This window comes from Cryptomeria japonica, chromosome 8 (genome assembly GCF_030272615.1).
Source record: "Cryptomeria japonica chromosome 8, Sugi_1.0, whole genome shotgun sequence".
NCBI lineage: Eukaryota > Viridiplantae > Streptophyta > Pinopsida > Cupressales > Cupressaceae > Cryptomeria > Cryptomeria japonica.
In genome coordinates this window covers 108,567,571-108,711,749 of record NC_081412.1, presented here as the reverse complement: position 1 = coordinate 108,711,749, position 144,179 = coordinate 108,567,571, and positions in this window count along the sequence as shown.

Genomic DNA, 144,179 nt, shown 5'->3' with positions numbered 1-144,179 from the left:
TAGTAATCCACCGTGACCCCTCACCACCCGAGCCTACCTGTCCTCTCCACCCTCCCTCCATAGCACCACCCTCCTCTCTCCAACTGCCCCCCTCCTCCTCCATTGGCCCCTACCCCCGTCATCTCCATCATCATCACCATCCCCACCACCATCTCCATCTAGTAGCTCTCCTGGATCCGTCAGGCATGGGAATGGATGCTTGGCCCAGTATGTTGTGTACTCGGCATCCATGTTGGCATCCTCAATCTCTGGCCATATGTCCCAGGGTAGGGGCATCATCTCTACTAGCTATGTAACAGCCTGATCATATGATAGTAATGGCCCAAACTGCACCTGATCCCTGACCGTCCGTGCATACATGCCTGAACCCCATGGCATCCGTTGGATCCTGTCGAACTATCTGCCCACCCTATCCACTAGTTGCCTCTCCAGTACATAGGGCATTCACCCAATCAGATACCTACTCCAGAAGGTGTAGGGTATCTCTACTGCATCATCCTCCCACTGCTCGCATCCCAGGTACAGCCTCCATATAACCATATCAATGTCATCAATAACCCATCGCCAGTGCTCTAACCTGCCAATCCGTGGCTGTGAGGTGATCATGTCGTACAAATACATGAAACTGCGTCCATGACTTCTTCCCCTAAAGTGTATCGGTCTCATCATTGGTAGATGCTCATAGGCCCACACCTGTAACAATGTGACCCCATAGCCCAATCCCACTGACCCATGGTACACAAACTGATGCAACTCGTAATATAGGTGCGCCAACATGCACAAGCCCCAGGCATATCTGGTGTGCTATGTCACCAGTGTCTCCAATGCACCTCCCCAGCCCACAGCCAACCCTTGTGTCACTCTATCCGGACACAAGAACCCACTGATCACTCCTCCTATCACCACTGGTAGTGCCAATCTTGTCTATGTTAGGGTATCCCATGCCACATGCCCTGCCCTCATCTCTAGTCCTGGGTCTCGAAACACTCATCTCAGGGCCTCCCTGTCTCCATCTCAATCGTAGGGAATTAGCTCCCCATCGATCGCTATCCTCAAAATCCTATATACATCCTCCAGGGTGACTGTCATCTCACCCATCAGCAAATGAAAGGTGCAAGTCTCAGAGTACCACCTCTCCGCCAGTGCAGTCAGCAGTCCCATGTTTGCCCGAAACTCAGGCACATACAGAATATGTCTCAGACCCATAGCCTCAATAGCCGCTCGGTCCTGGAAGGTCAGCTCAGGTCGCAATCTCTGCGTCGATGGGAATCTCTCTCATGACTCCAACATAGGCAAATACTCCTGCAGTCAAGCAAATCAATCATGTCAGTCATAGTGGCATTCATTGTTCATTTCAAAATGCTAGTTTTTATCTAAGTGCATATGGTACTCTATCCTAGTGACACTCCCTGTTCATCACAAAGTGTTGCTTCTATCCTAGTGGTACTCCTTGTTCATCACAAAGTACTACATGTTTGCACTCCCTGTTCATCACAAAGTGCTCCTCACATTTTCACTCCCTGTTCATCACAAAGTGCTCCTCACATTTGCACTCACTGTTCATCACAAAGTGCTGCTCATAGTTTAGTACTCCATGTTCATCACAAAGTACTATATCTTGGTACTCACTGTTCATCACAAAGTGCCTTGATCTATCCTATCCTAGGGCCTCTGCTTGAGTGAATCCTCTTGAGTAGTTTCCTAATTGGCAACGTATGTTCTATCACAGAATTGTCAATCTTAGCCCTATTTGCAATCCTAGTCTTCCTTAGAGAGCCTGTTTGAGGGTATCCTCTCAGCAGCTTATCCAATCGATAGCATATGTTCATCACAGAACTGCCAATTTGACCTAGAAGACACAAATTCACATTTTTTGGACAAAAACGCACTTTCCTGACATAAACGCGCTTAAAGACTACATAAACGCACCTATTTTACACAGACGCACTTGTTTTACACAGACGCGCCTGAAGCACACAGACGTGCCTATGTTCTGCATAGATGCACCTGGACGACACAAATGTGCCTATCTGGCATAGACGCGCCTACACAGCATAGATGCAGCCCCATTTTGCACAGATGCATTTTCCAGCACAGACGCGCCTGGCAAAAACGCAGACGCGCCTAGCAAACACAGATGCGCCTGGCACCAACGCAGACGCGCCTGGACATTTTTGACATTTTTTGGACCCTAACCTAGAGCGCATTTATTACCCTATCTAGCATGCATTAATGACAACAATAAATGCAACAAAGTACGAGGCAGTTTTGTGGTACTTACTGGCTCTCCTGCCTCTGCTAGCCTCTGAAATCAGTGAACGCAGTCGAATCTATGAACAAAAACCATCGTTGTTGACTGCTGCTGCTCTATTTTTGCTCTGCACTCTACTCTTGTGGATGTGTAGATGACAATGAGGATGTATTTCCCTCGTGGTCTATCTTATAGACTACCCTAGCCCTAGCCCTCGTCTCTCAAGTCAATCTTCATTATCTGAGATTGTCTGTGATCTTTTCAGACATTTTTTTCATCCAATCTCTCAAGGGGGCATATCATTCCCATCTTGGAGCAACTCTGTATCAGTTCATATTATCTTCTTTGAAACAACGCGACAAGCTGCATTGTCTCAAAGAGGGGCAAAATGTAGACACCTAAAATTGTCATGTCTAATTAAATAAATATTTTATTTATTTAATTACTTTAGCCTAATTCTTCTATTAATTAAATAAATCTTTATTTATTTAATTAATTCATTTATCCTCTTCTAGCCTTATTTCTCATTTAAATAAATACATTTATTTAAATTATCCTTTTCCTAAATTAAATTAAATAAATATCGTGTTTATTTAATTGATCTCACTCCTTCTATTAATTAAATAAATCTTTATTTATTTAATTAATTCATTAACCTTTTCTACCCATGACACATGTCATTCATCTCTTAATTCATACACTACCTACCCCTTTCATTATTTTATTATTTCTTTTACCTACCCTCTAATCATAGCCGACCTCCTTTTACACTTCTCAATCTTATCCCTCCATTTCATATAGTGTCTTCTATATAAGGAGATGCTTTCTTCATTATCAGACCCTGGCTAATCACTTGATCAATTTGACTACTTGGCATATGCGATCCTACTTGCAACCACATTCCGTTCTTTGTTGATCTCTTGTGCACATAAAATCTAAGAGCAAATATATCAAGCAAGATCAATGGAGATAGGAAGAATGGAGATCCAAACCCTATTGGACATGTGATGGTATAATCTTTGTGATTTCATTTGATTTGCATTGTCTTAGGTAATCTTCATATGTTATGGTGGATCTTTGTTATTGTTAGGCTAGGGTTTTGTGGTTGAATTCATTTAGCCTTTCAATATCGTTATTATTGCTATCCATTTTCACCATATACAGGTATTAGAGATAAGTTCCTTGTTGAAGCCTAACAGCTTGAGGTAGATCTAAGATGGCACACATGGCATCAGAAGAAGGTATTCCCTCAAACAAGGCACCACTATTTGATGGATCAAATTATGGATGGAAGCTTATATGATGGAATTGGGGTTAAATATTTGGAAATTTTGTAGATGGTCATAAAATTCTAAAATATAGTCCAAGAGATCATGTCAAAAAGAAAACCTGTGAGAATAATCTTGTTGGGTGATAATTTTGTAAACTTGAGAGAACTTACAAAATGTGGGTTTCACCACAGTATGTGAGACTATAATGCCTGCCAAAATACCCTAGAGAAACTAAGCAACAAACATACTAAATTGAGATAAAAAAAAAATTTAAACATCTAATGCTACACATCATATCATCTATACAATTAATTAAAATTCATTATCATTTAAGCGTAAAGAATGTAAATCATTCACATAAGTTCATTAACCAAATACGCAAGTGGAATAACATAAAATCTCTAACATCATAAACATTACAACCATCTCTTTAGGGCAACTTAACGTCATTACTTAACCTACTACCACATGTAATAACATTATACTCCTTAATTACCACACTAATCATTACTTAATCCTTTACCATATGCAAATGTAGCTTATTTATTCCCTTCCATTATGATACGCAAATTACTTGATCATTTAACCTTTATAAGATGCACTCCACTCTAACATGCTATGCTTACTCTTCCCATGCAAGACTAATCCCTTTTTTAATATCTATCTACATGATCTCATTCATTTACAATGATAATGCAATACCTAATGCATGAACATAAACCACTTAACATCTCTCTCTTATCCACACTACACATGAATCCATATTCCTAGCATGATCAATTCTTTAACATGAGTTCCATATGTATGATGCAAGAATCCTAATGCCTTTCTTTTAGTTTATTCATCTTTTGTGTTATGGATACTACCTAACATTCAATGCAATTACATGAATGACATCTTATCTACATGATATTAATTTATCAACCACAATTTCCTACATCTTATTTATTCCATTTACTTAAGGTTCTTTCACATATTAATCTACATTCTAGATGATAACCATGGAATCTAAACTAATACAATAATAATATGAATCCATTCTATTTTGAGTATAAATCCATTACAAGCATCTAGGTAAATGAAAATAATTTGTACTTTCATTATATAAGATCATCATCATACATCTCATAGTCTCATTATTACAATTCATGTCATAATCCAAAGGGTATCAACTATAATACAATTACAGTTACAATCATATAAATAATACATCATGAACATGGCTCTTCTTAATACATCTACATCCTTTACATGATAATACATTGCATAAATATAAGATATCCATTACATAAATCTACTACAAGAAACAACCATAACTGATGAAGAATCCATAAGAATATCCCAATGGTTGAAAAGGACCAACCACCTGACCATGTGGAACCAAAGGAACCACCCCCCGTGCTAGGAGATGACACAAGGTCCCAACACACACTCTATACCTAAGCTAACACCTAACAACCAAAGAATACTAAACAATAAAAGGACTCACAAGATAGGACCAACCACAAACCATCACAAGAAGAAACTCCCAGAGGCTTACAAATCAACAAGTCATAAATTCCAACTCTTTTTCGACTAAGAGAAACTTCCCTTTCAAATTTGAAAAAGTGTGGTTATCCCATCCTTCCCTGGAAACTTGTGTTGGTGATTGCTGGAATTTTGAGGTTGAGGGTATGGCTCTCTTTAGAATAGCTAAAAAGATCAATATTATAAAGGCTAAAATTAAAATCTGGAATAAAGAGATTTTTGGGGACATCTTCAAGAGTAAAATTCAAATTAAAACTGAAATAAAAGAAGTTCAAGATATAATCCAAGAGAATGGGTTGTCTGATAAACTGAGGGTGGTGGAAAATGTTCTTTCATATAAATACTACATCATTATTTCTAATGAAGAGACATTTTGGAGACAAAGATCTAAAGCCTTGTTCTTGAAGGAAGGTGATAAAAATACCCAGTTTTTTCACTTAACTTCTCTTAAGCATAGGGCGGCTAACAGGATATCCAGATTATCCTGTAATAAAGGGATTTTAACAAAGGATAATGATATTAGAAAGGAAGCTCTAGAGTATTTTGGCACCCTATTGGGAGAAGTGGATAACCTAGATATCAGTAATGAAAACATCCTGTTGCAAGCTATTCCATCTACCCTGACTGTGGAAGACAATAACTATTTATCATGTATTCCCTCTAATCAGGAAATCAAAAAGGCAGTGTTTTCATTTCAGGGAGATAAATCTCCTGGACCGGACGGTTTTCCAATGTTTTTCTTCCAAGGTTTTTGGCATATTGTGGAGACTGACATCTGCAAAGGTGTTAAAGAATTCTTTGGCTCTAGAAGGCTTCTAAAAGAACTGAATGCTACCTTCATTGTCCTAATTCCGAAGATCCCAGGAGCTAATTCTCTCAATAATTTTAGACCCATTAGTCTCTGTAACTCTATTTACAATATTTAATCCAAGGTTTTGACTTCCAGGCGGCTGGAAATTCTTCCAAGAATTATCTATGTCCAGCATAATGGTTTTGTCCCTTGTAGACAGATTCTGGACTCCATTATATCTCTTCATGAAAATATCCATTCCCTAAAAGTGGCTAATAATCAGGGTTTCTTTCTAAAGTTAGATATGGCTAAAGCTTATGATAGAGTGAACTGGCAGTTTCTCCTAAGGATTATGAGAGGATTTAGTTTTGGTGAAAAAGTTATTCAGCTTTGCTCTCAACTTATAAAAACTTCCTCTTCTGCTATTATTGTCAATGGATCCCCGACAAGTTTCTTCAAAATCTCTAGAGGTCTTAGACAGGGGGACCCCATATCCCCTATCTTGTTTACTATTTTAGCTGAAAGTCTGGGTAGATTTATTTTTAAAAATGTGGAAGAAGGCAATCTTAGAGGTCTGAAACCATCTTCATCCAATTTCAATTGTACTAATGAACAGTTTGTTGATGATTCTATCACTATGGGGGAAGCTACCATTACGGAAGCTAAAAATATGAAGAATGTACTAAATATTTATGAATCTGCCTCTGGTCAAAAAATTAATTGGGATAAGAGTTCTATGCTCTTCATCAATACCCCTATTCAAAGGCAATTAAGGATTGAAAGAATTCTTGGCTGCAAAATAACTGAGCTTCCCTCTTCTTATCTGGGGCTTCCTCTGTGTATTAAGCCTAAGGATATTTTCTGGAATAAGTTGGTGGATAGATTTAACTCAAAACTGGCTGGTTGGAAAGGGGCAATCCTTAATCAAGCGGGCAAAGTTACTCTGCTCAAAGCCACTCTCCAAAACTTGCCTATTTATGCTCTCAGTTTGTTCAAAATCCCCAGAAATTTTGCGGAAGCAATTGAAAGAATCCAAAAAAGTTTCTTTGGTTGGGGGTGGAAGTCAAAAATAGAATTCCCCTTATTGCCTGGAATAAAATCTGTTCTCCTAAGGCCTCAGGGGGGTTGGGTTTAAGGAATATTAGTTCTATAAATAAGTCTTTATTAGCTAAACAAATTTGGAGAATGAAAGGGGAGGAAAGAGAATGGAATTTAATCTAAAAAAACAAATATCTTTATATGCAACCTTCTGAGGAAGAATTTTTAGATGATTCTTTTATTGTTGAAGGTTATGGTATATGGAATGCAGTCCAATCAGTTAAAAGTTGGGTTGTTGTTGGTCGAATTAAAGAATGGTTCAAAATCAGGTTTAGGAAACTAGTCAGAGACTACTGGAGAAATGGGAAATGGATTGATTTTAGCCATCAGTGTCTAGGGCTTAAGTTCCTTCAGATTTCTCTCTCTGCTAAAGTTCCTAGAGACAACAAAGATGACATGTTGATATGGAGGGAAACCCCGAATGGGAAATATTTGGTGTCCTTAGTTGTGGCCATCCATAATGAATCTGTGGAAGAAATTCCTATTTGGGCTAAAGTCTAGAACAAGAATTTAGTTCCTAAGGTTAATATCTTTTTTTGGATATTCATCCAAAACAAGGTTTTAACTCTGAACAACCTTCAAAAGAGAGGTTTTATTTTTCCTAACAGGTGTTCTCTTTGTTGGAGGGAAGAAGAGACTGCTTGCCATATTCTTAATCAGTGTACTTTTAGTCAGAAAATTTGAAAAATCATCTTAAGTAGGTGGAATTTGAGCTGGGTTTTTCCAAACTCCCTAGGGGAATCTTGGTAGCAATGGCACTACCCTAATTCTAATCCAAAAGTTGTGGAGACTTGGAAACTTACTCTCCCAAATGTTATCTGGAATATATGGAAAGAGAACAATAATAGGATTTTTAGGGATAAAAGTGTTATTCCTGAAGTGGTGGTGGATAAAATTTATAGGAGCATATTTGAATGTATCTATGGTATTGATAATGGACCAGCTGCTAAAAAAGCCTTCAATGGAACCTCTCTACTACTACTACTAGTAAGGAGAAGGGAAGAGAAGGTCTAGTTTGGTGTTTTCCATCTCAAGGGTGGATTAAGGCTAACTTTGATAGGGCCTCTAAGGGGAATCTGGGTAAAGCTGGATATGGGGGCATTGTCAGGAATTTTGCTGAAAGTTGCTTAGTGGTAGTGGTTGGTCCTTTAGGGAGTCAAACTAGTCATTTTGCCAAAGCCTTAGCTACCTTGAATACCCTAATTATAGCTAAGAATCTTAATCATGATAAATTATGGCTCGAGGGAGATTCACTTAATATTATTAAGTGTTTGAAGGGGGAGTCGGAGCCATCATGGTCAATTGAAAGCATTATCCTGAAAGCTAGGGAAATCATCTCTAGTTTTAAAGAAATAATTATTCAACATGCCTTTAGAGAGAAAAATATGGTGGCGGACTGTCTGGCGAACCTAGGAGTTAATTTTGATTCTCAAATGATTTGGCATGGGGAAGATATTAATATGAACATTAAAGAGTTCCTTAGAAGGGACAAATTTACGGGGAGGGAAGGACCACATAATCATGATAGGGTATATGAATAATTTATGCTTTGATGGAAAGGTAATGATTACTTGGCAAAGCGGCAGAACCCCAACCATTTTTAATATTACGTCACACACTTTGTGGGTCATCCTTTTCAAAATCCCAAGTAACTATGGGAAAGAAGTGTTGAGTTTGCAGAGGAACAGAGCTGAGAATCCGAATTCAAATATGGGAGGAGATTTAAGGAGGGAGGAATCAGATAATACGTCAAGATGGAAGGCAATGTCGAAAGTGTGGGCGAAGCTGGAAAAAGGGTCCCTCACAAGCTTTATGGAGAAGCTAGTGGATTATGACAAAGGTAGGGTAAATCTCATCATTTCCAAAATTTCTGAAAATTGGTGTAATGGGTCCTTTAAAATCTATGGGGTTAAGTTCAAATTGGACGCAGGACTCATAGCTACTATGACTGGTATGCCCCATTCTGGGCTTAATTTTTTTAGAGACCTTAAAGTCTCCAATAATGCGGTAAATTTGTTCCCGCGTAAGGAAAAAGAGAGGGCTAGAATTGGCAAAGCCACAAGGGGTTACTATGAAGCCTCTAATATCAAGAAAATATGGGGCTGGGTTTTGAATACCATAATGGAATATATCACTGTTGAGGGCTGATTTTCCAGGGCCCACACTTACCACTTTGTTCTTTTAAACCATTTCAGACATGACAAAAGGGTCTCCTTGCCCTACTACCTTTTCAAGTCCCTTTCAAGGTCCCTCAATAAACACAGTAAGAATCCCTCAAATCTGGTTCTCCATTGTGGGCTTTTGCTGCTCATTTATGAGCACTATAAAACCCTCACCATGCTGGAAAATAAGAGGTTATCCGCCTCTCTGGGGAAGAGAAAGCTGGAGGGAGGCGATTCTAGCAAGGAGAAGGCGTCCTCTAGCAAAAAAAGTAAGAGTGCCTCTAGGACAGAAACCCATGAAGAAAAGATCAAAACAGAGGAAATTGGAAAAGAAGGTAGCAAAATGGATACGGATGATTCTGATGGTGAAGACAGCTAGAAAGATGAGGAGGCAGGTATTAAGGAAGAAGGTGGTGATAATGAGTCTGACAATAAAATCCCTATCCACAGTGATTGCCCTAGCAAGGACAATAGCCACCCTATGGAGGATGTGGAATACAAGGATAATGAGGAAAAAGATGTAAATTTTGAGAGGAAGGAGAATAAGGAACCTGAGAAGGATATGACTAAGGACAGTTTAAGTGAGGATAAGGAAAGTGCGGGTAAAGGGTTATTCCTGGATAACCTTTAAAAACTCACTGAGGCGAGACTAGATTATGACAGATGGACCTATGAACTCTTGAAGAACCTGGAAAAAAATGGGAAATAGATGAACGAGAAGAGGAAGGATGACGATAGGGATCAGATAAAATGGAAGCAGGATATGGAGGAGAAGGTTAAATCACTAGAAGAAGGGAGTGTGGCGATGAAAAATTTGTTGGGCATTATCCCGAATATCTTGTTAGCTGTCACTAAAAACTTGGAGGATATTGCTAAGGTCTTTGATAATTCTAGTTCTCCTAAACCGGTAGTGGACCTTGACATGGATGAAGATACTATCCAAATTGGCAGTGGTGAAGCTACTCCAGTTGGTGCTGCTAAGAGGACCAGGGCAAGTGTCAAGAAAGTTGTTGCTGCTTCTGCTAAGGATATCCCTAATCTTAGGGAAAATATCAAAAAACTGTATAGGATTAGCAACACCTTGGCTAATGCCCTGAAAAAAATCAATTAGTTTCTTCTCTTGGGTCTGGCTGGTTTTGCTGGCTTTGTGGGGCTTTAGCTAGTTCTCTATGGTTTTTTGATAGCTTTTCATTGGTTTGTTCCTTTTTGTCTCTTTTTGCTATATCTATTAAGTTCTGTTTGTAAAGGGTTTCGGGGCCCCTTCAAAACCTATTTTTACCTTAATCAAAAACAAGTCATAAATGCAAATCCATAAGGCATAATCATAAATCAACAAGGGGACACATGTCGGAGTCGAGTGTCATCACATGCCATCCTATAACATAACAAATACTATAACACAAGGCATGCGCCTGATGGAAATGTGGAGCTATCTCAACCTATGAGAGATCAAGGTAGATTGACTTTCCATCGCAATGGACTTCCCATACCTATCCTAAAACATCCTCCCTTGGATCAAGTCATGGGGCTCAACTATTCATTATCTTCATTAGTAGATTATTTACCCATCCCATTAATTTATTAATATGTTATCACTTGTTTATATCATGGTAAACTCCTAATGTGCATCGACGGTCTAGACTTCATGCATCCTTGCAAGGAACCTGATGCAAGCCTATCTCTCATGACCTCGGTCATCACAAGGAATCCCACTCCCCCTAACATGGCCCAAACAAAATAAATCACAAGAGGCTCTAATCCAACATGGAAATCTGAAAATATAAACATACATATGCAACCAAATACATCCATACATACTTATTGCATCACACTCAAGGTCACAACAACAGGCATTGCAAAATGAGCCTCTTGGCCAACAATATAATAAAGGTCACAACAAGCCATCAAATTTGTTGTCAACATAAAGATATAAACCATAGAAAGGCCAACTCACTTGTTGGTTCAAAACAACAATACATCCATCTCTCTAACATGGCTCATCAACATGGAAGAGAGTACAAACTTATTAACAAAAAGCATAGAAAGATGAATAAGCATAAAACCATTGAAATATATCAAATCTGATCAAGACCAATCTAGAAATCATCAACAGACCTTAATCAAGCCTCTGGTAAAAAAATCAAATCTATAAATCCAAGACAAATTAAGCAAAACTGATCAAAATACTGAAACAACATAGTTTAGCGCTTTTACATCGCAGAGCACTGCATTCATTAAGCTCTGCAGCGCTTTCACTAAATTAATCGGCACATATATCAATTTTTGAAGGTCATATACTAACAAAAACAATGTATTTACTAGGAAACAGTGCATTTACATAGGCAGACAGTGCAAATGAAATACCAAATAACACACATACCTCAAACAAAATCACATTTGTACAAAGAAATAGTGCATTTGCTCAAAATCAGGCACGAACTCAAAAAAACTTGACACAAAAATAAAATTGAAAACTCAACCTTAAGAGATGAATAAGGACTCAATAGAGACGTCTTAACAATATGAATTGATTGGTATAACCCAAATATAAAATCATTGTCTATAAGGAAAGATATAACAAAACACACGTTCACAAGTAAAGACACAAAATTCTCTCTGGAAGCTCACAGAGAGTTTAAAACACCAAAATAACATTCACATATAATCCCAGACCAAGGGAAAGCCATATGAATGCTCTCAAACCAAACATAATACCTAGATAGGAAAGATTTGCAGAGAGAGAAATAGTAGAGCCATGTGGCGACAACACCAAATAAAATATATATTTTCCCCTTTCCTAAAGTTAAAAATATATAATAAAGCCTATACAGGGAAATATTTCTCTTCAAATATAGAAACTATACAATAATTTATTTTCCCCAAACACCCACATACAAATTGCAAACATGGTGAAAACACAAAACCAGAAAATAAAACTTCAAAGGAAGGGCCTCCAACCTAGATTAGAAGTGATGGAAGAAAATTGTAGAAGCCCAAAATCCAAGCTCAAAGTAAAATTAGTAGAAGAAATTCAAAATATGGTAACTCCACAAAAAGCTCAGGCAACTCGATAAAAAGAAAAAAAAACCTAAACCCTAACCTCCAAGCCAAAACCCTAGCCTCAAAGTCAACCAATGAGAATAGAGGGTAGATAGGGAAAATATTAAAACATGTTTATACAAACCAAATGATGAATATTATTATTATTTTATTCTAATGTATTTATACACCCAAAATACAAATAAAGTCAAACTATATAAATAAATCACAAGCTATAAATAAATAATCCAAATGAGGATTAATAAAAAAATAACTCCAAGGCTCATAAATTAATTAAATAACCAAAACAATATTAAACATTAAATAAATAAACCATAAACAATAAATAAATAATTAAATATCAAATTAATAATCAAACCTCAATAAGGATTAAACAATAAATATTAAATAAATCTTAAACATCATAAAACAAATAAACATTATGTTGGAATCAAATTCGGATTCCCTCCTATTCCTCCCTGTAAGAAAATTTAATAACTCTGTTTGCATATTAAGAGGACACCAAGAAAATAGAATTCCAGAATAACATATAACAAGGTTTCAACAAAACCTTCTACACTTTGAACTTATCCAAAGCTCAGGTGGGTATACCTTTTGTGAATATTTTCACACTTTTAAATTGAGATCCACAGTAAACCAATGCTAAAAACCTATGGACTTCCTCACCTCAATAAAACTAAAACATTAAAGAAAACTTATGCTCATTTTCAGTATTTGATTCCAAGAAAGATAGAAAGAATTCCATAACTGATATCAGTGCCTTATCCAAGCTATTGAGACACCTAAATCAAGCAAGAGTTCCAAAACTAACCATTCTCATACATTTTATCACTTCGGCTTTCATGAACCCTATACATGCCTGACATATATATAAGTTCTTTCCTTTTAAACTAAAACCATTTATCAAATTCAAATCAGCAAACAATTGATCTACTGACAGAAATATTTCACGCATATTTAATCCCTCTCTTGAAGAGAAAAGCCAGAAATATATCTATAAGATTGCCTTACAATCCATGCTCAATCAAATAACCCTAAATTATCCAAATGAAACCAGCAAACTAATGAATAAACCACTAAAGACAACAAAGATTTACACTTGAAAAACTTTGATCTGTATATTCATATTCATTTTGAAAATTTTACATAACTCAAGGTAATTTCTGAGAGAACCAAAAAACCCTAGATATATTCCAGCAGAGTATCTTTTTTGTAAAATCTTGTGATGATCTTTTCCTAAGTCCTAGTATTCATTTATAATAATATGGATGCAATACAAGCTTCGTACTTTCCTAAGAAAAGTTTGTTACAACTACAATTTTCTTTAAAAATAAGTTAAAAATCATTTTCAATCCTAGCGGCCTTTTAGTTTGTTATTCCGTTGCAGCATCTTCTTGAACCTCTGCTTCTTACACCACATATTTGCTTTTTCACTCTTGGAACACATCATCAGTAGGCCAAGAGAAGCTAACAATCTTCTTTTTCAATTTGTCCAACCTTTTCCAAGTATTTCTAATTTTCTTAACCTCTGATACTAAAAAACCATAATGTGAATTTGTCTTCTTTATTTCTTCAATTGTCTTGACAAACCAAGATGTGTCATCTATATTAATACTTCATTCACCCTTTGGGACAAGTTAGCTCCTATCTCATCAAGCCATACTTGTTTGTCCTTCAACTTATTTGGACTAACAAAACCCCCAGCAAACAGTTCAAACGTATGTTTAGTGTATTCCTTCCTGTACAAGTTGGCTTTTCTCTCTACGCCAGCTCTTCCTTCTGCTAACCTAGTCATGCATTTTTCTAACTCACAAGTGGATTTAATATTGATATTAGACCCTTCCTCATCATAGGATGCACACATAAGTTCTAAATCCACCTCTCTAGGCATCAACTTATTCAAAATCGGCTCCAGAGTAGCCTTGTCTTCATTCAACTCAATCAAAATATCCAGAATTCTTTTCATGTTAGTGTGCACAATGGGGGCTCCTATTGTATCAGCAAAACACAAAATTATGGCCCTAACATTTTCCTCATATTTATTAGCAAACAGGGCATGAGCCTGCTTCAGCTTTTCCAATTCATGTTGTATGGTCTCAGCTGGTTCAAAACAAGAAGACATAAGAGAAGGGGGAAATTTGATGATAGAACTAGTCAGTGGAGGCCTTGTTGGAGAAGATGCAATCATTACAGTAGAGGACTCACCTTTCTGGTATTTCCCTACCAACTAACTCTATAGTTTAGCAATGAGGCTATCCCTATTGGCTATCTCCCCTTTGGCTTCATTATAAGCCTTTAAAATCGTTTCTAGTTTTACTTGGAGATCAGCCCTCTCTTTAGCTTCCTTCTCAGTCACTGTCACACTGAATTTTGTATTTTCTAGAACTGTGTTGGCAGCTTCTACCACCCCTGTGTCCTACACTCTCTTGACAATCATACCTCCAAGGTAGCTAGACTCTGAGGTGTCCTTCTTTCTTCTACTCTCATCCCTCTTTAAGGACCACATGACCAAAGTAGCATTGTCCTTGCTAAATGTCACTCCTTCCATGGGCTTGGTTTCCTTCCTGACTACTTCAAGCACTAAGGCATCTGTTATGTCCCATTTAGGAAGGATTGGCACATCAGCCTTTGATACCATTTCTCTCCCCTTTTCAGGAGTAATGGCTTTGAATTCTGCCATCATTTCTTGCTTCACCTCTTCCTCCAATGTAGTTACATCTTTGTGAGGCTGCTCACTTATTTTCTTCTCATATCTTGCCTTAAATTGCTCAATGTTTTGTTTCCAAACAAATTGCATAAACGACCCTATTGTAAAAAAATTATTATCAGCCAAGAACTCCTCACTGGCTTGTTTGATAGTAGGGTCTAATTCCTTTCCTTTGAACTCATTTGTAGTCAAGTTCATCTTGGCACTATGTGGTTCACCTTTTTGCACCTCTTTTCCCACCCTTTTCCTTTTAGGAGAGTCTCGGATGTCAATGACATCTTCTATTGCTCTCTTTCCTTTTGAAGTAGAGGGCTCACCAATTACCAGTACTAACACACTATACCTTGGCTTCTTATGCATCACATAATCACTCAGAGGAATGGCCTTAGCAAAGGCAAGCTTAGCTAGAACCAACTTAGCCTTCTCAAGATTATTTCTTATTATAGCTTCCCTCTTTTCCTTCAAAGTCTGCATTAGGTATTCAAAATAAAGAATTAAGAATTTAACTTTTTTCTCAAAGGGATTAAAACTAGACATGGGTTCATAACCACTATCAAATTGGTGAATGAAATAAAGAGACTTTTTGTATGCTACCCATTTTTCTTTTCTCAATTCCTGCTCATCCAGATTGAATTCGTTTCTAATCAGATCCTCAGGAAAATGGAACTGATGTGGTCTACCTTTACATAGATCTCTCTTTCTGAACATGCCATTAAAGAAATCTTCAAGGTCAGCAAACCTTGATATTGCAGTAGACAACCTATATGGTTGAAAAAAATCATCAAAGTGCTTCCAACCACCCTTGGTGATTACAAATTGATGAGCCATGGTGACAGTTGGGAAAATAGTCCCTTTTCCCCTATTTGTTAATTCTGCCTCTTGCACACCCTCGATTTGCCTTAGGACCTCTGTAATTCCTATCTTTAATGGGACTTGATAGGGGAGCAAGTATGGGGTACCTCTGAAACCATAAACTCTAAAAATAGTAGACACGGGGTATAAATATATATCACCCTAATTATGAACAATCTTGAGACCTTCAGGAAATTCTTTAGGCCTAAGGAATTCTAAAAGAGCCTTAGGGATCCTAGAGTTTTGTGGGCACAAGAGGATCCTAAGCCTAGATGCAAAAAATCTATCAAACTTCAAGTAACTGGCATCCTCTCTGTCCCAAGACAAAATTGTGCTCCATAATTGCACAAGTATCTCTTCACCATCCTTCTCATTAACTAAGTCCATTTCCTTGGCAAAATAATCAGCACCTTTGAACAAAAACATGTTCATAAGAAGAGAGTACAACCCAAAAGGTCTGTCTACCTTACCATTTTTAATCCCTATCAGCCCTGCATGAATTACATCAATGAGATAAGGTGCAAAATCAAAAGTTACTGCCAGAGAGGGGTTCAAAATCTATGCTATCATTAGCATATAGTGAGTTGGCATGGTGGTTTCAGCATCTTCCCCAAAAATCTGACAAAGTGACCAATCCCTTTAGCCCTCAGAGTGAAAAGATTTAGAGAAAAAGGTTCCATGGTACTAGGGCCTACAATAGTTAATCCTCCTATCTTGACAAAAAACTCTTTCAAAGGGCCACTCCTGAGGTGATCTTTCTGCACATCGTAGACCTGTACAATTGTATCAAAATTGATTGGCTCTAAATAATGTGATACCTCACTAAGTTTAAACACCTTCCTAAATTCATCATCATTTATCTCAATTAAAGCTCCCCCATTTACATTTCTAACACATTTAGCAACAAGGTCATAGTTATTTGCAATCTATGTTAATAAATCTACATCTATAAAAACCCCAGGGACTATGAGCTTTCCCACACCTAATTCCCATATACTAGTCATTAGAGCAGAGGAATGTCTTTGGCCAAATCCCACTTTGAAGAGTCCCAGACCTGATATCCCTATTTGTGAATCCCTTAAGCAGTTCCCTTTATCATACAAACCATCTCCAATTCTTAAATGGGGGGCCTTTGGCACTATTTCTTTAATCTTAGCAGTGACATTTGTAGACATGGTTAATTGTTCTAAGAAATCATCACATATAGCTCTATCCTGATAATTTACCTTCCCTGTGAAATATCTTCGAGGTGCCATCTTTGAATTACAGCTATTTCAACTTAAACTTCAAATAGATCTCTGAGAATTTAAGCACCCAATGATACCAATTTGAATTGTAACTTTTAAAATGTGTGCAGAACTTACTTGTTGCCTGAATAAATTCTCTCTCCATAATGGTTCCTCTGCAAAATTCTTTGAAATGATATTAAAATTCCATTGATGTGAGGCTTAATATGGCAACAGAGCATTGAATTGTGACATTAATCCACATGCTTCGGCAATAAATTCATAATTGAATTTGAAAAAAGGCTCCAATGGACCACAAAGAAATTCTCAGTGTCTTGGCTTTTCGCTATTTCACGAAGATTAAAAACCTTGCATATTTTCCATGTGAAACAATGTCGTCCATCAGATCCTCTAGAATTTACACGTTCCTTACCTTACCTGGGTAATCCTGCTTAAAAATGGGCCCCACCTTCCTTTTGTTACTTCACAAAAGATAAACCTTGCGTATCTCTTTCATGCGAAACAGCACTGGCCATTGGATCCTTTATCATCCACTCGATCTTTACTCTTTACGGTGACCGCTAGTCTTTTTCACTAACCGCACACAACCGTCACTGCTAAAGGTTTTCATTGTTTCGCAAAGGTTAAAAACCTCGCATTTTTTGGGCCGCGAAACTGCGCTTATCGTTGGATCACTTTCAAGATGTACAGCATTTAACCTCCCTTAACCTTCAGAGTGGGCCCTCTGCACGGAATCCACTTTCCCTATTGATTGCCGGTAGATAGCTCTTACATGTCAGCCATTTATTTATTCAAGAACTCCATCAGATGCCACATCTAGACTGCCACGTGTTTTATTTAACCATGAATTTCATCACCATCACCGCTCAATCGAAGTGGGCCCTTCACCATCCTTGGGAGCCAGGTGTCCTACCAATAGGTCATCCTTTTTGCCCTAGCTGGACATCCCGCTATACTGCCACATCATCCACCACGTAGTCGCCAGCTCCTTTTCGCCACTTCGCAAAGAGTAAACTTCATGCTGCTTCCGGCCGCAAAACAACATAGGTCATCCGGTCAACTCCAAGTTCATCGGTCTTTAATAACTGGGAACTGTCTATCTATCAAGCCTACCAATCCTTTCACTACTTCACGAAGGATAAAAAATATGCTATTTCGCCCGGTGAAATAGCACGAACCGTTGGATCTATCTCAAGATGCACCCCTTTTACCTTCCAAAGCAAACCTTTCACTGGGCCTACTTCCTTTCCACCATTTTGTGAAGGGTAAATTTCATGTATCTTTGCCATGCAAAATAGCGCTGACCATCAGATCTTCTTGAAGATGATCAGTGTTTAACCAGAGGATTCACTTACCTTTTGGGGCCCGCCAGGCTTTCGCTACTTTGCAAAAGATAAATCACTAGCAACTTTACTTCAAGAATCAATGAGCACTATTAGATCTTGAGAAACATGCTCGATTTTTAACTTCACTCTTTAGTCCTCCTACCCGGGTCCACCATCCCCTTCACTGCTTTGCGAGGGATAAATCTTATGCATCTCTGGGCTGCAAAACAATGCGGTCCATTAGATCTTCTGGGAGATGCTCATCCATTAGCCTTCCTTGTGACCACTTTACCCGGCCCCACCACCTTTTAACTACTTCACGAAAGGTAAGTTCAGTACATCTCTACTTCATGAAACAACACGCACCACGAGATCAACTAAAACCTGCATGATCTTTAGGAAACCCGACAAGGAAATAAAACTTAGGGGAAGGCATAGAAATAAAACATATTTAAAATCCTGCCTAGGATAAATGTAAAAGGGGGGACCCTTTTTCATGGTGGAACAACCCTTCCACTTAATTGTAAAAAGTAACATGGAAATACAATGCATAGACTTCACATAAAAAGGGTAAATTGTAGAACCTTAAACCCTTAGATCAAAACCCTCAGAGGCAAAAAATGAAGTACAAAGCATAATTTTTTGCAGATTAACAGATTAGAGACAAAAATCACCCAATAGTCAAAATAGTGACAATAGCAGCTCTGATTAGGGATGGTTGATTGCAAGATCAACACAAGAAAACAGACAACTCTGGTGAACATACCAAAAAAACAACCCCAAAAGCAAACAATAGAAACAAACCGAATTATATATAGACTAAAATCTATTGTGCATGGACTTAAGAGAAGTAATGCTTCAGGAATTGTCCATGCACTAAAAATTCTTGTACCTCACCATTCATTGTCTGCAAGAAATATGAATCTTTTCCATTTGATCACAAACAATAGAAGGGCCTATCCATAGTGACTCAATTTTTTTGTGTTTTCCTTTATCTTTCCCTCTTGCATTCCATTGAAGAACCATGTCACCAATTTGAAACTTCCTTAATGTGGTTCTTTTGTCAAACAGATATTTGGATTGCAACTGAATCTTCAGATTTCTCTTATGGGCTAAAGTCCTAATTTCTTCCACTTCTACCATTTGAATCATTCTGTATTCCATGGGTTCTGATAACTCCATTTCCTCAGCTTGTAGGAATCTATATACAGGAAGAAGGTTATTGACTGGAACCCTGGATTGTGTTCCATAAACCAATTCAAATGGTGATACACCAATTGCTTTCTTAACAGTAATCCTATCTGCCCATAAAGCCAATTTTAACTTCTAATCCCAAGACCTTTTGTTTTCTTCAAGGATTTTCTTGATAATATTCAAAAGGCTTTTGTTTCTGGATTCTACTTGTCCATTAGCTTATGGATGGTATAGTGAAGAATAAGACATGATTATTCCATGACTAGTATAGAATTCAATGAACTCTTCTGATCTAAAACTCATAGCATTATCCATTATCAGTTTCACAGGAACACCAAATCTTGTTATAATATTATCCATCATAAATTCAATGACAACTTTACTAGTGGCTCTTTTAGTAGGTACAGCTTCAATCCCCTTAGTGAAGTAATAAGTGGCCACTATGATCCATATGTGACCTCTTCTTGACTTCTCAATTATTTCCCCAATAAAATCAATCCCCCACTGGACAAAAGGGGCTTCCACTGTAATTGGGTTGAGAGGCAAAGCTCCTTCATACTTTAATTTGGAAGGAAAATTTTGGCATGGGTCATACCTCCGGACATGCTCATGGGCATCTTTGAATAAAGTAGGCTAATAGTATCCAGCCCAAACTATCTTGCCAGTTGTTAACTTATACATCAAGGAGATTTGATTGAGTCATTAACTTAGCAAGTTTTAACCCTCTTACTGTTAGGATTCCCAAAGATACTAAGAGGGTGGGGTGAATTGGTATCTGACTGGTAAAACAACTTTCTTAAATTATAACATGAAAAGCAATTCCAAACTGTGTACCGGTAAACTAGAATTAATGCAGTAAATAAGAATAACAACCACAACATGAAAGACACACCATACCACAATATTTTAATGAGGAAACCCGGTGTGGAAAAAAACTTGGTGGGATTTGTGACCCACAATATTTGCTTACAAGACAATAAGGGAATATTACTGTTTACAATAGGGGCATGCACATGCAGGAAGGCCAAGTGCCTAGAGCTCACTGCTCAATTACAAAAGAAGTCTCACTGACTTACAAAAATGGATTATACAAATCCAATGTCTTTTACTACTTCAAATCAGCATCTATTATGCCAGATTCAGTACCGGTTTAAGCTCTGCAACATACATAAACCCTTATCCAATATATGCCTTACAATTCGCATATTAGGTCTGCATTAATCCTTCCTTCTATCACAGACTAAATGATCTACAATGATCTCATACTTATATGAGTCATATTACAATCTACCATGTCAACTTACAAAAGATTTTATAATTAAATACAAAATATAATGAAACAAAATTCTTGTCGGCCATGGTGTCGGTAATCTTCCTTTTTCGGTGTCGGTGAACTTGTATGCTAGTGTTGAGTTTGTTGGTGTCAGTGCCTATCGGTATCACATGATTGTAAGGTTGCCATCAATGGAAATACCTTCAATCACCTACAATCTCTCATTGGAGTGTGCATTTGCCAACAATCTCCCCCTTTGGCATTTATGGCAACACTCATGAGAAAAATCAAAACTGTATATCTAAAAAATGATTTGCCAAAATTGTCTTACCAAAACTATGTGCTCCCCCTGAGTTGATGATGTCTTTCTTCTGATCATTTTTCTCATCTCCACTACTCCCCCTTTGACATCAATGACAAAGGTTGTCATTCACTATCAATGGAGTGTGGTTCTTTCCTAGATCCTTGTAACCGGTGGGTTACAATCCGATAGATGTCCGCCAATGCAAAATTTTGACTCACTGAACCTTTTGCTATCTTTTAATGTCGCTTATGTTCTTTGAATTGTACTGGTGAGTATGTGCATTTTCTCTTCTGGTGTCTTAAGTCTGGGAACCAGAGCCTCAGAAATTTCTTTTTTCAAAGAAATGAGGTAATCTAGTTTAGGACCTAGTTTGCATTTTAGATCTTTTGCCTTAACCTTTATCTTTTCTTTATCTTTTTCTAACTTCTCAATTTTCTCCTCAAGATCTGCAATGTTCTTTTCAATTTCCAAAAATGGATCAGATGTTCCTATTAAATTGTCAGCAATATTGTTTGTAAGGTAGGAAATCGGAAATCATCACAAGCAATTCAATATTAGCCATAGCTCAATCACGAAAGCTCAAATGCAATGATCAATCCTAATTACATCCAATAAAGACATGAAAACAAGACATCAATTCAAGATTGAAAAGCAAACCAAATGTAGACTTGGATGTCTCCTTCATGTGGCTCCATTGTCCTTCTTTCTCCTTCAAATAGCTTTGTTGTGGATCTCACCTACTAGTGCATGAGCATGATATGAAAGCAAGTAGACAAGATGATAGCGCAAGAATACTCGAAGCGTCATTGATTCGACAAAGTGATTCGAAAAAGTGATTAATCGATAATGTGATTAGTTGGGATTGAAGAAATTCATCCAATTTATAGACAAATTGGAGAAAAGATCAAATTAGCATGAAGAAATCCGAATGGAAATTGCAAATCAAGAATGTCAATTATGACAAATTTGCACTTTCTATGCAAGATTAATTGATTGATAATTATGACAAAATTATGACAAATTTCTATGTCAAAATTGATTGATTGTCAATTATGACAAATTATGACAAATTGAAATGTCATTCCCATGAAATTAGGAGAAATATAGGAGAAAATTGAAATTAGATGAATTGGAAAATTAGGTGGAAATTAGGAATTAGGAAAATTAGAAAATTAGGAAATTAGAAAATTAGAAATGATGAAATTAGAAAATTAGGTGAATTAATTAATAATTTTTCATTCATTAATTAATTCACAAAAGGAGGGGGAATTAATTAGCCAATTAAATAAATATTTAATTGTGACAAGAAGACCTAGGATAAATAATTTATTAATCCTAGAGGGGGAAATGACAAACAGGGTTAATAGATTGCAAAACGATAAGATTGAAAATGTCAACGATCGATGACAAATCGATCACAAAACAACAAGATTGATGACAAATTGATCGCATGATGATAATATTGAAAATGACAATGATCGATGACAAATCGATCGCATGATGACAAGATTGATAAGAGGACAAAACCCTAATTAGGATTGACGATGTCCAAAATGATGACAAATGAATACGCACATTGATGCGACAAGATAAGATCGACCAAAATCATGACAAATATTGGTGTCGACAAGACCAAATTTGAAGACGAGACGAATGATGAATGCAGAAGAATGACTCGATGCTCGCAAATGATAAAGACCAAGTGTGAATCATAGGAGAAATGTTAATGCAATGCAAAAACCCTAAAATAAGGCAATGCACAAATGTTAAAGTATGATTCCGCAAGCATTGACTAGTTTTAGACGTTTACATTTCCCCTCTTTGAGACAATGCGATTTTAAGTGTTGTTTCAAAGAACAATAATAAAAATGCCCCAGACACTGACAACAACATATGCATGCCCCCTCGAGGAATTGGCTGGAAACATGCAAAAAAAAGGCCAATTGATTGATAAGAATGACAGAAGATGATAGGATCAAACGGACTGCCAAGACTGATGGAAGAAATGTTAGTAAGAAGAAAATAGATAAAGGATAGTTAGAGACGAAGAAAAACTTGCTTTCACTAATGCACTTTGTAGGTGAGAACCTTTATTTTAATGTAGCAAAATAGATGCGTAGCATCATGGCATTGAAGGCCAGAGCTGAAATGCAACCCTTTTTTGCAAAAGACAGACACATCGCAGACAAACAACAATCACAACAAAAATGAAAGGGACCATGAACCATCACGGTCACTCTAAATCACTCAGTGACATCATCGAGCAACATAGGAACATGACCGAAGCCAAAGATAAATTAGTAAAAAGATAAGATGCACAAATTCCAACAAATCAAACAAACATCTTGATCTTCATTGTCAAAAGTTTAAAGTGCTGATAGGACGATCATGCTGTCTGGTTTCAGGACATGTGGTACCCCGTCTAAGACAGGATACATGGGTTTCGAGTATACCACACCCTGTATAAGACCCATGATAGTAGTGACAAAGACAAATAAATTTGCGGTTGAGTGATATGACAAGTGCGATCAGTTTGAATGTCTGGTTTGATTGAAAAATTCATCTATTTAAGCGTGATTTCATTAAAGCCCAGTGTATGATTGCGTGTCATTGGAGGGATGCTCAGTGATCTGTCTTATGCACAGAGGGGTTATTTATTGCAAAATGCTTTTCGAGTTTTTACAATTTTTTTGTGTTCATTTTTTCAGGACTTTATATGATTTGTTTAAGGATTTTTTCAGGACATTTTTCAATTTTTTAAGAGATTTTTTCAGGACATTATTTGATTTTTTTGGATTATTTTAGGACATTTTTCAATTTTTAGGGATTTTTTTCAGGACATTTTTCAATTTTTATGATTTTGCCCCCAGTGTCTAGCAAGGCAAGGAATATGACAGGTGAATAAACAGGCTTTCTGAAATGTTGGTGGATAGAGGGAAGACAAAGGCCTTTTATCATGGAGACAATACGGATGCAATTTTCAAGGGTTGTTGCGTGATGGGACAAGAGACTGGATATGACAATGTAAAGCAGTGAACATGGCATGAGGGACATGTCAAGAGGTTTTTGAAACCATGTTTAAATTTTGCGTCCTTATGTCAGATCAAGATCAAGGGACAGAAAGAGTGTATGGATAGTGATAAGATATGGATAGGATAAGCAAGACCAAGAATGGATAAGGGACATGGACTGAAGGTTGGGATAGGATACAGGATAGTGGTAGAAAGTTGCAATAAGCTAGGGAATATGGATGAAAGGTTGTAATAAGCAAATGGATAAAGACCAAAACCTATGATAGACTAAAAGTTGCAAACAAGATGCATGATGCTCATGACGATCCTCAGCCTTGTCAAGATCAAAGGTGGAAAGAAGAAATGGACATGAGGGACAATAGGATATGAAGGGTAATGACAAGGGTTCGATAGGATAATGGAACAATGAAGGACAAAAGGATATGATAGGATAAAACCTGCCCCCAAGTGTGGTGTGCAAGAAGTTCATAAATTACGCATGACTCCTGTTTGCCAGGTTTTCATCAAGGTACTTTCCCAAGGCACCTGTTTGCCAGGTTTTCAACCAGTGGACAAATTATTTTTGCTTTACTTTTTTTTTTCTTTTTCTGTCTTTTTTTTTTTGTATTTTGACTTTTTCAATAGAAGATGGACACGTGATAGGGGATGGAAGAAGGACTCAAGAATCTTTTTGTTTGGATATTAGCCTTGAAAAAAATGGACCATGACCTTTAAAAGTATGCTCAAAGACGTTGGTAGGATAAGGACATGGAAAAAGAGATGAAACTAAGGCAAGGATTTATGTAAAGGATTGGATCAAAGGGATTGAAGGATGGAAAATATGCATTAGATAATAGATAGGGTATTTGAAGAACTGTGCTTCACTGGATGGAAATGAAGGCAAGATCGACATTGGCACACACCTTGAGGGGTGATGGACTGATGGAGGAAAAGTGGGCTTTGGATATGGAGATTTTGATGAAGGAATAGCTAGGGATTTGTGGACATAAGGGCCCAAAATGGAAGAAGGAGGTGATGGAGGAACAAATTTGAGAGGTTTGGATGGAGGAATAGCAATTTTGGATGCCAAGTTGGATGTTTCTTTAGGATTTTGTGCTTCAAGGAGCCGCTTAGGGATCCACATGGTTTTTTTATTTTTCATGCTTTTGTGATTCCTTGGAGTGCATTGCTTGCACAAGGGATTTAGGAACCCATATATATTTTGACTTTTCTTGATTTTTCTCAGTGGGCCTTTGTGGCCTTTTGGATATTTCTTTTTCTTTATAGATCAATTTGTTCTTTGTTTTGACATGTCAATTATATTGGACATGTTGATCCTTGAATACATGTGGATTGCTAGACTTATGACTTTTATACTTGGCATCCAAATTGCTTGGAGGGGGAAAGGAATGCATGGATGGAAATGAATGAAATAGACTTCTTTTGGATGGATGAAATTTACTCAAGGATGTGTGCCTTTGCTGACCTTGCATAGAGGACAAAGGAATATAAGGACCTAAGATGGATGGAAGGTATGATGGGGAAGGGATATGTTTGGATTTTGATGGAGGGATACCAACATCTTGAGAGTGAGTTGTGTAGACATGACCCTTAAGATCTTCTTTAACATGAAGGGATTCTTGCTTATGGAGATCTACTCCTTTGCCTTTATGAATATCTTGACTTGTAGGATACTCTTTTCTTTGGGAAGAAGACGCAAGTCCATTATGAGGTGGATATGATATGAGAGAAATAATGAGATCTTGAAGTGGATCGGATTGCACTAAAGTGGAAGAACCCATTATGCATGTCGAGTGTTCATGAACATCTTGCATTGACACGTTAGAATCATGAGGGGGACTAGGATCATGTAGTGGACATGGTTCAATGACAGGCTCTTCAAGAGATGGAATGGGAGAAATAATAGGATCATCAAAAGAAATGCAATCTTGGAGTGTATATGGAGGATTAAGACAAGGAGATGGAGGAACAAAAGGATCTTGTGGAGGATTTAAAGGAATAATTTGATCTTGACAAGGAGGAAGATCATTGGAATCCTCTTTAAAGGTGCTTTGCTCTTGACTTTTAATGGGATCATTGAAAAGGATGGAAGGGATATCTGGAATGTCAATGGGATTTGAAAGGACATTTTTTTCATGAGATGGAATGGGATTGTTTGGGATTGGATGGACTAGGATATCTTGATCTTCCTCAGGGAATGGAGTGTCAATAGGACTTTGGATAGGATGGACAAGAATAGGGGAATCATCATGAGTGTCTGGGAACATGGGGTCCTGGTCAACAATTGGATGGGATGATAAGGTTTCAGGATCTTGATCTTGATCTATTTTAACACGCATTTCTTTATGATCTAAATTATCCTCTTGACATGGGGTTAGACTTTGGATATGCATGGGGGATTCTGACAAGGGATCAATTGTTTGGCATGAAGGAAATGCACTTTGAACATTTGTGATGGATTTTGGCAAGGAATCAATACTTGAACATGAGGAAGAGGGACTTCGAATGGGGTCCTCTAAAACAAGTAATGGCAATAAAGTGCATGGTTTCATATGGTCTTGTATTTTTGAAACATGACAAGGATGTGCATCATGAATTGGATTATCTTGGCAATCAATTATGGATAGCCCTTGGGTAATTTCATCCTTGGGTGTATTGTTTGATGAGGACAATATGGAAGGTTCTTGTGAAACTTCTAGAGGTGTAGGGATAGATGCCACTGGAGAATCAATTTGCTTGTGGGGGGATGAGGCATTGCTAGACATAAGTGTATTATCTTGATCTTCCTCAAAGAACTCACTTGGTAATTTCCTTAAGAGCATTGCAATAAAGCCACCTTTCTTTTGAGGTTTTGACATGGTTGTATCTGGAATTTGAACTTGTTTGGAAAGGAGTTGGTTTTGGTCTGATGTCATGTTTTGATTTCGAACTAGATGTTGATCAAATTGGTTTGACATGTTCAAAATTTGGCTTGGTGTGTGCTACAACCTTTGTTTTGGAATGTTTGGTTGTGGTTGTTGACATTGATATGTTGATTGAACTTGTTGATATTCCACCATTGGTTGAACTATTTGTTGACCTTGTATAGCCAGTTGGACATATTGTTGAAATTGGACCATTGGTTGTGTTGGTTGTATATGCTAAACAATTGGTTGTGTCTGTTGGAAATGTTGAACAACTGGTTGAACCATTGGTTGTATTGATTGAAAATCTAATTGATAGTAAACACCTTCTTGTTCTTGTTGTGGAGGCACATAATGTTGAAATTGTTGTTGTCTCTTTTCTTGAAATTGTTTCATCATCTCTATTTGGGAGAGGAGAGCTGGTATGTCTGATCGTTCAAGAAGAGATCTTACATCAATTGGCTCAATATTTGGATTTCAACCTAGAAATTTTTGAAACATTTTGGACATTTGTGATCTATTCTTCTCAATGTTTTTCACTCTTTGTTCCAATATCTCCTCTTCTTGAGCTAGTTTCTCCTCTAGTTTTTGTATTTGGAGACTTGTTTCATCATAAAAAGTTTGATCAATGTTGCTTTGTTGTTGGGTTGGATAGAATTGTGATTGCATTGTCGGTTGATATGTCAAACTTTGTTGCATCATTGGTGCTTGGAACCTTGTTTCAATAGACATGTCACTATGCAATGTTTTTGGGATTTTTCAGGGATAATGTATGATATGCAACTAAATGCAAACTAAATAGATGAAAATGCAATCTATGGCAAGAATGCAAGCTATGTTTTTGGTTGTTTTTCAATATTTTGACAAACTTTTGAAATGCAAATCTAAAAAGAGACCCTTAGGAAATTGAAATGATGTCTAGACCTCAAAGGACAAAAGGACCAAGTGACAAAAGGACAAAATGACAATGTCTCCCCTATATGCTTGGATACTAAGCTAGGTTTGACCAAATGACAATAATGAAAAAAGAGAAAAGATTTGATAAGGTCTAGACTTCCTAACAATGACTTAGGGTTTATCAAAGATTTGGATTACTCAAGTATGACAAAACCTAGTTTTGACACTATATGCAAAGGGACAATTACTTATGCAAATGACCCTAATATGATATGATAATGACCTAAGCCTAGGTTGAATTATGAAATGGTATTACTCTAATGCAAGAGGACACATGCAAATGGATGACCCTTATTGATATGCAAAGGAGTATGACCTAGGTGAAACCTAACCTTGGATATTGACAATGAATTTGCAAAACCTAAGATGAACCTAAATCTAAGTGACATGAATGTTGAGACAAGATTTTGAAAAATGTTTGACAACCATGTTTGAAGATGTTTTGAACTTTGTTGAATGAAATACTCTTGTGTTTAACCTTGTTTTGAATCAATTTGTCTTTTTTTTGAAATGAGATGCAATTCAACTTTTGACAAGCAAAGAAGACAAGATATTTCAACTTAGACTCAAGACAATCATGCTCATTCACACATTTCTTATGGTAGGCAAGGACATTAGGTAATTGAGAGGTAGACTCGTTATGAGATTCAAGGAGAATACATAGATGCTTGACCCCACAGGCTCCCCTCCACGGCACTCACTTCTCAGGGCAGCCAAGCATCAGTCCCCATGGAAATCTCCCCATGGCGAACTTAGTATCTCTTCCAAGTATCCAAACTTGTCCTTCTCAAGCAACTAGAAGGATTTTTGGCCTCTAAATACAAGGTGTTTAGTAAGGATTTTTGTTAAGCGTTACTCCTTGGTGTCACGCAAGCGTGATTGATACATTAAGCCCACCAAGATACCAAACAAATGTAGTCATGCAAGCATAATTTAGACCGTGAGGTCCTACTTAGATGTTGATATGAGAAAGAGTTCAAGGGTCATCACTTCCCAAGTAACTGCAATTCCCACGTAACCCTTCATTCAAAGCTTTTTCTCATCAGGTATTTGTTTATAGTGAGTTAGAATGCCAAGGTATTCTAGCCGTACTCACTTTGGGTCGTTCCCTTCTCACAATTGTCACTTGCTTGCAAAAGAAAATGGTCAGGAAGGCAGGCCCTCTAAAGGTGACACAAAATCAAAAACATGAGCATGGTATCAAAGATCTGGATTTCTGATCACCCTAAGAAGGATGAGAGCATACTCTCCTACTCCAATGTAAAACTCATCAATCAAAGAAAACATACATTCATTCCATCCTATTTAGAAATCATACTAGGTGCCTAAATATTAATTGCAAACGCAAAGTTTAGTTGTAGTCCAAGGCAACCTGCAAAAACCCAAGTCAGAAGTTTGATATGTTTAGTCTTTGACTATCGAACCTGCATAAAATGTGTTAGTAGTTTCATTTATTATCTTTGTCATGCATATGCCAAGGTTCTGCACAGAGAATCAGTACCAAAAAAAACCAAAATGCAAAAACAAAGTAATTTGCAAGTAAAAACACTAATTTTTACCTCTGTTTCTGGCCTTACACAGGCGCAGAAGTCTTGACACAGGCGCAGAATGCTTGACACAGGCATAGATTGTCCTTGACACAGGCGCAGAATGCTTAACACAGGCGCAAAATGCTTGACACAGGCGCAGAAGTTCTCAAAAAACCCTGCATTACCCTGTTTCTTGGGTTTTTAACCTGCAAATCAACTCAAAAACACTCAAAAGCATGGTTAAGTGGTTATTTCATGTCAGGTTCACCAATTCATGTAAGGTAGGAAATCGGAAATCATCACAAGCAATTCAATATTAGCCATAGCTCAATCATGAAAACTCAAATGCAATGATCAATCCTAATTACATCCAATAAAGACATGAAAACAAGACATAAATTCAAGATTGAAAAGCAAACCAAATGTAGACTTGGATGTCTCCTTCATGTGGCTCCATTGTCCTTCTTTCTCCTTCAAATAGCTTTGTTGTGGATCTCACCTACTAGTGCATGAGTATGATATGAAAGCAAGTAGACAAGATGATAGCGCAGGAATACTCGAAGTGTGATTGATTCGACAAAGTGATTCGAAAAAGTGATTAATCGATAATGTGATTAGTTGGGATTGAAGAAATTCATCCAATTTATAGACAAATTGGAGAAAAGATCAAATTAGCATGAAGAAATTCGAATGGAAATTGCAAATCAAGAATGTCAATTATGACAAATTATGACAAATTTGCACTTTCTATGCAAGATTAATTGATTGATAATTATGACAAATTTCTATGTCAAAATTGATTGATTGTCAATTATGACAAATTATGACAAATTGAAATGTCATTCCCATGAAATTAGGAGAAATATAGGAGAAAAATGAAATTAAATGAATTGGAAAATTAGGTGGAAATTAGGAATTAGGAAAATTAGAAAATTAGAAAATTAGAAATGATGAAATTAGAAAATTAGGTGAATTAATTAATAATTTTTCATTCATTAATTAATTCACAAAAAGAGGGGGAATTAATTAGCCAATTAAATAAATATTTAATTGTGACAAGAAGACCTAGGATAAATAATTTATTAATCCTAGAGGGGGGAAATGACAAACAGGGTTAATAGATTGCAAAACGACAAGATTGAAAATGTCAACGATCGATGACAAATCGATCACAAAACAACAAGATTGATGACAAATTGATCGCATGATGATAAGATTGAAAATGACAACGATCGATGGCAAATCGATCGCATGATGACAAGATTGATAAGAGGACAAAACCCTAATTAGGATTGACGATGTCCAAAATGATGACAAATGAATACGCACATTGATGCGACAAGATAAGATCGACCAAAATCATGACAAATATTGGTGTCGACAAGACCAAATTCGAAGACAAGATGAATGATGAATGCAAAAGAATGACTCGATGCTCGCAAATGATAAAGACTAAGTGCAAATCATAGGACAAATGTTAATGCGACGCAAAAACCCTAAAATAAGGCAATGTGCAAATGTTAAAGTATGATTCCACAAGTGTTGACTAGTTTTAGACGTCTACATTGTTAATTTCATCTTGTGCTTTGCTGATCTATGAATCTATGTCCTCTATCAAAATATCGGTTTTGCAGGTATCTCTGTACATTTTCTTGAAATCCAAAATTGTTTCTCCTAGTGCAGGTAATAAGGTTTCCATTTGTTCCTTATTATTCTTCACTATTTCCTCAAAGAAATTTTCTTTCTCCTTATTCATTTTCTCTTTGAATGTGTCTTCATTTATCTGATCAACTGTCAAAATGTTACCAGTGATGTATTTAGACAATGTGTCTAGTTGACCTAAGGAGTCTTTACTTCCAACAATGCACTTGGGTGCTATCAATTTAAGAATAGGAATTGTGTCATCAATAGCCTTGTAGGCTTGTGCATTACACTCAGTGACTTTCTTTATAGAATCTAATAATACCTTTGTCATGTTCATTGGTCTAAATTATGTCATTGAAGTACCAGATGTCTCCCCAACTGTTCTCACAATTTCCATGTTGTCGGTTGTAGTAATAACTTTTCTTGTATCGACCTCTGGTAGGTCAGTTTGTGTTTGCATTTCTACTAGCAAAGGTTTAGGCTTTTCAGCTATTGCCGGTGACACTGTCTCAGTTTGAACATGTATCTCAGCCTATTTATGTTTCAGTTTCTCAACCTGTGTCTCAGTGGGTTTCTCTGTGCTCTCAACTGCCGGTTTTTCTAATGATGTCTCAATATGCACTGTTGGTTTCTCTGTATTCACCTCTGCATTGTCTACTGTCAGTGACTCACATGGTTTTTTAGTTTTTGTAGTTGTTGATGGCTCAGTAGACACAACAGTATGTACATCTATCTTTTCAGTTGATTCCCTATCTACCACAATATTTACTTCTTGGGTGTCTATGTTCATAGTGTACAAAATTTCAGACTCGGTATTTGTATCCTCATGAGGAGTCTCCATACTCTTTGTTGCCGGTTGTGTGTCAATGGTTTCTATCGGTGGAGTATCAGAAAGAGGTGGGGGTAAGTTATCAGTTATTTTTAGGTTTGGAGGTCCACCTACCTTACCTTTCCCCTTATCCCTGTCCTTTTGATAGACTCTGATAGTCTTAGGTCTTTTAAGTTCTTCTTGTTCCTCTTTTGCAACAAATAATATATCCCATTGATCCGTAGTCTCTTCTAAAATTTCATTCACTCTTCCTGCCATAAGTGCAACATGTCGGTGACCAGTTGAAAATACTGTTCGGTTGGCCTCACTGATTAATTGATCTATTTCTTCAGGTGAGTTTACGGGGTGCACTGCAAGTAATTTTTCAATTTTTATCTTTTTATCTAACTCAACAATAGCTACCCTTTTGGCTTCTAGTCTTCTATATAAATAAATGGGTATATCATCAACAATCTCCATAAAAAATTTCTTATAAATGTCTAAGTGTAAGATTACACTATTCTCTATGCTTTCTTTATCATCAGTGGAAAGTGTGTTATATAGCTTGCTAATATTTCTCAACTTTTCATCCTCAGTTATTTCACTTAGAAGTTTGTCTAGTGGAGCAATATCATGTTTTACCTTCTTCTTCTTTGGAGTTAACTTCTTAACTGGAGGCCTAACTGTCTGTTGCTTTTGTCTTGTCTTCTTGGGTGTAGGTGAGGGTGTCGGTGAGGGTTTTCTTTTCCTTACTACCCTTTTGAATTCGGCCAATATATCACTTTCAGAAGAAGTTGCAACTGGTGAAAGATGAGCTTCCAGTTGAAGTTCTTCCAACTCACTTTCCTTGATAACAGTTTGCTTCAATACATCTTCCTTAATTGCTTTAGCTTGTCTAGTGCCCTTCCTTACTATTTGTTCAATTGTCTTTACTCTTTTTTGTGACTAAATACCACTTTCAATTGTCTCAGTATTGCCAAAGAATTTCTCATCCAGTTTTCTTGGTGCCTCAAGTAGAGCTTTTGCATATGTCTCAATTTTGTTCTCATTCGCTTCATATCCCATTTTGGTTACCCAAATAGTCCTTGGGAAAACTACTTCCATCCAGATTTCATCTTTCTTTATCATAAAGCATATGTCATCTTTGTATTTGTCAACAATTGCTTGGGACAGCCTTGTTCTAGATTTCATCTTTGCCTTAAATGCTTGGAAATATTCATTGATGTTCTTATCTTTGTTTTCTCCTATGTTGTTCGGTAGCTTCAGTAGTTGTTTTCCTACCAATATATCAAATCCAAAGTCTTTCTTGCCAATACCGGGTACTTCCTTGGTAATGTAAAGCATTAAGCATACAAGCAGATTTCCAAATCTGAAAGTTCCCTTCTTATCACCTTTGATTTTCTTTAGGTTTTATATTAGTTCATCTTTCAGCCATTCACAGATGTCAATCTTAGCATTGTTGTTCACTAAGTCATAAGCACTTTTAATACATACGCTAGAGACTGAGTTTACTTTGTTTGTATGAGTAGCTTTATATCCAAGTACCATGCTAATGAATTTGACATTTTCATCCTTAACATCATTGACTCTAAGGGATCTCTTGTCGAAAGTTGCACCGGTTAGGGTTTTTACAATGTCATTAGAGACCTTCTTAGTTTTGTCAGGCCTGCTACCGGTGGAGGGTAATCCTGTCACTACCCTAACTACCTCTTTTGTGATCTTATGAATTGAATCCAACCAAAAGAATTTTCCATGCACTCTTCTTAGCACAATCCTTATAACATCCTTGGGAAAATCTAGGATACTAAGGATTTCAGTGAAACCTAGGGTTTCCACTATCTTACGTTCTGGTTTGATGTTTCCAGATTCATCACATAAAACAGTCTGATACATATTCTTGATTTCTTCATCTCCTAGTTCTTCTATGTGACAATGTATGTACATTCTAGGGCCTTCAACATATACTACTCCTTTAGGAATTTGAGAGAATGCCCCTTGGGTATCATCTTTCTTTGCAATGTCGAGAATGATCTTAAGCACAGGTCTAGGGAATTTAACTTCTTCCACAATAATAGGGTTTGAAATGAATTCAGGAATAGAGGAGGATGCCATGGTTATAAATACCTTAATCTGCCTTTAGGTATGTGTGCTTGAATTATTTGATTCCTTCTCACTATGGATGCCCTTGCTCAGAATTTTCACGCTCTCGGGAGATTTGAATGTTCGATGAATGAAAAAGGAGCCAAAACACTTAGTTTATAATGTTATTTTCTCCAACTACCACATTCAATGCTTGCCGATTAAGTCACAACTTAACTCATCTATCGGTAAAGAAGTAATTCAACTTCTCACCATCAACCGAGGGTATATTAGCATGTTTTTCAATTAGTTGCCAAACCCCCAAAGGATTTTCCTTCAGTTAGATGAAGAGTCTTATGTCGGTGGAGTGATACTTTGTTCTACCGGTGGAGGAGTATTCCCATCAACATTCGGATCTGACTTTCTGATCCATTGTTTTGAGAATTCTTACTTTACCTCTTCAACCTTTTCTTTACCTTTCAAGCTGGGTCCTTTGTTGTTTGTCGGTGATGCCTTACTTCTACAAAATTTTGCAATATGTCCAATCTTGTTACAAGCATAACAAGTCACATTGTTTTTCTGAATAGCTTTCCCATATCTTATGTCGGTAGGTGTTCTGCATTGATTAGATAGATGTCCAAATCTTCCACAAACATAACATCTTACATTCATTCTATAATTTTTTGAATTATGACCAACTTTGTTGCATTTAGAACATTGACCGGTGGGTATATTAGTGTTCTGATAATTTCTAGATTTACATTGATTTTCTCTATGACCATACTTGTTACAGTTAAATCATTTCCCATTAAATTTGTAAGCATTAGGTTTTCTTACCGGTTTTCTATGATCATGATTGTTTGCAGTGCCGGAGCTTTCACCAACTTCAAATCCAAGGCCATTTGTATCACCATTAGGTTTTTTATTTTTCAGCATGTTAACAAGTTCTTATGAACTTTTCTTGAATTTCTCCTTGTGTTGATTTGGAGCAGTCAGTTCACTCTCCAAGATTCCTTTCTATCTCATGAGTTCATTTGTGTCATTTTGTGTATGCATCAAGTCTGTCTTCAACATATCATTTTCATGACTAAGTCTTGTGTTTTCAGTTCTAGCATCATCCAATCTTCTAACCAAGTCCTCTTCATTCTTCTTTTGATTTTCAGTTTCTTTACAAAATCTCATAGTCATATCTTGCATCTCATTCTTCATTGTATTGTTTTCTTGTCTTATCTTGTTTACCAAATCATTAAGAGTTTCTTTTTCATCATCATTATTCTGCATCTTGTCACAAATTTCTCTTCTCTTATTCCTTTCAATAGTGAGATTTTCTTGAAGTCCTTGAATAATATCCTGTGCAGACTTCAGATCATCTTCAAGTTTGATATTCTTTACTTTTTCTACATCATAGTCTAAAAGAGTTGTTTCCAATTGCTTTCTCAATTTTTCTATCTCTACTGGTGTCAAGATCTTCCTCAATTTGTTAGGCTTTTGAAAATAGAGGACCAGGCTCGGATACCAATTGTTTGGATTCCCAAAGATACTGAGAGGGGGGTGTGAATCAGTATTTGACTGGTAAAAGAACTTTCTTAAATTATAACATGAAAAGCAATTCCAAACTGTGTACCGGTAAACCAAAATTAATGTAGTAAATAAGAATAACAACCACAACATGAAAGACATACCATAACACAATATTTTAATGAGGAAATCCGATGTGGGAAAAACCTCGATGGGATTTGTGACCCACAATATTTTCTTACTGGCCAATAAGGGAATATTACTATTTACAATAGGGGCCTGCACATGCAAGAAGGCCAAGTGCCTAGAGCTCACTGCTCAGTTAAAAAAGAAGTCTCACTAACTTACAAAAATGGATTATACAAATCCAATGTCTTGTACTACTTCAAAGCAACATACATAAACCCTTATCCAATATCTGCCTTACAATTCGCATATTAGGTCTACATTAATCCTTCCTTCTATCACACACTAAATGATCTACAATGATCTCATACTTATATGATTCATATTACAATCTGCCATGTCGGCTTACAAAATATTTTATAATTAAATACAAAATATAATTAAACAAAATTCCTATCGGCCATGGTGTCGGTAATCTTCCTTTGTGGTGTCGATGAACTTGTATGTCAGTGTTGAGTCTGTCGATGTCGGTGCCTGTTGGTATCACATGATTGTAAGGTTGCCATCAATGAAAATACCTTCAATCACCTACAATTTCTCATTGGAGTGTGCATTTGCCAACACTCACCAATTTAGTGATCTTAATCTCTAAGTCAAACTCTTGAATCCTGGTTATCCATCTGCACCTTTTTCCAGTGACCTCAGACTAAGATAAGATGTCTTTGACAGCCACATGTGGGACATAAGCAACTACTTGTGCATTCACAAGATATGGCCTAAATTCTTTCACAAATTTAACCAGAGCATATGCTTGCTTCTCCATAATTTCATATTTCAGCTTTGCAGCTTGTAGAGATTTACTATAAAAAGCAATAGGGTGTTCATATCCTTCAGCATCCTTTTGAAGAAGGATTGCAGCCATTGTATGATAAGAAGCAAAAGAAAATAGAGAAAAGGGCTTATTGTAATTAGGGGACTTCAACACTGGTGCCTCCTGAATAGCCTTTTTAATTTGACCAAAAGCCTTTGTGGCTTCTTCATCCCAATAAAACTTAGTGTCTTTCTTAAGCAACCTAACAATAGGCTTGACTATTTCAGCAAAGTTGGCAATGAACCTTTTAACAAAATTCACCTTACCTAAGAAAGATTGGATACCTTTGACACTCTTTGGTTCAGGGACATTTTTTATGGCTTCAATCCTCTCAAGGTCTATCCTAACCTCTTCCTTGGAGACAATGTGCCCAAGCAGCTTCCCTTTAGTAATAGCAAAATGACATTTTTTTGGATTTAAAGAGACACCAAACTCCAGGGCTTTCTTGAAAACCTTTTCCGAATGCCCGCAGTGATCATTTGCCCTTTTGGAGAAACATGTTAAATCATCCTGGTACACAACTATGATAATATTGATAAATTCCTTAAATTCCACATCCATTGCTCTCTGAAAGGTAGCTCCAACATTTTTTAAACCAAATGGCATCCTTACATATACATAAGTCCCCCAAGGGGTAGTGAAAGCAGTCTTGAACTGTTCGGACTCCTACACTAATACTTGATTGTACCCTGAAAAGCCATCCATCATAGACAACAAGTCACAGCCAGTTACTATTTGCAACATTGCCTCCATATTGGGAGAAGAATAGTTATCTTTCAGGGAAGCAATGTTCAAATTCCTGAAATCAACATAGAGCCTTATATCCCCATTCTTTTTTCTAACTGGGACTAAGTTAGACACCCATGATGAATGTCTTATAGGCTTGATGATCCCCCCTTCCCTCAACTTAGTTAACTCTTGTTGCATTTTGGTTTCCAAAAGCGGGTTGATAGGTCTTTGCTTATGTCGTAAAGGCTTAGCATCCGAATGCAAAGGGACTTCATGTTGAAAAAGATCTTGCCTATATGCCTTCAAGTCCTCATAAGACCAAGAAAAAACATGTTTATACTTTTTCAATAAATTAATAAGGTTAGCTTTTATATGAGGAGACAAGTTATATCCAATGTAGACCAACTTAGGGGATGATTCTCTCCCTAAATTCACTTCCTCCAACTCTTCTAATCTGGTGGTTGATTGTTGATGTAAATGGCTATCACTATGACTGAACATACCTTCCAATTCCACCAATCCTCTGGGGATTTTATTAGTTTCCAACTAGACCTTGTCATTACCAAACACTGTTTCTCTATTTTCAACCACTTCTACTAATGCATTACAGTCAATTTTTTGTCCATCATAGTCATCAATGCACTATATGAATTTGAGAATATCTTCATCATCCACAAACACTTGCCAATTATATATGTTATCAAGAACAACATGCCTAGCTTTTATCTCAACTGTAGATACACCGGTTAGTGTTACATCGTCATTTTTTAAGGCAACATTAGCTAAGAAATCAGCCATGATGTTCTTTGATATTTCTATCTAGTTGATAGAGAATGCACAAAAATTTCCAATCACATCACAAACAGCATGTTTATATCTTTTCAAGTGATCATTTTTAGATGCATACTTAGATCTAACTTGAGAAACAACCAATTCTAAATCCCCTAATACTCTTAACAACTGAATCCCATGCTTCTTTGCAAATTCAAGCCCCAATAACAAGGCTTCATATTCAATAGTGTTATTTGTACATTGAAAGGCTAGCAAAAAAGAGTATTTGAAAGTTATACCTGATGGGGACACAAAAAGAACTCCTGCTCCAGATCCTTCCTTAGAGAAAGCTCCATCAAAGTACATGTGCCACAAACCTTGTTGCTGAGATTCCAATTCAATCACAATAGAATCAGTATTTTTTAACTGAGGTAAAATTGGTTGCATTCTGAAATTATCAAGATCTACATCAATCATACAGTTTAACATACTAGGATCTATCTTCTCAATTACCCTAGGGGCACGTGGTTCTCTATACAACTTAACCTGTCTTCCATTTATTACGATTGTAGCATATGAAAGATCTAACTGAACATTTCCCCCCACTGCTGCAGCCCACTGTCTGGATAGTAACATGCCATAATGAGGTTTTGTATCAGTTACTATGACATCCATCATATATGTTGTTTCAGGAAATGTTGTTATCTTTACCTCCACGTATTTCATTGTACCTATCATAGGTACTTCTCTATTATCCATAGCATAACACTTCCCATAAATAGTGTTTACTGATAATCCCAATTCTTTCATGACATTATATGGCATCACATTTGCAGCAGCACCAGAGTCTATCATACAGTTCTTAATTAATCTGTTATTCACTAACAAAGTCACATAGAAATAATCAACCTGTGAAGGTTCTTGGGTAATAGTTATTCCCACATATATCTATGGAGTTTGCAACTCGTGATCCTTTTCTTCCTTCATGGTAGTTGTAAGCAGAGTTGCACCATCATCAGATATTTTAGAAAATAAAGACAAAGCAGCTTCTCTATGTTCCTTTATTTTCAGTAGTTCTACCAATGGGATGGTAACCTTCATTTGGGTCAAAGATTGAGTCATATCAAAAGTGGAACTGTTAATTAACGCAGTGTTAGTTTTGGCCTTTTCTTCTTTAGGCTGACTTGCCTTCTTAACTCTCATAGTCCCTTGTGAATCACCAATAGTGTTATTATCTATCTTCTTGACTGCATCTTTGGCTTGGTCACCTTTTGTAGGACCATCTTGAGGCAAGGTGACATTACTTGTTTTCCCCTTTTGAGATACTTCTTTCATGAACAAGGAGCCAAGTTCATCCTAATCTCCATCCCTTTTACTACTTCTCATATTGTAGTTGTGCTTGGCTTTGGCTATGGCAGCATTAGTAAGATTTTTTACCTCTTCATCACTGGGTCTTCTGAGATAAATTTCTTCATCCTTAATAGTTACTACATTTAAAGTGGGATGTCAGTCAAGCTTCAACTGCCCTTGGTAACATTTATTACAATCTAGCACATCACATTCACTAAATTCACTTTGTGAAGACTCATCATCACTTTCAATAACAGTTTCAAACATGTTAATATCAGGCTCGCCCTCCCTTTTCATGGATTCTTGAAGGGCTTGAGCTACAGCACACTAATGAGGAGAATGTGGTCCATCATAGGCCATGCACCAAGGAGTATTTTCCATATTGCATACATTTCCTCCTTTCAAAGGATCTGGGGTGTCTTGGCTTTGAGAGTTTTTTAACTTGTCATTCTAGGGTTTGCCATCTTTCCAAGTGGTGTTGTAAGGCATATCATGTAATCTAGGAGGCCTATCTTTCCAATTATAATGAGGTTTATCATTCTTACTTACCTCTGTGGTAAGATCTTTCATAATAGTTACTAATTTTTCTATTTTGTCATCCTCTGCAACTTTGTTAGGCTATTGTTTTGATTCTTGCCACAACCTTCCATCAGTCCTCCTTCCCACCTTTCTAGATGCTTTCCCATTACTTTCCACATTGATGGCAATTCTAAAAGCATCTCTCAAACTATGTGGGTTTTTATCCCTCAGAATGTAGGCCATTTTAGAGTTGAAAGCATTATAATAAGTGTTCAAACACATATTATCATCTAATCTCATCACTTGGTAAAGCCTACGCATTGCTTTTTGAAATCTTGCATTGAAATCTATGACAATTTCATTTCAGACTTTATAATGTTGTTGAACTCATTAAGCATAAAACTCGCATTTATTTTATCACCATATTGTTCGTGGAAGCAATTTTTGAACTCTTTCCAAGAACCAATGCTATTTACAGGTAGACCTCTGTACCAATCTCTTGCATCATCCACCAAGGACTGTACAAATAGTTTCATGATGACATCTTAATCTATAATCTCATAATCATTTATCATGTCACCAAAATATTTTAAAAGTTCATCTACACTTATAGCATTATTACCAGAAAACTTATGAAGCATGTCCCTCAATTCAGTAGGAACATAGCTAGGGTACCCTGGGATTCCATCAAAGAAGAGTTGTTTGTATAACTCCAATTTAATGGGTCTTCTTCGGAACTGGTTCCCAGTAGGGTTGTTACCCATATTCATTCTCACATTGGGACCATGAGTTGGAGAGACTTGGTTGCCTTGGTTGGTAATGGGGACTTGATTAGCCGGAACAGTTCTCACAGACAAGGTTGACTGAATTTTGACTAGAGGGAGTGAGGCATGTTGAGGTCAAGGTTTACTTGGGTCTGTTGCAGGAAAAACTATGGGAGGAGCTTTCAGATAATTAATTTTTCTTTTGACCTCTTGATTGGCTGCTTCTAATTTAGCCATTTTCATATCCCTTTGCAGGTCTTCCTTCTCTTTCCTCATCTCATCTATCTTTCTCTTATGTACAGACATCATATGAGAAATTTATGTTGTAGTCTTAGACCCAGACCCATCTTCCATGCACTTTTGTTTTCCTTTATCAACATTATTTCTAATAGGTTGTGGGTCACTAAGGACCTCCCTATTAGGTTGCACAACAGATTTGTGTGCAGGGTTGATTTTGGCAACTAGATTTTCTTTAATGACTGGACCTTCATCCTCACTCTTAGCTTTCTCTTGGGTGAACAATTCAAGATCAGAAATCTGTCTTAGAAGCCTATCCCTCTCAATAAATTTATCTTTCACTTCCTTTTCTTTATTTGCTTCTTTTTGTGCTCTTAGGGAAATCAAATGATGAACTCTTCTATTGAGAACCTCAATTTCTTGGGATACCTTATCCTCATCAGGGAAGATCTCTATTGACTTGATCTATATCGATCAGACTAATGTTTCCATCTACTGTTCTAGGTACAGAATCCATCTTTACATTTGAACTATTCCTATCCTTCCCAGATAAACTAGCATGAGAGATCCTCTGATTTAAAACTTGGACATCCTCACTATTACCAAAAAAACCAGAATGGAAACCCAAAATATCTTGCTCAGATTCACGGGAAGAAGAATTTGAATTTGCATATATGGGTCTATTAGATGACTTAACCGTATGAATGCCTTTTTGTACCCATGTGGCACTAGATGGCTCATGTGCAACTAATCTTTTTTGGCCTCTTCATGCCTGCTCAGGTAATTCTTCTTGCAACATCTCATAAGGATTCTTCCTCATGAATGATCTGGTATTCCTTCCTCTTTGCATTATACTTCTTTTCCTTAAAATGAATTATGCTTACTCAAGAGCACTAGTTACTTTATATCAAACTTGCCACCCAAAAAAAATATGGGAGAATAACAAAACAAGCTTTGACAAATCACTTACAGAGGATTAGATAACAAGAAGATTTCCAAAGAAAGAGTAATAACATAGATGAGGGATAACATGGCCTACTACAAAGCTCGAACACACATAAATTCGAACAAAATCTCAAAGCTAATGCAAGCACCAATCCGTAGTATAGATTCACACTATGACTCTCCACAAAAGAGTAGCCACTTTTGTTGGTCTCAAATTCTGATTCCCTCTTATCCCTCCCTGTAAGAAAATTTAATAACTATGTTTTCATATGAAGAGGACACCAAGAAAATAGAATTCCAGAATAACATATAACAAGGTTTCAACAAAACCTTCTACACTTTGAACTTATCCAAAGCTCAGATGGGTATACCTTTTGTGAATACTTTCAAACTTGTAAATTGAGATCCACAGTAAACCAATGCTAAAAACCTATGGACTTCATCACCTCAATAAAACTAAAACATTAAAGAAAACTTATGCTCATTTTCAGTATTTGATCCCAAGAAAGATAGAAAGAATTCCATAACTGATATCAATGCCTTATCCAGGCTACAGAGAAACCTAAATCAAGCAAGAGTTCCAAAACTGAACATTCTCATACATTTCATCACTTTGTCTTTCATGAGCCCTATACATGCCTGACATATATATAAGTTCTTTCCTTTTAAACTAAAACTATTTATCAAATTCAAAGTAGCAAACAATTGATCTACTGACAGAAATATTTCACGCATATTTAATCCCTCTCCTGAAGAGAAAAGCTAGAAATATATCTATAAGATTGCCTTACAATCCATGCTCAATCGAATAACCCTAAATTATCCAAATGAAACTAGCAAACTAATGAATGCACACCAGAAGACAATGAAGATTTAGGCCTGAAAAACTTTGATCTATATATTCATATTCATTTTGAAAATTTTACATAACTCAAGGTAATTTCTGAGAGAATCAGAAAACCCTAGATATATTCCAGTAGAGTATCTTTACAAATTCTTGTGATGATCTTTTTATAAGTCCTGGTATCCATTTATAACAATATGGATGCAATACAAGCTTCGGACTTTCCTAAGAAAAGTTTGTTACAACTACAATTTTCTTCAAAAAGAAGTTACAAATCATTTTCAATCCTAGCGACCTTTTAGTTTGTTATTCCGTTGCAGCATCTTCTTGAACCTCTGCTTATTGCACCACATATTTGCTTGTCCACTCTTGGAACACGTCATCAGTAGGCCAGGAGAAGCTAACAATATTCTTTTTCAATTTGTCCAACCTTTTCCAAGTATTTCTAATTTTCTTAACCTCTGATTCCAAAAAACCATAATGTGACTTTGTCTTCTCTATTTCTTCAATTGTCTTGACAAACAAAGATGTGTCATCTGTATTAATGACTTCATTCACCCTCTGGGACAAGTTAGCTTCTAGCTCATCAAGCCATACTTTTTTGTTCTTCAACTGATTTGGACTAACAAAACCCCCAGGAAATAGTTCAAACTTATGTTCACTGTATTCCTTCGTGTACAAGTTGGCTTGTCTCTCTACGCTAGCTCTTCCTTTAGCTAACTTGGTCATGCCTTTTGCTAACTCACAAGTGGATTTAATATTGATATCAGACCTTGCCTCATCATAGGATGCACACATAAGTTCTAAATCCACCTCTCCAGGAATCCACTTATTCAAAATCGGCTCCAGAGTAGCCTTGTCTTCATTCAGCTCAATCAAAATATCCAGAATTCTTTTCATGTTAGTGTGCACAATGGGGGATCCTATTGTATCAACAAAACACAAAATTGTGGCCCTAACCTTTTCCTCATATTTATTAGCAAACAGGGCCTGAGCCTACTTCTGCTTTTCCAATTCATGTTGTATAGTCTCAACTGGTTGAAAACAAGAAGACATAGGAGAAGGGGGAAATTCAATGATAGGACTAGTGGGTGGAGGCCTTGCTGGAGAAGATGCAATCATTAGAGTAGAGGACTCACCTTTCTAGTATTGCCATGCCAACTGACTCTGTAGTTTAGCAATGAGGATATCCCTGTTGGCTATCTCCCCTTCGACTTCATTATAAGCCTTTAAAATTGTTTCTATTTTTACCTGGAGATCAGCCCTCTCTTTAGCTTCCTTCTCAACCACTACCACACTAAATTTTGCATTTTCTAGAACTATGTTGGCAGCTTCTACCACCCCTATGTCCTGCACCCTCTTGACAATCATACCTCCAAGGTAGTTGGACTCTGAGGTGTCCTTCCTTCTTCTACTCTCATCCCTCTTTAAGGACCACATGACCAAAGCAGCATTGTCCTTGTTGAATGTCACTCCTTCCATGGGCTTGGTTTCCTTCTTGACTGCTTCAAGCATTAAGGCATCTGCTATGTCCCATTCAGGAAGCATTAGCACATCAGCCTTTGATACCATTTCTCTCCCCTTTCCAAGAGTAATGGCTTTGAATTCTACCATGATTTCTTGCTTCACCTCTTCCTCCACTGTAGTTACATCTTTGTGAGGTTGCTCACTCTTTTTCTTCTCACATCTTTCCTTAAATTGCTCAATGTTTTGTTTCCAAACAAATTGCATAAAGGACCCTTTTGTAAAAAAGTTATTATCAGCCAAGAACTCCTCACTGGCTTGTTTGATAGCAGGGTCTAATTCCTTTCCTTTTAACTCATTTGTAGTCAAGTTCATCTCGGCACTACGTGGTTCTTCAGGCATTCCCTATTGTGTTTCCTCATAGGTGTAGGTGATCTCCTCGAGACTCCCTAACTACAACAATTTCTCGGCCACTGCCTGTTCATCTCCCACATGGATAGGGGATTAGGATGGAGAGTATAAGGGTTCACCTTTTTGCACCTCTTTGTTGGCATTTGGCATTATAACATACAAGGGGAGATTTTTGGCATTTCAATAAGGATATTGAGAAGGTTGTTGATGATTATGGATAAAACTGATTAAGGATGTTTAGTGTCTTAATATTATTATTTTGTCATTGATGTCAAGAAATTGATTTTCTAATTCAGTATGATGTTGCCATATCTTGAGAAGTATGATTTGATGAGTATAAAGATGTCGGTAAAAGACATAGATAGAATATGATGGATAAGGGGAGAAATAAGTTATTAAATGGGCAACTATTACCGAGTTAGGCAATGATGAGATCATGATGATTAGATTGTTTTGATATCCTACATATGTTATTGTTTGAAAGGTTAATACTATACTATGTTACCGAGCAAAGAACCTAGTCGGTAAACCCTAAGGAACCCAGTTGGTAAACCGTAAGGTTATTGCTATCGGTTAATGAAGGCAGAATGTCTACCGAGTGAAGTTTAGTATTTACCGAGTTGCAACCGAGTAATAATAGAATACATTAAATGATTACATGCATTATTTAATGAAGGAAGCTGATGAGCTAGCTATGATTAAATAATTGGTATGCCGTGAATGAAGTTTGTTAAAGAATCTATGGCAAAGGAAAATTGGTAGGAAGATCTACAGCTTAGATTGAACCGTAATACCCTAGCATGAGTTCCAAGAAATGTATGCAAGTTCCAAGGCAGGGTAAAACATTTTTAGATCGAAGGATACATTGAACCTAGACAAAGTTTGAAGATCTGATGGCTATGATTGATCATGGGAAATGTGATCAAGGAGATTAAGCGGTTGGCAAATTGTTTATAAATAGGGAACTGTTGATAAATAATGCATGCGGGAAAGTGTATGCACAGGGATGCTACATAGTGATTACCAAGCACAGAAGCTTGAAGACCTGTTTTGAATAACAGAGTATAGAGCCCGGCAGATGGACAAGATTAGTTCTATGTCTATATTGTATTGAGCAAATAAGAATCTGCTTTAGCATTTTAGATGTGAAGTTGCAGATAGATTTTTATTACTGTTATTTTGTGAAGTGACAAAAAATCTCTTAACCGAGTGGACTTAAAAGTCTTATTTGTAAAACCCTCTAGCAAGGTGACATTCTGATTGAGTGTTTGAAATCCTTTAACAAGGTCACTTCTAACAAGGTGAAGATCCTAACAAATCTGAGGGAAATCCCTTAACCGGGTCACATCTAGCAATGTGTTTGTAATCTTTAACAGGATTCGCTTTTAACTGAACATACTCTAGAAGAGTATATTTCTTAGTGGGTCCGAAATCCCACAGTGGTTTTTCCCTATTTGGGTTTCCACGTTAAATCTGGTGTAATGAGTGTTATGATGTTTATATGCTTTTGAGTTTGCATGTTTAGCAGTTTTGGTTATATTACTGAAGTATATGTTACTGAGGTTGGATCTGATGTTTTTATGGAAGATTAAGTTTGTGTGATTCACCCCTCCCCTCATCTTATTAGCTTGGCATCTGTACTTATCTCTAAGTATCAGAACTATCACTCTTTGCCCACCCTTTGCCTTTTAGGAGAGTCTTGGATGTCAATGACATCTTCTATTGCTCTCTTTCCTTTTGAACTAGAGGGCTCACCAATTATCAGTACTAACACACTATACCTTGGCTTCTTATGCATCACATAATCACTCATAGGAATGGCCTTAGTAAAGGCAGGCTTAGCTAGAACCAGCTTAGCCTTCTCAGGAGTATTTCTTATTATAGCTTCCCTCTTTTCCTTCAAAGTCTGCATTAGGTATTCAAAATAAAGAATTAAGAATATAACTTTTTTCTCAAAGGGATTAAAACTAGACAAAGGGTCATAACCACTATCAAATTGGTGAATAAAATCAAGAGCCTTTTTGTATGCTACACATTTTTCTTTTTCTCAATTCCTACTCATCTAGATTGAATTCATTTCTAATCAGATCCTCAGGAAAATGGAACTGATGTGGTCTACCTTTACATAGAGCTCTCTTTCTGAACATGCCATTGAAGAAATCTTCAAGGTCAGCAAACCTTGATACTATAGTAGACAACCTATATCGTTGAAAGAAACATCAAAGTGCTTCCAACCACACTTGGTGATTACAAATTGATGAGCCATGGTGACAATTGGGAAAATAGTCCCTTTTCCCCTATTTGTTAATTCTACCTCTTGCACACCCCCAATTTGCCTCAGGACCTCTTTAATTCCTATCTTCAATGGGACCTTATAGGGGAGCAAGTATGGGGTACCTCTGAAACCATAAACTCTAAAAATAGTAGACACGGGGTATAAATATATATCACCCCAATTATGAACAATCTTGAGACCTTCAGCAAATTCCTTAGGCCTAAGGAATTCTAAAAGAGCCTTAGGAATCCTAGGGTTTTGTGGGCACAAGAGGATCCTAAGCCTAGATGCAAAACATCTATTAAACTTCAAGTAACTGGCATCCTCTCTGTCCCAAGACAAAATTGTGCTCCACAATTGCACAGGCATCTCTTCACCATCCTTCTCATTAACTAAGTCCATTTCCTTGGCAAAATAATCAGCACCTTTGAACAAAAACATGTGCATAAGAAGAGAGTACCACCCAAAAGGTCTGTCTACCTTACCATTTTTAATCCCTATCAGCCCTGCATGAATTGCATCAGTGAGATAAGGTGCAAAATCAAAAGTTACTACCAGAGAGGGGTTCAGAATCTGTGCTATCATTAGCATATAGTGAGTTGGCATGGTGGTTTCAGCATCTTCCCCAAAAATCTGACAAAGTGACCAATACATCCCTTTAGCCCTCAGAGTGAAAAGATTTAGAGAAAAAGGTTCCATGGTACTAGGGCCTACAACAATTAATCCTCCTATATTGACAAAAAACTCTTTCAAAGGGCCACTCCTTAGGTGATCTTTCTGCACATCATAAACCTGTGCAAGTGTATCAAAATTGATTGGCTCTAAATAATTTGATACCTCACTGAGTTTAAACACCTTCCTAAATTCATCATCATTTATCTCAATTAAAGCTTCCCCATTTATATTTCTAACACATTTAGCAACAGGGTCATAGTTATTTGCAATCTGGGTTAATAAATCTACATCCATAAAAACCCCAGGGACTCTGACCTTTCCCACATCTAATTCCCATATATTGTTCATTAGAGCAGAGGAATGTCTTTAGCCAAATCCCACTTTGAAGAGTCCCAGCCCTGATATCCCTATCTGCAAATCCCTTAACCAGTTCCCTATATCATATAAACCATCTCCAATTCTTAAACAGGGGGCCTTGGACACTAATTATTTAATCTTAGCAGCGATATTTGTAGACATGGTTAATTGTTCTAAGAAATTAGCACATATAGCTCTATCCTGATAATTTACCTTCCCTGTGAAATCTCTTCGAGGTGCCATCTTTGAATTACAGCTATTTAAACTTAAACTTCAAACAGGTCTCTGAGAATTTAAGCACCCAATGATACCAATTCGAACTGTAACTTTTAAAATGTGTGTAGAACTTACTTGTTGCCTAGAGAAATTCACTCTATGCAATGGTTCATCTACAAAATTCCTTAGAATGATACTAAAATTTTGTTGATGTGAGGCTTAATACGGCAATAGAGCATTGAATTGTGACGTTAATCCACATGCTTCGGCAATCAATTCATAATTGAATTTGAAAAAAGGCTCCAACGGACCACAAAGAAATTCTCAATTCCTGCCTTTTCGTTGTTTCGCGAAGATTAAAAACCTCGCATCTTTGCCACGTGAAATAATGTCATCCATCATATCCTCTATAACTTACATGTTCCTTACCTTACCTTGGTCATCCTACTTAAAAATGGGCCCCACCTTCCTTTTACTACTTTGCAAAAGATAAACCTTGTGCACCTCTTTCATGTGAAACAGTGCTGGCCATTGGATCCTTTACCTTCCGCTCGATCTTTACTCTTTACGGTGACCACTTGTCTTTTTCACTAACCGCACACAACTGTCACCGCTAAAGGTTTTCACTGTTTTGCAAAGGTTAAAAACCCCACATCTTTGGGCTATGAAACAATGCTTATCATTGGATCACATTCGAGATGTGCGGCCTTTAACCTCCCTTAACCTTCAAAGTGGGCCCTTTGCACGAAATCCACTTTCCCTATTGATTGCCAGTAGATAGCTCTTACATGTTAGCCATTTATTCATTTAAGAACTCCAATTGACTCCACATCTAGACTGCTACGTGTTTTATTTAACCATGAATTTCATCACCATTGTCACTCAATCGAAGTTGGCCCTTCACCATCCTTAGGAGCCACGTGTCCTACCGACATGTCATCCTTTTTGCCCTAGCTGGACATCCCGCTATACTGCCACATCATCCACCACGTAGTCACTAGCTCCTTTTCGCCACTTCACAAAGAGTAAACTGCATGTTGCTTCCGGCCGTGAAACAACGCGGGTCGTCCGATCAACTCCAAGTTGATCAGTCTTTAATAAATGGGAACTGTCTATCTGTCGTGCCTACCATCCTTTCGCTACTTCACAAAGGATAAAAAACATGCTATTTCGCCCAGTGAAATAGCGCGGACCATTGGATCTATCTCAAGATGCACCCCTTATACCTTTCAAAGAAAACCTTTCGCTGGGCCTACTACCTTTTTTCCATTTCGTGAAGGATAAATTTCGTGTATCTTTGCCATACGAAATAGCGCTGACCATCAGAGCTTCTTGAAGATGATCAGTGTTTAACTGGAGGATTCACTTACCTTTTGGGGCCCGTCAGGGTTTCGCTACTTTGCGAAAGATAAATCACTAGCAACTTTACTTCACAAATCAACGAGCACCGTCAGATCTTGAGAAACATGCTTGATTTTTAACTTCACTCTTTAGTCCTCCTACTCGGGTCCACCATCCCCTTCGCTGCTTTGCGGGGGATAAATCTCATGCATCTCTGGGCTGGGAAACAACGCGGTCTATTAGATCTTCTGGGAGATGCTCATCTGTTAGCCTCCCTTGTGACCACTTTACCCGGGCCCGCCACCTTTTCGCTACTTCGTGAAAGGTAAGTTCCGCATATCTCTACTTCATGAAACAACACGCACCGTTAGATCAACTAAAACCTGCATGATCTTTAGGAAACTCAACAAGGAAATAAAACTTAGGGGAAGGCGTAGAAATAAAACATATTTAAAATCCTACCTACTATAAATGTAAAAGGGGGGACCCTTTTTCACGGTGGAGCGACCCTTCCACTTAAGTGGAAAAAGTAACATGGAAATAGAACGCATAGACTTCACATAAAAAAGGGTAAATTGCAAAACCTTAAACCCTTAGACCAAAACCCTTAGAGGCAAAAAATGAAGTACAAAGCACAATTTTTTGCAGATTAACAGATTAGAGACAAAATTCACCCAATAGTCAAAATAGTGACAACACATTAAATATCAAATAATTAAATACTCAAAAGGGCAATAATCCAATAAATTAAATTAAACATTCTGAACTATAGAATCACACATATATACATCAAAATAGATCAATGATAACTAGCATACTCACAACACCTTAAGTCACTAACTGACAAGGCAAACTACCTCAAGACGATGACTACTCAAGGTGAACAACTTAGACCTAGAGTATGTGTAGGGAACTCATGTCATCTCCGGACCACATGCCATTGAGATATAAAGACACACTCAGACATGTGGAGCTAGGTGGAGTTGGTGTTTAGCACCTGCAAATACTACAACCACAAAGCAACGATACAACATGTGCATATATCTAATAACAGGCAAGTGATAGGGAATCACAACGAAACATCCCACTCACAGTTAGTGATGTGACATTGTCCCTCTCACAAAGAAAGTCATACAATAATCAAACACTTCACATAAACATCTCATCATATGTAATCATGAAATAGGGTTAGTGTAGTCATAACAACATCAAATCCATGATCAATATAAATCATCAATAATCCATCAACATAGTAATGCATATAAAATCCATCAACCATGTATATATATCCATCAAATCACATGATCAATAATGATAATGTTATCATCTATATAAATCATCAAAATAGTATATGTCCAAATAATGTCTAGCATCATAATGAGAAACTAAAAACATATGTAATTATAACCCCAAAACATCATAAGGAGTCTAGATAAGTCTATCATGCATGAAATAAAAATCAAGTCAAGGGTGGACACATCCTCTCCCCCTTTGCCGAGGCTTACTCATGGAAGCCAGAGATGTTAAGATAACCTCTCTTGATGTTGAAGATGTTAAGATAACCAGTGGATTATAAAACTTTAAGCACATTAAACCTTTTATCGGAATGCATAAACCAAATACTAGAATAGCAAATATATCAATTAAGCATAAACATAAACCATAAACCAAATACTATGCATCCACAACACATAACACCAAGATTTGTATGTGGAAAACCCGGTAAAGGGAAAAACCACAGTGGGAAGCCTACCCATATTTAGATGAGACTTCTGCAGTAAGTATGTGAATATAATAAGGGGCATGCACATGCAGGAACGCACACTGCCTAGAGCACACTACTCATCACAAAGGAGCCTCACTGACTACAAAAGATATCCAAACTACAATCCGGAAATAAGAATGAATTGCAAGAATAGCATCTCCTATGTCTGAGTACAGCTCCAATTAAGCTTAATACCAAAGGTCTTAAACCTCTTACTCAAACCCAATTCGATCACCTATGATCGACCAAAATGTCTGTATATGATTACAACTTTATTCGCACATAGATAATCCCATAATCATAATATCATGATCTACAAAGAGATATTACATCATATACATATAAACCCAAGACCTAAACAATTAGGTCAGCCACCAAAAAGATAATACAATAAATACATTACACAAACCCGAATGCCAATGATAGTCCAAGTTGGCCTGAGACCGAAATAACATAAACCAATCAATAAATCCAATTAGTAACACATCGGGAGCATCCACCAACACGTTACATAAACTGGTCTATAACCTAGCAAAATAAATTTAGGTCTGGTGCTAAATGCAACACCACCAATAAACTAAAACATGAATAATATAACCATCAGCATCCCGATAACCTTGTAGAAGCCACACCAACACCACTTATCAAATCCACCAAAAGATATTAAATAAAGCTCTGTTGGTAAAACCCTTGTCGGTAACCAAAAGGCTTACTAGAACAAATGATAGCTTCTAGATCATCAAATCCCAAACTAACTGAATGAGACACGCATCATAACCACATGAATAACCAATCCAAACCAATTCCACCAATCAGAACATACCGGAGAATACCGGGGACAAATCTCTTGATCATCATCAAAGTCCAACCACTCTACCAGAACCCGGTAGACAACCAAGAAGCTAGTGTTGACATCAATGAAAAACACCAATGCAACATATAATCAATTCCTCCAAAATGCCAGCAATCTCCCCCTTTGGTATTGATGGCAACACTAGATGTGAAAAATGTCCAAGTGCCAAGAAATGCCAAACAAATCTCCCCCAATGGAAGACATCCAACAAATGCCAACAATCTCCCACAAATGATATATCAATGAAGTTCTGAACCAATAGACCAAACTCCCCCTGTGAAAGATATTTCTATTAAGCTCTGTTTTTCACATGAATATCTCTCCCCCTTTGACATCAATGCCATAAATATGACATAAACATCAAACAAAAATCATAAATCCTCTGAACCACACAGTTGACCACTCCCCCTGAGTAGTAGAACCAACACATCAATCTAAAATTAATAATAGCTCTGATAAATGCATATTGAACTGATGCCAATCAGCATCACTTAAGTCTCTACCGGAGGGGCAGAGACCCCCAATTTCATAACCCTCCTTTATTGCTACTACTATTGTTATTTCTATTATATCATTTTGAGGTTATGTTAGAAATGAATTTATTGAATATGATTATAATAATGAACACACACATAAAAAAATAATTTAAATAGAAATTATTAAATTCCTCAATTTCAAATAAGCACATGTCATAGGAGAAATTGGAAGCTTCTAGAGGGAATCTTCATCCTCCATTTTCTTGCATGTAACTCCTCCATTTAGTGATCAATCAATTTTGCATGAGGATAATTTAGGAAAAAGAATCTTATTTTCAATTAATTCTCTTGCTAGTGGAATTGAGGGATCTTTTCTATATAATGTATGCAAATTTTTGAAAGGAGGGGGTTGATTCAGTTCTTTGAAGAAATTTCTCATGTTTCATGTTGATAAAAATAGGATTTCTTTTGTAATCATGTTTTATTGGTAGAATTGTTAAGTTTGTTAGAAGAAAATTCACCAAGTTGTAAGGAAGGATCTAGGAAGGATAGCGAGAATATTGGAAGGGATTCAACATCAAGCTTCGACAACCAAGTTCTCTTCTCTCACTTTTCGTTAATTACATATGGAAGAAAATTGTATTATCAAAATAAAATAGTTTCTATCATTTCTTTTAGATCTTTAAGTATATAAAATTTTTAGATTGTTTAAAAACAAAGTAAATTCCTTCTTCTTAATTAAGATAATTATTGATAAAAGTACCTTTCACATAGTGCATGTAAAAGATATTTTTATTTTTATTATTTATTTAATTTTCTTAGGAAAAAAAGGAAAAGAAAGAAAGAAATCAGATTTTTTTTTTATGTTTTTGCTTTCTAAATTCTTTTTTTTATGAGTGCAAAAAGAAAAGAAAGAAAAAAAAATCATATTTAATTTATTTTTCTTTGGAGAATAAATTCATCTGTTTGTGATTTATTGAATAATGCCTGCACATGAATTATTGAAAATTGCCTGCATATGAATCTCGTTCCTTCTTCTGAGAAATTAGGAATGTAAATTTTATTCTCTGTGATTTTATGATGATCACCTATGTATCTTGTTCTTTATTAGATTATTCTGTGAATTAAACTAATCTCTCTCTGGGGATGTGTTTTTGATCATTTGAGTGTAAATTTTTATTTCTTTAACTAAATCTTAGAATCAAACCTCTTTAAATATAAGTTGATCTTTTGTACATGAAGTTTATTTAATGTTTTCCTGTGAGCAACAAAAAAAATAAAAAATTTCATGCTCTCTCTTTGAATGTAGATTTGATCATTGTGTATATTTTTCTTACTTCCCTGTGAATGTATATTGCCCTTATGACAGAAATTTTATCACGAAAATTACAATTATGTCGAATGTATGACAACTAATTCCCTGCAAACCCCCTCTTTGTGAAATCTTATTCATGAAATACATATAATTTCACCTCAATAAATATAAATATAACTCTGTGATTATCTATGTAATCAATCAATATGAAATCAAAACAAATATATCTGAGATAATTTATTCTCCTCACTGTGAAACTCTACCCTTTGTTTATCAAGCATTATGTACAAATTTCTTTTCTATGGAATTCTATTCCTCTGAAATTTATTTTTGTTTTCCCTGTGAATCTCTCTCTTGTGAAATCCCCTCCTAAGAAATTTTTTTTTAAAAAATTATCTCTGGAGAAAACAATTGATTTTCTTTGTACCTTCATCTCTCTGTATATTAGAACAAAATTCTAAATCCTTGTTCAATTTATATTTGTATGTCTTGTAATATATATATATAATTAAAGAACTATGTTGATAAATTTAATCATTATAAAAAAAAAGGGGGGTATGCTAATGCCATGTTGTTACATGCAACAACAAAAAAACCTTGCACTCCCCACTCCCCTTCCTCTTTTTTAGCCACCATGTTGTTAAAGTAAAGAACTTGTTTTTTTTTAAAGATTTGTTTGACATGCGTGAATTCAAATTGCCATTGATTTGGCATTTACTTATATTTTGAAATATTTTAATCATTATGAAATTCAATTTATATAATGTTAATAATATATTAAAATTTGATTATTATTTTTTTATTATCTGTTTAAAAGATTTAAAATAATCAATATAATAAATGATAAAGTGGTACCATAAGTTAATTCAAAGTAAAATAATAATAATAATAAACTTAATTAGTAAATTCATGAAATATAATTTGGATTAGATGATTTATTTATTATTTAAATAGAGTTTGTTTATAAATTTCATTGATTAGGTTATAATTTGGCTTTAGTAACCTTATGAGAATTATAATATGAAATTTATTTGACTATTTATATAGTTGATATTGTTAACAAATGAACATACTTGTTTATACTTTCAATTAAATTTTTATAATTTAGAGTTATCGATAAATAATATTTTCAATTTATTTTCGAACTACCTATTAATTAATAATTTGAAAACTTTGCTTGCTGAGCAAATTATGGTTGGTAAACTTTTATTTGGTTACAACCCACTCGTGATTTGGAATCATTCGGTTAGATTAGTTTTATTGGGGTTGTTAGTTGACATTTGAAATTCAATATGAATTATTTATATATATATATATATACATCGATATGATCGTCAATATAAATTTGATATGTTCATGCTTAGATGCATAGTCTTCAACCAATTGACTACTTCAAGCATCATGCAAGTTACATAATTGATGTATCATACAAATTACAAGAAGCTAGACATAAAGGTCATTCTCAGATTTGGATAGTAGTCTCTTAGTAGTAGTAGATTGAAATTTTTAAATAACCAAGTCATTTAAACTAGTCAAATATAATAGTAGTCAAATTTATCTCCTAACTCTTAGGGAACATAAGACTAGTAAAAGGAAGAGCTACATTTAAGGAAGAGGCGAATTTCTTAGTTGAACTTTGTAGTAAAAATCTATTTTGTTAGAACATTAATATTAATTGAGTAGTGGAGAAACTCTATTTGAAAACCAAAAGTTTTATCAATCTGGAGTCATTTAACTTTGATTTTGACTTATCTCTTGAACCTCAAATCGAATACTTAACTTCCATTGTAAGTTTAGTAGAACTTAGCTTTGAAGATTAAATGAGTTATGATTGTTACTAGGAAATCCTTACCTTAATATGTGCTTGAGAAACCTATTCCATGACCACTTAGTAGATTATACAACTATTTTAATTGAGATAACCTAGGAGCAAATATTAACTCTCTTCTAAGAGTTTGTGATTAATAAGTTATTATTTGTAGAAAATGTCCAAGGGATAAATGGATTCAAGTGGATAGTTATCTCCTTATAATATTGCATTAGTTCAAGAACCAGTAGAAGAAGATTTCATTTATTAATTGGGGTTATTTAGGAACCATAATCATATTGGTTAATTAAAAGTAGATTGTTGAGATCATCTGAAAGTCATGTTCATATTGGTTAAATGAAAATGAATTGGTTGAAATTAGAAAGGAGTCTTCTTCATAACGATTAATTGAATCTATATTTATTTGAAATATTTAGGAGTCTTACTCATATTGGTTAATAAGCAGTTGGTTGATTTGGGATTATTCATATTGGATTCTCTTATTTTCAATATTGGTAATTAAAAATAGTGTGGATATCAAGGTTATTATTAAAAGATTTCCATCAAACATGTTAGTAATAATTTCATTTTCAAACTATTATTATTTGATGATTTCTAATGTCATGGAAATGGGGACAAGGCAACAACAAAGTTCAATGTTAATAAGTTAGTTTCAACCATAAAACCAAAACAAAGAACTAAAAAACATTCCAAACATATCAAACGAGATTTCAAAAAGCATGAAAGAAGTTTAACAAAACAAAAGAAAGGAGAAGAGCCTCCCTAAGATGCTTCCATGATGACTTTTGATGCTTCTCCCTTTTTTCTCCCCTCTCCAAGTCCCGAATGAGTGTATCTCTCAACTTTTAGCACTAGCCATGGATGCCATATGGAGATTCAAGATGGTTGGATGTGATAAACAAATGCTATGCAAGTGTAGATAGTGATGCTATGAAAAAGCTCTATGCTAATACCAGTATAGCAACAATACTCTAATGCTTCCTCCTTTGCTTGAGGATAAGGGTTCTATTTATAGAAGAAATGGGGAAATGAAGGGTTGGGTTAGGATTGAAAGATATTCAATCCATGTGATACTTTCAACCCAATCTCATGTTGACAAGTGTCACCATGAGGAGGCTTGAGAGGAAAGATAAGGAGCATTAAATGCTTGAGGGGACATGATGGTTACCCTAGGGGGTTGAGTTAGGGTTAGGTTAATGGATATTCCTTTTATCCAAGGGATAAATGAATGTGAAAGGGTTAAATGGTTACCTTAGTCAAATAAATAAATGCTTTGAAGAGACTCATGAGTAAAAAGGATGGTTAAGTTAGAGGAAAGTCTCTAAAAAAAGGTAAAAGGTGAGTTAACCATAAATGGTTATGTAAGAGCCTTTAATGGTTTGGAAGACTTTAGAGGTTAACCATTTGAAGACATAAAGCCATTAATGGTTATTGAAGACTTTGGAGGTTTTTGAGAAGTGACTTCCTTTTATTTAGGAATGTGACAATGAATAGGATAGGATTAGGGTAATTAGAAGAGTTAGAAGAATCTAGGAGGGATATAGGCATGCAAGTGGGAGGAATTTTGGGATTTTCAATTAAAATAAAATCATTTATTTCAATTAAATGGTGTAATTTGCATTTGGATAGATATTTAAATAAGTATTTATTTATTTAAATGTGAATGTGAATTTTGGATTTTATTTAAATAAATCTTAATTTATTTATATGAGAAAAAGGAAGGTAAAGCATTAAATGCTTGAAGACTTTGAGGGAAACCATTAAAGGCTTAAGAAGACTCTAGAAAGAAGCCATTAATTTTGAAGACTTTAAGGGAAACCATTAAAGGCTTGAGAAGACTCTAGAAGGAAGCCATTGAGTTTGAAGACTTTAAGGGAAACCATTAAAGGTTTCAAGTGGGTGAGGATAAACAGGATTTTAAATAAATAATTTATTTATTTAAAATAGTTGTCCAACTTGCATTTGTAGGAAAATGCAAGTGGGTGGAGGATAAAGGTGATTTAAATAAATGTTAATTTATTTAAATGTGAGAGATGGGATTTTGGGGGATTTAAATAAATAAATATTAATTTATTTAAATGTGAGAGAAGATTTAATTTAAACAAATATGATTTATTTATTTAATTAATAGGAGAAGAGGGTTAAGATGAATTAATTAAATTAATTAATTATTTATTGATGGTTAAATAATCAAATAAATATTAAATATTCATTTAATTAAGTGGATAGATTTATGTGTCTACATTTGCCCCTCTTTGAGACGGTGCGGTTTTATCATGTCGTTTCAAAGAAAGAAAGATAGTTATGAGAAATATGCCCCAAAAATGTTAATTTAGTGGGTGGTATGCCCCCTTGAGAAATGGGCCAATTTTTTTTTCAAAAAATCGGGTGATCTCTCAAAAAAAGAGAAAGAAGTGGAGGGGAGGTGGAATAGAAGAATTTAGCAATGATGGGGAAAGAGTGGAAGAAATCGGAGTGAAATGGAGAAACAGCAAGCTAGTGAGTACCCGTAGGTCATGCAGGAGATTCGATGCAAATGCGGTGTTTGTGATTTTAATTGATACTGTACAATTGATCAAAGTTGGTGTGGACAATTTGGTGCAATTGGTGGAATTGCCCCGGTCAAGTCAAAGCGAGACAGTTGATGTCAGTTGTTCACTTGGACAGGATAAAGTCTGAGTAAGTGAATCAAAGTGACCTATTGTGACTTAGACAATTGATGTAATTGCCCAATAAAGTCAAGGTATATGAAGCAAAATACTCCTTGAGACTTAGACAATTGATGTAATTGTCTGTTGGATTGTGTTTGATTGTTTGATCAATTGATAGTGTTTGTGTTGCGATGGATGGTTGTGGTGAATCATATCAGCCCCGTTGAGACTAGGTCGTTGTGATAAATGTTTGTTGTAGTCTAGGATTACCATGATCGATTACATGTTGAGACCTGAAGATACTTGATCAGAGTATTTGTTGATATTCTAGGTGTGTGTGAGTTTATGTGCCTGTGTAGATAGAGTAACTTGCTTGATTTATAGGATGAATTAGGATGGGAAACGCAGCCCCTCCTGATAGAGATGGACGGTGATGACCGTGGCTTGATTTATTGAATGGGAAATGATGCAGAGATTATGATTATGATGACCTAGATGGGGAGGGTGGGGGGATTCAATGTTAGATAGAATGTATGGAGGACCTAGGACTCATTCCTATGGAAGAAGGTCAAAAAAATAGAGTATGCATCCATTGTCATTACTATGTATGAATGATATGCAGCTATTATGAATGTATGGATGGATGGAATGCAACGGAATGCAATATATACAGATGAGATGAAATGACGATCCATAGTGCATTATTTTTCATCATTGAGCAATGGTAGTATCAATCTTGGACGAGGCAGTAGGAACCAAGTTTGGAGCATTGTACTTGTAAGCAAGCAGCATAAATAAAGAATATGGACCCTCCATAATGGTTCATGCTCATATGGTTGAGGTATACACTGTAGTCAGCAAGCCATAGTGATCCATGATTGTATTTCACATAAGATCACGTAGCTTAGTGAACTTCCCACGTAGACACCATTAGTACATGCCTTAGAACTTCATTGGAATAATTCGTAGGAGATAAACAAACAATATTTAGGAACCATCTGGGCTACTCTAATCACTTGTGGATATCCCAGAGTAGCGTAGGAACCTGATATAAATGAATAAATAACTTTATCAAACTGACCAAGTACTTGATAGCTTAAACAGAATTTTCTTGTCAAAGAAAATGTTATCATGTCTTTGTTTTGGTAAGGAAGGATGCATCCTTGTTTAAGACAGTTGTGTGTCAATGTTGATTGTTTGATTGATTTTGATAAGTGATCATCATTTGAGTAGCTCATAATGTTTATTTGATAATCTTCTTTGATGCTTATGTACAAAGGATTTTTATGCGATGCCATGTTTTTGGTTGATTTTGTGAATGTTTTGGATATTTTTTAATTTTGTGAGTTGTTTTGAATGTTTTTGGATTTTGCAAGATAGTTTTGAATAAAGAACTTAATTAAATCATAAGTAATGTAGAATCTAGTTCCATCAATAGGTTAAAGACATTGCCCCCAGTTTAGACATGACCATGAAAAAGCGAGATGCAAGACGCATGAAGTACTATCCCTGATTGCAGATCAATAACAAGTCATGGTTTGACTGATGGATGAGTGGATGCAATGAATGTGATCGCAACAAGTCTGAAAGACAATGGATCCATAGCCTTTATGAGTGGCACCTTTTTTCCAGGTTTTCACCATTGTATTTACCCAAGGTGCCACCAAAGTGGTTGTTCACCATTTGGATGTATGATTTTTCTTTACTGTTTTGATTTTTTTGTATTTTCTTCAAGTTATTTATCTGAATGTTTTTGGTGTTTTTCTGATATGTATTGGAGCCTGATGCTCTGTACAACTTATGTATGAAACTGTTTGAGGTGCATGTTGTTGATCGGATCTGCTAGTGGTTCTCCTTTTGAAGTAGCCAACTAATATGGCCTGAACCCAAATACAATAGTGATAACATATGGACCCAGCCAATTTGATTCAAAATTTCCCTGATGTTCTCTATTTGGTTGGTTACGAGGATTCTCTCTGAGAACAAGATCACCTACCTCAAATGTACGAGGTGTAACTCAATGATTATAGCTTCTGCTCATGCACTACTGATAGGATTTCAGGTGGTTGTATGTTGCTTGTTTCTTTTCATCAAGTAGATGGTATCTCGACCTCAATAGGAAGGATGGCTTCTGTGCCATAGACCAGTGAGTAGGGGTTCAAATGCTAGTTAGATATGCCCATAGTGTTGGATTTAATTGAACATGCCAATCATGGTAGACATCATTAACTGTCTTCTTGAGGATTCTTAATATGTTCTTGTTCGATGCTTTGGCCTGACCATTGCCTTGTGGGTAATAGGGAGTGGAAAAGCCGTGTTGGATTTGAAACTTCTCACAGAGCTCACAGACATCCTGATTTTTGAAAGGAAGCCCATTATCTATGATGATGGACATGGGTATACTATACCAACAGATGATGTAATTAAGGATGAATGAGGCGGTCTACTTGTCGGTGACTTGGGTAAGTGGAACAACTTCGATCCACTTTGTGAAGTATTCGATGGCAGTAATGATGAATTTGTGGTCATTGGATGAAGATGGATGAATTTTACCCACAAGGTCAATTCCTCATTGACAAAAGGTCCATGGTGTTGTGATTGGTTGCAATTCCTAAGTTGGTGCATGTATTAGGTCTCCATGAAATTGGCATTTCTTGCATTTTCTGACAAAATAAGAGTCTTTTTCCATGGACGGCCAAAATAGTATCCAGCGTGCATGATCTTCTTTGCTAAGGAAGGACCGCTTGAGTGAGTCCCACAAATTCCTTCATGTACCTCTTCCAAGGCCTTTGTTATCTCATCTTGTTCCAAACATCAAAGGAGAGTACCATCAATACTGCGTCGGTATAGGGTTTCAGCAATGATGGTGTATCGAGCGGTTTGGTGAATGAAGGTTTTGTGTTGGTTATTCGATTGGTTAGGAGGAAGTGTGTAATCATGTAGGTAGGTGTATAACTCATCATACCATGGGGATTTAGAACTGACAAGGTGACATATCATCTCAGATTCGGGGATATCATAAGTGGGAATCCAAAGTTGTTCTACCAAGAACTCGTAGCCTATTAAATTATGTGGAAGATCTAGGAGAGATGCAATGGTAGCCATGGCGTCAGCAGCTCGATTATGATCTCTGGGTATCTTCTCAAAGGTGATAGTAGTAAATGATTCTTTTAACTATCCACCATTTTCTTGTACTGCATAAGTTTATCATCCTTGGTCTGATATTCGTCTGTGACTTGTCAGATGACTAGTTGGGAGTCGCCATATATCTGTAGCTCTTTCAGTTTCCATTGTATGGCTAGTATGAGTCATGTGATCAAGGCCTCATATTCTATTATGTTATTTGTACATTGAAAAGTTACCCTATAAGACTTCGGGATGATGTCACCTTGAGGTGTGATAAACAGAATGCCTGCCCCCGAGCCATGTCTAGTATAGGAATCGTCAAAGTATAGTTTCCATGGTTGTGTTGCCATGATCATGAAGATCTCTTCATTTTGAAAATTGGAAACAAGAGGATGATAACTTGTGAGGGGTGTATCAGCTAACTAATCTGCAATAACTTGGCCCTTGATAGCCTTATGGTCCACATACTCGATGTCAAATTCACTCAGAATCATTACCCATTTGGCCAAGCGGCCTGTCAATGTTGCTTTGCTGAGTAAGTACTTTAGTGGATCGCTCTTTGCAATGAGTTGTACTTTATGTATTAACAGATAGTGCCTCAGTTTAGTGGCTGCCAAGATTACTGTTAGGTAAGCTCGCTCAATAGGTGTGTAATTGAGTTCATAGCCTACTAGTGTGCGAGAAATGTAGTATACAGCACACTCATTCCCTTCTACATTATGTTGAGCCAACAGTACTCCTAATGTTGTATTAGTTGCTGAAATATAGAGAAATAGAGGTCTACCTAGATCTGGTGGGATCAGAAATGGTGTATTCATGAGATAGTCCTTAAGCATCTGGAATTCTTATTGGCATCTGGCATCCCATTGAAAGCGGATGTTTTTGTGTAACAGATGTGTAAAGGGGTGGCACTTATCTGCCAGTTGTGCAATGAATCTTCGGATAGATTGTAGTTGCCCTTGTAATGTCCTTAGCTAACTGATGTTCCTTGGAGGTGGCATGTCCATGATTTCTTTAACCTTTGTCGGGTCAACCTCAGTGCCTTTGCTTGAGACAATGTATCCTAGAAGCTTCCCTGATGTTACTCCAAAGACACATTTCTTTGGGTTGAGTCGAACATGATATTGTTCTAGTCTGTCAAATATTTTCTCTAATATCTTCAGATGACCTTCTCTTGTCAATGATTTTGCCAGTAAGTCATCGACATAATCCTCCATTATAGTATGCATCATATCATGAAAGATGGTGGTCATTGATCTTTGATAGTTTGCCCCTGCATTCTTTAGACCAAAAGGCATTACATTCCAATAGTATGTTCCCCATGGACATGTGAAGGTAGTTTTATGTTGATCCGCTAAAGCGATCTTTATCTGGTTGTACCCTAAAAAGCCATCCATGATAGAAAGCATGGCATGTCCTGATGTTAGGTCCACGATCATGTCAATGTTTGGTAGGGGGAAGTCATCTTTAGGACATGCCTTGTTTAGATGTCTGAAGTTAGTACAGATATGGATGTCCCCATTTGGTTTGCTGACGGGTACAATATTGAATATCCAATCTGCATAATCAATTAGTCTAATAAAACCAACATCCAGGAGTTTCTTAAGTTCTTCTTTGACTAGTACTGCAATCTTAGGGTGCATTTTGTGAAGCTTTTGTTTGATAGGCTTATCTCCTTCACCCACGGTGAGGTGATGCATGACCAAATCAGGATCCAGACCAGGCATGTCTGCATATGACCATGCAAAGTTGATCTGACACTTCTGGAAGAATTCTACAAACTTAGGTTGTTCCTCTGGAGTCAAAAGAGATGCCAGATGTATGTGGTGAGGAGTCTCAAGGGTCCCCACATTGAATTCTTTTATCTCCTCGATGAGGATTGTTGATCGTTCTTGATTTGTACTAGAAGGGAGGATGTCAAACCTTTCATCCTCAGGTGCCTTAGAGAGGTTTTTCACCATTGGATACGCTCTTTCTTTTTACTTTATTGGGATCAAACAGTGCCACAATGTGGTTTTCACTGGAAGATCCATGTTTTATTGTTATACTTTTGCAGCTAAAAGGTTTGGCATCTGCCCCAAAGTATGTTGTGCTATTAAGTTCAATGGCAAATCTAGCTTTGTGATCCCCGTTGGGTATGTTATCCCATAGTTCCCAAAATTCAATGATCGCCTCATCATTTTGGAATTGGTCAACGCATGGGGGATTAGGTTGGTTCCATTCGATGAGTTCAGGATGGATAATGGGCATTACCTCATTGATCAGGTTAATTTCATAAGATGTGTCAATGAGGGTCAAGACGTTGTGGTGAAGGTCATTGATGGTACTCTCCCTATCAGAATCAGGTGTAGGATGTGATGTAGGGTCTATGGAAGATGTTTCCAGTTCAGGAACCCATGAGGTTTTAATTTGTGCTTCTCCGTAAACAAGGATTTCTTTGCGAGGTGGAGGTAGTTGATGAATACTAAGAGGGGGGGTGAATTAGTATGCCAAAAACTACTGCACTAAAACACTTACACAATCTAAAGATAAACCGGTAAAGCAGTCTGACAGTCAAACCGGTTACCACACATGCAAACCAAAATGTGAATAAATCATTCACCCACAAAAGCAATACAACCATAACACAGGATATTTGATGTGGAAACCCAACTGGGAAAAAACCACGGTGAGATGGAACTCACAAGTCACTATCTGTAGAATAGAAACCACACCGGTTAAGGTCTTACAATGTTCTTCACCAGAACAGATCTTGTTAGGAATCTCAATCTCTTTTAGGAGATAAGTCCAGTTAAAGACTGCCTTGTCAGAGGATTTTAGATTCACATGTGTGAAACACCTTGTTAGAGGATTTTACAAAGGCTTTGAGGCCTACCCGGTTAAGGGCTATAGACTTGTCAAAGATGTGAGTAATCAACAAGTGTTTGATCTATCTAATAGCGCAAACTGCTTGGTTAGATCCAGTATTGCTCATAGCTAATGCATTCCAACATTACTTCAGTCTTCTGTCTCTCTCTAATAGTTTCAACTTGATCTTCTTAGATAAGATCATTCTCCTCTTCCACTTGAAACCCTAGCTCAATATTAACCCTTTCAGCAACAACTTAAAACCCTAGACATGATGTCCTTTTAAAGGAATCTGATTTCATGTCAGTCCAATAGGATTACATTACAATTTCCTAGGTTCAATGAATCTAGACATACTTAGTAACATGACACAGGAATCACCATCAATGTGTCGGCACCGTCAAACAATCGGTGGATTGGTAACTCATCACAATGTCGGTTGGTAACTCATCACAGAGTATTACCGGTTCATACAAAATACCGATTGCTAGTTTGTCACCAATGAAGACTGGTAAGAATGTGTTGTGCCACTTTTCTCCCTCGTACCGCTTGTGATTTGTGAACCGCTTGGGGTTGACATGCCGCTTCACACCAGGAAACACATTCTGCAAAATCACTAGTCTAGAGACTAGTATACAACATACCGGTTGCAACAAATACTGGTTGAGCACAAGCTCATACATATAAAGGAGATCTCAATACAAGTGTGTGTCCATCAATGACAATCACAACATAATCATCAAAAATGCCAACAATCTCCCCCTTTGGCATTGATGGCAACACTTAGGAAGGTAAAATTTTGACATCTAAGTGTTTTACAACAAAAATTGGCCATTAACAAAATTGCTCCCCCTAAGCATATACTCTATCCCTTAATCAACAGAGTGTATAGTAATTTTGCATTCAGAGCATAATCATCAGAGGATATAACATATAGCATAGCGTATATCAAGATTTCAAAACAGATACTCCTCCCTCTGATATACTTCTCCCCAGATATATCAAAATTTCAAAATTTTAAAACCAAAAACTAGATATGCTTCTCCCCCTTTGCCAACAATGACAAAGTACCATTGAAAAACCTATTTCCATATATCTATAAAAGAGTTTATGACAATAATGAATAATACTTGTCAAAAATCGCTTTATAGTCCTACAAAAATTGTTTCATGGAAAGGGACCAGGACTCAAGTAGGGAGGTTGCCACTTCCTTCTCTGTCTACATCTGTGATACCTATTCCTCCATGGCATCTATTGTGCTTCGTTCTTGTGTGACTATCAGGGCATCCAAGTTCAGATAACACTTCTAAAGAATTTGCAGTCATGGAAGTAATACCAATTGAAGCTCCTACAAATCCCTAGACCTTGTGCTGATCTCTTGCTCTATCTTGGTTGATTGGATCTCAAACCGGTGAATAGTTTTCCCATATATTTCAAAGGAGTCGTAAGGAGTCTTGAATGTGCCCAAGTAGGACTATAAGTCCATTTGAAGCTATTGCTTCTTGGCTAGCACATCATCATAGAATAGATGAGGTTGACAGATTTTGCTGAGTAGCAAGTTTCCCTCATCCAAGGCATTCCTTATGTCCTTTTGATCCTTTAGCAGTTTAGTCCTAAGCTCATTCAATTTCTTCACTAGAGCAACATTAAGAGCCTTTTGGTGCTCTTTCTTTACATTGGCCTCTGCTGCTTCTTCTAGACTCTGTACCAGATCATCCACTACAGTACACAGAAGTTTGAGTTGTGCTAGTGATGAATCAGTATCAGGAAGATTAGTACTAGGGATTAAACCAATAAGTGTGTCTATAGCCGCCTGAATAATATCTTGTTCTCTTTTCCTTCGAACGCCTTCAAGGCACTCTTGGGAAACCTTGATGCTTTGCATAAGCTCAGACTCACTTGCAGATTGGAGATCAATGGGGCTCAAGATAGCAGCCGGTTTAGCTTGGCTACCAGTTGCCGTAGGAGTTTCCATCTGCGTGGTCTTCTTTTTCTTCTCCTTCTCTTCCTTTTCTTTCTCCTCTCTCTATTTTTTCTCTTCCTCTTCCATTTTCTTCTTGTCTTCTTCTTCTTTCTACTTCTACTCTACTTCTACCTTCTTCTTTTGTTCCTCCTCTTCCTTCTTCTTCTTCTCTTCCGCTTCCTTCTTCTTCTATTCTTCCTCTTCCTTCTTCTTCTTCTCCTCTGCTTCCTTCTTCTTCTGTTCTTCCTCTTCCTTCTTCTTCTTCTCATCTACTTCCTTCTTCTTCTTCTCTTCCTCTTCCTTCTTTTTCTTCTCCTCTTCTTCCTTCTTTCTCTTTTCTTCCTTATCTTCTTCTTCTTTCTTTCTCCTGTCATCTTCTTTCTTCTTCTTTTCTTCATCTTTCTATTTCTCCTCTTCGTCTTTTCTCTTCTCTTCCTCTTTCCTCTGTTTCTCATCTTCTTCCTTCTTTCTTTTCTTTTCCTGTTCTTTTGCCACTTGCTATGTGTCCACAGCTTGTTCACCACCCTGATCGGCCTGTTGCCCCTGTTTAGTTCCCGTAGAAGGTATGTCCTGAGTGACATCTTCTACATCCAAGGCATCAACATCTATGGTGTCAATTGGTTCTTCCACTAGGTTTCCTTCCTCATCAAAAACCTCATCCGGTTTGGAAATAACCGGTTCCTTTTCTGCTTGGAGGTTGGCCATTCAAGCTTTGTGAGAGCTGATAGCATGGGCTATGTGTTGATGTTTATCTTTTTCTACATCATCAAATCTCCCTTCCAACAGCCAGAGTCTTCTTCTCCTTGTGAAGAAGAGACCTTTATTTTGATCCAGAGCATCAAACAATTCTAAATTTGAGAGTTCGGGGAAGTATTGTGCAAAAACTTTCTCCCTAATCTCCTATTCTTTTTCAATGGCAATGCGCCATTTATTATCCAATTCTTTAAATAATGAATCCGGTGTCTGACATTTAATCTCTGATGGTGACCGATCATTTTTACATAAATAAAGAATGATTTCCTGCAGTACTTCATCTTTTTCCTCACTATTGAATTCATCATAATAATCTATTAAATCATGAAATAACTTTCTCCTAATATTATTTACTGTTCTTTAACAATGTGTCAAAGGTTTGTAAGAGGAGATATCTATATTTACTGGTGCAGATGATGTCGGTTCATTCTTCTTCATCTTCTTGGTCTGTCTAGCCTTCTTTGGCTATGCATCAGACTTGGTTTCTTCGGAGTCCGGTTCATTTGCCTTAGTATTCCTCTTTCTTTTGAAGACTTTTGCCAGTGTTACCTCTGGTTTCTTCTTTGCTGGTGACCACTTGGTCACTCTTGGAGTTGCAGTGGTAGCTGGTGCTGATGCTGCAGGCACTGCCTTAGCTTTCTTAGCTGCCGATTATTTTCCCTTCTTCACCAATAGTTCTTCAACCGGAGCGATCCTCTCTAAGTAGGTTCCGGTCCTCTTAGCCTTTGGGTCAAGAGGTGAGGCAATAAGGGTTGAAGCATACCCTTCCAGCATGTCAAACATGACCTCATAGCCCATAGGCTCCACTTCCTCCATTCTAGGCTCAACAGCCTCCATTAGACATTTGTCCACCTGAATAGTGAAACAGATGTCATCTTCGTATTTCTTCACTATGTCACCTGAGATTCTTACCCTCTAACTCATCTTTCTTCTGAACTCATCAAAATATTTGTTTAGCATCTTAGGGTAGCCAGTTCCAATGGCTTGCATGCTTTCCTTTATCTGCTTGGTCACTGGTTGGTCAAGTGACCACTGGACATCTCCTACACCCAGAAAGTAGCTTGAAAATAAAAGAACAGCCCTACCAGTAGTTGTCCAAACTTAAACCTCAGTGAGTTGTCCTTTTTTATTTCCTTGAGATTTAATAGGAGTTGCCTCTGCATACTGGTGCATAGGTCAAATGATTTATCCTCTTTAATCATCTGGTAAGCGGCATTTACCGCTGCAACAGATATAGAATTAATCCTGTTGGCTGAGAATGTTCTGTAGCCTATCACCATGCAAGCATATTTCACCAGATCATCCTTGATAGGATTAACTGTCAGACCTCATGAATCACTTGTTAAACTGGTGAGCTTGGTCATTTCCATTTTGCTTACCGTTCTTAGGGCTGGTACTTCCCCTGTGTTGTAGAAACCGGTGACTACATGAGTTGGCTCAGGCATGATATCATGCATCCTCTCCAAGTACATCTTGTCACCATGGACTCTGCTCAAGATGATCCTGATGTGATCCTCTGTGAAGTCTTCCAAAAAATATGTTGCATTATGGAGTTTCTTCTTCTCTATGACACTAAATTCCGGTCGGATCCTTTTGTCCTTTCCACAAAATAGACCTAATTGAGTATGAATGGCTAAAGACCCTAGGTCTTCTATTTTGCAATCAATATAATCTGAAATTCCTTCTTCAACTATGACTCCAGCTGGAACTTGTGATAAAGCATTATACTTGGACTTCCTCTGAATGAAACTTTCTAACTCAATGGATGTGCTTGAACTGGTATGAGATGCAGAAGCCACTGAAGAGTATTTCAAGAACACGAAAAAATACCTTTCAAATGCAAATTTAGGGCTTCCTGATTCTGCTTCACTTTGCTCTCCGTCGGTTGCCAAATCACTGCTTTGAGTTCTCCACTACCACTTGCAAACTAGATTTGAATCTCTTTCAAGGTTATCCAATTTATTGAAATCTAAGCTCAAATCACCTTTTCTTCGCTCTGCACTTGAAAACTTTTCTTTGCTCGAAAACAGATAGTGAGAAATGATTTGAAAATTGCATTTATACATGTCTCAAACCTACCATCATTAATGCTCCTCTATTAGGGCGTAAACCCTAATTTGCCTTTTTACCATTTCCGGTCTTCTGCCGAGCAATAGGTATCACATATCGGTTAAGGTCTTTTACCAGTGTCAACCGGGGGTTCAAAAACATTTCGTCATTTGCTCCCCCAAAGCCTTTGAGGCTTAGTTTGCCAGTTTCGATATTTCCACACTAGGTGCAGAAACCAGTTCCTCTTCCGACAATATTGATTTCTTCTTCCATGTTTTCTTCATGTCTCCTTGAACTTTTTCAACATTTATTTCTCCTTCCTGAGTGATCGGTATATCATTAGATATACTTTTTCTGCTTCTGCAAAATCTTGCAATGTGACCTGGTTTGTTGCAGTGATAGCAAACAAGTCCAGGTGCTCTCCAAGGTCCATCGTACATATTTCCATTATTCCTTCTACATGTTGCAGCAGTGTGACCATGACCATGACAGATCATACAATTTTCTCTCCATCTGGTTATCGCTTGATGACCACCGCTTCTTGACTGATGATTGAAGACATTAAACCGATTGTGGTTCCAATTCATAAAAGGTTCAGGACCAGTTCCTTGGGTCCTCTAAGGATATCTTCCAGTGTTATCCATTATAGACCTGCATTCAAATGCTCTATGCCCAAACTTGTTGCATGCATAACAACGACCATTGAACTTATTGGATCTAGGTACATTGTTGATAAAATAGGGAAAATTATTGTAGGCTTTGCTCCTACATACATTGGCAGTGTGTCCTTCTTTAAGATAGTTAAAGAAAATAGGTTTGAATTTTTGCTTACATTTTCCTTTGAGTGTCAGTTGCTTCTTTGATGCTTTAGCATTTGTTCCTGAGGATTCTCCTTCCTCATGTCCAGAAAAACCAAGACCATTGGTATTCTTTGCCGGTCTAGATGACTCAAGCTTTTGTTCTAGCTTGACTGTACTTTTGCCAAACTTAACAAGTATTTCCTTTGACTCAAAGAGTTCTTTGGAAATAGCAGTGTTTGTCTCCATAAGACTTGCATTTTCAGATATGGCAATGTTCAGTTCTCCTTGCATGTCTTCTTTTTCCATTCTGCTCTCATGAAGGCGAGCAGTTAGTGCACTAATCTCATGTTTCAACTTGGAGATCTCATGGTCTCTGTCTTTTACTAGATCTTCCACTTTTCTCCGGTTCTCAAGCTCTTGACTAAACCAAATAGTTAGTCCTTCCAACTCCTTTGTCAGATTGGAGTTTGAATAATTCAGCTTATTCACTTCAGCAATCATGGCTTCCATGTTAGCTTCATCTTTAGAACTACTTTCAGATAGTTGCATTAGCCTCTTCGCATGTTCTCTTCTTTTTGCTTGAGATGCCTTCTATTTGACCATAAGATCATCATAGGCTTGCTCAAACTTAGTGAGCCGTTGAGTAAGTTCCCTCAAGGTGTATTCCCCCATATCTCTTTCCAAGTGGTTAAACTTATAGAAAGGTTGGCTCTGATACCAATTGATGAATACTAAGAGGGGGGGGTGAATTAGTATGCCAAAAACTACAGCACTAAAACACTTACACAGTCTAAAGATAAACCAGTAAAGTAGTCTGACAGTCAAACCGGTTACCACACATGCAAACCAAAATGCAAATAAAGCATTCACCCACAAAAGCAATACAACCATAACATAGGATATTTAATGTGGAAACCCAACTGGGAAAAAACCACAGTGAGATGGAACTCACAAGTCACTATCTGTAGAATAGAAACCACACCGGTTAAGGTCAGACCGGTTAAGGTCTTACAATGTTCTTCACCAAAACAGATCCTGTTAGGAATCTCAATCTCTGTTAGGAGATAAGTCCAATTAAAGACTACCTTGTTAGAGAATTTTAGACTCACATCTGTGAACCACCTTGTTAGAGGATTTTACAAAGGCTTTGAGGCCTACCCGGTTAAGGGCTACAGACTTGTCAAAGATGTGAGTAATCAACAAGTGTTTGATCTATCTAATAGCACAAACTGCTTGGTTAGATCCAGTATTGCTCACAGCTAATGCATTCCAGCATTACTTCATTCTTCTCTCTCTCTCTAACAGTTTCAACTTGATCTTCTCAGATAAGATCGTTCTCCTCTTCCACTTGAAACCCTAGCTCAACATTAACCCTTTCAGCAACACTTAAAACCCTAGACATGATGTCCTTTTAAAGGAATCTGATTTCATGTCGGTCCAATAGGATTACATTACAATTTCCTAGGTTCAATGAATCTAGACATACTTAGTAACATGACACAGGAATCACCGTCAATGTGTCGGCACCGTCAAACAATCGGTGGATTGGTAACTCATCACAATGCTGGTTGGTAACTCATCACAGAGTATTACCAGTTCATACAAAATACTGGTTGTTGGTTTGTCACAAATGAAGACTGGTAAGAATGTGTTGTGTTGCTTTTCTCCCTCATACCACTTGTGATCTGTGAACCGCTTGGGGTCGACATGCCGCTTTAGACCAGGAAACACATTCTGCAAAATCACTAGTCTAGAGACTAGTATACAACATACCGGTTGAGCACAAGCTCATACATATAAAGGGGATCTCAATACAAGTGTGTGTCCATCAATGACAATCACAACATAATCATCAAAAATGCCAATAGTAGTGATGTGTCTTCCTCATCTGAAGTATTGAGCTGGACGGAATCAACTTCCCACTCATGTGCGTCAGTTTCTCGCTTTCTAGTATCCGATTACTATACCAAACTAGGATATCCTTTGAGTTAAATACTGCAGGTGTGATCAGTCGATGTACTTTTGGAGATGGAATGGTTGGTGTTGTGGGGAGGATTATTGGGATCAGGGAATCTGATACTGGGAGTATCAGCATTGTTGAATCTGTCGTTTCTGATGGAATTATCAATTCTATCGATACTATTGGGGGTTCTGATATTGCTAATGGTGTTGTTGATGTGGTTGCTGCTGCTAATGGGGTTGTTGGTTTGATTGGTGGGATGATTGGTGTTGTGCATGGTATTGTTGGGATTCTTAGCCTTATTAGGGCAGTTGGTATGATTCTTGGCATTGCTGATATAATCAAGGGTGGCCTCTTTAGAGTATTAGGCTGATATAGAGGTTTGTTGGGTTTCCCTTTGAATCTGAGCTTAGGAAGATTCTCCTTTTGAAAGCCTAATCCAATGTTATTTGTAGGCTTTAATTTAGGTTGCAATGGCTCATGTCATCCTTGCTTGCAAGGTCCCAAAGTACTTTGACCATCATAGCCCATTCTTTGCATAATGGTAAGGCCTTTGCCATATTGATCTGTAGGAAGCTTAGCTTGTCGGATTTTCGTGGTGATAGGGTCTTTATAGATCCATTCTACTAAGTCCTCATCTTTGGTCTCCTCTTCCTAACTCTTTCCAAGGATAAAAGGTGCCAAAGTGTATGTTGGCTTGACCAGTGGTGCTTGAAGTAACCTTTGAGGTTTACGATGAGTTCTAAGAGAAGTGGGTAGTTTCCCAACACAAAAGAGTTGGCTTAGATTGTACTCCCCCAGACCTTCCTCTGCCATTTTCATTTTTAGCTTCTCTTGCTTTGGTATAGTGGTGTTTGAACTGGAAAGAGAGTCTGGACTTACATATGATGTGGACCGGATAGCTTCTCTGTTGTTGGGAATGGTAATCTCTGGCTAATGATTGATATTGTTACAATGTGCAAATGGATTTGCATCGCCCAGGATTGTAATTTCTACACCGTTATGAGGGAACTTGATACACTAGTGATAGGTAGATGGAATGGCTTGCATGGCATGTATCCAAGGTCTTCCTAACAACAAATTATATAGCAGTGGAAGGTCCAAAACGTGACATATGATGTGCTTCACCACTGGGCACACTCGGATTGGTAACACAACTACTCCTTTTGAAGAATGCTCTGCATCATCATAGGCTTTTACAATTATCTTTTTGTGGAGATCAATGATTCAATTGCATATCCCAATGCTGTGACCAATTGTAATGTACATATATTTAGACCTGCTTCATTGTCAATCAAGACTCGCTTGATCCTATGCTAGTTGATAAATCCTTCAATATAGAGTGAGGCAAGGTTGTTGGAAGGATGTATTGTCACTTTTAGAGAAATTGAGACATGGTGATGACTTCGGATTACCAACCATAGCTTGAAATTGATCTATATTTAGATTGGTAGGGACTGGGGCCTCTTAGAGAGCTTGGTCCAAGATTGTTTTATGAGATGGGGATAGGCGCAAAATCTCTAAGATAGATATAAGTGCAGGCATCTTATCTAATTGTTCCACAAGGTTATACTGCTTTGGGATGGAGGTGCTGCCTTATGGAGATACTTTAATGGTGATCTTGCTATGATGTGTAACAACATTGTAGGTAGGGCTTGGATCTTTGATGGTAATGGTTGCAATTTGTTCATCAGCATCATATAGGTGATTCACAGTGTAATTATAGGTAGCTTGCATATAATCAGGTGTATCTGTGTTTCATCCTGAAGTGGAAGGACCCCTTTGATCTTGTGATGGAAGCAAATTCTTGAACATGAGATGATCATTATTTGAGGTTTTTGGGTCGTGTCCTTCAATTTTAATCTCTCCTCGATCAATAAGATCCTGAACAAGATCTTTCAATCTATGACAGTTAATTGTTTTATACCCTTTCCCTTGATGGAATTCGCAATGTTCATTATCCCTCCACCATGGAGGTTTGACTTGAGGTTCGTAATTAGATGTTTTTGGTAAGGTCACCAGATTTGAAGAGACCAATTGACGTAACATTATTTCAATAGGTTCCCCTAAGGGAGTGTATGTACATTTTGGTTTATAATTTTGTTGTCTCTGCCTCAGTTCCTCTTGTGGTGCATTGTGCCCTTGATTTGGTGGGGGGGAACCGTGTTGTTCTTAGGAGGGGGGTTTTGCCCCACAAATCAGACCATGGGTTGTGCATTCTTGATAGTCCTTGCATCTACAACCCCTTCATTGACAATGTTTTTGTTTTTATTCCAGAAGTTAGGTTTATCATTGTTGAAGCGCAAGTGAGGGGCATCTTTTGGTTCATTGTATATCTTGATAAGTCCCTTTTTTATGAGAGCCCGTTCACATTTTAATCCCTAGGTGATCACGTCATTAAAAGATTATATGCCTTTCATGTCTAGATGGAATTCCATTTCTTCATTCAAGTTGGAAATAAATATTTCCACTAGCTCTCATTAAGGTAAATGAAGAGAACATCTGCTAGACATTTGTCGCCAGCGTTGCAGGAAAGTGAAAAATAGCTCGCCTGGTTTTTGCTTGGTGTTACACAGATCTGCCATGGTGACATCATGTTCTATGTTGTGTGAATAATGCAATGAATTTTTGGACCAGTTCTTCAAATGTCCTAATGCCACCTGTTAGTTGGGAAAACCATTGCGTGGTTGTCCCTCCCAAACTCTGAGGAAAGAGATGCATTAGATATGTATCTTCATATGCCACTTCTAGGCAAGCAGAGTGAAATGCCCTGACATGATCTTGAGGGTCTCCTTTTCCCTGATACTTTTCAAACTTAGGTGTTTCAAACCCTCTTGGAAAAGGTGGCATATGTAGATTCCTATCAAAGGGATAGGGACAAATGTCATTAAGTGAAAACTGGGTAGTTTTCACACCACTGTGTAGTTGTTGGGCTAGATTCTCAACTTGTTGCCTCAACATGTCGATGTCATTAGGAGGAGGAGGAGGTGGGGGATTTCCTTGATGAAGGTCATATCTGAAGTTATCTCGACCTCTTCCACCCTCATTATGACTATGGTGTTCTAATGCTTGCCATAATTGTGCAGTACCAAAATCAGAGGTAGTTTGACTCCCTCTTGGGCAAGTCTTAAAAATTTAGCATCAGCGTTGTTCTTGAGGATTTCATCGAAAATTCGATTGAAGAGAGGGTTGTGTTGTGCCCTTTCTATTGCTTCAGGAGTGGGAGTACTAGGATTTTCCTCATTTGCATTTCCTCCTAGGGCTTCTTGGAATTCATTGAGATTTTCCTCTTCTTCCTCTTCGATCTTGAGTTGTCTATTCCTTGATCTGGTTTGAGCCATTTTGCTTGAAATTTGTTATTGAAGTTTGGTGAAAATGATTATGAGTTGATGATGGAATGAGATATAAATGTTTGGTGAAGTGTTTAGCATATGGATCTCTAACACTAAAGGTTAATGTTACCAAAGTCCTAAGAATTTCTTGTTGTGTGTGTTGACAATGTTTGATATGATAAGATATAGAGAGGTCTGAGATGTGTTACAGACCAAGCTATCTAGTAATGAGAGGATGCACTCATAGACTAGCTTTAACCTGCGTAGAAATGCCTCTTAGGATGAGTTTATCCTAGATGTAGAGACACTCTAAAGAGTGATGTGTTGTTTTAATTCAAGCAATATCTGAAAAGAACTTAGGACAAGACCTCTTTATGTTTCGAGAGTTGGAATGGATTGATGATGTATGAGCATGAGAATGGATGGAATGTTAACTTCAATAAAAAATTTGTGTTACATATGGGACAAAATCTTCCTCTTCTCTCTCGGGGGTTCGTGGTTCTTCCCGAGATATGTTATATGTAATGCAGATTTCTGGAAAGAAGGAAGGGTTGATTTTGCCTCCTTTGTTTTTATGATAACTCAAAGCTCTATATTGAGTAAAAGCTCTATTTTTCAAAGACTCTTGATCAAACTCGTTGGATTTTCCTTGAAGATATAGACGCATGTGACGCAAGAAGGCTCTATGTGAGACAAAAATTTGTCTATTGAGAGAAAAATTTCCTTCTTTTGATAAAAGCCTTTGAGCTCAATGGTCTTTTCTTCAAATTTATATGTTGATGAAGATTCCTCTTTCTCAAAATGTGAAGGATGGTCATATAATTTGATATCTAGTTTTTCACTTTGTTTTGTTTTTTCCCAAATGTTTGGTTTTGAAAATTGGTGTTGGATGAATACTTGTTTTTGAATTGGTTTTGATTTTCTTTGACAAGAAAACAAAGCAAGCACACAAACACGATAATGTTACCTTAAAAGGCACAAATAAGTGTGGGTCTAAATCAACCCAATCTTTGAACTTTTTGACCCCTTTTCAAATGTTTTTGTGTATGTTTTTCCAAAAGCCTGAAGTCGGCTCAATTTATCACTTGTCTGACACAAAATGAAGACACTTCAAACATACTTTATCCCTAAGGTCAAATAGCCAGGTGCAATAATTTCAGCCCACATCTTGATATTTCTTTAACTTTGGTACTACATACCTTATGAATCTCGTCGTAGCATGTAAGGATGTGATATACTAAGTCTTGCACGAGAATAACATATAGATGATCTCTATGATGGGGGAGTCACCACTTTTATCAAGCTACAAGTAGCCTTTCAAAAAACCTTGTTTCTACTCAAGGAAATATGTATGGTGAGTATCTTGGGAGCAAAACCATCTATGCTCTTGCACTGAATTTATCACAAATATTCTCAATCAATAGAACGGGTGGGTGTCTGTATAAATAGGTGTCTAGTAATTTTTGATGTTTTTGGACATAAGTTCATTCTATAGTGACTAACTTAAGAGCCTTGTAACTTGTGGTGGGGCTCATATGTCCTTTCGGAAAGTTACACTGTAGGAACAGCTATACCCAAGGCTATAGCTTTCGCTCACACTTGATTTCTATAGTGGCTTGAAAGATTTACCGCATGAGGTTGTTCCCAAGAGTGATGTGTCTCTTGGTAGGCCTCTCTTAAAAAGATAAAATTTTGAGTGTTACTAACACTTTTCTCTTGCACCTAGGACCACGAAAGCCAAAGGAGAGGATAGTGTGTGTTAGAAGTAGGACCACTCGACAAACTTTGCACAAGTTTGTCAATCACTAAAAACACTTGTTCTTTTTAACTGATTTCCATTGCAATGTGATTTATTTTCTATTTGGAGATGTTGCTCCAACATATATGGTGTTCTTTTTAACCAAGATATCAAAATGTTTGACACTTGACAAACTTTTCGAAAGCAAAACCTGGTCAACAAAAATAAAGTCGTGTAGCCTTTGTAGAAAAAAAGGTAAATGTGAGGTTCTTTTTATGCACCAAATGAAAATTTGAGTTTCTTTTAGTTGCACCAAATAGAAAATGTGAATTTTTTTTAATCCATTTGTGAAAAACAAGAAAGATGAAGTTCTTTGTTATGCACCAAATGAAAAAGTTAAGTTTGTTTTACTTGCACCAAATAGAAAATGTGAAGTTATTTTTATCCCTTTGTGAAAAACAAGAAAGATGAAGTTTTAAACCAAAGAAATTAAAATGTTTTAAACGAACTCCTTCGAAAACCGGCACAAAAAAATTAGAAAATCTGCAACTAAAACATTCAAAAAAAAGTTAGTGCACATGGTGGGCTCACAAGCCTAAAAAAAATGTCCTGAAAGTTACACAAGTGTTTGATTCATGTCGAGTTCACCAAATGATGTCATGGAAATGGGGACAAGGCAAAAACAAATTTCAATGTTACTAAGTTAGTTTCAACCATAAAACTAAAACAAAGAACGAAAAACCATTCCAAACATATCAAAAGAGATTTCAAAAAGCATGAAAGAAGTTTAACAAAATAAAAGAAAGGAGAAGAGCCTCCCTAAGATGCTTCCATGATGTTGATAGTTCTGATACTTAATATAAGTATAGATCCAATAGCCAACAAGATGAGAGGGGGGGGTGAATCATACAAACTTAATCATCCATAAAAACATCAGATTCAACCTCGGTAACACATATATCAGTCATATAACCAAAAACTGTCAAACATGCAAACTCAAAAGCATATGAACATTTAAACCTCATAACACCAGATTTAACGTGGAAACCCAAATAGGGAAAAACCACTGTGGGATTTCGGACCCACTAAGAAATATACTCTTCTAGAGTATGCTCGATTAAAAGCAAATCCTGTTAAAGATTACAAACACATTGCTAGATGTGACCCGATTAAGGGATTTCCCTCGGATCTGTTAGGATCTTCACTTTGTTAGAAGTGACCTTGTCAAAGGATTTCAAACACTCAATCAAAATATCACCTTGTTAGAGAATTTACATATAAGACTGTTAAGTCCACTCGGTTAAGAGATTTCCTATCACTTTCACAAAATAACAGTAATACAATCTGTCTGCAACTTCACATCTAAAATGCTAAAGCAAACTCCTATTTGTTCAATACAATCTAGACATAGAACTAATCTTGTCTATCTGCTGGGCATCAATACTCTATTATTCTAACAGGTCTTCAAGCTTCTGTGCTCGGTAATCACTATGTAGCATCCCTGTGCATACACTTGCTCGCATGCATTGTTTATCAACAGTTTCCTATTTATAAACAATCTTCTAACCGCTTAATCTCCTTGATCACATTTCCCATGATCAATCATAGCCATCAGATCTTCAATCTTGTCCAGGTTCATTGTATCTTTTGATCTGAAAACATTTTACCCTGCCTTGGAACTTGCACATTCACCTTGGAACTTGTGTTAGGGTAATGTGGTTCAATCTGAGTTGTAGATCTTCTTGTCGACTTTCCATTGCCTTAGATTCATTAACAAACTTCTTCCATGGCTTACCAATCATTGATCCACTCCAGCTCATCAGCTTCTTTCATTAAATATCACATGTAAACATTTAATGCATTTTGTTGTAGCTCGATTACAACTCAGTGAATACTAAATTTCACTCGGTGGACATTCTATCTTCATTAACCGACTGCGATAACCTTAGGGTTTACCAACTAGGTTCCTTAGGGTTTACCAACTAGGTTCTTTGCCTGATAACATAGTATAGTATTAACCTTTATATTTTACAACATATGTATGATGTTAAAACAATCTAAAACATCAAGATCTCATCATTGTCTGACTCGGTAGAGTTGCCCATTGAATAACTTATCCCCTTATTCATCATATTCTTTCCTATGTCTTTACTGACTTCTTTATAATCTTCATATCATACTGAATTAGAAAATCAATTTCTTGACATCAATGACAAAATAATAATATCAAGATAGTAAAACATCTTTAATCAGTTATGTCCATAATCATCAACAACCTTCTCAATATCCTTATTGAAATGTCAACAATCTTTCATTGTCTGTTCTAATGTAATATTGCCAACAATCTCCCCCTTTGGCATTGATGGCAAAACCAATTGATTTGACCTTTAAAAGATTTGGATTGCTGTGATTCTGAAATGCTGAAATGCTCTCCCCCATACATTAGACTTCCCTTCTGTTTCAGTCTTTATTTCAATCTGTAGTCTTCTCTCAGTCTTCTCCCATATATTAGTCTTCTCCCCCTTTTTAGGTCTTCTCTCCCTTAGGTCTTCTCTCCCTTAGGTAGGTCTTCTCCCCCTTTGACAACAATGCCAAAAAGAAAAAGAACTAAAACATAATTTCTTTCTGTAAGAAGTTATTGCCTGTTGTTCTGTATTAACTGAGTCTCGGTCAGAGCATTTGTCTTCAATTCCTATTCGCTATATCATTATCTGTATTATTCCAGTAATAATTCCAGTACACTTTCAGAAAAACATTCTAAAGTGTATCACTCCAGCATCAACTCCCCAAAAGATATTCAATAGAGTCATCGAAGTGATGCTTTCACCGAACTCGGTCAGTGAGTAGAAGATAGGGGTAGGACCCCTAACTTACTTCTGAGATATTCAAAAGTGTCCTTAGGTAGTGGCTTGGTGAAGATATCAGCTATTTGCTCCTTTGTGTTAACATATTCCAACACCACTTTCTTCTCTTGAGCTTCTTCTCTAAGATAATGATATTTGATAGATATGTGCTTTGTCTTAGAGTGCATAATAGGATTCTTTGAAATATTAATGGCACTAGTATTGTCACAGAATATAGTTACTGGCTCGGTAACTTTCTCATTTATACCTTCCACCAGTTGTTTGATCCATGCAATGTTGGTACAATTCAGTGCTACAGCAACATATTCAGCTTCGGCTATTGACTAAGAAACACACCCTTGTTTCTTGCTAAGCCAACTCACTAGTCTTTCTTCTAAGAAGAAAGCTCCTCCACTTGTGCTTTTCCTATCATCAATGTTGCCTGCCCAATTAGCATCAGTATAAACTTTTAAATCAAAATCATTTCCTTTCTGATATACTAAGCCATAATCTTCAGTGCCTTTTAAGTATCTGAAAATTCTTTTGATTGCTGTCATGTGAATTTCCTTAGGATCTGCAGAGAATCTTGCAACAATACCTACTGAATGTGCTTTATCTGGCCTGTTGTGAACAACATATTGCAACTTTCCAATCATAGATCGGTAAAGTGTCTCATCAACAGATGCAGATTCATTATTCTTTGATAGTTTACAGTTGGTAGTCATAGGAGTACTTACTGGTTTTGAATCCTCCATTCCATATTTCTTCAAGATTTCCTTTATGTACTTGGATTGAGTAATGAAAATCTCATTTTTCATTTGTAGTATCTGTAAACCTATAAAATAGTTTATCTCACTGATTAATGACATCTCAAATTCTTTGCTCATTTCATTTCCAAAGTTCTTGCATAAAGAGTCATTTCAACAAAATATAATATCATCAACAAATATGGCTGAGATCAGTATTCCATTTTCATCATTCTTCATGTACATGTTGTTGTTCTCACTTGTCCTGATAAAACCAATCTTAATCAAATAAGAGTGCAATCTTTCATACCATGCTCTAGGTGCTTGTTTCAGACCATATAAAGCTTTGTTCAATTTACATGCCTAATCTTTATCATTGTCTTCAGCAAATCCTTCAGGTTGTTCAATGAGAACTTCTTCTAATATTCCATTCAAAAATGCAGATTTGACATCCATTTGATATACCTTGAAGTTTTTGAAAGCAGCATATGCCAATAATGTTCTTACTCCTTCAAGTCTAGCAACAAGTGCAAAAGTCTCACCATAATCAATTCCTTCTTCTTGGGCATAACCTTTGCAAACTAATCTTGCTTTGTTCCGAATGACCTCACCTTTTTCATTTAGCTTGTTTCTAAAGATCCACTTTGTACCAATTACATTTTGTCCTTCAGTCTTGGGACCAGTGTCCATGTGTCATTCTTCTTGATTTGATCAATCTCTTCTATCATAGCATTTATCCAATCTTCACTGTTAAATGCCTCTTTCACTATTCTCGGTTCAAATTCAGATATCAAACATGTGTTCTGTCTCAGTTTGTTCCTTGTCATCACTGGATCATCCTTATCTCCTATAATCTGACTTGGTGCATGGTGTCTTCTGACATACTTGGCTAATATAGGCTCGGTAGGCTCTGTATGATCTTCTTCATCACTCGGTAACTAGATATTTCCTTCATTTTCTCCAACAGTTATCTCGCTAGGACTTCTCGGTTGCACATAGACAAATTCATCATAGTCTTCCGGTTCTTTGGAATTCCCTTCATCAGTTCTTTCTACAAATTCATCAATTTTCACATTTGCACTTTCTACTATTTTGTTAGATGATTTGATCAGACATTTAAATGCTTTGCTTCTAGAAGAATATCCTAGAAATGTTCCTTCTTCACTTTTCTGGTCAAACTTGTCATTTCTATCATCTTTATGAACATAGCATTTACTTCCAAAGATCTTAAAATAACTTACATTAGGTTTCTTGCCATACCAGATTTCATAAGGTGTCTTCACAGTACCTTTCTTCAATTGAACTCGGTTCAAGGTGTAAACAGCTGTGCTTATTTCTTCTCTCCAAAATGTTTGTGGAACCTTCTTCTCAATCATCAGTGTTCTAGCACAATCCACAATAGATCTATTTCTTCTTTCAGCTATTCCATTCTGTTGTGGAGTTCTCAGTGTAGAGACTTGTCTTTTAATACCATGATCATTGCAAAATAGGTTGAACTCATCAGATGTGAACTATCCTCCTCTATCGGATCTAAGACATTTCATTTGTCTTCCTGTTTCATTTTCAACTCTAGCCTTGTACCACTTAAACATTTGAAAAGCTTTTGATTTTTCTTTTAAAAACATTACTGACATCATCCTTGAATAATCATCCACAAATAATATGAAATAATTATCACCATAATAACTTTGAACTTTCATAGGACCACAAAGATCAGTGTGCACAAGATCTAAAATTACCTTAGAAGTGTAGGACTTACTTGTAAAGCTAGATCTTGTCATCTTACCCATCTGGCATCCTCGGCACATAGCATTCTTAGGTTTTTCAAGACTCGGTAGACCTCTTACTCTATGCTTCTTACTTATCTTGATCAGATTATCAAAATTAACATGACAAAACCTTTTATGCCATAACTAGGTATTATCAATCTTTGTATGCAAACACTTATTGTGAGTTGAGTCAAGGTGAAATGTATTACCTTTTGTTTGTGTCCCGGTAGCAGCTAACTTTCCATTCTTGTCATGAACTTTGACAATTCCTTTCTAAAATTCTATTCGGTAACCTGTGTTGTTTAGCTGTGCTACACTCAACAAATTATATTTCAAACCTTCAACCCAATAAACATCATTGCATCTTGCTTTATCAAGAAGTGTTATGGATCCTTTACCTCTCACCAGACATGGTGCATCATTACCAAATATAACATAGCCTCCATCATAATCTTCTAACATAACAAACTTGTGTTTATCCCCTGTCATATGATGTGAGCATCCACTATCTATAATCCAAGAATCATTAGTGTTTATGTGAGATATTAGGGCTTTTTCTTCATACCTTTCTTCATCTAATCCATCCTTGATAGCCACATAAACAACTTCCTTTGTATCAATCTCATCTGATTTATCATCTTCAGATTCCTCATCAGCAATTAAGCATGTCTTTCTATCTCTTCTTCTAAAGTCTCGGTGTCCTTTGTAATGATTATCTTTTTGTCTATCATCTCGGTAATCTCTCTTTTCAGTGAAATCTCTGTCAGGACAATTAGAAGCCATATGTCCAATCTTATCACAATTGAAACATTTCAAAGGTAGTTTTCCTTACTTACCTTTGCCTCTCGGTAACCTATTGGCCAATAGTGCTTCAAACTCTTCTTGCTTTCTGATTTCTTCATACAGTTTGTGTACCTCCTCCATGTTCTTCTGAAATCTTTCACTTGCTCCACTGTGATCTCCTTCAGAGTACTTATACTTTCTTTCATTGTAATCATTAGATTCATTCAGATGAAAAGAACTAAATGCATATTCAACTTTATTTACTGATGACCCACTGTTATCAAAATTACTTAACTCAAATGCATGTAGCTTACCAATAGTAGCATCCAAGGAACTGGCATATTAGGTACAAACCTCAATTCATTGATTGCAGAGACTCAGATTGCATATGCAGGTAGAAGGGTTCTTGACAACTTACTTGCCACATCCTTTTCTTCAATAGTTCCTCCTACTCCTTTGATTTGATTTACAATCTCCTTTAGTCTTGTACTATACTGGGTTATGTTCTCACCTTCATTCATCTTCATAGATTCAAGTTGTCCTCTTAGACTATCAACTTTTTCTCTTTGAACATGTTCATCTCCTCCATATACAGATATGAGCTTAGTCCACATTGCCTTTGCATCATTGCAGCCTTCTAGATCATTAAACTCAGAATCGGTCAATGCAGATGTTATTTCAATCATTGCTTGAATATGTTCTTGCTTCGCCTTTATCTCTTCCATAGTCAATGGATAGGTGCTCGGTGCAACAAAATCATTCTCCAGATAGTATATAGCATATTCTCCAACTCTTGATAGATGTAGCTTCATCCTTTTCTGCCATGTAGAGAAACTTGACTTATTCAGCTTAGGTGCATCCCTCTTATACATCTTTGGATCTTTAACTCAAGTGTCTTTAAACTTTCCTTTCGAAGTCCAAAGTTCTGATACCAATTGATAGTTCTGATACTTAATATAAGTACAGATCCAATAGCCAAAAAGATGAGAGGGGGGGGTGAATCATACAAACTTAATCATCCATAAAAACATCAGATTCAACCTCGGTAACACATATATCAGTCATATAACCAAAAACTGTCAAACATGCAAACTCAAAAGCATATGAACAATATAAACCTCATAACACCAGATTTAACATGGAAACCCAAATAGGTAAAAACCACTGTGGGATTTCGGACCCACTAAGAAATATACTCTTCTAGAGTATGCTCGGTTAAAAGCAAATCATGTTAAAGATTACAGACACATTGCTAGATGTGACCTGGTTAAGGGATTTCCCTCAAATTTGTTAGGATCTTCACTTTGTTAGAAGTGACCTTGTCAAAGGATTTCAAACACTCAATCAGAATTTCACCTTGTTAAAGGATTTACATATAAGACTGTTAAGTCCACTCGGTTAAGAGATTTCCTATCACTTTCACAAAATAACAGTAATACAATCTGTCTGCAACTTCACATCTAAAATGCTAAAGCAGATTCCTATTTGTTCAATACAATCTAGACATAGAACTAATCTTGTCTATCTATTGGGCATCAATACTCTATTATTCTAACAGGTCTTCAAGCTTTTGTGCTTGGTAATCACTATGTAGCATCCTTGTGCATACACTTGCCCGCATGCATTGTTTATCAACAGTTTCCTATTTATAAACAATCTTCTAACCGCTTAATCTCCTTGATCACATTTCCCATGATCAATCATAGTCATCAGATCTTCAATCTTGTCCAAGTTCATTGTATCTTTCGATCTGAAAATGTTTTACCCTGCCTTGGAACTTGTGTTAGGGTAATGCGGTTTAATCTAAGCTATAGATCTTCTTGCCGACTTTCCATTGCCTTAGATTCATTAACAAAATTCTTCCATGGCTTACCAATCATTGATCCACTCCAGCTCATCAGCTTCTTTCATTAAATATCACATGTAAACATTTAATCCATTCTATTGTAGCTCGGTTACAACTCGGTGAATACTATACTTCACTCGGTGGACATTCTGTCTTCATTAACCGACTGTGATAACCTTAGGGTTTACCGACTAGGTTCCTTAGGGTTTACAACTAGGTTCTTTGCCTGATAACATAGTATAGTATTAACCTTTATATTTTACAACATATGTATGATGTTAAAACAATCTAAAACATCAAGATCTCATCATTGTCTGACTCGGTAGAGTTGCCCATTGAATAACTTATCCCCTTATTCATCATATTCTTTCCTATGTCTTTATCGACTTCTTTATAATCTTCATATCATACTTCTCAAGATATGGCAACATCATACTGAATTAGAAAATCAATTTCTTGACATCAATGACAAAATGATAATATCAAGATAGTAAAACATCTTTAATCAGTTATGTCCATAATCATCAACAACCTTCTCAATATCCTTATTGAAACGTCAACAATCTTTCATTGTCTGTTATAATGTAATATTGCCAACAGATGTCTTTTGATGCTTCCCCCTTGTTTCTCCCCTCTCCAAGTCCCAAATGAGTGTAGCTCTCAGCTTTTAGCACTAGCCATGGATGCCATATGGAGATTCAAGATGGTTGGATGTGATAAAAAAATGTTGTGCAAGTGTAGATAGTGATGCTATGAAAAAGCTCTATGCTAATACCAGTATAGCAACAATACTCTAATGCTTCCTCCTTTGCTTGAGGATAAGGGTTCTATTTATAGAATAAATGGAGAAATGAAGGGTTAAGATTGAGCAATCTTAACAAGGGTTAGGATTGAAAGATATTCATTCCATGTGGGACTTTCAACCCAATCTCATGTTGACAAGTGTCACCATGAGGAGGCTTGAGAGGAGAGATAAGGAGCATTAAATTCTTGAGGGGACATGATGGTTACCCTAGGGGGTTGGGTTAGGGTTAGGTTAATGGATATTCCTTTTATCCAAGGGATAAATGAATGTGCAAGGGTTAAATGGTTACCTTAGTCAAAGAAATAAATGCTTTGAAGAGACTCATGAGTCAAAAGGATGGTTAAGTTAGAGGAAAGTCTCTAACCAAAGGTAAAAGGTGAGTTAACCATAAATAGTTATGTAAGAGCCTTTAATGGTTTGGAAGACTTTAGAGGTTAACCATTTGAAGACATAAATCCATTAATGGTTATTGAAGACTTTGGAGGTTTTTGAGAAGTGGCCTCCTTTTATTTAGGAATGTGACAATGATTGGGATAGGATTAGGCTAATTAGAAGAGTTAGAAGAATCTAGAAGGGATTTAGGCATGCAAGTGGATTTTGTAGGAGAATGCAAGTGGGAGGAATTTTGGGATTTTCAATTAAAATAAAATCATTTATTTCAATTAAATGGTGTAATTTGCATTTGGATAGATATTTAAATAAATATTTATTTATTTAAATGTGAATGTGAATTTTGGATTTTATTTAAATAAATCTTAATTTATTTATATGAGAAAAAGGAAGATAAAGTATTAAATGCTTGAAGACTTTGAGGGAAACCATTAAAGGCTTCAGAAGACTCTAGAAAGAAGCCATTAAGTTTGAAGATTTTAAGGGAAACCATTAAAGGCTTGAGAAGACTCTAGAAGGAAGCCATTGAGTTTGAAGACTTTAAGGGAAATCATTAAAGGTTTCAAGTGGGTGAGGATAAATAGGATTTTAAATAAATTATTTATTTATTTAAAATAGTTGTGCAACTTGCCTTTGTAGGAAAATGCAAGTGGGTGGAGGATAAAGGTTATTTAAATAAATGTTAATTTATTTAATTGTGAGAGATGGGATTTGGGGGGATTTAAATAAATATTAATTTATTTAAATATGAGAGAAGATTTAATTTAAACAAATATGATTTATTTATTTAATTAATGGTTTGAATTTGGCTAAGTGAATTAAATCAAATCAATTGAATAATTTATTTAATTAATAGGAGAAGAGGGTTAAGATGAATTAATTAAATATTAATTTAATTAATTATTGATTGATGGTTAAATAATCAAATAAATTTTAAATATTCATTTAATTAAGTGAACAGATTTATGTGTCTACAATTTCAAATTTCTTCAAACAATTATTAGGACTCATATTTAAAGCAAGGATTATAATTTGTAGAAAATGCTTAAAGAATTAATTTTTATGTTACTCTAATTGGAATAATTAGCTGATTTAGCGATGATGCGGTTATTATTAAGCTTATCATTAAATGGTTCTTTTTCTTCCTTCAACAAATAAGTGATAAATTCATTTCCAAAGTTTCATTGTTTAATCATTTTCCTTAAGCAATCTAATACCTTTAAAATATTAAGAGTTGTACTCAAGAGTAATGGATGTTCCAAAACAATTTATATTACAAGTGAATTCAAGTTCTTTTCATAAGTTATATTTACAAGTATTAATCAATTAGTACATCATACATATTTGATCTAGCCTTAAAGTTTTAATCATGGTTTCTTTTCAAGAAAATGCTATCCAAATAGTTGATTTGTTTATGCTCCTTTCAATTACTAAGTTCAAGCATGAAATAGTTCATTTCCATTATAATTGCTTCTCTTGATATTCATGAATTTAGAATTAATTTTGAGTTAGACAACTAAACAAGAGGAGTTGGAAACAATAAAACTTAGCAGCATTCGGTATCTACGATGTCTCTGGGTCACGCTTACGGGTAATGTCATCGTGTTGAACTACTGCACCTAACACCTAAGAAAGTTGCATCAACGATGTCTATGGTATTGTCCCTATAAATTGTTGGGGAGTAATAAGGGACACTTGGAAGTTAAAATCCAAGGGGCGGGTAATCCCCTTTGGATCGATAAACTAATAAGATAATATTTAAATGAATTTACATCCTCTAGATAAACTTTAGTAAACCCCGTTAGGGTTGTTTGAGTGAGATGCTTTTAAAACTTGGCTTAATCTTGAAGGTTGTTTGACGATTTGATAATTGGATCAAGGGTGATGCCTATGATAGATATTAGGACCTAGTTGTTTTAGGCCACAAGAAATAGGCCACCTTGAGCCTTTTCTTAAAGCTACCATCGTGGGTAGAAACCGCAGAGAAATTGTTTGGGACATTGACCCTAGAAAGGGTTGTGTACCCACTAAAATAGTTTACATTAAACATTAAATTAGAAAATAGAACTACATGATTTACGCCTTGATCCTGTGCCGAAACAGGTATGTAGGCAATCTAGGGACAGAGTTGTCCCTTGCACTCAGGTGTTCGGCGATGGGGTCTAGGATTTGGTAAGTAGATGGATTATGAAGCATCCTAATTTTGAAGATAAGGGAAATACAGGAAAAATTAATTCAACGCATACTTGAAAGGAATCTTGTATGGATTCGCTTGACTTCCTGAGGCTTTATGCCAAATTCCGAGGCAGAATTCTCGCTGCATTATGTTATTTCATTTTCTCCTAAGGACGGTGACCTCGGTGCATCCCTATTAGAGGAGTGTACTTCTTAGTGAGTGACTCAGGACATGGATGGTCCTGATGAGTCTAAGTCTCTGGCCAGAGAACCTCGAATCCCAAGTTGGATAGATGCCTACCCCGTTTGAGTAGATGCATATCCCGTATTGGATAGATGAAACCTCTTGTCCTGTATGGACAAATGCCTAACCCATATGGTTAGATACTCATCTCATATGGATGAATGTCTAATCCAATTGGATAGATGCCCAGAGTATACGATTGAATCAAACATGGATGATTAAATAAATAAAAATTGTCAAAAAAATTTAGGTTAGTAGTATGGGTTGTTACACCCAATCTGTCTCTAAAGTGCTCAAATGATTTGTTGGGAAAAGGTTTAGTGAAGATATCTACAACTTGCTCTTTAGTGTTCACATAAACTAATCTAACTTCATTTGCTCCCACCTTTTCCTTCAAAAATTTATACTTGATTGATATGTGCTTTGTCTTAGAATGAAATATTGGATTCTTTGATATGTCAATAGTAGTAGAGTTATCATAGTGAATAACTACCAGTTCATTACAATCTACCCTTATATCCTTCAACATTTTCTTCATCCATAGAACTTGTGTATTGTTAATAGCAACAACAACATACTCAGCTTTAGCAATAGATAAAGAAGTACATGACTATTTATTATTGATCCATGAAACAAGTTTCTTTCCAAGAAAGAAAGCTCCATCAGATGTGTTTTTCCAGTCATCAACATCTCTAGCCCAATCCACATTTGTATATGCACATAATGTAAAGTCATCATCTTTAGGATACCATAAACCATATTCAATTGTTCCTTGTAAATATCTGAAAATCCTTTTCACCTCACTCTCATGATTCTCTCTAGGACCACTCTAATATCTTGATACAATACAAACTGCATTCATTATATCCGGTCTAGTCTGAGTCAAATATAACAAACCTCTAATAATATATTTATACCTTGTAGGATTTACCGGAGTGGATACATCTTTCTTTGTCAATTTTTCACTTGTAACCATAGGAGTATCAACTGGTTTAGAATTTTCCATACCAAAATTCTTCAATATCTCTCTAGCATACTTAGTTTGACAGATGAAAATACCTTTATCAGTCTGACTAATCTACAAACCTAAGAAAAATCTCATTTCCCCAATCATAGACATCTCAAATTCATTCTTCATATTATTAGAGAATTCCATACATAACTTATCCTCACCTCCAAAAATGATATCATCAACAAACCTCAACAATCAATATGTCATCATCAGTGATCTTATAATACAAGTTACTATCACCATTTCCTTTAGTAAAACCAAGCTTCAAAAGATGTTTGTCCAATCTAGCATACCAAGCTCTTGGGGCTTTCTTCAATCCATATAAAGATTTCTTCAATCTGCAAACCATGTTTTTGTCATCTGAAAGTGAAAATCCATCAAGTTGTTCAATGTAAACTTCCTCTTCAAGATCTCCATTTAGAAATACACACAACATCCATCTAATAAACCTTGTATTTCTTATGGGAAGCATAAGAAAGAAATAATCTCACAACTTCAATCCTAGCTACCAGAGAAAAATTGTCATCATAATCAATTCCTTCTGAGAATATCCTTTACATACCAATCTATCCTTATTCCTCACAACTTGTCCATCTTCATTCAATTTATTCCTAAAAACCCATTTATTTCCAATAACATTCTTATTTTTAGGTCAGGGAACTAAAGTCCATGTGTTGTTCTTTTCTATCTGATCTAATTCCTCTTGCATAGCTTTCATCCTTACATGCTTCAACTACTGATTCTAGTTCAATTTGAGAAATTAAGCATACATCATCAACAACCAACCTTCTTCTAGTCATTACTCCTTTGCTTTTGTCTCTAATGATTTTATCTTCTGAATGATTCAACCTTACATACCTAGGAGTCTTCTGACTTTCTGTTCCCCTGCTTTGATCTTCAGTTACTATTGAATTTTTTGATATTGTCGAGGTAACTGGTTCAACATTTTATTCCAGTACAAGCCTTACCAGTTCAGTTATGATCATTTCTTCTGGTTCTCTCTTATAAGTTATGATTTGACCTCTATACTGCTCATCCACCTTTATATTAGAACTTTCCACAATTCTCTACAATCTTTTGTTATAACTGTGAGATTTTGCCAAGATCAAGAGCTCAATGAAATGTACAAAATAGAGACATAATATGGGACAAGAATAAACTGTATTCTCATCAATAGAAAATGATCAATAATCAAAATTACATACAATGTAGATGAGCTTGCTTATATAGGCAAGGCTAGAGATACGTGAGCACACAAACATGACATGTGGCTCAATAAGAAACAAGGGTAGGTAGGAAATAGTTGTGGGTAGGTAGGAGAAATAATATAATAGTCCACATGAGGTGGATCACCCACTGAATGTGGAGTGTAATAACAAGATCAACACCAAAAAAGGTGGAATTTCTCCTGCACACACTATCCCAATGTGGCACAAACACCCAAGTGTCTCATATCCAAACTACTATGAAATGCATTTCCTAAGTAAACTTAAGTAAGGTGTAATAACATCCATGATGAATAATTATTTACACCAACAATAACATCTATATGCTTTTCTTTCATTAGAATAACCAAGAAATATCCCTTATAACATCTAGGATCAAACTTTCCAATGGAATCATCTCTTTTGATATAGCATTTACTACCAAAGATTCTGAAATACTTAACTATAGGCGTATGACCAAACCATAACTCATAAGGTGTCTTGTCAGTGTCTCCATTGATATGAACTTTGTTGAATGTGTACATCATTGTGCTCAAAGCGCTTCTCCAATAGATAAGAGGCAAATTAGCTTCCATCATCATAGCTCTAGTTGCATCCAAGATTGTTTTGTTCTTTCCTTCCACAACACCATTCTGTTGAGGTGTCTGGGGTGCAGACAACTATCTCCTTATCCCATTTTTCTCACAATAATTGTTAAATTCACCAGATGTGAATTCACCACCTTGACCAAATCTTAAGCATTTAATATTCAACCTTGTTTCTGTCTCAACCATAGCTTTAAAGATCTTTAACTTTTCAAAGGATTCAGATTTCTCCCTTAGAAAAGTAACCCACATCATTCTAGAATAGTCATCAATTATTAGCATGAAATATCTATCACCCTGAAAACTTCTTATGCTAGCAGGACCACACAAATCAGTATGAATAAAATCAAGAATATCATTAGATTTGTCTTATATAATCTTAAAAGAAGTTCTGACTTTCTTACCCATTTGACATTCCTTACATACCGGATTATAAGGCTTCACAATCTTAGGTATATCTCTAACTGTCTTAGTTGAACTGATCTTTACAATGCAATCAAAATTCACATGACACAACCTCTTATGCCATAGCCAAATCTCATCAATATGTGAAATCAAACATGTCTTCTCATTGGAGTTCAAATGAAAGATGTTACCTTTAGTCTGAGTACCTATTGAAATCTCAAATCCAGATCTATTAATGATTTTGCATTTTCCATCCTTGAACTATAATTGAAATCCCTTATCCACTAATTGTCCTACACTCAAAAGATTATTCCTTAAGCCTTGAAAATAATAAACATTATCAGTGTCATGCTTACCATCCAATGATACAGTTCCTCTTCCTTTGATCATGCATGTTTTGTCATCTCCAAATCTAATCAGACCACCATCAAATTCTTGCAAAGATAGAAACTTCCTTTTATCTCCGGTCATATGATGTGAACATCCCCAATCTATCACCCATTCATCCTTGTCTTAACTTTAGAAGCAAGGGCCTTCTCTTCATTAAGAATGACAAATTCCAGAGCATCTTCCTTGATAGATAAGAATACCCATTCCTTTCCATTGCTAGATCCACTAGCTGAATCTTTTGTCGTTTCATCATCAGAATCATCAGTCACACCTTCCTCATCTGCATAGTAGCATGATTTGTCTTTGTTCCTCCTATATTTATGCTTGTTATGATATTCATGGTTAGGCATAAAAGATCTTCAAGCTTTCTCCTCAAATCTTGAATTTCTTTCAGGACAACTAGATGCAAAATGACCTATCTTATTGCATGAAAAACATTTGAAAGGTGATTTTTCTTCATACTTACTTCCTATCGGACCTTTAGGTACTCTTCTAGCAAATAGGGCTTCAAGTTTCTCAAGCTCTTCATCTTCTTTCTTCATATCCTCCAGTTCCTTCACATATAATGCTTTCCAATTACTCTTGTTGGTTGATGATGTAGATGCATGAAAAGAAGATTCTATCTTTGCAGCTCCTTGAGGACCAAATTCTTCAAGCTCAAAGGTAGATAACTTTACAACCAAAGTATCTCTATTGATAGAAGTGTTAGACATTGTTCTCAACTCATTAATTGCAGAAGCCTTTATTTTTTAAGTCAGTGGCAAAGATCTTAATACTTTAGAAACAATCTCATCTTTGCTCAGAGATCCACCACAGCATTGAATTCCCATGACAATTTCATTGACTCTTTCCATAAAAGAAGTAATTCTTTCATCTTCTTTCATTTTCAGGTTTTCTTATCTCACCCGATAACCATCGAGTTCAGCAATTTTAACAGTAGGGTCACCTTCATTTAGAGTCTCCAACTTATCCCATAAAGCTTTTGTAGATGATTTGTCCGTTAATCCCATTACTTGTTGATTAGAAAGGGCGCTCAAAAGGGCTTCTTTAGCTCTACAATCATTTTCAATGTTCTCATCCAAGTCTATCGGAGGAGGATTGCCAGATGTCGGATCATAAGTGTTGGTGTAAATAATTATTCATGTTGGATATTATTACACCTTACTTAAGTTTACTTAGGAAATGCATTTCATAGTAGTTTGGGTATGAGACACTTGAGTGTTTGTGCCACATTGGGATAGTGTGTGTAGGAGAATTTCCACCTTTTGTGGACTTATTTTTTTGTTACACTCCACATTCAGTGGGTGATCCACCTCATGTGGAATATTATATTGTTTCTCCTACCTACCCACACCTATTTCCTACCTACCCTTGTTTCTTATTGAGCCGCATGTCATGTTTGTGTGCTCACATATCCATATATGTTTGTGTAACGATTGATGATCCAGTTGATTAGTATTTTCATCTTGATAGAATACAGTTTATTCCTATCAATATTTTGTCTCTCTATTGTATTTTTCATTGAGACCTAGATCTTGGCAAAATCTCACATGGAATCAGAGCTTATAGGGCTTCATTGATTAGTCTTTTGGAGACATTTTGGAGGCTTCAATTTTTGGATTTGGGGATCTTCATTTTTTGGGGGCGTCATACAGCGATTTGGACATCACAGTTGAGTTGGGGAGGTCATTTCCATGAATTTTGGCTATAAAGTCAGCCTATTTTGGTGAGAAATTTTTTTTGCCCTTTTTGGCTATTATTGTACGGATTTCGAAAAAAAATTGTAAAAAATCTTTTCTGAAAAAAAAATTGGAAAAAAAAATTGAAAAAAAAAATTTGAAAAAAAACATTTCGGGAAAATCAAAAAATATATATATTGTTTTCGGGGGTCTGCAGACCCCCCCCTATGATCTTCGTACCTGCAGGTTTTGCAGGTCTTTGCGACCCTGGCATAGTACCTGCACGTATCTCAGCGGCACCTTTTTTTTAGGCATCCTTCGGCCCGACAAATAGTCGCACTCCCACTGGTCCTCCCCCGTGGCTCTGGCTCTCCCCGCTGCTCCTTGTCGACTGCAACCCGGCCCTCCGGCACCGACCACCAGCCTGGCTCCTACCTGCACCAAAACCGGCGCCCAGAACTCTCACTTGGTGACCAGACCACTGGTGGCCCCCTGTCACTGGAAAACCTCCTCGTTGTCTCCTCCGCATGAGCCACTGCCGCCACACGAGCTGTTGGCCCCCGCCGTTGATCTCCACAGGCAGCATCTTCAACTCCCATTGGCGACAGTCTTCCTCTAGCCACGTGGCACCTGTCAGTAGCATAGACCCTCCAGCCACGTGGACCTGCCACCTGTCTAGTTGAGCATCACTGCCACGTGGACCAGACAGGACCTCCACCATGTCATATTTTTTCCACGTCAGCAGTACGACCCTACCAATTTTTCCACGTGTCATGTCCGTACTGTACGGACGCCGAATGGGCAGAGAGGCAAATTTTTTTTGACGGGAAGATGGGTATCAAATTTATGCCTGTCATTTGCTAACATCAGCACCACATTAGCAGTATTTTGAAATTTTTTTGTAGGCCCCTCTCATTGAGCTTTTCAGTTTTGCAGTTCAACTTTGGAAGGTTGTATCTTGCTCATTTTTGCTCCTTTTTTGGTGCAAGTTTTTTTGAAATGGGTTAGAATTTTGTGCTCTTCACAGTGGTGGAAGAATTTTCTGATTTTGATGGATGGATTTTTTATAAATCATAGATCTTCATGACTGTACCTGTCTAATCCCCAATATTGCAACTTCAGAGGCTTCGTTTGGGGTCATACGACCTCCTCTTCAGGTGCCGTTTTTTTTTTTAAGTGAATATTTTTTCATCTACTTTCATAATCTGCCATTTGTTTGTAGTGATTTTGAGTAGAAATTGTACTTTCAGTATTTGGCCATTTTTGGCATATTTGGTACTTGCATTTTCCTTGGATCTTAGTTTAGATCACTAGCAGTATTTGTTGAAGTCTCTTAGATCTCATTTTGAGAAGTTATAAATTGAAATCAGAAGTCCACTTTGCCTTGTTTTGCAAGTGGCCCATTGTATACGCACTAAGTATAAAGTGCCAAAATCACCATTTTGGGGGGGGGTTCTTGATTGAGTATTTTGGGGGGGTGTCTTGTGTGATTGTGCCTCTCTCTATCTTATGTTTTTTCATTTTGGTGCTATGGGTTCTCCTAAATTTCCACTTTTAACTCCTCATAATTATGCATCATGGAAGATTAAGGCATGGAGTAAACTAATGGAAAAAGGACTCATTCATTATGTAAATGAAACTATAACAGCACCACTTGATCCTAAGGCTGATCCTAATGCTCAAATTGAATGGCTTACTAAGAATGCTATGGCACTTGGAACTCTTAGAAAGTATGAATCAGATGACCTCATTTTTCACATTGATAAGTGTACTACAATTAAAGAGGCTTGGGATATTTTTAAGAAATTGTATGGTCAAGTTGATGAGATTAAGGGCTACAAGCTTGATAGTGAACTCACAACTTTGGATCCCAAGGATTTTGATACAATACAAGATTATGTCACAAAAGCAACTGAGCTAAGAGCAAAGATAAATGATTGTGGAATTGACAAAAAGGATGCTCAATTGGTTTATAACTTGTTGGAAAAGCTTCCTTCAGAGTATACAGCCTTTGTATTAGCTTTCACACCCATAGGTTAGCTCAAGGTTCCTCATACACTTCTCCCTCATTTGATTCATTCACGAAGATGTTGATACTTGAGCAATCTAAGTTGACCATGATGGGGATTCTATAATCATCAAAGTCACAAGCTTTGGTGGCTAATAAAGGGAATCAAAGTAATCAAGGAAAAAACAAGAATCAAAAGTAGCCTAAGTCAAAACCACAACAAGATGGAGCACAATCTTCCTCTCCACAACAAGGTGATACACCATTCTCACCTAAGAGGAAATCATATAAAGACAATCTTTTTTGTGGATATTGCAAGAAGTCGAGACATGATGAACATCATTGTTATAAGAAGGATATTGATGAGTTGAAGAATCTTCTTGAGAAGAATAGAATCAACCTACCTTCTAGGATGTCTACATCGGCTTCTTCTTCCAAGGATAAAGGAAAGGATCACTCTTTTAGGACAAATAAAGGAAAGGGACAAGCTCTTTGTGCTACTATAAGTCCTGATTCAGGGAGATGGCTTCAAGATTCAAGGGCTTCTCATCATATGGCATCTTCGGAGTCTATGTTTTCTACATTTGAGCCTTGCCACATGCCACAGATTTTGATGGGCAATCATACATACATGGATTTGATTGGGAAAGGATCTATTTCCATTGGGGATAACTCCTTCAATGATGTGTTGTGTGTGCCCCACTTGACAAGCAATCTTCTTTCCATCTATCAAATCACACATGGGGCAACTAGGAAAATTGTGGAGTTCACACCTGATTCAGTTATCATTAGAGTCTTGGAGAGTGGAGCTATCATTGTGACTGGGGTGGTTGATCATGCATCTTGGTTGTACTCTTTTTCAGATTTTGGTCCTATTGATGAGGTTGATTCTTCCTATGTTGATGATTCAGATTTTGAGGAGAACTTTGGGCATTTGAACTTGGGGATTCTCACATGTGACCCCATTCTTGAGCCTTGCATATCATCTCCTTCTATTGATATCACACCACCTATTGCACCTGATGATGCAGCTAGTGCGACAGTTTGCCTTCTTATGATTCAGTGCAGCAGGATATTTCATGTCTTCCAGCTTTAGTTGATTGGGATGCCTACTTGACAGACATTGCAGGTTTGTTTGTGGAGTCCTACATTGCAGATTTGGGAGACACCATTGATGACATTCATCTTCTCTTTGATGAAGATGATCCTTCTTTGATTGTTGTGAGGGATCACTTTGACCCTCTTGTGCATTCTCTACATGATCAATCTTTAGAAGTTGACATGATTGTGGATACTTTTGTACAACACTTGGAGGAGGTCTCTTTATCTTTTGAGGAGACATGTGAGTCTTTGGAAATTGTTCTACATTCATCTCCACTAGATCTTGGAGTTCCTTTTTCAATAGTGTGGCACAATTTACCACCTTTGGAGGGGGTAACTTTCAGCATCGACATGGGGACACTTGAGCAATTTTCAGAGATTCCTTTCATCATGAGTATTTTTGCTTCATCTTCCCTTCATGGTTGAGGAGACTTTTTGGATACACCTTTGGTTTTGTTTCTTCCTAAGGGGAGGAATGTTGTTCGACATTCGTGGAGCAGTTTCTTCATTCATCTTCGAGCTTCTATCATTGGTGCAGATTCCAAATTGAGGGGGGGCTTCCTAGTCTCTCTTCTTCTTCTCTCATATGGGGGGGACTTTTTCCTCACATGGGGTTTTGTCCTTCACATACTTCTATGAGAGTTCTTTCTATCTAGTTTTCATCTCTATTTTGGGGGAGGGTTTTTTCCCATTGGGTTTTTCTCTCTTTCCCTGCTTTGTGAGAGATTTCATTGCATTGGTTTGCATGCATTTGCATTTGTACATGGGTACCTAACATGGCCTATTAGTCGAGACCCATCTTGCATTGCTTAGTTGCATTGTAGACTTAAGTGCATTCCCCTAAGTTGTACTTAAGGGGGGCTGTTGGTGCAAATAATTATTCATGTTGGATATTATTACACCTTACTTAAGTTTACTTAAGAAATTCATTTCATAGTAGTTTGGGTATGAGACACTTGGGTGTTTGTGCCACATTGGGATAGTGTGTGTAGGAGAATTTCCACCGTTTGTGGACTTATTTTTTTGCTACACTTCACATTCAGTGGGTGATCCACCTCATGTGGAATATTATATTGTTTCTCCTACCTACCCACACCTATTTCCTACCTACCCTTGTTTCTTATTGAGCCACATGTCATGTTTGTGTGCTCACATATCCATATAGCCTTGCCTATATAAGCAAGCTCATGTTCATTGTATGTAACGACTGATGATCCATTTGATCAGTATTTTCATCTTGATAGAATACAGTTTATTCATATCAATATTTTGTCTCTCTATTGTATTTTTCATTGAGCCCTAGATGTTGGCAAAATCTCAAATGGTATCAGGGCCTATAGGGCTTCATTGATTAGTCTTTTGGAGACATTTTGGAGGCTTCAATTTTTAGATTTGGGGATCTTCATTTTTTGGGGGGCATCATACAGCGAGTTGGACATCATAGTTGAGTCTGGGAGGCCATTTCCATGAATTTTGGCTATAAAGTTGGCCTATTTTGGTGAGAAATTTTTTTTGCCCATTTTGGCTATTATTGTCTGGATTTCGAAAAAAAAATTGTAAAAAATCTTTTCTAAAAAAAAAATTCGAAAAAAAAAATTGAAATTTTTTTTTTGGGAAAATCAAAAAAAAAAATTCCTTTGGGGGGCCTGCAGACCCCCCCTATGATCTCTGTACCTACAGGTTTTGCAGGTCTTCATGGGCCCTAGCACCATTCCTACACATATCCCGGTGGCACCTTTTTTTCAGGCATCCTCCAACCCGATAGACAGTCGTACTCCCGAGGGTCCTCCCCCATGGCTCCGGCCCTCCAGCACTGACCACCAGCCTAGCTCCTACCTGCACCAGAACCAGCGCCTAGAACTCTCGCTAGGCAACCAAACCACTAGTGGCCCCCTGTCGCCAGAAAACCTCCTCATCGTCTCCTCTGCATGAGCCACTGCCACCGCACGAGCTACTGGCCCCCGCCATTCAGATTATGAAACTTTAAGCACACAAAACCTTTTACCAGAATGCATAAACCAAATACTATGCATCCACAACACATAACACCAAGATTCGTATGTGGAAAACATGGTAAAGAGAAAAATCATGGTGGAAAGTCTACCCACAATCAGATGATACTTCTGTAGTATGTGAATACAATAAGGGGCCTGCATGTGCAAGAAGGCACACTGCCTAGAGCGCACTTCTTATCACAAAGGAGCCTCACTGACTACAAAAGATATCCAAACTACAATCCAGAAATAAGAATGAACTGCAAGAATAACATCTCCTATGCCTGAGAATAGTTCTAGTTAAGCTCAATAGCAGAGGTCTTAAACCTCTTACTCAAACCCAATTTGATCACCTATGATAGACCAAAACCTCTACATATGATTACAACTTTATTCACACACAGATAATCCCATAATCATAATCTCATGATTTACAAAGAGATCTTACATCATATATATATAAAAACTCGAGACCTAAACAATTAGATTGGCCACCAAAAAGATAATACAACAAATCCATTACACATACCCGAAAGCCAATGATAGTCCAAGTCGGCCTGAGATTGAAATAACATAAACCAATCAATAAATCCAACCGGTAACGCATCGGGAGCATCCACCAACACGTTACATAAACCAATCCATAACCTAGTAAAATAACATTAGGTTTGGTGCTAAATGCAACACCGCCAATCAACTGGAACATGAATAAGATAGCCATCAGCATCATGATAACCTTCTACAAGTTGCACCAACACCACTTATCAAATCCACCAAAAGATCTTCAATAAAGCTTTATTGATAAAACCCTTACCGGTAACTAAAAGGCTTACTAGAACAAATGATAGCTTTCGGATCATCAAATCCTGAACCAAATGAATGAGACACGCATCAAAACCACATGAATAACCAATCCAAACCAATTCCACCAATTGGAACATACTGGAGAATACTGGAGACAAATCTCCTAATGATCATCAAAGTCCAACCACTCTACCAGAACCCGGTAGACAACCAAGAAGCTAGTATTGACATCAATGACAAACACCAATGCAACACATAATCAATTCCTCCAAAATGTCAATAGAAGAATATGCATGGGCTCCAAATAAAGTTGTTTGTCTTCGACCTGCAATGCATTCCAATCCAAAACATACAATATATCAGGATGATACAACCTCAAAATGGATACATGAAACACATCATGGATACGGGACAAGCTAGGTGGAAAGGCAAGGTGGAAAGCCATAGGACCAATCCTCTCCAAAATATCAAAAGGTCCTACAAACTGAGGTGCCAACTTAGAGCCTTTTCCATAATAGATTGAACTCTTTCATGGGAAAACTCTCAAAAACACCTTGTCGCCAACTGAAAAATGCCTATCCACACGATGAGTATCTGTATATTTCTTTTGTATATCCTATGTTTCTACCAAGTGCTCTCTGAAGCAAGCCACTTATTGTTCCATATCCTCCAATGTCTCTAAACCAATATGCGCATTGTCCTCAAAATGGTCCCAACTCAAGGATGTACAACATGGTCTACCATATAAAGCTTGATAAGGAGACATACCAATAGAACTGTGGTAACCATTGTTGTATACAAACTCCACCAAATAGAGGTAATCCTCCCAATGGGACTACTAATCCATAACGTACATCCTCAACATGCCCTCCAAAACCTGATTAACCCGCTCTATCTAGGCATATATCTCAGGATGATAGGATGAACTAAAGTTCACCTCCCTAAATCATGCTAAAGTGTAGTCCAAAAGGGTGACGTTTTTGGCATTTGATTGAAGATTGCATTAATGAAGTTTAATTATTGTCATTGATGTCAATTATAACCGATAATGATGTTGTTTTGCAATCGGTAGTTGAGCAAGTGAAGGAAACCAATAACCCTACATGTTGATATGCCAAACCCTAGCCGATGGAGATTGTTGAATCAATTTTGTTGATTTATGATTAAATGGTGATCGATGATGATTATGCCATGTATGCATGTTGTATGTGATGAGTTTCAAGTGGTTTTTGGCGTGTAGAGATAACTATTTATCTTGGGAATGAGCGAGTATATTGCATGAAGTTGAAACTATGTGATGAGTTACATGAATCGATGAGTGGTGATCAAAGAGTGGTTGAGGTTGTCTTGTACAATGTGTTGATGATTTCTATGTAATATAATAGTCATACTTGAACTGATTTGTTTGTAATCTCTTTGAGATCTTAGGTTTGTGATGTGTTACCAACCTATTGTTTTGCTTATAAGGTCGATGAGTTGTTTTGTTGTAGTGTTGGCAATTTTGGTTAAGTGTCAGTGTGATTGATTGTCGAACCAGAAGGAGTATCTGTAGTATGTGTGAAGGCAGATAAGAGCATGAAAAGGATCTGATCAATCAAAGTAGTTCTATTTACCAAATCAGCAAACCCCTGTTGTTCTCTAACAATTACAATAGTTAAATCCCTTAATCGGGTAAGATTTAATAGGGTTAGTTCTTTCTAAATCATCTAACTAGGTGATCCATTAGCTTGGATTTCAAATCCTCTATCGAGGTTACTCCTAACGGGGTATTGCTTCTAACAAGGCATTATAGTCAATCCTTTAACCGGGTGGCCCTTAACTGGATCTGTTCCTAACGGGACATTTTTTAAAGCTTTAACAGGCTTGGCTCCTAACAGGGTGAAGTTCAGAAGAGTTTAGAATACTTGTGGGTATTCATCCCCACCATGGTTTTTCCCATTTGGGTTTCCACGTCAAAAATCATTGTGTCAAGTGGTGAATGGTATTTGTGGTTATGTTTGATATGGTTAATTTTCTTAACTGTTAAATACACTAAGTTATGTTAAGATGGCCGATAGTAATCTAAAATGTGCTTTTACTATTGTTAGTAAAGTATTTTGATGTTTTGGTTAAATGGTTTGAGAGTTTCAGAGTTGTTACACTATTATTTTGTTATGCCAGTAAACCGGTTAACTTGATAGTGCTATTACAGTTTGTAGTTTAGTGGTGAACCAGTTAGTTTAGTGATTGATTTATGAGATTGCTTTTTAGTTTGGTGAAAGTTAAGTCAGTTTTCTATCTACTGATTCACCCCCCTCTCAATAGTTGTCTGGATCCTTATTGATTCATCATATCATCAGACGTGAACACTAGATCAGGATCTTATATGATCCGTCAAGGAATACCATGCAACCTCACAACTCCCTTCAAGAAAATTTGGGCCACTGTTGTTGTTGTGTATGATGACCTGATTGAAGAAAAATGTGCTACTTTGGTCAACCTCTCAACAGTGACCATAATAGCATCATGCCAACGTGAAGACATGGGCAAACCAACTATAAAATCCATCGATATAATATCCCAATTTCATCCTGGAACCAAATGTGACTGTAATAATCCTATAGGATGTTGATGCTCTGCCTTCACCTGTTGATTCTCTAAGCAACATGACACAAAATATGCAATATCTCTTCTCATACTGGTCCAATGATATATCTGTCTCAAATCTATATGTATCTTCTTAACACCAGGATGTGTCGAGTAAGGTGCACGTGTGCCTCCAACATGATCAAATCTTGAAGACCATCTGATGGTGGAACATAAATGCATCCCAAATGCCTAAAAAGACCATCTCACTCAACTGAATAACTTGTATATCTTGCCTCAAGAGCTCTACCTATGATAACCTCTACAATAACCTCTTGGTACCACACATCTGAAGGAAGGGCACTAAGTATATGGCTCCTCAAATCCACACTAAGAGACACTGCTGAGATCTCATGCCTCCTACGGCTCAATGCATTTGCTACCACATTCTCCTTACCCTAGTTATATCTCACCTCAAAATTATACTCACACAAAAACTCCAACCAATGCCTCTGCCTAGCATTCAAATTCAGCTACATGAAGATATACTACAAACTACGGTGATCACTATGCAAATTGAATTGATGACCAAGAAGGAAATGCCTCCATCTAACCAAAGCATGAACCATTGCCGCTAACTCTATATCATGGACCATGGGGTAATTCTTCATGATATTTAAGTTTCCACGACTCATATGCAATCACACAACCATCCTACGTCAACACGGCTCCTAAACCCTCCAAAGAAGCATCTGTGAACACCATGAAATCTCCTAAAGGATTTGGCACTACTAGAATAGGTGCACTAGTCAAACACTCCTTAAGGATCTGAAATGTTATCTCACACTGCTCTGTCCAAACAAACTTCTTCCATTTAGCTTGATCATTTGCACTAAACTAGATCACTCATTACATATGCCAAATTGGGTATGATTAGGGTTTCCAAAATCCCCATTGTGTCATGATAGAACAAATATAAATTGGGTCTACGACCCTGGTTTATGTGTGTGCAATTGGTGTAAATCGGGCTCGTAGGCCCAATTTAAACTTAAGGCTAAGTGTGGCTAAAAGGTGTAGCTCAAGTTCGTAGACCTGAACTACACTTAGAATGAAGGATCGATGTAGTTCAGACCTATAGACCTAAACTGCACCTTGGGGAGAAACATGTGATTAGTGTAAATCAAACCTATAGGCACGAACTACACCTAAAAAGTGCATATCAAAACCTAGTGTAAGTTGGACCTACAAGTTTGATTTGTACCTAAGTGGAAGGATCAAATTGTATGGAAAGTTTATAAATCCACCATACACTTGAAAAGGGTAGACCTCAAGTCACAGTGTAAGGCGGGTTTGTAAACCTTCCATACAATATGGCAACCAAAGATGGTGTAAGGTGGGTTAACAAACCCACCATACACTTAGGATATGGCACGTAAGGTTGGTGAGGTGCATGGTGGGGTCATAGACCCTGTTGGTAGCAACAATGCAAGAAAATTGAGGGGGGGTGAATCAGTTTTCACCAAACTCAACCAAATTAACCTTAACTTCAGATCTGATCAAGAACAACAATAGTGAAGAAAAACACCACATCAACAACACACATAACACAATTTTTTTATGTGGAAAACTCGCTTAAGGGAAAAACCACAGTAGGAACCTACCCATATTATGATGATACTCTATAGAGGTATGTGTAAATATTACAATGGGGAATGCACATGCATTTAGGCACACTACCTAGAGCTCACTCATCAAAACAACAAAGAGAAACAACCTTGGGAAGGCTCACTACCTTACAAAGATTGGAGACCAATCTAGATTACATGAACTGAAAGAATAGCATCTCGAAATGCCTAATCACAGTTTTGGTTAAGCACATTGTCTGCACAACAATACTTTTTTGCTCTTTTCCACTACCAAAAGATTAATTTGCTTGTTCATACATACAATACTCTCACATATCATAGATCCAACCATAGACGCTTGCATACACCCAACTTACATGATTACATCACTTATTTATATAAATTATCAACCTTAACCACAAGGTCATCTCTACACATAAGACCTAATTACAAAATTACACCACACGATACATAAATCCATAACTGGACCAATACAATGTTGGAAAGGACATAGCATGGACCCAAATCAAATCCTTGAACACGCAACACCACCAAATACTTTGCCAAGATCTTCCGCAACATGCTAAACCATCAAATATGTCACATAACATGAAGAATAGTACCGAACCAATAAAATATTCAATACCACACACCACAATCAACACAAACCACCAAAACGCATAGGAAATTATTAGAGAACATCAACAAGCAATGTGAATTCCACCGCAATAACCACAACTCAAATTATAAGAATCATCATCATTTCATCATCGGAGGTCAAGAACACCAACAGATAAACTAAAAGATGCGCTTGTGAAGTTCCAAAATTGTGAACCATCTGAATTAAGGACACACATTGATGTCCCAAACACTCTCCAAAATCTGCACAACATAAGGAATCAATTCTGGAGTAATACAACCTAGAAATCACAACTCTGCAATACAGAACCAACAGATTAACCAATAATCACATTGGGTCACATAACTTGACCAAATCACCTTCTAAAACACTAAAACTAATACTGAATCAACTAGAGATAAGCATCTCAAAACCCATTAATCTGCATCAACACATCTGCAACAAATCACCCAAACCAAATCTTTGCAACAAACCAATTCTCTGCAACACAGGAATATGTTGACATCAATGACAACAACACATTCCAATAACTCTAATATCCAAAAATATCCCCCTTTGGTATTGATGGAAATATATAAAATGTCAAAAACAATCAATGTAAAGAAAGAAGTCAAGTCCAACAATCTCCCCCTAAGATCATACACACATAGCTATTTACCTTACATAAATTAGATAGTTTTTCACATGCATCTCTCCCCCTTTGAAAACAATGCCAAAGACACATACAAATCATTATTCTCTCAATCTCATATAATCTCTCCCCTCTGGAAAAAACACTCACAAATCTGATCAATAGAACTACACACTGACTACTCCCCCAGAGCAACAGCACCCACTCATCAATCCAGATAATAATATAAAGACAATGAAGTCCACCAGATCGATGCAACTTAATGCATCTAGTTCATACCAGGAGGGGAAATCACCCCTAACTTCTCTCTCAGATATACAAATGTATCTACAAGAAAAGGCTTTGTAGATATATCAACAATTTGTTCCTTTATAGGTACATACTCCAATACGACTTCTTTCTCATTCACCTTCTCTCTCAAGAAATGAAACTTGATTGATATATGCTTTGTCTTAGAATGCAACACCAGATTCTTAGAAATGTTTATAACACTAGACTTGTCACAATATATAACAGTATGCTCATTATAAATAACTCTAATATCCTTCAGCATCTGCTTCATCCAAAGTACTTGAGTACAATTTCTAGTAGCAGCAATGCATTCAGCTTCTGCAATAGATTGTTGGATATTGTTGCTACTAGGATATGTTGTTGTCATTGATGTCAACATATTCTTGTGTTTTGGTGTGGCAAATAATTGTTTTGGTGTTTCGGTGTTTGCAGTGAGTTGATCTGGTTAGTTTATCTATTTAGTATATTGATTCAACTAGAGATACTTCATTCTTTATTTATTTCATGATGTCGTGTGGTGATTTGATCGAGTTGTGGATTCTAGTATGAAGATTGGTTTTCAATGTTTAGTGTTGCAGTGTTTTGGTGCTTGATCTGTTGTGCTCTGAAATGATTATATCTTTGGTTGTAGATTTGGGAGAGTGTTTGGTATGTTCACGTGTATCTTCATTTCAAATGGTTCATGATTTGATGCTCCGCAAGTTATCTTTCTTGTCTCAATTGTTGTCATTGAGTGTTATTGACTATTAGTGTGTTGATCGATGAAGATTTGATTAAGTGGTGTTGGTGCAGCTATTGTGAATGATTCTAACATGCTTGTTGGTGTTTCCTAATCATGTCCTCATTGATCATTGTGCATGTTATTGAAGATCTTATGGGTTTGGTGATATGCTTTGTGTTATGTGGTATTTTTGGTGGTGTAAAGTGTTGCAGTTGATATTGGCAATATTTATGGTGGTGTTACATGCTCAAGGAGTTGATTTGGGTCAATGTTATATTGTCATGGCATTGTATTGGTCTAGTGGTTTATTTATTTATGTATTGTTGTTGCAAACATAGATAAGGAAATAGAATCTTGCTTCTTACTTTCCCAATAAATCAACTTCTTTCCCAACAAGAATGTTGCACTGGTAGTGCTCTTTTGGTCATCAACATCACTTGCCCAATCAGCATTAGTATAAGCATTTAAAGTGAAATCATCACCCTTCACATACCACAGGCCATAATTAACTATTCCCTTCAAGTATTTGAATATCCTCTTCATAGCAGTAACATGACTTTCTTTAGGATCAGCCTGAAATCTTGCAACAAGACATTACAACATTTATAATGTCAGGTCTAGTCTAAGTCAAATATAGCAGTCCACCAATCATAGATCTATAAGGGTTTGGTTAGCCTTTAGAGATTCATCATCTTTTGTCATCTTGCATCCAATCACCATAGGAGTTCCAATAGGTTTGGAATCATCTAACCCAAAATTCTTCAGTAATTCCTTCACATACTTAGATTGAGATATGAAAATGCCTTTATCAGTTTGTGTAATTTGCAATCCCAAAAAGAATTTCATCTTACCTATCATAGACATCTCAATTTTTTTTTGTATGTCATCAACAAACTTCTTACTCAAATCATCATCTCCTCCAAAAATAATATCATCAACAAAGACTTCAATAATCAAAATATTATTATTATCAATCTTGAAGTACAAATTACTATCAGTGGTACCTTTACATAATCCCAACTTCATCAAATACCTATCCAATCTGGCATACCAAGCTCTAGGGGCTTGTTTAAGTCCATACAATACTTTCTTCAATCTACATACCATGTCTTCTTCATCTATCAATGAAAATCCATCTGATTTCTCAATATAGACTTCCTCTTCTAATTCACCATTCAAAAAGGCTAACTTCACATCCATTTGATATACCTTGAATTTCTTATGAGCAGCATATGCAAGAAATAGTCTAATAGCTTCAATCCTAGCTACTGGAGCAAAATTCTCCTCAAAATCAATACCTTCCATTTGTGAATATCCCTTACATATGAGTCTTTCTGTAATGCCCGCCAAAATACCCTAAAGAAACTAAACAATAATATACAAATGGAGATAATTTTTTTCTTAATTAACATCTAATAACAACTAATACAACATATAACATCTCCATCTATTTACATTCTTTAACCAGTTAACCAATATGAACATACATCATTGCTCATTTCATCACATAACGCAAGCAAAAATAACACAACATCAATAATATCTCTAGGGTACTTTAACATCATTACTTAATTGATTGGAACCATTTCGAAGTAGAAGAAAAGCGACAATGGGAGAAGGGGCAGGAAGCGGCAATTGGAGAATTCAAAATTCAAATTCTCTGCAAGGCGGGAACTTTGGTTCCAATGGTGGGAGCGGCTAGATTGTAGCTAGTCCCATAGGAGAGAAGGATAAGCCTCTGGACTTTCCGGAAGCTGATGCCATTCAGCAGACTTGCAGTACTCCGCCAGAGGAGACAGTGGGTTCCTCTGGGCTCTTGGGGGAAGGGTCCAGCGGGGGACCCATCCCATGTGACGACTCCAGGGAGAGCGGAAAAGAACCAAAAAAATGGTCTTCCCTCTTTGGAACTAGACCAACTGGTAAATCCTCATTTCCTCCTGTTAAGAATATTTTTGATCCCTCTGGTGGTAAGTTCGCTATCTCTATCCCTGTTCTGGTTTTGGATCACAATATAAACAGTATGTCAAACTCCTTGGTAGGCAAATTTATGGGACCACATCCTAATATTGAAGTTGTTAGGGCCTATGTCAAACAAAAATGAGCCCTTAAGGGCAATGTAGAAATTTCAGCCTTACCTAAAGGCCTTCTGTCTTTTACTTTTTCATGCGAAGAAGATAAAGTTATGATTCTCTGCGGGAGTCCCTGGTTGGTAGGAAAGATAGCCTTGGTTCTTCGTAAATGGCAACTAAACCTGAATATGAATGACTCTATCTTGACACAAGTTCCAGTTTGGGTAAAGCTACCAGGTTTGCCTCTTGAATATTGGGCAAAAAGCATCTTCTCTAGAATCACAAACTCCTTTGGTGAACTGCTTTCTATAGAACCAGTAACAACTTCAAAAAGGAGACTCACTCATGCTAGGTTCTGCATAGGGATAGCCCATGATGCAGATATGCCAGAACAGATAGATTTAGTATCAAAGCTAGGAACATGGAAGCAACATATTGAATATGAATCTATTCCCTTTGCCTGCTTCCACTATAAAAAAGCAGGTCACTAGGCAAAGTCTTGTCCTATCAAACCAAAGGCAGAATCTAGGCAGCCTAAGCCCCATACTGAGAATCAAAGGGCACCAGAAAAAATGGTATGGCAAGCTAAAATCTTAGAGAATAAAGAGGAAAACACAAATCATTTTAATCCCTTGGGGGAGAAGAAGGAAATTCCCTCAGCCCCTATCTCTAGTCCCCTAACCCAAGAAGCTCTGAGAAATGATTCAACCAAAATCAACTTTTCAGTTACTTCTCAAACAGGGGAGCTGAAAGATCAGACTGAATACCCAAATGATATAGCTGAAGTGGTAGTTGGTAATTTTGAGGGAAAGGAACTGCAAGAGAAAAAAGATCAACCAGAGGAAGGAGAAATCCCTGACTCCCAAGAAGAAAAGACCGATTCCTCTTTGCTCATGCCTAATCTTGAAATACAAGAAGCCCAAAAATGTGCAATTTTGGGTCTGAACCTCTCGGACTTAGACTGGGGTTCAAAAATAGCTAACAGTGATTTAAATGATTCAAATGCTTCCAGAACCCCAAATTGGGGAAATGAAGAAGAAATTTCAAAAATCCTTAGCAACCCGAAAGCAGTTCCTGAGATAGATGCTGAGTGGAAAATACCAAAGCATAGGAACAAGAAAGGAACTACTCCCTCGACTTCTCTTTTAAGGAAATCTAGCAAAATAGCTCAAGTTGATGTTGGGTATACCTCCTCTTCCCCAGGTCGACCCTCTAATCATATAGTCAGAAACAAGGAGGCCAGCAAAAACATTGCAGATGGAACCCAGAAGACTCTCAAGGAGTTAGGAATTGGTAAGTAACAATGAAGATTATTTCTTGGAATATTAGGGGACTCAATAATCCCCATAAGCATGATATCATTAGGAACATGATAAGGGACAATAAACCTGATATCTTTCTAATTCAAGAAACCAAAATGAGTTAAGAAAAAGTTGAATCTTTGAAGTTTTTCAAAAACGGAAATGTTAGTGGTGGTAGTTCTGAAGGTGCTTCAGGAGGCATAGCTACCATTTGGAATCTTAATTCTATCAAAGGGCATGTTATCATTCAAGACAAAAATTTCTCTTGTATCAAATTTGAGCATTTGAAAGATGGTACTTCATAGGTTCTCACCAAAATTTATGCTCCCAACACTTTGAAGGCTAGAAATCCCTTCTAGAAAAAACTCATTCAAGCTAGGGACAGTTTCAAAAATCTTAGTTGGCTGGTTATGGGAGACTTTAATACTCCTTTGAGAGAGGAGGAAAAATATGGAGGAAGCCCCCCTCAGCTGGAAAGTAGGTTGGCCCTTATGGATTTCATTAATTCTCAGACTCTCAATGACTTGGATATTTAGGGATGCAATTATACTTGGACTAACAGGAGAACTGGTAATGATCTTATCCAAGTTTGACTTGATAGGACTCTTATTTATGATGACTGGTATAGTCATTATTTTTGTTCTCTGTCGGCCCACATTCAGGTTGGATCGGATCACTTTCCCATCACTTTCATTGCTGACTCCATTAATAGAAGGAGAAACTTCCCCTTCAGATTTGAAAAAATGTGGACCCTTCACCCAGACATCAAAAGTAATATCCAGAAATGGTGGAGCATTCAAGTAGAGGGAACTACTATGTATAGAGTTGTTAAGAAGCTTAAAAGTGTAAAGGATAACATAAGACTCTGGAATAAATCTAGCTTTGGGAACATTTTTTAGGCCAAAGGCAAAGTCCAGGAAGACCTTAAAAAAATACAAGCTCAAATCCAGAAAGATGGTTTCAATACTGTTTCTATTGCTGATGAAAATGAGACTCTCAAAAAATACCATGATATCATTGCCAAAGAGGAAACCTTCTAGAAGCAGAGATCTAGATGCATTTGGCTTAAGGAAGGAGATAGGAACACAAGATTCTTCCATATGTCGATGATCAAGCATAAAGCAGTTAATAGGGTCACCAAACTTGTGGTGGATAATGCGGAGATCACCAAGGAGGATGAAATTAGGAACGAAGCTAAAAGGTTTTTCTCAGAACTGCTTAAAAGGGATCACGGGTTGGATGTTGAAGATCAATATTCTTTTCTTCATAACATTCCTTGTCTCATTGATGAACGAAAGCACGCCTCCCTTTCTTCCATTCCTTCGATTCTGGAAATTAAAAATGTTGTCTTCTCCTTCAATGGAAACAAAGTGCCAGGCCCAGATGGTTTTCCCATGTTCTTTTTTCAAGATTTTTGGGACATTGTCGGGAAAGATGTTTCCAATGGGGTCAAGGAATTTTTTGGGGCTAGAAAACTTTTAAAAGAAATCAATGGCACTTTTATTGCTCTCATTCCCAAAACTCAAGGTGCTGACTCTATGGACAAATTTAGACCTATCAGTCTTTGCGATTCCTTTTATAAGATTATCTCTAAGGTTCTAACTTCCAGATTACTGTCTGTCCTCCCTGATCTTATTAATCACCAACAAAATGGTTTTGTCCCTGGACGTCAAATTCTTGACTCAATTATTACTGTCCATGAGAACATCCACTCTCTTGTTAAAGCAAAGAAGCAGGGTCTCATCCTCAAGCTTGATCTCTCCAAAGCCTATGATAGGGTTGACTGGTCTTTTCTCATGAAGGTTCTCATGTCTTTTGGTTTCTCCTCCAGAGTTTTGGATCTCATCACCCAACTTATCACCTCTACCTCTTTTGTTGTCCTTGTCAATGGTTCCCCTTCTCCCTTCTTCCAAGCCTCTAGAGGTCTAAGGCAACGGGATCCTATTTCCCCCATCCTCTTCATTATTATGGCAGAATGTTTTGGAAGGACTATGGAAAATATGGTTTTGCAAGGCTCCTTTAAGGGTCTCCACCCTTCCTCAGCTGATCTTGTTTGTTCTCATCAACAATTTGTCAATGATACTATTATCATGGGGGAATCTAGTATCTCTGAAGCTAAAATTTTGAAAAATACTCTTTGTAAGTTTGCCTCTGCTTCTGGTCAGCTAATCAACTGGACAAAAAGTGAAGTTTTTTTCATCAATTCCCCTAAGAGAAGACAATAGAGAATCAGTAGAATCCTAGAGTGTAGGATTGCTGATCTTCCTGCTACCTAACTTGGTCTCCCCATGGGCACTGCACCTCCTGAATCCTTCTGGAGTTCTTTAGTGGACAAATTTCATAAAAAGTTAGCTGGTTGGAAAGGAGGCCTCCTAAATCAGGCTGGAAAGCTCCAACTTCTTAAAGCTTCTCTTCAAAGTATTTCGATTTATGCTCTTAGCCTCTTCAGAATTCTAGTAAAGTATGCTGATGCAATCGAGAAAATTCAAAGTAGATTCCTTTGGCTTGGGGTTGAGGATAAGAAAATAATGTCTTTGGTAGCTTGGGACCAAGTCTGTAATCCGAAGAGCTAAGGAGGTTTGGGCCTGAGGATAATTCGAACCTTAAATGAAGCTCTCCTGTCCAAACAAGTCTGGAGAATGTTTCATTTAGATACTGAATGGTGTAAAATTTGGTGAAGTAAGTACTCTCTTCAGTCCTCCTCTCTTTCTTCTTTTATCAAATCGGATCTTAGCATCAATGGATCCCACATATGGAATCATGCCTCTAAATGCAAAGAAAGTTTAGCCAAAGGTGTGATCTGGAAAGTTGGAAATGGTAGGAAAGTTAAATTCTGGGAGGATCCTTGGCTTTTTGATAAACCTTTAACAGAAATCAATGAATGGGCCCCCCATGCTCCCTCTTGTATTAGAACTTTTGGCTCCTTAGTTGCTGAGTACTGGGCTGGCAACAAATGGCAGAATATTGAAAGCATACATCTCAAGATCCATCTGTCTGCAGTTTGGTTGAACAAAGAGGTGGATTCCCTGATTTGGAAACATGATCCCAAAGGTTCCTTAACTATTTCCTCTATGTATCGTGTCCTTTCCCCCACTCCTTCAAGTAACCCTTATTGGTCTAAGGCCTAGATTAAAGGCCTTACCCCCAAAATCAATTTCTTCTTTTGGACCATCCTCCATAATAAAATCTTGACCCTAGACAACCTAAAAAGCAGAGGCTTTGCCTTCCCTAATAGATGTGCTATGTGCCTTTAGGAAGAAGAGTTTGTGGACCACCTTTCCATCCACTACTCCTTCTCAGCCTTAGTCTGGGAAAGATTTCTTAAAAGTTTTAGTATTGCCTAGGTGTTTCCTAATACTATCAATGATTTGTTTTCCTCCTAGAATATAAAATGGACTAACTCCTTTTTGAGATCTTTGTGGCAGCTTTCTCTTCCTCACATCCTGTGGGGACTATGGAAAGAAAGAAATAATTGAATATTCAGGGATGTCTCCCTCAATCAGGATATTGTGTTCTATAAAATTCAATGGGTGATTTAGGAAAATATAGGGATCATTGAGGGTCCTTGTTTCTCGAACAACTCTCTGGATTCAAACATCTTAAGTGTGTGGAATATGAAGATTACTAACAGTCCTAACCCCATCCATAATAAAAGGCTTGAAGCAAGATGGCAAACCCCCCTTTATGGTTGGTTCAAAGTCAACTTTGATGGTGTTGCTAAAGGTAACCCAGGTCCTTCAGGTTGTGGAATTGTTCTAAGAGATGACAAAAGAATTTGCAAGGAAATGGTTGTTGTCCCTATTGGAACCCAAACTAACCATAAAGTTGAAGCAATGGCAGCCCTCCAAGGTATCCTCCTAGCTAAAAAATGGAATTGTCCCTACCTTTGGATTAAAGGGGACTCAAACAATATTATAAATTGTCTTAAGGGGATCTCAAAACCATCATGGTCGATCTACAATATAATCATCTCTGCTATAGACCTTATTAGCACTTTTCAAAAAAGCTACATTTCCCACATTTACCAGGAGGCCAATGGCTCTGCTAACTAGGTAGCCAATGTGGCAGTTAACAAAGAGTAAATGATTACGTGGATGGGAGAACAAGGACTCCCCGAAAATGTCAAGCAAATCATTTTTAATGATCGATATAGAAGCACTCCAAAGATTCTTGATGGACAGGATAATTATTAAAAGGACTACCTGGAGTACTTCAAGTCATTATAATAATGAGAGACTCATTCATTATAATACCAATGCCATTAGTTCCCACACTTTCTGGGTAACTTTGATAGTTCTGAAAAGCTCTCCGGCTAATTTTCTTTGCAAGTTTCAAAATTTGGCTTTGAACAGTGACAACATGGGTGGTAACAGGAGGCAATATGAACCAAGTAGCTGCAAAGAATGGAAACAAAAGGAGGAGGTTTGGGGTATTCTGCGGAAGGGTGGTTTCTTAAAATTCATGGAGAGACTCCATGGACGAGATGGTATGGTAACCAATTTTTTCTGCAAAAACTGGAGAAAGGGCATGCTGAAAATGGGAGACCAAACGGTGGAAATTGATGAAGATTTAATTGCTCAAGCCACAGGCCTCACAAGAGAAGGGTGCAACTTCTACAGAGATAGGAAAGTCAGAAACGAAGCTATTGAAAGATACCCAGATACTGAGAAGGAGAAAAAATGACTGGTAAAGTTGAGCAAAACTTACTACCCACCTAGGGCTTTTGCCAAACCCTAGTGGGAGGTCCTCTTTGTGTTAATGCATTATATCACTTTAGATGGTAGGTTCACAAAATTTTATGGCTATCACTTTGTTCTGTTGAATCACTTTAGGCATAATGAAAAGGTTAACTTCCCATAATTTCTGCTCTGCTCAATGAATGCTACCATTAAGGCATACAAAGAAAATCCAATGGGTGATACTGCAATGCATCAAGGCCTTATGGTCCTCATTTATGACCATCTCAAGGCAAACCAAATTGCTTGGATGCAGCCTTATGTGGATTCTAAGGATGAGGGGTCTGACCCTGCCTTCTCAGAGGAAGAGAAATCTAGCAGTGACCCTTCGACTGATAGTGAGGACAACATGGATGTCTCGGATTATGAAAGTGGGAAGAAGAGGAGATACATCAAAACTAGACCTTCATCCTCTAAGGGCAAAAAGCCTAAAGGTAGATCCCAGATTAGCATTTCTTCAGAAGAGGAGGTCTTGGATGACTCTGAGGAGGAGAGCCCTCAAGGGCTGCTGAAAAAGAAGACAAAATCTCACACTCAGGCCAAGAAAAAGCATAAGAAGAAAGAGGAGATTGTTAAGGAACCGGAAGTCCACCAGCAGGTAAGGGCCTTGGAAGCTTATCAGAATCTGGAAAAGGAGACCATGGAAGAGGCTCTTAGGGTTGTAGAAACAACCACTACCTGACACACTCCTAAAGAGGAACAGGCAACCCCTGGAAAAGATGACCCCCCCCCACCCCCACCAACCCTCCCCTCGAGGGTATGCAAGGTTTCATGCAAACTATGGAGTGGCTTATTAATGGTTACAAGAAAGTTGTGGATGAAAACAAAAAACTCTGCAACAAAGTCTTGATCTTGGAAACCATCAATACTAGGGAAGGGAAGACCATGGCCAACTACATAGAGGACCTGAAAAGCACCATTGCTAAAGCCGAAAACATAAGAGATGCCTTCAACCCCAGGTTTGAAAAAATAGAGAAGGATTTGCTGGAGAGGAAAAATCTTGCTAACGCTAATGACCAAACTCTCTCGGATACTGTTAGCAAAGTTGGTGAAATTGAGGAGTGTCTAAAGAGCATTGTTGAGCAAAGCCTAAGCATCTTGAAGATTTCAACTAACAACACCAATACCCTTATCAGCAAACTGGATGAAGAAAAGAAAATCCTGGACATTGACCCGGAAACTGAAGGAACAGGGGAAGTTCAAGGTCCCAGAACCCATACCGGAGGTAAAAAGAAGGAAAAGAAACCTAACAAGGATCTGGAAGACCTAAACATTGTCAGGGCCACTTATGACGAGCTGGTGATAAAGGCGGAGGACCTGCTGAAGAAAATTATTGTGTAGTGCCTTCTTTGTTTCTTTGTTGTTGTTTGTTTTGTTGTCCTTTTGGTTTGCTGGCCTTTTTTCCAGTCTTTATGTATGTGGTTCTTAAGCACTGGACTTTTTGGTGTCTTATTTTAATCTCCTATGTTAAAGGTTTTGGGTCCTGAAAACCTAATTTTTTAATTAATCGGAACATCATTACTTAATTCATTTCCACAATAACATACTACACACACGATAGGTATATTTCACCTCCATTAATGCATCATATTCTAATTCTTTAACCATAAGATATGCAATCTACAATATTACTTATTCCTCATGATATGCATAATTTCCTTTCTACCAATGCATTCCTATTTACTAGATCCAAACAACATCTTCTAACATATTCAATTATTAATCCATGAATATTCCTCTTTCAAGATTATTTAACATTCTAACTAGCCTCCAAACATTCCATGAAATAATACAACTAATCCATAATGCAATTACATTCCATTCCAACTATATGCCACTTATTTCCATGATTCATAAGATCACATCTCTACAATAGTACAAATAAAATATGCCCTAAATTCCAATTTCCAACTACAATTAATCTTACAAATATGAGTACATTAAATATATCATGAGCATAGCTCTTTCTACTGCAATAATCCATATACTATATACAAGAATGCCGCATTACATGCATTCTATCTCATCCATTACATAAATCTGCTACAAGGTACATCCATAGTACATCATGAAGAAGAATCCAAGAGAACATCCCAATGGCTAAAAAGCACCAACCTCTCGACCATGTGGAACCAAAGGAACCACCCCCCATGCTAGGAGATCACACAAGGTCCCAACACATACTCTAAACCTAAGCTGGCACCTATAACCAAGGAGACTAACCACACAAGGACTCTCAAGCAAGAACTCACACATACAACAAGAATGAACTCCCAGAGGCATAAAACTCACCAAGACATAAATGTATCCAATAAGCATAATCATAAATTATAAAGGGGAAACACATGTAGGAGTGGAGTGTCATCACATGCCATCCTCATAACATAATAACATAATAACACAAGGTACTAGCCTGATGGACATGTGGAGCCATCTCAACCTATGAGAGACTAAGGGAGATTAGCTTATCGTCTTCACGGCCTTCTCATACTTATCCTAAAACATCCTCCCTAGGACTAAGTGATGAGGCACAAATCAATTTATCATCTTATTAATTAATCTAACTACCCAACCCATCAATTATTATGTTATCACTTATTTACAAATCACAGAAAACTCCAATGTGTCTTGGTGGTCTAGACTTCATGCATCCTTACAAAGAACCTCACACAAGCCTACCTCTCATGACCCCGGTCATCAAAAGGAAGCTCACTCCTCCTAACATGGCCCAACAATAAATCACAAGACGCTCTACCAACTTAATTACATGAAAATAATACTCAATGCAGCCAACAACTTCCATACATACTCTTACAACATAAACAAGGCTACAACAATATCAATATAGAAAAATGAGCCTCTTGGCTAGCAATAAACAAAGGTATATCAAGCCATCAAATGTTGCCATCAAATAAAAGATAACATCACGGCAAGGCCTACTCACTTGTTGGTCCAAACCAACATAGTAATCATCTCAATCATCCATGGCCTATCCACATGGAAGAGAGTCTAAAATATTCACAATGCATAGAGAAACAAATATACTCAAAACCATCAAATGCATCAAAACTGGGAAATATTAACATACCTCAAATAAAGCCTCTGGTACAAAAATCAATTCGGGAAAATACCTCAAAAATGACCAAACTGAGAAAATACAAAACACAGACAAGTTAGTGCTTTTGCCCCATACAACAACGCTTTTGCCAAAAAGAACAACACTTATGCATTTCAAAATCACACATATGCATCCTAAAACAGCACTTATGTTTCCAGTTTCATGCTTATGTTTTCTGTGACAGCACTTATGCTGCGCAGAGCAGCGCAAATGCAATACAAAACAATGCTTATGCACAATAAGATAGTGCTTTTGCAGAAACAATGCTTTTACACAAGACTTACAGAAAACTTAGAAAACTTTCGGGTAAAATGATAAAATTCACTTTACAAAAGGTCTCAAAAAACATATGAAAAGAGACGCCCAGAAACAAGGAATACATAGGTATAAACACAATAAAATATCTCAGACTACAAACCAAGATTTAATCAAATATCTGCATGACATAAAACAAACAGGACCACTGCAAAACTCACAAAGAATCCAATGAAGACAATCCCAAACAATCACAACTAAAGGACTCGCAAAGGAAAACCAAATTACTCTCATACAAACAAGGATTAATCAGCCAAAGATCTTCCAAACAATTTCCATAGAACTGAGAAATTTCATACATGGGAAAACCAAATATATATCTTCTAGCAACTATATAAAAACTCTCATGACATAAAGTTTCTTCCCCAAATATTAACCTTCAACAATATTAAAAACTATAAAATAAATAATACTTCAACCCAGACCCAAAACATTGCAGACACAATGCATACACAGAGAAGCCACTGAAAACAAAATGCAAAGTGAATAACTCCAACCTGCAACTTTGAAGTAATGGATTGAAGCTGAAGAAGAGCTCCCACAAGCCAAACCAAATCCAATCCAAACTCCAACCAAAACCAAGAGAGAAGAAATCCAAAACCAAGAAGAAAACTTGCTGGAGAAATTTCCAGAGAAGAGCCAACCAACCCGAAAAACCTCACGGGAATGAAAATAAAAAGCAACAATAATCCAAAACCCTAGCCTCAATCTCGGCCAATCAAAATATTCTATTTTGAAGTATATTTTACCAACCCACCATATAATATAATTTATTCACCCATTTTGAATTTAACCAATGAGAGTGAAGGGTAGGTAAAGTAAATAAAATATACTTATCCAGCTAAGTGGGATTGTTTTATTTCTTATTTAATTTAATGTGTTCATACACCCCACTTAGGAATAAAAGTCAAACTATTAAATAAACATACGCTATAAATAAATAATCCAAATGGGGATTAAAATCAAACAAGTCAAAAGCTAATAAAATAAATTAAAGAACCAAATAAATGTAAGATATCAAATAAATATCAAACCATGGAAGGTCAAATAAATAATTAAATAATCAAATACCATTAAAGATCAAATCACAAATATTAAATAAATATTAAACAACAATAAGGCTTATCAAATATTAAATAATCGTAAAATTAATAAATGTTAATTATCAAATAAATAAAAATATCAAATAATTAAATATTCAAAACTTATAAATTAAATACATTAAAATAAAATTTACCAAATATAAAACTACACATCAAGAGCCACATAATTACTCTAACATAAACAAGTAAATCAACCGACATAAACTGAACTCACAATACTAAGGGACCAAGCTTACTAACTGACATGGCAAATTATGCCAAGATGTTGACTACTCATGGTGAACAACTTAGACGTAGAGTATGTGAGGGGAACTCATGCCATCTTCGAACCACATAAGCCATTGGAACTAAAGACACACTCAGACCTCTGAAGCCAGGCGGAGTCGATGTCTGGTACTTGCAAAATCATGCAACCACAAAACGACAATACCACATATACATATACATATATAGAACAAGAAAGTGATAGAGAATCACGACGACACATCCCACTCACAATGAGTGATGTGGAATTGTCTCTATCACGAAGACAGTCAAACAATAGTCAAAAACATCTCATAAACATCTCATCATATGTAATCATGAAGTAGGGTTAGCGTAATCATAATCATCATCAAACCATGATAAATCTAATCTATCAATAATCCATCACATAGTGAGCATATAAAATCCATCGAGTACATATATCATCAAATCACATGATCGATCATGATAGTACCAACATCTATATAGATAATCAAAATAGCATATGTCCAATAGTGTCTAACATCAATCATGTCACTGAAGCACATGAGTAATCATCATCCAAATCATCAAAATATAGTCTAGATAAGTCTATCAAGCATAATATAAAAGTCAACTCTAGTCAAAATAAGTCAAATCAAGGGTGGACACTACAATTTCTTTGTTTCTAACAAGTTCTCCATCTTCATTCAGCTTATTCCAGAACACCCTTTTAGTACCAATTACTTTCTTGTCCTTAGGTCTCAGAACAAGTTCCCATGTTTTTTTCTTCTCAATTTGATCTAACTCTTCTTCCATGGCTTTTACCCAATTTTTATCTTTACAAGTTTCAACAACATATTTAGGCTCAATTTTGAAAATCAAACATTTCTCTTCAGCAATAATTCTTCTCCTAGTCTTCACACCTTTATTTTTATCACCAATAATCCGATTCTCTAAATGATTTAGTCTTACATACCTGGGGGTCTTTTGATTGTTCTAATTTTCTATCTCCTGGACTTCTTCACCAGCAGCAACATCTGTATTTACTATCTCTACCAAATCACTCTGCTTCATGCTAGTAGTCTGCACTTGCTTTGAAGTAACATCCTGATCATCAGATTCATATCTGCATGCTCAGGTTTTCTTCTCATGACTCTCATCAATTTTCACATTTGCACTTTCACTATTTTTCTCATTTTTTTGTTGTAACAACGGTAGGCTTTTCTCATAGTAGAATATCCCAAAAATATTCCTTCATCACATCTTGCATCAAGTTTTCCTATATCCTCATCTCTTTTGATATAAAATTTGCTTCCAAAGATTCTAAAATATCTAACTATAGGAACATGACCAAACCATAGCTCATAAGGGGTGTAGACACATAAAATTTCTCATCTTAATCTTGGGTGAATCCAATTCATTGCTCATGCACTATTTCATCTATTTTAATTTATCCACTTATCTATCATTTATTCATTAATATCATTATATATTATTATCCATTAATTCATTAACATTATTATAAATCATTTCATTTATCCATTATTAATATCGGTGTCCTCCTCCTCCTTTTTTCAAGGTGAATTATGATGGGACCTTTAGAGGGAATCCCGGTGAGGCTAGTATTGGAGTGGCTATTTTTATCATAACTCCAATTTAGTAGTTGCTAGATGTCATTATGTTGGTGTCAAAACTAATAATTATGTTGAATTTCATGGTTTATCTTTAGGATTGGATCTGGTTGTCTCCCTTGGCATTATGAATGTTGTTATAAAAGGTGATTCTATGGTGACCTTTCAGAGTGTAACTAATAAGAAAAGTCATTGTTGGCATCTTCAGTATCGTCTTGATCATATTCTGATTCAACTTGCTAGATTTGATTCCTATTTGGTTTCTCACTACTATAGAGAAATTAATGTCACTGTACCTTTTTTAGCTAATTTGGCAATTGATCTTCATGCAAATCAGTTAGATGTTGGGCCCCTTTATATCCCTTCTTTGGTTGATGGAAGGATTATGAATACCTCTTGATTTCTCTAAGGATCTGGTTGACTGTTTGGCACAGTCTTATGGATATTGCTTGTCATCTTCATTATATTGCATGTTGATTACTCAGTGGTGCTTTTTGTTTATATTATGTCTTCATTTGGCTAAGCTTATACCCTTTATTCGATGATCTTTGGGGGATTGGTTTCTTGGTTCTTTTATATCGGTTCTCTGTTCTTGATCTTTGTACCTTAATATGGATTAATCTTATGTGGTTTAATTACAGTATTGCATCCTTCTAGATGATGCGTGCCACTCATGCAATGGGGAGTGTGTTTATTTTTGCTCCCTTTTGGATTTGACATGAGTTATATGTAGTGGGACGCGTACTATTCTTGATCATATTTATTATTTCTAGCTGACACCCTCTTGATGTATCTTATTTGATATTGCACCTATGTGGATGATTACTTGTAACTTTTGGGGGTGCAAATAAGCAATGTTTGATGATGTCTTTTTACATGATTTACATCATCATTATTTTCTCGAGCATTTTGGAGGCAGCTAGTTTGCATTATTGTTGTCTAGTACTTTCTTGGGTCTCGCTTTTGTTTTGGTGGTACACATGGGAGTACTTGGCAATTATTGTTCATTCCTCTTTATAATATGATGATGGCTTCATTTTTTTGTTTTGACACTCTAAATAGTTGGTGATTTAATTGGAAAGGTATGATGTCTTGTCAAGTGTGTAAATTAACTTACGATAAGGGATTTTGTACATGCGAAGTTCTGCTTTGATCATTGATCTGTGTGTTTCATTTCCATTAAGGTATTGTGGTGGCTTGCTAAGGATGTTTATATTGCAAATGATATCTTTGTGCAAATACGAATTTGCAGTTGTTATGATGATTGCATATGTCGATCTGTCTAAGCTTTTATTACCCTTTTGTTCCTGGCTATATTTATTTGTCTTATCTCCCCATTTCGAACATGCTTTTGTTTTGGTGTTGCTTTGGGAATTCTCTGGATATCCCATATCATTTCCAAATCTGTTGTGTCGATATAGAATTTTGGCTCCTCTGATCCTTAGTGATTTTCAGGATGATCATGCTTATAATGATGAAAATTTTGGTAAAATTTTTAATCTATGTTCTCCTGAGGTATTTTATGTAGTCAGAAAGGTGGTGGGAAGAGTTTCACTTTTGGAAAATGCAAATTCTTGCATGCGTGAGGTGGTATCTCATTTTCTCAATGTTTGTATGAATTTGCTTTTGGACTCTTCTATGGTGTGTATTATTGCAGACATGTTCCTCATGCCCTCATGTTTTAATTTGGCTTATTTGGTTAATATTTTGTCTTCTTACCATTTTGATTAAGGTGATTTCCCTTAGGGTGGTTTCCTGCCTCTTAATGTGGTATTCGCTAATGGATGGTGTGGAGAACTTCTTTTTGTGATCAGATGTGGTCTTGTTTATGGAAATTATGGTGATACTTTGTTGGCTATGGAACGGCTAATTGATCATGTGCCTCCTTCTATCATGGCTCTTACACTTGAGGTCTTCACGAGAATTCATTTTCTTCTTGATCTTTGGGTGTCTATGTTGGTCGCTCCCCAAGTTGTTGAACCCTTACAGGTGGTTCCTCCTCCTCTGGATGGTGCGGTCCCTCCTCCTCTTGGTGATCCTCCAGATGAGAGCTCTAGCAATTGGTTTAGAGACTCATGAGTTGTGTGGATTTCTGATTGGGTTGGCTCTTTTTTGTTATACTCTACATATGTATTGGGGGTTTTTGTTGGGTGGTGGATGTTTGGGTTTGGTTTTTTTCTTCTTGATATCAAATGTAATGGGTTTTCTATTTTGGGTGCATGGGTGGATGATGGGTAGTTTTTCTTAGGTTTTTTTTACAGGCTACAACCGGAGGTTTTCTTCTCCTGGTTCTTTCCTACCGGTATGTCCCTTTTTGAACCAGGATTGTAAATACTTTAATTATATTTAATAAAATTAAGTTCAGTGGCTATGCCACTTTTATCAAATAATATATATATATATAATTATTTCATATCCCATCTATATATTTAATAATATCATTATTCTACCATTTATCATTTAATATTTTGTTTATATATTTAATAATAATATCATTTATCCATTTTCATAAACATATGCATGAGCAATTACATTGCTTATTTGTGTTTTTTCACCTATATATTTGCACACACCTCACACATGTGGGATTAAACTTTCAAGCCCTCTTCTTTATCCCACATTCATCCCATAATCCAGATTCACCCGAGGATGCCTATTTAAGAAAAGCCCCTCTCCCATTTTGGGGACCAAAACTTTTGCATTCAAAATCTATTGCTTGCATCCATTTCTTTCATTTTGATAATTTTTCCTCAATCTCCATCTTTCATAGCTTCTTGTGCATGTGCTTTCTGAGAGCACTTATTATTTGAACACAAGATCTTGATAGTAGGAGGACAATGGAGTTAGATTTGTAGTTGCATGCATATGCTTTGAGAGTACATAATTGTGTTTTTCATTTTGTCGTTTGCATGTGTGTGTGATTTACAGGCACTTCATTGTGGGATGTTGGAATGCTTTTGAATCTGAGATTCTAATAAGCTCATTTCCTTAATCTACAATTGGCAAGCCCAGTGGGACAGCCCTTGTCCTTTCATTTGATCTGGTTTCCATTGGTAAAAGTTTGTAATTGTTGCATTCATGGGATTGTTTCTTTGAAAAAATTTATCAAAAAGTTAATCTACCTTGTCTGTGTTTGCAGGTTTATACATTTTCTTCGACATGTAAAAATGCTCTTGTTTTTATGCATGTTGGTTGCATTTGCTTGAAAAAAATTTAAGTCCTTTTACAGGATCCATTTTTTGTTCAAGCAATCAGCAAAAAACAATTCATTATGCCTTGTTTATCCTTGCAGCTATGTGGTTTCATTTCTTTGAAGCATATTTCAAAATTATTCACATATCTTTGAAATCTCATTTCTTTCAAGCAATCTATCAAACATGTTTGTTTTAGAAACGTTTTACATTCATGTCACTTGTTTGGTTTTAGCAAACTATTTTTGAGCATTTCCTACAGCCTTCTCCAAAACATTCCTTGTCAAAACAACCACATGTTTGGTCTACACTTCCACATGGCATTTATCTAAACGGTTTTAGAGCTAGTAAAGTCATTTTGTATGTATCCTATAATCTTTAACTACAAAATTATCATTGGCTGCAAAATTATCATTCCCTGAACTATAACCTGCATTATTATCATTGCCTGTATCAGACACGTTTTATATTTCCTTAAAAAAAATTAAGTTCTAAACTTTAACATGAGGGGTTTTTCATAATTAAGTTTTCTTTGTTTTAATGGTTGGTTTCACTTTATTATTTAGTTTAAGTCTTAGTTTCTTTTAGTTTTCATGTATTTCATTTTATTTTTAGTTTTGACTTTGAAGTATGTAGTTTAGATTTGTTTTAGATATTTAATTAATTAGTTTAGGTTTTTAAATTTGTTAATTAATTTAGTTTTTTAATTAGTTTTGATTTAGATTTTAAATTTTTTTAATTTAGATTTTATTGTTAATAAGATTTTTTTATTAGATTTTTAAATTTAGATTTTATATTAGATTTTTTAATTTAGATTTTATATTAAATTTTTTAAATTAGATTTTATATTAGATTTTTTTAATTTTGATTTTGATTTTAGATTAAAAGTAGATTTTAATTTATTAGTAAGATTAGATTTTTAATTTTGTTAAGTAGATTAAAAAGTTTATTTTTTGTTAATTAGATTAATGTTTAGTTTTGTGTCAGTTTGTTTTGATTTCTTTTTGTGAACTAGTCTTTGTTGTTTTGTGTGTTTGTGCAAGTTCCCTTTTATGGCATCCAATCTCATGTGTCGAAGATAATCGCTTGAAACTATTACTGACATTATTTGATGCAGGACGCCTACAGAAGAATTTGTGATTTGAAACTAATTGTCTGATTTTTTAGATTAGATCACACTTCAATTGGTGCTTTAAAATTAATCAGTGTCTTTTGTGTCTTGAGCAATAGGCTCTCTTTTGTTTTACCTTTTAGAGGGTCTGCCTCCCGAGAAGCCCTTAAGGCTCGGTGAGAGGGAACGACCCAAGTGGTAACGAGGCTAAGGTCAAGCCCATCCAAGCCACTATAAATAAATGTGTCTATGAGGAAACTTGCAGGTAAGAGGTGCCTATATGTCATACCGACGTATGTCTCTCTCAGCATCTGTATGATGCATAAAAACCCGAAAGGGTTGGAAGGCCTCATTAATTTGAGCAAAATGTCACATGTATGGCCACCTGAATGGATGCCCTTACTAGAAACACATTGTTTTAGCAACCAAAAACCTTCTATTTGTTGACTCGGGCATTGTGATACGTGCATGCTGAAGATACACCTCATGTGCCCCTCAATTTGAGATAGTAAATTTCTTGGGAAGTGATGACCCAGAAATTTGAAGCTTGGTATGCCTATAGAAGTGAGTGTTGTGGAGGGGATTCAGTGCTACCAAGCTTCTAACTATCTGGTTGAATATGGTATTTAATTGCTAGGGGATTCAACAAGTATTGTCTGAGCCAGCCTTAGGATAGTGCTTGAATGTGTTATTTCACTGCAAAATTAAACAAATATTTTATCTATTGTGTTTTTTTAGTGTGTGCAAAACAAACAAGAACATTTCACAATCAACACCACACTTGAAATTGAAACACTTTACAAAAATCTTGGTATAAAAATTCAAGTATCCATCCACGTTGTAAAATGGAAACTTTGCAACAACATTGTCATTGAAACATTGAACCTCTGTTTTCAAAACAATCATTTCAAATATCTTGAGACATCATTTATCCAGTTCTGATCTCTTAGGTTCTTGAATAGTCCCAACATCACACCTTTTAGGACCTTGCATTCCACCCTTAGATCATACCCTTGCATACTTCCTTTAGGTCTTATCCTTGCATCGCATCCTTAGTTTCCACCACTAGGTCAAACCTTTACATAGCACCCTTTGATCAAACCTTTTCATACCACCATTAGGTTTTACCCTTAGATCATACCCATAATATTTGCATAGTCTTACATCATTTTCTCAGGACACGCCCTTGATCCTTACACACCTTCATTAGGTCATACCTGAATTCTTGCACATCCTCATCTCCTTGTAGGACATAACCTCACTCTTGCATACTTTCATCATTCCTTTAGGGCATAACTTTAAACCTTTCATAAGTACCTTAGGTCATTTCATCATTGGTCAGCATATAATTTATTCAAATCCTTAGTACTTGTATACCAAAATAAATAAAAAATAAAAAATAAAAAATCCAAAAAAACCCAAAAATCAGTGCTTGCACTTAGGATTTCTTGTCTTAGTTATGACATCAACTTTTGATCATCAATCACCCTTATCACTTGAGGTGCATCTTCCTTGAGTTAGGGAACTTATCAGTTGGCATTTCACTTGGAGTTCATCATCTCCTATCATAGCACGCCCTCTTTTTGATCACTTATCCTTGTGTCTATCCATCATAGCACAAGTCAAACCTCACATTGCAAATATTTTCAGACCTAGAGTATCCTTTGTTGGCTTGATGATGATTGTAATGATTAAACTTCATCATATGTTGTCATTGATGAAACACATACACACACATATGTTCATATTGTCTATCGGTGTGACTTCAAAGTTGTTTATATTACAACCGGTATACTAGAGGTTTATATCTAACCGGTACATGGTGACAACCGGTATATGCATGGAGACAACCAGTGATTATACTTAACTCGACATCAACATGAAGATCCAGTGGAGATTATCAAAGGAGCATCAAAGGATAAACAGTTTGTATGTTTAACTCCAACCAGTATTGATTGTTCCAACCAATATTGATTGATTATGTGATGAGTTATCACTAGTCGTGATGAGTTATCCTTACCAATAATTTTTTGTGGTATTTTTGTGATGTGTTATGATTGTTTAACCAGATACACTGCGCCTAGCTAATTGTGATATGATTTCTAGAGGCCGACATGAAATCTAAATGCTTATATATTGACATCATAATGAATTATTTTGTACGAGAAAAGGAGATATGTTATGTGCAAAGGCAAGAGTATTAAGTTGCAGAGTATGATGGTAAAGAAGTGTTGAGTGCGTAGAAGAAAATCTATACAAACAAGTTGTGCTACTACTAGATCACACCACCTATTGTTTTCTAATCACTGCAACAATCAAATCCCCTAACCGGGTAAGCTCTAACAAGCTTCATTGTACAAATCCTCTAACCAGGTGATCCATTAGTTTGGATTCAGAAATTCTCCATCGAGGTTACTCCTTACATGGTATAGCTTTTAACTAAGCTTTGGGATCTTTAACAAGATTCGCTCCTAGCAAAGCACTTTGTAGACCTTAACCAGTCAGTTATCTATTACTGCAGATAGTTAACTTGTGAGTCCCATCTCACCATGTTTTTTACCTATTTGGGTTTTCCACATATAAACACTTGTGTTATGGTAGATGTTGTATCATTTTGGATTGCATGCATACTTTTTAACAAACTTATTAAGTAGTTCTACCAGTCAGTGTTTAAAGTAGTTTTGTTTTTGGTGTCACTGATTCACCCCCACCCCCCCCCTCTCAGTACTTTACAAGTCCATCATCCTTACTCCTTGCATCAAACATCATTGATCCTCATATACCATTTAGGGCTTAGCTACACATCACTTTCCTATCATATAGATCGCATTTTTTTTTGCATCAATCCTTTAGCACATTCCCATCTCAATCATATAACATAGAATTATTTTTTTGCATCGATCCTTATCATATCCCAATCTCACCTTCCTATCACATATTTTACACCTTAATCTTTGCATTAACCCTTAGCTACATCCTAAATCTCACTTATATCATATAGTTCCCCCTTTGTACATTAGGGTTTGCATCATACCTTGAGTCTCATTTATCATCATATCCATAAACCTTAGGTCAAAGATTAAAACAATCGCTTATGTCAGCTAACTCAAGAGTCAAAATGTTTCAAAATCATTTATTTCAATATGGAGACAACTTTATTAATTTTGATGAAGAAGAACACATTAGTGTTGAGACCAATGAAACGGGTGATGAAGAAATAACCCAATCTACCATTGACAAAGCGTTTCACAATCATAGATTTACTAAACTCCTTAAAGAGGTGGTTAAACGTTATCCACAAGCATACTTCAAATCCCTTATTGATGAGGGAATTAAATTGCCACATGATTTTGACATATCAATGCTCACAATTAAGGACAAACTAAGAGTTAGTGAATCTAAACCTACAAGGAGGTTTTGGTCAATCATAGGTGATCGAATTGGGTTTGTGAAAGAGGTTTAAGACCTTTAGTATTGAGCTTAACCAGAACTATACTCAGGCATAGGAGATGTTATTCTTGTAGTTCATTCATCTTTCCATATTGTAGTCAAGATTTCTTTTGTATTCAGTGAGGCTCCTTTGTGATGAGCAGTGTGCTCTAGGCAGTGTGCCTTCCTGCATGTGCAGGCCCATTTTATTGTAATCACATACTTAATGTAGAAGTATTATCTGACTATGGGTAGGCTTCCCACCATGGTTTTTCCATTTACTGGGTTTTCCACATACAAATCTTGGTGTTATGTGATGTGAATGCTTAGTATTTGGTTTATTATTTATGTTTATGCTTAATTGTTATATCTGCTATTCCAGTATTTGGTTTATGCATTCCAATAAAAGGTTTTGTATTCTTAAAGTTTCATAATCTATTGACAACTGATTCACCCCCCCCCTCTCAGTTGTCCACCGGTTATCCTAACAATTGGTATCAGAGCTTGGTCCTCTCTGCAGAAGCTTAACCGCTTGAGGAAGATCCTATGGTGAGTAATCATTCATCTTATATTGCTTATCGGAAGGACAACCCTAGGGCTGAAGGAACACACTACAGGGTATGGAAGCTTCATATGGAGACTCATCTAAGATGTCTTAGCAAGGAGATTTAGGATATCACTAAGAAAGGATATACTCCTTATGATCCAACATCAAGCAATCATCCTCTGGCAGACTTGGATAAGAACGTTGAAAATGATTGTAGAGATAGAGAAGCCCTTTTGAGCACCCTTTCTAATCAGCAAATTATGGGACTATCAGACAAATCATCTGCAAAAGCTATATGGGATACGTTGGAGACTCTAATTGAAGGTGACCCTACTGTTAAAATTGCTAAACTTGATGGTTACCGGGTGAGGTATGAGAACTTGAAAATTGAGGAAGATGAAAGAATTACTGCTTTTATGGAAAGAGTCAATGAAATTATCATGGGAATTCAATGTTGTGGTGGATCTCTGAGCGAAGATGAGATTGTTTCTAAAGTATTGAGAGCTTTGTCATCGGCTTACAAAATGAAGGCTACTGCAATTAATGAGTTAAGAACAATGTCTAACACTTATGTTAATAGGGATACTTTGGTTAAAAAGTTATCTACTTTTGAGCTTGAAGAATTTGGTCCTCCTAGAACTACAAAGACAGAATCTTCTTTTCATGCATCTACATCATCAATCGGCAAGAGTGATTGGAAAGCACTATATGCAAAGGAACTAGAATATATGAAGAAAGAAGATGAAGAGTTTTGAGAAACTTGAAGCCCTATTTTCTAGAAGAGTACCTAAAGGTCCGACGGGAAGTAACTATGAAGGAAATCAACTTTTAAATGTTTTGCATGTAATAAGATAGGTCATTTTTCATCTAGATGTCCTGAGAGGAATTCAAGATTTGAGGAGAAAGCTAGAAGATCTTTTAGGCTTAACCATGATTATCATAACAAGCATAAGTATAGAAGGAATAAAGATAAATCATGTTACTATGCGGAAGAGGAAGGTGTGACTGATGATTCTGATGGTGAATCGGCAAAAGATTCAGCTAGTGGATCTGACAATGGAAAGGAATGGATATTTTTAGCTATAAAGGAAGATGCTCGGAAACCTGTCATTCAAAATGAGGAGAAGGCCCTTGCTGCTAAAGTTGAAGACAAGGATGAATGGGTCATAGACTGTGGATGTTCACATCATATGACTAGAGACAAAAGGAAGTTCCTATCTTTGCAAGAATTTGATGGTGGTCTAATTAGATTTGGAGATGACAAAGCATGCACGATCAAAGGAAGAGGAACTATATCATTGGATAGTAAGCATAACACTGATAATGTTTATTATGTTGAAGGCTTAAGGCATAATCTTTTGAGTTAGGAAAGTTGGTGGATAAGGGATTTCAATTACAGTTCAAGGATGGAAAATGCAAAATCATTAACAAATTTGGATTGGAGATTGCAATCGGTACTCAGACTAAAGGTAACATCTTTCATTTGAACTCTGATGAGAAGACATGTTTGATTGCACAAATTAATGAGAGTTGGCTATGGCATAAGAGGTTGTATCATATGAATTTTGATTGCATTGTAAAGATCAATTCAACTAAGGCAGTTAGAGATATACCTAAGATTGTGAAGCCTTATAATCCGGTATGTAAGGAATGTCAAATGGGTAAGCAAGTCAGAACTTATTTTAAAAGTATATAAGAAAAATCTAATGATATTCTTGATCTTATTCATACTAATTTGTGTGGTCCTGCTAGAATAAGAATTTTTTAGGGTGATAGATATTTCATGTTAATCATTGATGACTATTCTAGAATGATGTGGATTACTTTTCTAAGGGAGAAATATAAAGCCTTTGAAAAGTTTAAGATATTTAAAGCTAAAGTTGAGATAGAAACAGGGTTGAAGATTAAATGCTTAAGGTCAGATCAGGGTGGTGAATTCACATCTAGTGAATTTAACAGTTATTGTGAGAAGAATGGTATAAGGAGACAGTTGTCTACACCCCAGACACCTCAGCAGAATGGTGTTGTGGAAAAAAGGAATAGAACTATCTTGGATGTAGCTAGAACTATGATGATGGAAGATAATTTGCCTCATATCTATTGGAGAGAAGCTATGAGCATGGCGATGTACATATTCAACAGAGTTAATATCAAAGGAGACAACGGTAAGACAACTTATGAGTTATGGTTTGGTCATACACCTACAGTTAAGTATTTCAAAATCTTTGGTAGTAAATGCTATATCAAAAGAGATGATTCCATTGGAAAGTTTGATCCTAGATGTGATGAAGGAATATTTCTTGGGTATTCTAATGAAAGCAAATAATTTAGATGTTATAACAAAATATTGTAGAGAATTGTGGAGAATGCTAATGTCAAGGTGGATGAGTAGTAAAGGTCAAATCAGAACTTATGAGAGAAAATCGGAAGTGGAAATGATCATAACTGAATCGGTAGCACTTGTACTAGAACAGTATGTTGAACCAGTTACCCCAGCAATATCATAAAATTCAACTATACCTAAAGATCAGAGTAGAGAAATAGAAAGTCGGAAGACTCCTAGGTATGTAAGATTAAATCATTCAGAAGATCAAATCATTGGAGACAAGAGCAAAGGAGTAATGACAAGAAGAAGGTTGGCAGCTGAAGAGGTATGTTTAATTTCTCAAGTTAAACCAGCATCAGTTATTGAAGCATGTAAGGATGAATATTGGATGAAAGCTATGGAAGAGGAATTGGATCATATAGAAAATAATAACACATGGACTTAGTTCCCCGACCTAAAAATAAGAATGTTATTGGAACTAAATGGGTTTTTAGGAATAAACTAAATGAAGATGGACAAGTTGTGAGGAACAAGGCTAGATTGGTATGTAAAGGATATTCTCAGAAGGAAGGAATTGATTATGATGATAATTTTTCTCTGGTAGCTAGAATTGAAGCTATGAGATTATTTCTTGCTTATGTTGCCCATAAGAAATACAAGGTTTATCAGATGGATAAGTGTGCATTTCTGAATGGAGATCTTGAAAAGGAAGTTTACATTGAGAAACCTGAAGGATTTTCACTTTTAGATGACAAAAACATGGTTTGCAGGTTAAGGAAATCTTTATATGGATTGAAGCAAGCCCCTAGAGCTTGGTATGCTAGATTGGAAAAATATCTTTTGAAGCTTGGTTTCACTAAAGGTAATGCTGACAGTAACTTGTATTATAAGATCATTGATGATGATATATTGATTGTTGAAGTCTTTGTTGATGATATCATTTTTCGAGGTGAGGATAAGTTATGTATGGAATTCTCTAATAATATAAAGAATGAATTTGAAATATCTATGATTAGAGAGATGAGATTTTTCTTAGGTTTGCAGATTACTCAGACTGACAAAGGTATTTTCATCTGTCAAACTAAGTATGCTAGAGAGTTGTTGAAGAAATTTGGTATGGAAAATTCTAAACCGCTTGGTACACCTATGGTTACAAGTGAGAAATTAACAAAGAAAGATATAACAGCTCTGACAAATCCTACAAGGTATAAATATATGATTGGAAGTTTGTTATATTTAACTCATACCAGACCAGATATAATGAATGCAGTTTGTATTGTATCAAGATATCAGAGTGATCCTAGAAAGAATCATGAGATTATGGTGAAAAGGATTTTCAAATATTTGCAAGGAACAACTAAGTATGGTTTTTGGTATCCTAAAGATGATGACTTTACACTATGTGCATATACAGATGTAGATTGGGCTGGAGATGTTGATGATTGGAAGAGCACATTCGGTGGAACTTTCTTTCTTGGAAAGAAACTTGTTTCATAGATCAACAAGAAATAGTCATGTACTTCTTTATCTACTGTTGAAGTTAAGTAATTTGTTGTTGCTACTAATTGTACACAAGTTTTATGGATGAAGCAAATATTGAAGGATATAAGGGTAGATTGTAATGACCCGGTAGTTATTCACTGTGATAACTCTGCTGCTATTGACATATCAAAGAATTTGGTATTTCATTCTAAGATAAAGCACATATCAATCAAGTATATTTTTTTGAAGGAGAAGGTGGAAGCAAATGAAGTCATATTGGTTTATGTGAACACTAAAGAGAATATTGCATATATCTTCACTAAACCTTTGCCTAAGGAATCATTTGAGTATTTTAGAGACACATTGGGGGTTTCTACCCCTCCGATAGAGACTTGAGTGATGTTGATTGGCATCAGTCCCGTATGCATTATCAAAGCTATTTTTCATTTTGGATTGATGTGTTGGTGCTACTACTCAGGGGGTGTAGTCAGTTGTGTGGTTTAGAGGTTCTTTTGATTTTTCTTTGATGTTTATGTCAAATTTATGGCATTGTTGTCAATAGGGGAGAGATATACATGTGAAAAATAGAGCTTAACAGAAATATTAGTCAAAGGGGAGAGATCAGAGCTTAACAGAGATATCTTCCAGAGGGGGAGTTTGGTCTATTAGTTCAGAATTTCATTGCTATATCATTTTGGGGAGATTTTTGGTTGTCTTCCTTTTGGGGAGACTTGTTTGGCATTTCTCGGCATTTGGATGTTTTTCACATCTAGTGTTGCCATCAATGCTAAAGGGGAAGATTGTTGGCATTTTGGAGGAATTGATTATGTGTTGCATTGATGTTTGTCATTGATTTCAACACTGTCTTCTTGGCTATCTACCAAGTTCTGGTAGAGTGGTTGGATTGTGATGTTGATCTGGAGACCATCTCTGGTTTTCTCCAGTATGTTCTAGCTATTGGAATTGGCTTGGATTGGTTATTCATGTGTTCCTGATGCGTATCACATTCAATTGGTTCCTGATTTGATGATCTAGATGCTATCATTTTCTCTAGTAAGTCTTTCAGTTACTGATAAGGGTTTTACCTGCAAAGCTTTGTTGAAGATCTTTTGATGGATCCGATAAGTGGTGTTGGTGCGGCTTCTAGAAGGTTCTTAGGATGCTAATGGTTATCATGTTTGTGTTCCATTTGATCGATGATGTTGCATTTGGCTTATGGCGACCTATTTTAGGTTCGGTTCTATTATGCTTAGGTTATGGACCATTTTATGTAACGTGTTGGTGGATGCTCCTGATGCATTACCAGTTGGATTTATTGATTGGTTTATGTTGTTTCGGCCCCAGACCAACTTGGTTTATCATTGGTTTGCGGGTTCACATTATGAATTTATTGTATTATCTTTTAGGTGGCCGAACTAATTGTTTAGGTCCCGGGTTTGTGAAAGAGGTTTAAGACCTTTGGTATTGAGCTTAATCAGAACTGTACTTAGGCATAGGAGATGATATTCTTATAGTTCATTCATCTTTCCAGATTGTAGTCTGGATTTCTTTTGTAGTCAGTGAGGCTCCTTTGTGATGAGCAGTGCGCTCTAGGCAATGTGCCTTCCTGCATGTACAGACCCATTTTATTGTAATCACATACTTAATGCAAAAGTATTATCTGAATATGGGTAGGCTTCCCACCATGGTTTTTCCCTTTACCGGGTTTTCCATGTACAAATCTTGGTGTTATGTGATGTGAATGCTTGGTATTTGGTTGATGGTTTATCTTTATGCTTAATTGTTATATCTGATATTCTAGTATTTGGTTTATGCATTCCGATAAAAGGTTTTGTATGCTTAAAGTTTCATAATCTGTTGACAAATGATTCACCTCCTCTCTCAATTGTCCACCAATTATCCTAACAAGACCACACTAAAGTAGGGGCACAAACATGAGGTGTAAATTGTACAAGTGAAACTTTATGATGCTACACATATATTACAATTACATACATCTCCACTTGGAGTGTCCAATATGAAAATCATACATAATTACAATTATTACATCCAAATACATAGCTTACAATAGTAAGAAATGAGAGCAAGAGAAGAACAAGTGTTGAGGAAGGAGAAGGAACTCTTCAAATGCACACAATCCAATTCTATCGTTCCCCAATAGTGGTTGGAAATACCACCCGACCATGTGGAACCCATAGGTTTGTTGAACACAAAATACCACTGAGAGGGGGGTGAATCAGTGGTTCCTAAGCTTTTTCTTTTTCTAATCTAACTTCAGAATATTAGTTATTCACTTAACTACTAAACAGTCATACCGATAATACAAGAAGGAAGGCCAAAGAGATCATTCACACAAAAATAACTCACAACACCAGATTTATGAGGAAAACCCAATATGGGAAAAACCTCGGTGAGAAAAGTTGTTGGAGACTACTGCTCCAATCCAGCCTCACAGGTAAAACACTGACTTACAAAGATTTAGGGCACCAACCCAAGGAGCACCAACCCTTGTACTTTTAGGGCACCGACCCAAGGAGCACCAACCCCTGCACCAAGCTTCAACTTGGCAATGTATATTGAAATACTATTTGAATACAATTAAGGCTTCTTGTTGCAAATAAATTCTGCAACTCTTTGATAAAATAACTCTCTGTCGGTTGACAGTCTTTTCTCTTCCACTAAATCTCACACTACCGGTTGTGAGATTTTTGTCTTTGATTTTTTTCTCTCCTTCTCTCACATAGTCTCTCAACACACTGTGTCACATGTGGATGTTTCCTGCTCTGCCACACCTTGCCAGTTAGGCTCAACTGCAAGACTATAGTTTTGCCGGTAGAATCCTCTCACTGGTATGCTTGCTCACGCACACTGTAATTTTCTTAGAACTCTTTCTATGGCTAGTAATCCTTCTCCTTGCTCACTCTCTCTTCTCTTCACCTTCTTCGCAGCATCAACTTATTCTATCTTGAGCTCTCATTTCTTATACAGTGATTTCCCACCAGAAAGCAATTCAAACTTCAGAGTGGTTAGGGTTTCCTCTTCTCGATACAACCTTCCTGAGATTCGATCCAGCTTGTCTTGGATTGATCACTTGTCCTTTAAGGATGCATATGTATATGGTTTCCATTATCCAATGCATATTTGTTGGAAAAACAAATCTCGAATAAGATCTCCAACCTTGAAATTCGTTGACACATAAGACGCTTCAGTTGTTTCCTTTTTGAGGTCTTCCTGAATCGGATTTCCTTTGCATTGATCCAGGTGCCAACTACTCCCTGATCTTCCTCTATCATTGTTTCTTCCTCAATTTGCAACGGTTAGATACAATCCTGTGATTTGTGGCTCCTTCATTAATGGCGATTATATGTTTCATCGACCCTGTCGATGAGGCTTCACCAACCCAGTACATTTGATTTGTGGCTCCTTCATTAATGGCGATTATCTGTTTCATCGACCCTGTCGATGAGGCTTCACCAACCTAGTACATTTGCCCCCTCTACTCCACATGGAATCACAATGATCAAGACATGGCCCACCAACACACAGTCGGTCCGATAAACACATACTAGTACATCCCTTTGTTAGTCAAGGTTTCTTCTCATGTTAATCAGTAATGCACACTAAACCGGTAGCACATCTTCACTCTTTATGCTCACCCTTATGTGAGTATCCATCATGTCAGTTGACATAAATGACAACTTAATGCCAAAATGCCAACAAGGTTCCAACCCAACCGTGCCCATGGAGATAAACAGATAGCCCAAATAGTCATACAGTCAATCGAGGGACGAAAATAGGCTCACACAAGATCAAACATGGAGTAACACTCAACATGAACATACAATCAACCAAAAATGTAATGCCACATCAATATATAATAGAAAGAGAAGCATAATATTTAGTTCAATCCATATGCAAACCAATTATGAAAGCACTTAACAAGGAGTAATCAAAACCAAAGCAACAAGTATAAACCAATCTCAAAATCCAAGCACCAAAGAGATCACAATGCCAAATGGCCATCAATATGCATACCTCTAGAATCCATGTCAATAAGCACAATCACATGGAAGGCAAATCCTCTTTCAAGTGCTACTCATAACTATAGGACTAGATACATATGAAACAAGAGTGTGGAGCATCATCACATATCTCAAAGAGATGGCTCATTCGGAATTGAGTAGTCCTCTCAAATGGATGAGGAGACTCAATCATGCCAAACTATTGCCCCACAAATAGTTAGGCCTTCCCAACTCATCCTTAGTCTATACGAGAACTCAAGGCCATGAGAGTGGCATCCACTTTATCTTGGTTCATTTTATTAAAGTGTCATTATTTTTCACTTGATTACCAAATTTTCAAATAAGTTACCCTGGCAATTCCTTTATCCCCTGACCCCCATTGGACACCACTCCCATTATTGGTCCTATTACCTACCCTAGGATCAAGTAAATCTAAACATGAAACTCAACACAAAATACCAATAATAAATACCATATAATATCACAATTGAGCCTTCAATTCTAAATTTCATCAATAAACACCTAATGCATTAACATATTCACATGCATCCAAAACATACTCAATTGGCCCTAAATTCCAAGAGAATAGATCTAAATCGATCCAATAATTAAATATTCATATATAATACTATCATTCCATATAATAATTTCTCATTTAAAACACTAAATTCACATTTTCATAGAAAGGTCAAATTGACCAAAAATCAATCATGGAGGTTATCCACCATTGATGGACCTCCAAAAAGCTTAAATTTTTAAACATGCCCAATCAAAATTTTGGGAAAACCCATTGGTCCATAGGTGAACAACAACTCATTCATGAAATAAAATCAACAATCCAAGCACCCAATAAAAATTGGGTGACGTTTCCTTTTGTAAAACCATGATTTCAAAATCAAATTCAAATAAAGTATACAATCACTCAAATGGTGTGATTTAAATTAATAGAATGCTTAAATTCATTTGATAAAGCATTTTCAATAAACTAGAAGTGATTAAATTTAGGAGGATGGAAGTAAATTGAGCTCATACCTTAATCACGCTCAAAATTTCAAAATGGAAAAGCAATTCATACACACTGGGAGAGGTGAATCCTTTGGACAATCCATACCATTCATCCAAACAGTTTCAACAAGACTCTACCCACAAAATTTTTCCAATCCCTCTTATTCTACATTTCAAACATCCATTATAGGGCTTTCACAAGAAACCGGAAAAATAGACTAAGTGCCAAAAATCAACACTTTCTCCATATAAGAACCCAATTGGTTTTAAAAAATTAAAAGATATAACAAATAATTAATTACATAAAACTTTAATTCTCATATTCATAAACTTATCCTAATGAAAAACAAAAAAATAAATATAATTGGGCCCCACAAAAATATTTCAAAAACACTAAATATCCATAAAACAATTAAAGCCAAATCAACATTAAATAATCTAAAAAAAATGTAATTTCTTGAGAAGTCCAAATTTTACCCCAACAATCACTCATAAGCCCAAGTGGGCAAATGCCACTTAAAATGAATACTCGCAAGCCATATATCACATGTAAATATTAAATTAGCTCAACAATATTAGAATATCATTAATATATGCACTATAATTGAAATAATTCACATATGACCGACTATACACAAATAGTCTTCACTGGTCATTCACAATTATGCATTGGGTTAATTGGGAATTGCCAAATTGGTAATCAAAGTTATAGATAAATAAAATAAAGGAATGTCATCTGAATTAGAAACAAATTCTATGGCTAGAAAATATTAATTGCCAGTGTGCTCAAAGTTGTGGAGCCAAGTGGAGTATGTTGGTTGTTACAATCGATTTATCATATTTACCTAAGAATTAGCCTTCTCCTGTTAGCAAATATATAAGATCATTGGCCAATTAACAAGAGTTACTCAATAAGTGAGTAATTCTTCTTCTCTTCGGGCTCTGCAAGACCCAAGCGGGTAAAACTTTGTAATATTATCAAACTTAAACCACATAATAACATATATTGCTTGCAAATAGATGACTCTCGGCAGAATAATCTAGAATATGTATAAATTCATTCAGAATTGGCTCCATTCTGAGTGCATATCATTATATTCATCACTGAGAGCAAAACCTTCTACCAAAACACTAATCTACTAAACAAATTAAGAAAATATGATATGACTTAGAGTTGGTTGTTGAAAATGTATATATCAAGACCAATGCATTATCTATTAGAGAAAAGTCATATGTCTAATGGATCTAATATTAAGTCACCTACACACTTCTAGATACACATGCTTTACAAATGCACCCTATTGTTATACACATATATCATACTTATCTCATCATCAACCAATCCTCTTAAAATTGCTGTGATATGCAATTAGTATTTAATTTCCTCTTTGAAGAAAACCCAATTAAAGCATCACAGATTTATGAGAAATTCATAAAGACAACTTCAATTATCCTTGATAAATAATATCATGCAACATCAAGAAAATAAAATGGGAGACAATCTGTGGTACTATTTTCATTATTCTACTGTGCCTGCAAAAGTACAATTCACTAGAAATAAAATCTATCAAACTCAGTATATGAAGAACATTCTATTAAATCACTTTGCCCATATAAAACATTTTCATAACTCCTAGCAAATGACTCTAAATTCCTTTTTATAGAAACAAGGGAGCAACAAAGCTCTAGGTTGATTTGCCACCTATCAAAACTCAACTTCATAATAGAAGAATATACGAAGGAAATCATATGAAACAATAAGAAAATTTGAAGAGAAACAATTTATCTTACAACTAATAATGATTCCCTCGTAACCACGTTCTTGGTTGTTGCACCTTTTGTTGATCTGGAAAAGAGGATAAACGTGATGTTGAGATGACATTTATAGGTAATATAGGAAATAAGGTGTAAACAAAAAGAATGTTTTTGGTCAGGAATGACCATAGCACTAAAATCTCTCCTCATTTCATTATTTACTTCTCCTTGAGTAAAAGTTGATGATAGGCATCAAGATGAGTGCTACACGTAGGGCTTACTAAAGAGGCATTTAATCTATTTAGAATTCTAACACTGTATTCTAGCTCATATAAACCACTCAGTTGCACTTACAAATTTTCTTCTAATTTATCCACATCATCTATGATTTTATCAATTCTATTGTGTAAAAGATATTTCCCAATCTCCATCCTCCATTCCTACTTTGTTTTGTATTCTCCATTGTTCTTTATGAATGATGGGGGAGGAGTACCTTGCAACTGGTTGAACCTACGTAGAGCTTTGGCCACTTGTCCATGAAATTTGTGGTGCTCAATCAGTTGTGCATCAACCTCTGACATTGTAAATTCCAATTCACTCAGCATGTTTGCCCATGGACCCTTTTCTTCATCCTTAATAGATTCAGAAAACTTGTGAAGACAATAAAGCAGTTGTTTTTTAGATAAATATTTCATCGCAAGCTTTAGATGAATCTCTATTTCTCACTATCTCTAGATGACTTGAATAATCTCATAATTCCTAGTCCACATTAATTCCAAATGAAGCAACATTCACTCAAATTTTGACTTAATAAGATTCTAAATAATCCTAAACCTATTCATCTTGAGCTCCCTCTTCAAGGATACTACTTCATGTTGTATCTTGACCAATTTTCTCTCTACTTATTCTCTTTTACCCTTCTCAAGAGTAATATATGTTTACAATTTTGATGTTGTAGCCTCTACATCCAATAGAAGGCCCCTAACCACAAACATTCCTAGTGCCTTTTTTAAGTTACTATTCTCTTTTATGAGGTGCAATTTTTTCTTCCCGCTCTTCCACTGTTGCCTTGTTGAAAATAATTGTGTGCGTATTCAATTCTGCAACCTCGGTAGCTAAAATATCTTTGAGTCTATAAATCATAAACTGCCCCAAGATTAGTTGTGGGTCGGTAATTGTTGTCAACCTCTTTCCTTCTAGATATAGGCACCACAATGATAAATTTTTGTTTGAAGGCCTAAATTCTAATCCAAAACATAGCTTGTCAAGTTCATCATTAGTGAGATGACAATCAAATCCCTGGCTTCTTCTCAAGTTGTCAAAAACAATCCAAGATGAGATATCCATCCCTGGAATCATCAAGAAACCAACTTCCTTTAGCAATTCTCTCCCCTTCTTAGGTGTCATGCTTTCGAACTCTTCTTTCGCACCTTCATAGAATTTTCTATTATATTCTTCATATTTCTCATTGGGGATATCAACTTGTTTGCCTATTAACTCTCTTCCTTTCCTTTTGTATAAGAACAATTTGAATTCCTTAGAATGTATAAATACATCATCAGATAAGAAGGCTTCATAAGCCTTTCTTCTTACATCCTCAGCCAATTAATTTCTTATTTCAACAATGTCATCATTTTGATCACTAGGCGGGATGTAAGGACGCAACCTCACTTCTTGTTCTACCTCCTCTTCTTCTTGTTTCTCCACTTTTTCATCAATCCCTTGTGACATTGCAATGTTAGGATGGGGTCGAAGACATTTGTGCTAATGATGAGGCTACCACTAGTCCTCCTACTGCAAATATTGATGGGCTTGGGGATGGAGGTGGAGGAATGGACAAGTTGGCTAGAATAACAAGGTCATTTTGAATGAATAGCTCCATCCTTTGGAATCTATCAAATTCATCTTGAAACAGACCTTGGTACGTTGGATCCTCCAGCCTTCTTCTGCTTTAAATCTTCTGCACTTTAAAATAGGCTAGCCTCCTTGGCTTTACCTCTTCATAAGATTTGTAATTTCTCATTAGTTATTTATTCAACACAAATTCATGCTCACACTTTCCCAGTGTAACTGCTCTCTTAGCATAATAATAGTACCCCTCCAAGTCAAATTATCTTGCTATTAATCATACTAGTAAGTGGAAAGAATTTAGCAACTTAACAACCTACTCATATCCTTTTGTAGTGTTTATCATATAGTCATTAATCTCCAAATACACAGGCAAGAAAGACCCCTTGGATTGATCCCTAAAGAGGAAAAAGCTTCAAACATTTTCCAAACTATTGCAAGAGCAAGCAACCTATTTGGCACAATAAAAGACAATAAATGGGGCCTCCCACTGAACCCATAAAATTTAATATACGTGTAATCCTTAACCATATACCAGTATGCCCAATTATGGTCAATGTTCGCTTTGAGTTCCTGCTCCTTTCCCTTTGGCCTCAAGAAATTCATCACTTGTTTTGTTAGCCTTAAGAGCTCTACAGCACATGCAACATAAATCCTTTTAACAAAATCTTTCTCAAATATGAGGGCCTGAGAGTACTCATATCCACAATCCCAAATTGAAGTCCATAACTAAACTATCATCTTAATATTGTTGGAGTCAAATACCTTTACATGGAGCTCAAATCCCCAAATGTTATATTGTTTCCCCTAATATAACAACATGTGCATCAATAAAGAATACCACTTAAAGGTTATAGTGGTGCCACCCTATTGAATCTTAACCAATAAATTATGCATGACATCTACAATAAATTGGGGGTAATCATATATTCTATAGTTTGTTTCACTCTAAGCATGGCAAGTAAGCAACATTATCTCCTTAAGCATCATAGGATCTCCTCCATACCCCAGCACTTGACATATTACATAGTAGGTTATCTCAAAGTATCTATAAAACAAGTCTACCTTGTAGCGAGGCTTTTCTATTTTGGCAAAGTGATGGAGATTACCTTTATGTCTAGGCCTATGAATAAGCATCCATTTCCTTCTGTAACACCCTCCAGGGTCTTCATATTCTTCGTTTAGCCCTGCTAGATCACTTATTATAGTATAATCCCTATAATCCTACATGTTAAATAATTTCAATATCTTTGTTAGCAAAAATCAAGAAGGAAGATTGAGAGGGGGGTTGAATCAGTCTTTACCAGATGTGCAACAAATTAAACTTCCAAAACATGAACTGATAAATCACAACAATAACAAATAAGCAAATTAACAGCACAACACATAACACAAAGATTTTTACGTGGAAAACTCAGTTAAGGGAAAAACCATGGTGGGAACCTACCCACAATAAGATGATACTCTGCAGTAGTATGTGAAAATATTACAAAGGGGAATGCACATGCATTCAGGCACACTGCCTAGAGCCCACTGCTCAAAAGATATATGCCCGAAAGGATACAACCCTCAGGTAAGTCTCATTGACTTACAAAAATTATTTGGACTACAATCTGGAAGAAATGAACTGCAATAATAGCATCTACAAATGTCTGATGACAGTTCTGGTTAAGCATAGTTGTCTGCCTTGCAACACCAAACTCACCACAATACTTCATTGAATGATATATCCTTGTTCGCACATTTACCTCTCTCTGATAATGCAGACACAAGACCGACACCAAATTACATAAGTATATCACCTATATATACAAATCATCAACCTTGATAACAAGGTCGGCTAAACCCTCAACCCTCAACTCATAACTATAAAAATTACATTACACGATACAAAGACCAACCATCGGACCAATATTATAATTTACATTACATAGCATGGACCTAATTCAAATTCCTAGACAATTACCTCCACCAGAAATCCCACCAAGATCAACTGAAACACACTACACCACCGAAAATATTGCATAACACACAAATTATCACCGGTTCATAGAAATCACCAAAAACTCACCTAACGATTAATGTGGATTGCCAAAAAAAATAGGACATGACTAGGAAACACCATCAAGCACGTTAGAATCATCCAGAACAGTTTCACAATCATCTCTTTTCAAATCTTCATTTATCAATGTCTCAAAGCTCAAGAACACAACCAATTGGCAACTATCACAAAGAAAGATAACTTGCGGTGCACCAAATCACAAACCATCTAAAATTAAGATACACAATATCATCCCAAAAAATAATCCAAAATCTTAGCACAAGATCTTATCACACCAGAATATACTGGAGGGAATATCGAATACTGCAAAACAATGATCAATAAAACCAACACTACAAACTGGATCAGAAAATCTTCCCAAACTCACCAAAATAACTACAGGAATATGTTGACATCAATGACAATAAAATATCCTTGTAGCGGAAATGAACAACCAAATCAACCAATCTTCCCAATCTCCCCCTTTGGCATTGATGGAAACATATGAATGTGAAAAACAGTCAATGCAAAGAAAGAAAATATCACCAACAAACTCCCCCTAAGATCAAGATAGATAAATTAGTTTTTCACATGATCTCTCTCTCCCTTTGACAACAATACCAAAGATCACCAAAACAGAAAATCAAACTCTCTCCCACTAAAACAAAAACATGAGTCTCTCTCCCCTTGAAACACACAACCATAAATCTATTTATCAAAATAGATACATGAATACCTCTATCCCAAAGGTACACAACCAAATCA